The sequence below is a fragment of the Thamnophis elegans genome, chromosome 2 (genome assembly GCF_009769535.1).
Source record: "Thamnophis elegans isolate rThaEle1 chromosome 2, rThaEle1.pri, whole genome shotgun sequence".
Lineage (NCBI taxonomy): Eukaryota > Metazoa > Chordata > Lepidosauria > Squamata > Colubridae > Thamnophis > Thamnophis elegans.
This window is the reverse complement of record NC_045542.1, coordinates 37,154,948-37,276,843: the sequence shown is the minus strand read 5'-3', so window position 1 is coordinate 37,276,843 and position 121,896 is coordinate 37,154,948. Positions and strand designations below refer to the sequence as shown.

The window sequence follows — 121,896 nt, the reverse complement described above, 5'->3', positions numbered from 1 at the left end:
AGAAAGAAAGAAAGAAAGAAAGAAAGAAAGAAAGAAAGAAAGAGCACTTAACATCATGAGTAAAAACTTGCCACCTTTGTAAAACCAACCACAAGTCTGTATGGCTGGCTCACTAAAAGCACACTTAAAGAATCCATACACTTTAAAGTAGCCATTCAAGATTATTTTAAAACACAGTGAAATAATATCATTGGGATTTCTGGTTTTCAGTATACTATAAGAAAATTGGACAAAGCAAACGTGTTAACAAAAGCTCTACGGAAAGGCCAGTCATTTCCTGTCTGCTTGCTGGAGACTGATCTGTATTGTTTGCCACTTCCAGTTCCAATAATGGGAATGAATGCTTGACCAATATTTTGCCAGTTTGTAGTACTTGGTTGCTGAAAACACATCTGCCCCACCAGGATTTTTGTGCTGCTGGAGTTTCATTTTTTAGAAAAGATAAAGTCCTTAAAGGAGAGAACTATTGGAACTCATGATCGTTTCTTTATGCTGGAATTTCATGTTCGCTTACCGATTACGAGATGTATTGCCTTTTGCTGTTGATACTCCTATTTTGTAAGTTCTGGATGGGACACCAGCAGTAGAAACAAATTAATGCATGTTTCCTTCTACTTGTTGTTTAATGCTCTTCTCCTTCCTCTCCTTCCTCTTAGGCGGCGAGGGGAAAAGTCAAGATAATGGTGAGTTTGCATGTTTTATAAAATATATACCATTCTACTCCAAAGAAATTTGAAGTTATACAAATATTTATTGCTCTAGATCTGCATATGTGAGACCAGTATTTGGCCCGGGGTGAAATTCAAAAGTCACAATATGTTTAAAGCATTAACACAGAATGTTCTTTATTCCCGACTTCAGCTTCTAGAGTGGTTATGTTATGGGCTAAGTTATTCTATTATAGCCAACTCTACAATTATCTTAATGGCACCTTTAAAGTCTAACAAATTTATCAGTGTAGAAGCATTCTGGACCACAATTTTTTCATAATAATCATGGAATATTCTGAAATCATATTACTATATGAGTATGTAATATAGAAGCTATTCCTATTGTATTTAAGTAGGCATAATATTCCAGTGGACTGCAATTCGCTAAGGCTCAATCCATAAAATATTGATTAGACTTTAAGGCACATAAGTTTATTAGTTGTTCTGCTAATATAGGAACCACAGTAGGTATTGATTGAGTTTCCTCATAGATTCAAGCCATCGTTATAATTATCAACCTTAATCATAATCAATACTAAATCTGACATTCTTCACTGAATACCTGTTTTGAATTATCTACAATAGCGTAAAACTAGGTCTCCTATTTTTCAAAAGTCTCAATAGACGTTGTGCCTTCATTGCCAATTCAGGTTGAAACCTTAATGTAGGGAAAGTGGGGGATTTCTTTTCTCTCTCTCTTTCTCCCCCCCCGTGTTTGTATCGAGAGAGAGAGAGAGAGAGAGAGAGGGAGGGAGGGAGGGTGGGAGGGAGGGAGGGAGAGAGAGAGAGAGAGAGAGAGAGAGAGAGAAATTAACAGTGGATATTATACTGATTTTCATTGGTCTTCAAAGCAAAAGAGACCTTTCAGAAAGCATTTGTCATTCCTGGAATATTATATAGAGGTTTTCTCCTTTTAGAATATGGTTGGCCCAAATGTTCGCTCACTTTTGGCACCCAGTGGGGACCCCTGAAGTTATCATTCATGTTCAGATTCCCCTTCATCACCAACGTCATTGACTGCTTAAAGAAATTCCTTAAGACAGGATTGGACAAGTCACATCATATTAAGTTCAAGCTTTAACTTTAATGCCACAAAACCTTATTCGGAGGATAACTTCTTAAGAATTGTGGTCCTAGTTTGGAAGCGAAGAACAAGGAGCAATTTTTGCTAAATTGTAGACATTTGAAAAAGTCACTTGTATTCATGTAGGAATAGATCGTATTCAGATTATGTGAGGCAAGATTACCCAAACATTTCGAATTTTGAAGTACTCAAAAGACCCTAATTGCTGAAAGAATGTAGGTTATGATTGGAGGGAAGGGATAGACACTAATTCAGTTATTATTTGCGGAAGGCCAGATTCTTCTCTCCAACTTGTGGCTGTGGTTTAGTTTAGTTTTTTTAAGTTTAAGTTTTTTTTAGTTTAGTTTTAGTTTTTTTATTATAAACTTTGAGAATTATTTCAGTAAGCGGTAGTTTTGCTCTATCATTGTTTGTTGACAAGCCCTAATGGCCAGAAGCTATGGGTTACAAACTACAGTTGTTCAATTCACACAGTATACCAAGTTATAATGGGGTTTATAGGTTTTCTAAGTGTGATGTGTTGATGTCTGATTGATGTCTTCTCTTTTTTACATATCAGCTGTGACACTCAGTATGAGGTCTGATTTAAGGATTTAATGTTTCTAGAAGAAGTAAAAGCAGCTAAGTTTAAGAGTGTCTTTCTTCCCACTTTGTTAACTGGAAAGTGAGAGTTGTGTGTGCCAGGAAAAATATACATGTAAGAAAATGTTTACTTAAGAAATGTGTGTGTGGTAAACAAGAAGAGGAGAAGCTAAAGATGTAATGAGTGAATGTGTGAACTCAATAGAAAAGTGAGGTACCAGTTTGAAAGAAATAGGGCATAGTGGTTTGGTAAAATAGTAGGAATGAATGAGGAAAAATAATATAAAGGAAGAATAAATGGGGTTGAGAGAAAAAGCAATAGAGGTTTATTAGATGGAATTAATGAGATTCTAAAAAGAGAGTGAGGTGACTTTAAAAAAAGAAAGAAAGGGAGACAGAGAGATGGTGAGACAGTCAGACAGAGGGAGGGGGAGAGCGAGAGAGAAGGAGACAGATAAAGAGAGATAAAGAGAAAGGAAGGGAAAAGGAGGGAAGAGAGAAAGAGAGGAAGAGAGGGAGGGAGAGAGGGGCAGCGATATATCAGTTAGTGTCTAGATGTGATGGAATAGAATGTTTTGGAAGAGCAGAAAAAATGTAAGAAGTGTAATGAATATTGACTATATGAACTAGGTTTTCTCTTCTTTTTTCTTATCTTGTGCTTCCAATTTCTTTTGCTTATTATTTCTTTTTGCATTATTTTCGTTCAGGAAACATTCATTCATTCACAAGCAACATATATGAAATGTCTACATAAAAATTTCAATAAATACTAATCATATTTCATTATAATCATCCATAACTAATATAGCTCTGTAGGCAATTTATTCATATGTTGCTAACATCACTTCTGAAAGCCATTAAGTAGCTGGAGCCTTATGGTATTCTTTCACTATTGAGAAAATAATGTTTTTTATAGCTATAAGACATAGGGAATCAATTTTCTTCGCCCAGAAGTCAATTCTCAGTTAATAGAAAAAGGAACCTTTTAAGGATATTCTCACAGATGAATTAATCCATGTAATAACTTTCTCCTTAAAAGGAATAATTATACGGTATTGAATATAAACAAGTTTAAATGAAGTGTTAATTTCATTATACAGTATCTCCAACTGCATGAAGATTTTCTCTTTTCTATTTAAGTGTCTAAAATATATATTTTTGTTGAATGTCATAAGATCTACTGAAATATTGACGTTAACACCTCTTCCTATTGTCTGGGCAAAATAGGAAATCTCTAATTCTTTATTCCATTCAAACATTAAAGCTTGCATATCAAATTGAATAATCACTAACTTAAATTTATGAAGCGCACTTTCAGGGGGTCTGAATCACATTAATAATTGCTTGTGGTATGTGAACATTTTTGGGGCTAAAAATGTTACTGTTGTGGCCCACCAGCAGCCAGCGGAGCTGACAGCAGATTCGGACAGTGAGGAGGTTGGGGAGGAACATGGGCTATTCCTGGAGTCTGGGGAAGGCTCTGATGAGGGCTCTGTGTCGGAGGCAGAAATGGGACCTGAGCTGTCTGACAGTTATCGGCTGCCTTCAGAATTGGACATCAGTGGGGCAGTAGAACAGCTGGACTCTGTTCCCAGTGTGCGCATGCACAGAGCTGCCAGGGGAAGGGAACAGCTAAGGAACAAGGGTCGACTTGGAAGTAAGGCCACAGGTGGACGGTGAATGGCCCCTCCCATAGGGAATAAAAGAGAAGTGAAAGGGGAGGGGTGTTTGCAGGAGACAATTGGTTCATTCCTGCATTCTTGCCAAGTATTGCAGTGTCTGAAAGATATCAGCCTGGCCACTCTCCAAGCCTGATAAAGGTTGGTAATTGTGAACTATTTTGAAAGACTGTGGGAGAGGAATTTGCTGGAGAGGAATTCACTGTAAATTAAATAAAAGCGGTTTATTGGGACCAGGACTCGGCTTTGTGCTGCTGGGGAAGCCTCGGTCAGAACAGTCACAGATCCAAATTGGGATGTCAGTAGATGTTATAATTGTCAGTACTGACAAAGTGATGCATATTAGGTAAATTGTATTTGTGCTTTAAAATAGAAAAGGATAAAAACATGCCTTTTATAAATTAGAATGTATGTATTTAGTGCTTTCAAGTCGATGTTGACTCCTGGCAATTGCCTGGACAAATCCCGGCAGTTTTCTTAGCAGGATTTTGAAAGTGGCAGGCATAGGGAGAGTGACTAGGCCAAAGTCACCCAGCTATCTTTGGGCCTAAGGTGGAACTAGAACTCATGGTCTCCCAGTTTATAGCCTGCGGCCTTAACCATTATACCAAACTGGCTTTCTTTCAATGAATAGTGTTCTTTCAATTAATTCCAAGATCTGGATTACCTTATAGCATCAATTTAGGAGAAAAAGGATCAAACAACTATTTCCTAGAAATAAGGTACTATAATCTTTGAATCAATATAAGGGGAATATACTGTATCTTCCCATTTTTTGGCACTTTTGCCTGACTTTTGAGCACTGAATGTTTCCCTAAATATGGGGAAATGACCCATTGGGTAAATGATCTAAAATCATTTTCAACTCTGCTAGTTGGTACAAAAGACCACAATGGCTGCCTTGTTTCAAAATATTTTATTCAGCAAGACATATTCCAAATTTTGCACAAAAATGTTTTGGTTTTGGGTTTCTCAAATTATGTTCCGGAGATCTCAAGATTCCATGAGAATATGATGGGCTTCCATGAGACCCTAAGAGCACCAAAAACAATAAAAAGGAAAAGAAAATGTAAAAAGTTTATTTAAATACGACCATTTTTCTTTTATTAGGATTTTTTAACTCTTGAGCTGGGGTTCAGAGAATATTGTTTTATCTGTAGTGGAGAGTCATCTAACATGTTCTATAGCCTGAAAAAGTGTGAAAACTTGTATTATAGTTATTGAATTCATAGATACCTTACACTTACATGTTTCACGCGGTGCTCTTTTATAATTAATAAGACCATTCCAACCCATGAACCAAACCCGAAAAAAAATAACCCCTGTGTTAAACTAACAAAGTCCACAGATTTCCTGACTTCAGCTGGGCATTAAGATGGAGCGATATAAATCACCGATGAACTAAAAATAATTGTGACATTGACTTTTTGAAAATGGGCTCTTCAAATGTCATTTCATAGGCATAACATTAAAAACATCTTATTTATGAAGGAACAAAATGTTTTTGAAAAAGGCAGATTTGGGAGCCATTCTAATGCAACGTTTAACTTTGCTGGTTGAATTATCAAACAGAACTCTTGGTGGTAACCATCAGTCATTTATGTAGTGAGATGGTTGATGTTTATTTTGAAATCTTCAATGCATGTAAACAGATTGCAAAGCATTTATCATTCCCACTTTGGAAATAAATGCTTCAGATGTCAGTGCTGTCGTGATTCTAGAGATGGTTATATCTTGTCTGCCAGTTTGTCTTGATTGTGTGTACAGATAGTTCTTGATTTACAACAGTTCATTTAGTGACATTTTGAAGTTACAAGGGTATTGAAAAAAGTGACTTCTGACCATTTTTCACACTTATGACCATTACAGCATCTCCATAGTCCTGTGATCAAATTTCAGATGCTTGGCAGCTGGCATATATTTATGACAGTTGCACATCCAAGGTCATGTGATCCCCTTTGACAAGCAAAGTCAATGGGGAAGCCAGATTCACTTAAAAACAGTGTTACTAACTGAACAACTGCAGTGATTCCCTTAACCACTGTGTCAAGAAAGGTTGCAAAATGGGCAAAAATCCCTTAACAAATGTCTCTCTTAGCAAAAAAATGTTTTGGCCTCAATTATGGTCATAAGTCATGGACCACCTGTATAGGGCAATCTTTCCCAAACTTGGCATTTTCAAGATGTGTGGCCTTCCAATTGAGTTTCTTCTGAGAAGTTTAGGAATCAAAATTCACATAACTGAAGGGGTTTGGGAGATGGATGGATGGGCAGATGGACTCCATATCAGGGGTGAAATCCAGCAGGTTCTGACAGTTTCTAGAGAACGGATAGCAGAAATTTTGAGTAGTTTGGAGAACCGGCAAATGTCACCTCTGGCTGGCCCCAGAGTGGGGTGATAATGGAGATTTTCCAGTATCCTTCCCCTGCCATGCCCACCAAGCAACACCACGCCCACAGAACTGGTAATAAAAAAAAATGAATTTCACCACTGCTTCATATAGGTCTCAGCTGTAGAAAGGACAAGCCTTATAGATCCATGGTATACAGCCAGGAGTAGATACCATGATGGGAAACAGGCTGCTAGTTCCTTACTGCCATTATTGCATGCCAGCAATCAAGCCATCATTTGCTGAGCAAATTAACTGATTGGAGGAGGGAGAAGAATGGCCAAATCATTGATTTCTTACTACTAATCATCTTATAATGGGCACGCGATTTTTCTTAGAATTTTGTAAAGGCATATTTTGGTTGCCTGTTCTTATTCATTCCCTTTCAATACAGCCCTTTGCTTAAACACCTACAGGTGCCATTTATTTCTTGAGCCTTTCTCCATAAGTAAATTAGAGTGCTCTCCGCCCTTCCTCGGATCTGCAGAAACCATACCAGCATTTTCTTTGTAGTTCCCACTGCCAATCCCTATCCTGTCTCCATTTCCTTTGTTCCTAGTCATTGCACCCGTTGATTTCTTCCAAGCAACGGGAGACAACGCCTAAGAGATTTTATCAACTTTCAGACTGCCCGTGGATGCATCCCTAGTACAACAAGAATGTAGTATACTTGTCTCATTCTGTGGCTGGGAACAAGAGGAAGGCAACTTCATGGATATACAACACAAGAATATGTTAGGAAGATGTTGGTGCAAAGGTTATGTGACATGAGAACATAACCCTTGCTCAGGATTAACAATATTTACAGTAGGAATTCTAAGACTGAACCCAGAAAATCAAACACCTGCCAAAGTTCCAACATACGTTTTGGAAATTGTATAGAGTGCAAAATCCTTAGATTCTGATTGTTCAATAACTTTTTCAGCTTATTTTAATATTAAAGCCGCATTTTTCTTTCATGTGATGTGGTGCATTTCAAACTAGCATGCAACTTGAGTAAAGGTTTTTCTTTGCAATACCTTTTATTAGAGATTATAACATTTATGAAATGCAAACTAAAACAAAAAAAGAGAGGGAAAAAGTGAATAGAAGGTGCAGAAAAGAAAAAAGAAAAAATGTTTAAAGAAGTGACCACTGATCTTCATTACAGTAGATACAAGCAAACTCTCCACCTCCTTTAAAATTAGATTACATGCAGTAGATCATTGTGAAAATAGTTGGGCTCCTCCAAAGACTGCAGGTGTCATAGAGGGAAGAAAAACAGCACAGGGGTGGGTTCCGGCAGTTGCTACTGCCAGTTTGCTCAGGGCTGTGCATGCTTGATGTATGCTGTGCGTGCATGCGCAGTACAATAAAAATTGCTCTGCGCATGTGCAGAAGCAAAAAACAAGATGGCGGTGCTTACGGCACCATCTGCAGAACTGGTTCAGGAGCGTGGCAGGCCTGAGTCCCTGCTGGTTCCAGTGATCCAGGCCTCCAAACCACTACCAGTTCGGCTGAACCGGTCCGATCAGGTAGGAACCCACCACTGCTCCAGCAGCTATGTCCATCTCTGATGTCCTTCTGTAGAATCCATCAAGAATAGCAAATCTGGCTTTTCCTCATATTTTAACTCCATGCTGGATTCAGCTTTGTACTCCCATCTTTCAAATACGGACATCCCCTCAGAGTTTCTAGTGCCTCCAACATTTTCTTTATTTCTATTTGAAATTATATCACCTTGGGACTTCTCCATTCAGCCATCAGATCAGGGGTGGGTTCCTCCTGGATCGCCCCGGTTCGCATGGACTGGATGGTCAGTGAACCCGGAAGTAATTAACTTCCGGGAACGCTGGTACCGCTCCTGGCCCCTGTCGCTGCAAAGCGGCCTTGCCGACAAGGCAGCACGACCCGCTCGGCATATAGAAACAGCAAAAGAAGGAACAGGAGAGGAGTTCCAAGCAGGGCTTTTCAAACAGCCAAACTCCTCTCCTGTCCCTTCTTTTGCTGTTTGAACAAGCCGTGCGGATTGTGCTCCCTTGTCTTTCATAGCCAGCTCGTTTCCAATTGGGCTGGAGATCCATGGAGAGGGATGGAAAAATTGATTTCTTCCCCCCTCCCCCAATTGGAAACGAGCTGGCTATAAAAGAAAAGGGAGCGCAACCTGCACTGCATGTATAGACAGCAAAAGAAGGAACAGTAGAGGAGTTCGAAGCCGGGCTTTTCAAACAGCCGAACTCGTCTCCTGTCCCTTTCTTTTGCTCCTTGAACAAGCCGTGCAGGTTGCCCTCCTGGTTCTGGGGATTCCCCCCCCCCCAAAAAAAAAGACTGGCGGCCCGTCTCTCCAGATCTTGTGGCTTTTCAGGATTTTCTTTTTTAAAAACGCCTCTCCGGGTGATCTTGAAAACCTGCAAGGTTGCTTTGGAAGGGGACAGATGGGCAGCATTTCCCTCTGCCCCCCCTCTCTGGGTGCCTGCAGCCTCAGTGCCTGCAGCCTTAAAGCAAGCCTTTGCACAGTAAAGAAAATCTCACGAGTGAGAGAAGTTCTTAATTGCCTTTACTGTGCAAGTTGCTGCAGGGCCCGAGGCTGCAGGCAACCAGAGATGAGGTGGGGGGAATGCTGCCTGTCTTCCCCCTCCCAAAGCAACCTCGCAGGTTTTCAAGATCGTCTGCAGAGGCGTTTTAAAAAAGAAAATGGTCTTCTTGGGAGGGGGAATGGGCTGCACTCAGAGGAGCCGGTGCCCGGGGCGCCCTGAAGCAGTGCCAGCCAACATGTCCATAAGAAAAGCCCCAAGGGCAAGTGCGGCAGCGCCACACCCACCTCCGCCCTGCCGGCCGCCTAGCAACGCATCCCCGCCGCCTCCTTCTACTCAGAAGGTGGGCCGTGTAGGGGCGCAGGCATGGCCCAGGAGAGGGTGTTTAACAGAGGGCACTGCCCAGCCAGTTCTCACTCAGCAGCAGTGGTGAGTTCCACGATGTTGCCTTCAAGGTGAGCAGTGGGCACCATGTGGCCGGGGCAGCAGGGCTCACCCGGCACCCACCCAGCCACCACTCAGTGGGCGGGCTGGCGGGTGGGCAGAAGGTTGCCCTGGCGCGACTGAGGAGACACGTCGTGTGGAGACTTGGTGGGCATGAAGGGCTCCCGTCTTCCCTGGCCAGGCTGGAGCATGGAACGTCCTTGCAACAGGCGCGTATGCCACTTGCGGAGCGAAGATGCGGCACTCAGAAGCGGTGGTGGGCTTGTTTTCCAGTCGTTCCTGGCCCTGCGAAGGTTCCAAAAGTGCCTGGGCTCTGGGACATCCCGTGCTGTGCCCGCTTCCGCTGCCGCCACCTCCGCTCCCAAACACAACTGTCAGCTGCGAGCAGGTGCCTGAAGCTGCTGCTTGCAGTCATTTACAGCTGCAGATAGATTCTTCGCCCTGTGAGAGCTCCTCTCCAGCACTCCTAGTTTGGTAAAATCATCAGTGCTAGAAGGGAGTGGGGTTGGGGGGGAAGAAAGACAAAGGACAAACAGGAGAAAGAGAGGGAGAAAGAGGAGGTGGGGGATAGTGGGATCCTTGCTGCTTTCTGAGCTTGGTGGTTTTCTTACAGGCATTTCATTACCAAACTAGGTAACATCATCAGTGCTAGAAGGAAGTGGGGTTGGGGGGGGGGAAGGAGGAGAAAGTTAGGACAAAAAAGAAAAAGATAAGGAGGGAGAGGACTGTGGGGTCCTTTGGTGTTCTCTGAACATGGTGGTTTTTAATTATTTTAGGGAATTTTTATTTATTTATTGTTTATAGAATGTTTATTACAAGAAATGTTATTCCTTTTTGCAAATGTTTTCTTTGTGATGCAATATGTTGCTTTTAAGTGTTCAGACCAGGTTTATATGTCTCAAAGTGGCTGCTTTTCTATGGGCAGGCCAGGATTCTTGCCAGGCAGCTTTGCCAGATTTAGTGTGTTTCATCCTCGTTGTTTAGGTAATTCTGAGGTGGTTGATGGTTCTGTGAGCGCCTGTCCTTTATAATTTTCCACATTGCCTTGATGGTTTTTATTCCAGTGACTTTGTCTTTCCTGTCCTTAGGAAAAAAACTGATTTCATTGGCAGTTTTTTTTTGGGGGGGGGGATTCTTATTTTTTGGTGTTTTCCTGGCACTGTCATAGTTTGTGTGTGTGTGTGTGTGTGTGTGTGTGTGTGTGTGTAATGTCCCGCAGTTATCTACGCATTAATAATGATCTAGTAATATTAATAATATCTAGTAATTAGTAATATCTAGTAATAACATCGTCTTGGCCACTCCCACCAGGTCACATGGGTGGCAGGCCACTCCCATCTGGTCACATGGGTGGCAAGCCACTCCCACAAAGGAGGCCACGCCCACAGAATAGCTTCGAACAATTTTTGAAACCCACCCCTGCACCAGATGTCTCCCCAAATGTTCTTCACCAAAATCTGAGAAGCCCTCTAGCAATGATCCACATTTGTCTGACCAGCACTACCTCCATGGGGCAATGCCAGAATTGGCATGCCAGTTTGTACCCCACCCTCCATTCCCATTTCTGCTTCATCATGTTTGTTTTCAGATAATAAAAATAGCTGTTAGTCACCATGGCTACATAATTGTGTGGAGGGAAGGAGCTAAAGGGTGCTATGAGGCAAACATTTCCACTAATGGGAAAAATGGCCTGCCTTTAAGCTCCAGGAAGCTCCAGTGTTGCAGCCCAAGGAAAAGGAAAACAACAGATGAGCTACAGCTAAGCTGGAAGCAAATCGGGTGCTTGGTCCAACAGTGGCAGTAATAGGCTCAGAGGGGCATGGCGCCTGTTCAGGAATAGGCACCAATCCCCAAAATCAAGAAATTTCTATCAGGACCCTCCTTGAAAATTCCCTGGCATATTATAATATCCTGTCCTGCAATCAGCCATAGTGCACATTTTGTTTGATTAGACATCATTTCTAGCCAAAACTCCTTTTTGTGAATTAGGAATGGAGATCACGTCTATGCTTCCTGAATAGAAATGGATGGTTCCAAATCTCATATCCAAATCCTGTTCTCTTGTGTGGAAACCAACCTTGTTTTCAGTCTATTTAAAACATGAGATTTCATATGCTAAAGGTCTTATTTTTGTTTCAGTCAGGACTGGCAAAACTAGCTTTTGTCTGTTGCCTTTTATCAGGAATGGAGCATCACTAGTTGCTATTCCAATGGAACAGCAGCTTAGTAGGGGAGAAGGAAAATGGGCGTTGGTCCACTTTACATGAAGAACATATACAGTGCAGCCTTCTAGACTGGCTCTAGATACCACTTTCAGAGCCTAAAATTATCTAGCAGCAGCAATATCACCTATAAAACAACAGACTACACAATTTTGTCTTTTTCTGACAAACCCAGACCCTACTCCAAAGCCTTTGTCTTTAAGTTGCTTTGCCAACAATATCCAATATCAACCCAACCCAACTGTTCATGAACAACAGAGATACTCTCAATATTATGGGGCAATAACACAACCTAAGTGATGCTTATTGCTGCATTTGGTCTCTTTAATGTCAACAAGCTGTCCTGGTAGCCTGAATTAACCTCAAATGTACCTGATTCAACTCCTAAATCATCCCTAATTTATGCTTTTCCTTCTGGCTAAGGAAAGCTTTCCACAGTTTTCCCTGCAGGAAAGCAATCTATCTATGGCAGTTTTCAAAGATCTGAAAGTCTCTAATATCTTTTCCCAATAGCAGCTACTGTCAATGACATGTAAAGTGTTGGTGTTTCTCTTGATCTTCCTGCTGTTTCTACAGCTGGCTCTTCCAGGACAATCTTTCTTTTCCCTGCCCCCTCCCCAATCCACTACTTTGAAAGATCAGCTGTAAAAGTCAGTTCTAACAGTTAGGGTTCCTCTGATTTCTCCTCAGTAGATTGGTCGGATTGTGAAAATTATGTGTTATGTTCACAATTGACAAATGGATAGGAACACGAGGAAACAACACACTATAATTTTTCTTCTGTAGAAAGGACTACACTGTCTCCTGAGAACTTCCCAATACTTTTTCAAGGGTTTTTGTTTGCAATCAATTAGTTCTCACTTTGCCCTAATAGCAGGGACAAAGGCCTGCAACATTTTATTCAGTGGTGGGATTCAAATTTTTTTACTACCGATTCTGTGGGCGTGACATGGCTTGGTGGGTGTGGCTTGGTGGGCGTGGCAGGGGAAGGATACTGCAAAATCCCCATTCCCTTCCGATCAGCTGGGACTCTGGAGGCAGATAATAGATGGGCCAGTCAGAGGTGATATTTACCGGTTCTCCAAACTACTCAAAATTTCCACTACCATTTCTCCAGAACTGGTCAGAACCAGCTGAATACCACCTCTGATTTTATTGCTTATTGGTTGATCAAATTGCTACACTCCTTATCATGACATATTCTGTGGATTGGTCAGTTCAATCAAGATCCACATTTTCCTGGCATCTGCTCAGTAGTTTAGATCAAAGAAGCAGATCGACCTCAGTATATAAGAATGGTACAGACAGATCGCTGCAAACATTAAAAAAAAAACCTTGATAGCAAACACCTGGAAAGCTTCCCTTAGAAAGATACTGAAGTCATTTCCGCACCAGTAGTTTATGGTGTCTTCTAGAATCAACCAACCATTATTGTGCCAAAATAATAGTAGCGAGGACAGAATAATAGTAGCGAGGACAGGCTGTATATCACTTCACAATTGTTGGATGCTGCTATGAGTCACAAGTGTGGAAATGACCTATAACTAATTCATCAACGTACAATCCTCTCATGAACAAAATAATAAAATTAATACTTGAAGCCGTATTCCAGAGGGATTTTGTACGGAAGAAAGAGAAAGAGAGAGAATCGGGCAGGGAGTGGGAGATTTCAGCTAGATTAAAAGCGTAAGAATTATGGGCAGGGTTAGTTAGAACAGTGTTTCTTGAGCTTTCTGCAATCATGGATCACTAAATAAATATTTTTTTTAAAAGATGTGGGGACTTCTCACTTCAGGAAACCCCCTTCCTTTATGTTCATATTGAAGGGCAGAGTAATTCACTGTTTGGTGATAGGATAGTTGTATTTATAGATACATCCTATTCCATTGCATTCCCTGACCTTTCTCAGCCAAATTTTATATCAAACATTCAGTGTAAAAGTAAGTATTTATTTAGTAATATTTGAATATTATGAACCAAATAACAGCAACTCTTAGAACAATTTCTGCTATTCAATAATATTCCTCAGGAGAAATCATCTGAGGGAGAACGAATCCCCAGTTCACTATATCTTAATAACTGCATTTGCTGTTTGCATTTTTTTGGGGGGTGGGGGATCACTTGTACAAAATCTCTGTTTTGTTTGGACTCACATAACTGTGACCATTGTCAGTTTTCTGAATTTTAGGAGTCCTGTTGCTGCTTATATTATCACTGGCACGCTACAAGTTCAGTTTATAGATACTGATCCATTGCCACAAAGCATCTGCAAAGTTCAGAAAATGAGAGGTGGGCTAAGGCAGTGAGCTGGTTCTGATGTGGCTAGTTCAGGGGTCAGCAACCTGTGGCTCTGGAGCCACACGTGGCTCTTTCATCCTTCTGCTGCGGGTCCCTGTCGCCAGTCAGCTCCACAATTGATAGGGCTTTTGGTTAGGACAGGTAGAGGAAAAAGGATGCCATGCTAGGAGGAGACTCTATGGTGGGGGAACTGGACTTCTGGTTGACTCCAGAATTGAATGGGGAGCTTCCGGTTAGGACTTTTGTGGCTCTTTGGGTGTTCAAGGTTGCCGACCCCTGGGTTAGTTGATTGACAGTGAACATGGTGAGGCTTTGGTGAATCAGTAGTTTAGGGATGAGATGCAAAATTGGCAGGTTTATCATTCATTCACGAAATGTATGTTTTGCCTCAATCCAAACAACTGAGTTTATAAATAATCATTTTAGCAGTTAAAGATTCTGAGCTTGTCAGCTGGAGAGCTGATAGCATGGGTTTAAGATCTGAGGGCTGCATAAAGGGGTGAGCTCCCATTCCTGCCCTAGCTTCTGCTCACCTAACAGTCTGAAAGCATGCACATGCAAGTAGATAAATAGGTACTACTTCTGTGGGAAGGAAACAGTGTTCCATGCGCCTCAACATATGGTCATGTTGACCATATGACTAAGGAAATATTTTCAGACAATGCTGGCTCCCTTGGCTGAGAAACTTGGCTGAGAGAGAGAGAGCATGAGGCACAAGGTCACTCTGCTGGCTTTCTTGGATCAGGCAGAACTAGAACCCACATTCACCTGATTTCTAGTCTGGTGTCTGAGCCACTAGACCAAATTGGTTACCTATCATTGACTATTCTGTACTTGTTATTGGACTGTTTACCAGCAGTTGGATTGTTTTTTAGCACTTGGTTCAGGGGTTAATTTAGTATAATTTTTAGAAATGCAAATGAAATCATCCAATTTTTTTGTTGTTTTCCTTCTTATTCTGGATGGAACCCAGTCAAGGTCTTCTGGTAATGGAACAACTTCCATCAGTGGAAGCAGGGCACCAGGCCAGGTTGTGGGGTGAGCCTCTTTTGGTGTTCTGTGAGTGCACTAGGTGATTGAGAGTGTGTGTTTGAGAGGGAGGGAGGGAGAGAGACAGACAGACAGACAGACAGAGACAGAGATTTGAGCATTCAATAGGAATGAGTGACTGCCGGGATTGTTTTCATGATTTTTTGGGGGTAAGATTTTAGAAATGGTTTATCATTGCCTTCTTTTGAGAGTTGAGTGTGTCTGGCTCAAGGTCACCTTATTGTCTTTATGCCTAATGCAGAACTAGAATTCACTGTCTTCCAGTTTCTAGATTAATGGCTTAAGCACTAGAGCAGATGGGCTCTTTTTAATTGCTCTCAAAGTGTTCTTGTTGTTGTTTGATCACAGGTTATTTTATTGTTTATATCAGGAATGAGTGGGTGGGTGATCATATACACTAAAGTTAAGAAATAAATGAAAAACAAATAACATGAAGAAGAGGGATGTCTGGGGGAATAAGGCTTCTCCCATGCAATCTTCCCAGGCCATCCGGGCAGATTTGGGGGAAAATCTTAAAATGCTGCAGCAGAAGAGGAAAGGAGTCTCTAGTTAACAAATTCAAATACAATAGAATGTGACCATGCTCGCCACCTCCTGCATCTCAAAAATAATAAGACCGCCCCAAAAATAAGGCCAAATGCTTATTTCAGGGGTCAAAAGAAAATAAGACCCTGTCTTATTTTTGGGGAAACATGGGTATTTAATTTACAGTTGGTTCACTGTCATTCCTCATTGTTGAGAGACAGCCACTTTGGATTGCTCAGGTTTTTTCTTTGATTAACCCCTCAGTTTTGCTCTCCAGGAAGTTGTTCCATCAACTGAAACAATCCTTCTGTGGGAAAAATAAGCCTGAATATTTAGCAACATCAAGTGAAAGATGACTAATATCTTACAGAACGACCTAGTACAGTCTTTTGCAATCTAGTATGCTTTGGACTACAAAGCATCTTTACTCAGTTTAAGAATGTATCAAATAAATGCAAATCAAAGCATACAATTATGTATTTTTTTTATTAATCAAATCAAGCCTATTATTGATTTGATTAATCAAAAAATTCATAAGAAATACAATCAGATTACTTTAGTGGCTAACATCCTATTCAAATGCGTTGGATGTATGGATCCAATATAATGATTTCTGGGGGTAAAACAGACTGTGGATAATTCCTGAAACTAATATCATGAACATTTCTCTTCTTTTCCAGTGTTCACTATCAATAAAGTTTCACTCCAGGCTTTTCCACAAAATGAAGTGCGCAATGGAGACTCACTCATCCTCAACTGTTCTGTAGACATTAGCAAGAACGAACATTTTCGACTGAATTACACGTTTTCATTTTTCAAGAATGGTGACCTTCTGTTTACTAACATGGTTGAACAAGATAGCGCTCAGTATACAATCTCACAAGCTAGATTTTCTTCTTCAGGATACTATGACTGTTCATTAAGTGTTGAGGAGAAAAAAAAATCCAGTGCTCCTTTGACCATTAAAGTTGAAGGTAGGTGTCTCTATACTTTGAAGGAATAACTCGGGTATTAAAACTTTTTTTTATAGATAGGAAAGATTAAATACAAATTTTCAAATTGTATTTTTACCACAGTGCTTTTTTCTAATTTTTCCTCCTTATTTTCCTTCCTTCCTTCCTTCCTTCCTTCCTTTTTCTTTCTTTCTTCCTTCCTTTCTTTCTTTCTTTCTTTTTTCTTTCTCTCTCTTTCTCTTTCTTTTCTTTTCTTTCTGCTTATTCCAGAAAATCTTTTTGTGTTATTTTTCATTTTTTTTACAACGTATTTTAGCATTTTTCCTGGAAAGCACCCAGCCTTATCACTTGTGTCCCATGTTTTTCATAGTCATGTCTTCCTGGTGTTTTTCTGTGGATGTAGTTCTCTTGTGTAAAATTCTATTGGGACTGATTTTTATTCAGTTGTTTTTTGAAAATCCTTCTATTCTACCAATTAGATTACAAATCTCCAAAGCAACAAAACAGCCTTTCCCAAGTCTGCACTACAAGGAAGTAATCCAAAGAGGTTTTGCAACACTTCAGTGACATTTGGCTCTAATCCATAAAGAAACCATGACATACAAAATGGCTTTCTTTAGGTCAGTGGTTCTCAACCTGTGGGTCGGGACCCCTTTGGGGTTCGAACGACCCTTTCACAGGGGTTGCCTAAGACCATCGGAAAACACATATTTTTGAAAAAATACAGAAAACATAAAATAATTTTATGGTTGGGGGTCACCGCAACATGATGAACTGTATTAAAGGGTCGAAGCATTAGGAAAGTTGAGACCCACTGCTTTAGGTGATACTTTTCCCAAAGAAAGTTGCTCTTTTTTCACTTTATCAAAACGATCTCTCTGTCAGTTGCTATTTGCCTCTTTGGGCTATTTTTTTCTCCTGCCTTTATTATTTTTATAAATAACTCATACCTAATGCTCCTTCCACCTCCTATTTTCCTCACAACAACAACCCTGTGAGCAATGGTGACATTCAATTTTTTTTACTTCTAGTTCTGTGGGCGTGGCGTGGTGGGCATGATGTGGCTTGGTGGCCGTGGCTTGGTGGGCATGTCAGGGGAAGTCTATTGCAAAATCTCCATTCCCACCCCACTACAGGGGAAGGATACTGCAAAATTTCCGTTCCCTCCCCACTCCTGGGGCCAGCCAGAGATGGCATTTGCTGGTTCTCTGAATTACTCAAAATTTCTTCTACCGGTTCTCTGAACTACTCAAAATGTCTGCTACCAGTTCTCCAGAACCTGTCAGAACATGCTGGTTTTTACCTCTGCTTGTGAGGCTAGTTGGGCTGAGAAAGTGACTGACTGGCCCAAAGTCATCCAGCTGGCTTTTCATGTCCAAAGTGGCACTAGAACTTACGATTCTTTGGTTTCTAGCCCTATGCCTTAACCAACATGGTTCTCCAGTTTTTTACAACTTGTCATAACTTATAACTTCTTATAACAACTTCAAAAAGGAAAGAATTTTAGAAGATCTTTAGAAAAAAAAGATCCAAGATGCTAGGCTTCCTTTTTTTCAGAGCTGGAAAAAACAGCTTGAGCTCGAGATTTTTCACGTATTAACACATGAAAATCCCAAGATCAAGCTGTTTAAAATGGGTTCCAGCTTGTCACTTGCAAAGATATAATTTAATTCATGAATGCTTCTCTATTTTGAAGGCATAGTGAAGCCGATATTGAGTGTCCAGAAAACAGAAGTGATGGAAGGGGAAAATGTACTTTTACGCTGTGAAGTGCCGGAAGAAAAGCCACCTTTTTATTTCACATTTTATAAAACTGCACAGTCTGCAAATGGAGTTGTACATGAGAGGAGACGAACATCGCAATATGAAAATTTTGTTGAGTTAGAATTTCCCATTGATGCCGGAGACAGGATTTTATATTTTGAATGTGCTGTCCAGATGAATTCAATGACAGGATCTCAAACCTCGGAGCGCAGTAACCGAACAATTGTCACCGTGACTCGTAAGTTAGTCAGGCTTTTACTTTCAAAACTAATAAGTAAAATTATGCTTTTTGATTTTGTTTAAAAAATGCTGCAAACTGAGTTGTAAATTCCCATCATCCCAGATAAACACATGCTCGTGGTAAGCCCAACCAGCCTAAATGTATTCTCTTCTACATTTTTTTTTTACACTTTAAGGAATCACTTAGTAATAGTTCTTTCTACATCTCATACGTCTTGTCAACTTGGCTTTTAGGAGCCAACTCGAAAGTTAAATCGATGAAATATTCCTACATGTCAAATCAATGAAATATTCTTAAAAGGAAACCTATGAAAGACCCCAATTTTCTAAGATGCAGTTCTTGGTTCGGTGGTTCGAATCCCTAGTGCTACATAATGGAGTGAGCTCCCGTTACTTGTCCCAGCTTCTGCCAACCTAGCAGTTCGAAAGCATGTAACAATGCAAGTAGAAAAATAGGGACCACCTTTGATGAGAAGGTAACAGCATTCCATGTGCCTTTGGAGTTTAGTCATGCTGGCCACATGACCACGGAGACGTCTTCGGACAGCGCCTGCTCTTAGGCTTTCACATGGAGATGAGCAACCGCCCCCTAGAGTCGGGAACGACTAGCACATGTATATATTTATTTCAAATTTATAGCAGTCTTTGTCATCATCAGGAAAAAAAAAACACAAGATAGACAGGAACACAGGAACATGATGGGGCAAATTAAACAGTATACAGAGCACATAGAAGAAGAAAAAGGAGGGGGAAAAGGAAAACTCCCCCTTTATATTTGCAGCAACCAATCCTAGCGTAGATTGCATCATGCATGAGTCAGCACTCTCTAATCAACTATAACTGTGGGTTCTGGCCTATTGTACACCTTACTGTTCCAGCTACTAAATTCAATATCTTAACATATTGATAAATAATTGCTATGCCAGATGGATCTTTGAATCAAAAAGGCGGTTTTCAAATTGTCAGAGATATTCCAAGCATGTTAGCTCACTCTTGATTGAAAATACAAGAACTGCCAAAATCACTGGTTCTGTATTATCTCTGATGCTGGCAGTAATATATTTTAAAATCAATTAAAGGTTTTTGTCAAATTCCTCCACTGTTCATAGCAGGGTTTTGAACAGAACTAAACATCAAAATATCTAAGTCCTCAAAGATCATTACAGAAACTATAACAACCATTAGTCTTGTGACATCTTAAAGAATTACTACTACATTTGCACAACATTGCCAGATGTCTACTGTTTTGTCCTGAGGAAGTAATACTATATATGGTTCTTTGTATCCTTCTGCAGCTGTTTTTTTTTTTGCATGGACCAGCTGATTAATACATGCTATGATAAAAATGTCACCATTTTTAACCCAGGGAAAATAAAGGACATTGCACATAACCACAGTTTTCATTCCAACAACTGTTTTCAACCATTCCACAATTACTCTTTTTGTTACTGATGAGGCTTGAAAGCATCTCATGAACTCATGGGTTTGCCCTCAAGTTGACCAATGGGCAGCACCAAAAACACTTCAATTGTTTCACCTTTTCCCCTGTTTTTCTAGTGATTTCTAAGTCATGTAAGTGACTACTGTTCCAAGGAGCTCTTCAACTCCACTAAAAGAGCAGCAAAGGGTAGGGTGAGGAGCACAGTGGCTTGCATGGTTAGGATGCTGAGTTGGAGGTTAGCTAGCCTGTGTTTGAGACCCGAATGCTGCCTTGGGGCAGGGTTGAGCTCCTGTCCTTTGCTCCAGCTTCTGCTGGGAACATGAAAGTAGTCCCTTACTGGGTTTCCCTTGAGCAATGGTGATGTCACTGGCTAAATCTTTCAATCAGGAAGCACCTTGGTGCTTCTGACATAAGTACTCTGCTACGCTAAGGGTAGGGTGCTATCTTTAGAAACCAATAAGCAGAACATCCACCCCTAAGTCCCAAAATCCATGCCGCTGAATTGTCTCCACAGTCATTTTTTTTTTGCACCTCAAAAGGATAAGAAGTTAACTGGCTCTACTGCCTTATAGACACAACCACACATGTGTTTTTGTGGGTACAGAGCTTAAATTAGAAGTAGTGGAGATGTTGCAGGTAGGGGAAACCACCTCAAATATTTCATCACAATTATTTTCTTCAAGTCCATTCACTAACATTAAGAGCAGAGATGGAATTTTATTAAAATGTTGCAATGCAATTTATCCTTGGTTGAACAGACATAAATATGTGTATGTCCCTTAATAATCTCCCCAGTGAGAGAATAAATTCAACAAGGGTACAGAATTATATTGTGAATGGTTTTTTTAATATAAACTCATACAATGGTCTGGATTTAAAGATAAAAAGGTAGTTTAGATCATACTTTGACGTGTGTGTGTGAGAGAGAGGGGGGGGAGGGAGAAGGAGAGAGAAAGAAAGAACAGGCAAGATAGTGATTATAGCAATAGCAATAGTAGTTAGACTTATATACCGCTTCATAGGGCTTTCAGCCCTCTCTAAGCGGTTTACAGAGTCAGCATATCGCCCCCACAGTCTGGGTCCTCATTTCACCCACCTCGGAAGGATGGAAGGCTGAGTCAACCTTGAGCCGGTGAGATTAGAACTGCTGAACTGCAGATAACAGTCAGCTGAAGTGGCCTGCAGTACTGCACCCTAACCACTGCGCCACCTCAGCTCTTCCCTTGTTTATCCCTTGTTCCTTTTGTATATGTGTCAATGTTGCATGCATGTACAAAGGAGCAGGGCAGGGCTTTCATTACACAGTTGAAATTACCATCTACACACACACACACACACACACACACACACACACCATTGGACAGCAAGTGCTTAAACTAAATGCATATTTTCCCAGAGTCTCAACAATACCAATAAATAAATAATAGTACATGCAACTAACCATAAATAATAATTATTTTTACTTCCTTATTTAATCTTTACTTTTATCCTTCCCACCCTTCCCTTTCCTCAGTCCTTCATATGGATAATACTACATATATCTAAAGAAGTGGACCATAATCAATGACATCTTAAATTCTTAATTAGCTTATACGATGTGCGAGAAATTTTATAACCAAATATATTTTATTCTTTATACTGTTTCCATCTTCCCCTTAAAATATTGACAAATCCATAATGATCTGAGAATCAGTGTCTCCACTAGATAATTAAGAATCAAGCTGAAATTAAGTTAATCAACTAAAATTGGCAAACTTCCTCAAATAAGTTACTTTATCCACATATCAATGGATCAGTTCTGCAAACACGCTAGAGTTAATTAAATTAGGTTTCTCAGAGGAGCTCCATATTCACAAGAATAAATATACTACGCACACCCCTCAAGTGTCATCCCAGAATCAGCACATGACACCCAGACAAGCTCCCCCTATAAAAAAATCTCTTGCTGTACCCCATTTCTTTGCACCTTGCCCTTAAATGCAAACTGTTTTGCTTTTAGGAATAAATATTTCTTCTTTCCTCACAGCTGTTTGAATCTCATTTTTATTCTTATGCAGCCCCAGCTTGAGTTGGGAGCCCAAATTATTTTTCTGACAGCTGCCACAAGGCCCAGACTCAATTTTTTTCTTTAGCGGAGTAACGTAGCCACCTCTCTGGAAACTTTCCATATGCTATTGTTTTGTGGTTTTTTTAAAATTATGATAGATTGGCTTTTTCTTTTTTGCAGAACCGTTTCGTGTTCCTGAAATAACCATCAACCCACCACAGAATATTACCGAAGGGGATAAGATCTGCATAACATGTTCAACTGTTATGAACATCCTACTTCACCAGGATCAAACTGAAATTATCTTGCAGAAAAATAAAACAATTCTGAATAGCACAAAGGGCAGAGAGAACCTAATGTATTGCAAGGTAGTCAAGATGGAAGACAATGGCAATTATATTTGCAAAGTGGAGCATGGAAGTGTATCTAAAATCAACAAAAAAGAACTTGTGGTGGCTGGTAAGAGATTTCTCCATCTTGCTTTAATAACTCATGGCCTGATCTTAGTCTATGGTTTCAATAATTATGAAGTGGAATATCTACTTTTTCAAGATATGAATTTATCGTATGGTTCAGGGGTGGGTTGCTGCCGGTTTCACTGATGGTTCGCAACCCGCACACAATGCACACTCACTCACTTTGCTCACACATGGGCCAGACGCGTGTGCACTGTTCAATGTAAATTGTTCTTCGCGCATGCGCAGAACAACTAGAAATCAAAATTGCGGCAGCCCAGCAGCAGTGAGGGAACCGGTTCGGGGGCATGGCAGGCCTGGGTTGCTTCCGGTTCTGCAACCCATGCCTGAATTCCACTACCGGTTCAGCTGAACCAGACTGAACCAGGAGCAACCCATCTCTGGTATGGATGAGTTCTAGTCAGAGTTGCCTCATGATGTCCTATGATGTCCTTCACACCTTCTGTAGCTGTATCAGGTGAACCTAGCAGAAAATAAGGGAGTATCTAAACCAGGGGTGGGTTCCTGCCTGTTCTAACCTCTTCTATAGAAGAGGTTCCACAAATCTACAGTGCCGTTTAAAACCGGTTCCAGCTCCCTCCCCCCGCCCGTCCGCACATCATCAAGATGAAGAGCAAGAGGAGGAATTCTGGGAGTTGAAGTCCACAAGTCTTAATGCTGTCACATTTGAACACCCCTGGGGTTTTTTTTCCTAAAGGGTTAGGGGGTGCAACGGTCTTGTAACCTGACAGCTTTAAGACTTGCGTGCTTCAAATGCCAGAGTTTCTGAGCCAACATTTTGGTTGCTAAGCAAGAGCTTGTTAAGTGAGTTTCACCACATTTTACAAGTTGGCCACGCCCACCCAGTCACATGGCCGGGAAGCAACTCCCACAAAGCAGGCCACACCTACAGAAGAGGTTCTAAAAAAATTTGAAACCCACCACTGATCTAAACACACATGCTTTTCCTTTCCTGAAGGTTTAAGTACAGCAGGATTGGGCATTCATATACCACAATTCTGGAAATAGACACAGAAGGTGTTGCTTGTTTTTTAGGCAAGCTGTAGGCTATGAAGACAATATTGCCTTGCCTAAGAGTAAGGCAGTTGAGTCCTTCAGCCCATCATGAATCCACTTGAAAACTTGGGAAGGGCACAGTAGACAATAACATTTATCAGGAGCACTTTTCAAACTCAGAAATAGCATTCAGATTGCTTTTGAGCCATCTCATGGAGTCTGTGGGCAAATATGAATTACTCCAATGTAGTGCTTCAGACTTGCTTCAGCTAAACACAGGGCCTTCCTTCTATGATAGGGTAGCATTACAGTACAGGTAGTCCTCGACTGACGACTTATAATTCATTTAGTGATCATTCGAAGTTACAACGGTGGAAAATAACAAAGGGTTGTTTTTGCATTGGACATAATTTAACATTTTTAAGAACATATGCTTAGAAAAATAATGTGCCTTAGAATTAACAAGAAAGTATAAAAGTTAGAAGAAGAGGAAATGTCTGTCGTCTTAGAAAGAAAAGCTAGCTGATAGAAACATGGCAGCTGGCATTTTAACCGCAAGAGCTTACAGAGAAGCATAGGATAAAGAAACTAACTGCTTATTTCAGTTTCTTGTGCCGATGCAAATGGGTTACAACAGTGATGGCTAACCTTTTTGGGCTTGGGTGCTGAAAGTGTGCATGCATGTGCCCACACCCATATTCAATCCCCCCGCGCCCCCCGCGCCCCCCTTGCATGCATGCATGACCCACCCATCCCACTGCCCTGCCACCCCCACCCCTACTTCTGGTAGGCCCGTTTTTTCACCCTTCCTAGGCTTTGGAGGCTTTCCTGAAGCCTGAAGAGGGTGAAAATGACCTCCCCCCCAGTCCTCCCTTTGAAGGCTAAAAATCAGTTGGCCAGTGCACTCATGAGCACTGCAGCTGATCTAGGGCAACGGCTCGCGTGCCCTCAGAGATGGCTCTGCGTGCCACACGTGCCATGGGTTTACCATTACAGGGTTAACAGAAAGCAGGATCTGTGGGCTACTCACTGCTAAAAGCAAACAAGGGAAAAGTGGAACTAAGTAAAGGGATATGGAGAAATGTAAACAGGGAGGGGATAGAGGCATTCCGGAATAGTTGTGAATCTTATGGCTCTTTTCGAAAACAAGGGAGGGACTTGCACTTCTGGCTGAGGGAATGAAATGCTGCTGGAATCTATCTTTGGGTGTACCTACTTTGCTAGCCACCCTCTCTTGAAAAAAAAACATATTTTTCAATAAACTGCTTGCAGCTTCACTCAATGACTTTGTCAAATCTCTGAGTGGTGAGTCTGTTTCTCACACAACGGCAGTGAAAAAAGTGACTTATGACCAGTTTTCAAACTTGCATCACTGCATCCCCATGGTCACATACCGTATTTTTCAGGGTATAAGACGGACCTTTTTCAACCAAAAAAGAGGGTGAAAATCTGGGCGCGTCTTATACACTGAATACAGCATTTTTAGCCTCCTGAAACCACGCCCCCTTTGCAAAAATGGCCGTGCAGAGCCTTTAGGAGGCTTCCAAAGTGTTCCTGGGGGCTGGGAAGGAAAAAAATGAGTGAAATACAGGTTGTTTTTTGCTTCTTTTTGCCCCCCCCAGCCCCCAGGAGCACCCTACAAGCCTCCTAAAGGCTATGCATGCCATTTTTTTGACAAAAAACAGGCCCATTTTCATGAAAACTGGGCTGTTTTGGGGAGGTCTGCAGAGGATAAAAACTTTTTTAAAAAATTTGCCTCTTCAAAATCTTGGTACGTCTTATGCTCCGGTGCGTCTTATACTCTGAAAAATGCACTAATCAAGATTTGGACTTGTGGCAACTGGCCATGTATTTATGACCTTTGCACTGTCCCGGGGTCATGTAATCACCCTTTCTAACCTTCCCAGCTGATAAGCCAAGTCAATGGAGGAAACCAGATATGCTTAATGACTACAGGATACAATTAACAACTGAATGATTTCGCTTACCAACCATAACAAAAAAGTTGAAAACGGGGGCAAAACTCACTTAACAACTGCCTGGCTTAATAATGAAAATTTTGTTGAGGAATACTTGTACTCTTTAAAGTGAATGAGTATTGCAATGCTTGTAGTTTTAATGTATTTTAAGATTTAAGTTCACGTCTTTTTCGGAAATGTGCTATTATTTTTGTGATTTCTCTTATTGTTTCCATTGTACTGTGGATGTCTTTTTAGAAGAGTACATAAACATTAATCCAAATTTCCTGGAAGAAACGAAAGCCACCTTCCAGTCACTTGGCAGCGAGCAAGTGAACAAACAAGTGCATTTAGCGTTTTTGGAACGAAAGTGAACCATCCAGAGTTTCCTGACAGTGACAGGAAAAATTAGACCCAGAGAAAAATGCTGAAAGGATGGCATTGGAGCCAATATCACCCATGCATGAAATTTAAACAATAATTTTGTATGCCTTGTAAAAAGTGCCAATTATCTCAGTTAAAAGGCAGTAATGTAATAACATTTATATTTTCAGATTCCGAAAATCAAATCTGTTAAAAATTCTGAACTTAAGCCAATAATAGAGAGACCTGATATCTTTACCATGTCAAGGGTTTGAGGCATTGCCTGGCGGCTGCATGGCTACCTGAGTGATGCACAGAGAATACTGACATACATAAGCTCTTTTACATAGTAGGAAACCCATGGACTCAATAGCTTCTTTCAATAGATTATTGTTCCCCTATTATTTCTGCAAACTTGAGAATGGCAAATTTCTATTGGGCAATAAAGCTTCTGTTTTGGCTACAGTATTAAAAACAGAAAAAGGCAGCTTGGTTTTGTAAGCTGCCAAGAATCACTGAATTGTGGCAGGTCACACATTTCATAGATAAATGCGCAGTTTGCGCCTGGGGTACTAAGACTTGATATCCCATGCATTATGTACTGATAAGGAAGGAGCTTTGTACATTGCAATTATAGTTAACCTGTTCCTCCTCTCTCTCATCTCTACAATCACCTTACAAATTCTTCCTCACTATAATTCCAATATGTTGATGATGATATGCATTCAGTCATGTCTGATTCTTGGTGATTCTATGGGTCACGTCTCTCCACCTCTTCTGATCTTCCACAGCTTCTTTGAGTTGCTCTTGTGCTCTGGCTGGTGTCAACTTTGATGGTGATAATTCCAGTGCTATTACCTTAATATTCCCTGTTGGTTGACAGAGGGGGGTGGGATCTATGTTTGGAACCATTATTCAAGAATTTTGAGCATATGCTCCCACTAATTTTAAGGTTTGTTTGTTGTTGTTTTGGTTCTGAAAGGGTGGTTCACATGCTGTAAAACTAACATTCAATGACATACCTTAGTCCCTGAAGGGGATAGGTATCTTTGCTGAATTGCAACTCATGCAAGCAAGCATGAGGGTCTCTGGATTTAGGGGTGAAGCTGGTTCTGGATTTGTGCCATTGATAACTCTATTAGGCCTAGTAATCCCCCCAGGCAAAACTGGTGTACAATGAGGAGATCCTCCTGTACTCATGAGTTCTAATCAAGGATTAGTTGGTAGCTATGTCTAAAAGGTCAGGACATGGTGGCTCAGTAGCTACAACGCTGAGCTTGTCGATCAGAAAGGTCGGCAGTTTGGCGGTTTGAATCCCTAGCACCACATAACAGAGTGAGCTCCCTTTTACTTGACCCAGCTTCTGCCAAACTAGCAGTTTGAAAGCATGTAAAAATGCAAGTAGAAAAATAGGGACCACATTTGGTGGGAAGGTCACAGCGTTCCATGCGCCTTCAGTGTTTAGTCATGCAGGCCAAATGACCATCGATAACATCTTTGGAGAGCGCTAGCTCTTCGGCTTTGAAACAGAGATGAGCACTGCCCTCTAGAGTCGAGAATGACTAGCACGTATGTGTGAGGGGAATTTTTACCTTACCTATGCCTAAAAGGTAGGAAGGTAAAGGTTTCCCTGTCCAGTTGTGTCCAGCTCTAGGGAGCAGTATTCATCTCTATTTCTTAGCCAAGGGAAAGACATTTCCCATGGTCATGTGACCAGCAAGGCTATATGCGTGGAATGGTACTACTGTTTCACTGTCCTACCGAAGTGGTACTTATTAATCTACTCACATTTGCATGCTTTCGAACTGCGAGGTGGGCAGGACATTTGCACAAATCCATCTTATGTACCAGTGGTGCCTTTTCTTGGATCTGCTGGTAGTCTTTCCTGCCTTAGTCACTTCCAGATTGAATTACTGCAACACCCTGTCTTGGAAGGCATTCAAACCCTTCAATTGGTCCAGGAAACAATTGGTATGCATAGTATTGAGTACACTTCAAGTTTGATTTAGACTTGTCCGTGGAGTGTAAGTGTTGACGCATATCTACACTGAGAAGAGATTGATGGATAAATGTACATTGCAGATAGTTGCAGGTGGGTTGACGTGCATGCCTCCCAAATAGTGGGGGGTTTCAAAAATTGTTGGAACCTACTCTGTGGGTGTGGCCTCCATTGTGGGAGTGGCTTGCCACCCATGTGACCGAATGGGAGTGGCTTGCCGCCCATGTGACCAGATATGAAATTATGAATTAGTACTTAGGTCGGTCCAAGTAGCTATTCAGAAACTCTGGCATTGAAGCATGCAAGTCTTAAAGCTGTCAAGTTACAAGATCCTTGCCAGTGGTGGGTTTCAAAATTTTTTGGAACCTCTTCTGTAGGTGTGGCCTGCTTTCCGGGTCCAGTGGTGGAACCTCTTCTAACCAGTTCGGTAGATTTGACGAACCGGTTCTACCGAATAGGTGCGAACTGGTAAGAACCCACCTCTGCTCCCAAATCTTAACTATGTATTGTGTGGAGCTGCGTGTCCTGCATGCTGATTGGTTGATTTGTGTTGGGAGGCAAGTGGAAAGCAAGTCACATTGTTGTTTGAGCGCCCCCTAACCAACAAGTTAACATTTACAGAAGTATAATGCAATAGCTATGCCACTGTCTCCGATTAATAGACGCATACGTTCTCTGGCGGTGTTGATGTAGAAGTCTAAATCACGTCTATGCAACTCCACTGGGTGTAAGGTGCCAGCTATAATTTTTAAGTTCGTATATATAGCAGAGGGCGAGAACTGCCTCACCCCAGTCATTTCTGCCTGTCCCATCAGGGCACATATACTTCAGGTCTCCTCACTGATATAGAGCCATCTTGCAGGAGCCTAGGTGACATGGTCTTCTGTGACAGTCCCCGTCTTAAGAAACAGTATTTCCCACCCCCGCCCCAGATCTAAATGGTTCTTACCCTCATGGCCTTTCAAAAGGTTATGAAATCCTGGTTACCCCTCCATCATGAGAACCAGGTTGTTAGCAGAGGCCAATATCCATTCTTTTGAGACTGTATTTGGGAAGTGCAACTTAACAGTAACAGAGTTGGAAGGGACCTTGGAGGTCATCTAGTCCAATCCCCTGCTCACGCAGGTGACCTATACTAGAAATTTGAACTGTTGAACTGCCGACCTTTCTGATCGACAAGCTCAGCGTCTTAGCCACTGAGCCACCTAGTCAGGCAGTGCTTTGACTGCTGCTTTATATTGGTTGTTTGTTTAAGATGGGTATAAATTTTCTAAACAAACAAATACCTTCAAGCTCCCCTTCCCTTTCCAGATCAATAATTTATGTTCTCTCATTATTTTGCAGAACTGTTTTCCAAACCGATGTTAGTGGTTAATAAAACCAAATGGGACGAAAACAGCATCGTAGAAATTCATTGTCAAGTGAATGGTTCAATGCTGATTAGTCTCTCACTCATAAAGGACAACAAAATATTGGTAAACTCCAGCATTTACAGGACTAAACTCCATGTATCTGACAGTGGAAGCTATATATGCAGAGCAGAGATAAACAACATTTCCAAGGAAAGTGACCCAGTGTTTCTCCATGTTTATGGTAGGTTGATTTAAAGATGTTAAATTCCCTGTTTTTCTTTCTGCCTTCTCTAACCTGGAGCTCTTCTAGATATAAATAAAGGAGAATATTTGTGGCTCAGGGTTCAAAATGAGGTCTCCTTGATGCCATCTGAGCTTGCTTGTTTTCTTGCACACATTTCATTACCCAAATTAGGTAACATCATTATGTTACTTATTTTGGGTAATGAAATGTCTGCAAGAAAGAAAGAAAGCTCAGAGGGCATCAAGGAGCCCTCTTTTGATATGGCGAAAGTCAGGACAACTAATCTTGGAAATCTTAGCTGGCATGTCCAATGCATTTAGAAAAGCCAAGACTAAGTTAGGCTTTCTTATCTGATAAATAGGAAATATTTATACACTGCATACAAGCCTTTCTGCAACTTTATGGTACAGGTAATCCTCAACTTATGATCAGTTGCTTAGCAACTGCTCAAAGTTATGATGAAGCCTCAAAAGCTATTTAAGACCTGGTTCCAAATCCCCGACACCGCCCCCCCCAGCAGTCACATGACCCCTTTTGGTCCATTTTTCAACTAGCCCACATTTACAGCTGTTTGCGGTGCACCATGGTCATGTGACCAAGCTTTACAGCAACGTACAATTACTCATGCTTCATTAAATGAATCAGCTCATCTGTGTCCTGTGATAGTGCATTTTTATCACGTGCCACCTTCTTAAAGAATACAGTAATCCTCGATGTACGACCACAATGGAGCCCAAAATGTCTGTTGTGAAGTGGGACATTCGCTAAATGAATTTTGCTCCATGTTACGACCTTTCTTGCCAAAGGTGTTGAGTGAATCACTGCAGTTGATCAGTTGGTAGCTCAGTTGTTAAGTGAATTTGGTTTCCCCATTGACTTTGCTTGTCCGAAGGTCACAAAAGGTGATCAAAAGACCCTGGGACACTGCAATGGTCATACGTATGAACCAGTTGCCAAGCATCTGTATTTTGATCACATGATCATGGGGATGCTGCAAAGATCGTAAACTCTGAAAAATTTAATTTAATTTAATTTATTAGATTTATAGGCCGCCCAATCCCGGAGGACTCCGGGCGGCTTACACAGAACAAAAAATAATTATAAGTCACTTTTTTCAGTGCTGTTGTAACTTTGAACGGTCACTAAATGAACTGTTGTAAGTTGAGGACTACCTGTATTTCTGGACCACTACAGACTGCCTTTCCTCTCACCATTGTGTGTGGCTTTCTTTCTGCACTTTCATTTTCTATTTTTGGAACTAACTGCCGTGTAATGAAACAGGGTTGTTTGAATATTTCAAGTGCCATTAATCTCCCACTGTGTATGATAGGCAGCAAATAAATTTAGTTAGTTATTTAATTAATAAATAATACTCGGTTTCTCTACAGCTCCAGTTTCTCTGCCTGTCCTTTCTCAACCATTTTCCCAAGTCGCTGTACTTGAGAAGTTCTTCGTCTTACAATGCTACTCAAGGTTTGGGACTCTGCCTATCACATACTCCCTTTACAGAGGGAATATAAATATCAGGCAGATTGTAACTGAAGAGAATGTACCAGCAAATTTTACGGTCAAAGCCTCTAGCATCCACGAGTCTGGACAATACAGGTGCCATGCTAACAACGGCCACTCTCTTTCACAACAAAGCAAAAGGCTAAATGTCACTATAATAGGTAACTATTTGCTATTTGCTATGTGTTTTGTTTTTTGTTTTGGCAAGAATCGCTGTTTGTCTGAATCTGAATATACCTGAAGGCTGCCAGGTTGGGAAATCTGATCTGCGGAAATTATTGATTTCCTAAGGTTCCATTGAAAAATCTTAGCACTCTTATGTTGCTTTTTTTAAGATCCTATATAGACAGGAATTCCTTGCCTTTGCATGCTGTCTGGAAATGGATTCCGTTGGAGATGACAGAGCTTCATGTTTACCTACAGCAGGGGTGTCAAACCTGTGATGAACTGGGATGGGGGGTGGGGGGCAGCGTATGATGCATCTGGCCCACGGGCCGCAAGTTTGACACCCCTGACCTATAGCAACTCCATTTTTTTATACATAAGCCCAATTCCCAGCCAGTCTAATGGTGAAAGCAGCAGAGTAGAAAGTGGGAGACCCTGAGTTCTAATTCCACCTTAGGCATGAAAGCCATCTGGGTGACCTTGGGCCGGTCCCTCTCTTTTAGCCCAAGCCACCCTTACAGAGGTTGTTGTTGTGGGGAAAACAGGAGCAATAGCAATAGCAATAGCAGTAGACTTATATACCGCTTCATAGGCCTTTCAGGCCTCTCTAAGCGGTTTACAGAGAGTCAGCATATTGCCCCCAACAATCTGGGTCCTCAGGACCTCAGGAGGAAAGTATTGCTGTGGCCCGCCAGCTTCCAGTAGAGCTGGCAGCAACTCCGACAACGAGGAGATTGGGGAGGAACTTGGGCCCATCCTGGAGTCTGGGAAAGGCTCTGATGAGGGCTCTGTGTCGGAAGCAGAGATAGAGCCAGGGCTGCCCAACATTTCCCACCTGCCTTCAGAATCAGAGATAAGTGAGGAAGAAGAACAGCTGGGGGCTGTGCGTGTATGCACAGAGCTGTCAGAAGAGGAGAACAACTGAGGAACAGGAGCCGACTTGGGAAGAAATAGTTGGTTTGTACCGGTGTTACTACTGGTTCAACTCAACCGGGAGCAACCCACCTCTGACGTGAATGCTGAATGGCCCCACCCTGTCTGGGGAATAAATAGAAGCAAAAGGGGAGTGGTGGTTGTAGGAGACAACAGTTCGGATTTATTTTGGAAGATTTGCTTATCGGTGGTTCGTGCCTCAGAGACTGCTTGCCAGGAATTAATTTACAGCTTTGTGACAGGAAGATCTTGGCCAGGCAATTATCCAAGGAACTGATAAGGTCTGTTACTGCAATTTATCCTTGGAAGGATTATTGCCTGGATTTTTCTGTGTGTGAATGCCATGAATTCACAGTAGCTAAAGAAAGAAGGGGTTTTCGGGACAAGGAGTCTGTTTCTTGGTTCTGCTAAGGCTGGGTCAGAACAGGTATGTTGGATATATTTGCTACCTTGAGATATTTGTACAAATGATGAAAGCAGGATATTAAATAAATAAATAACAAAACATAGTTGGGAAGGATTGTGACCTTTGCTAAACCCAGTTTAATCTGCTGCTGACTTCTGTCCATGTACTTTCATCCACAGCCCCAGTTGCTAACATAACCTTTGAAAGAAAACCACAGGAGAACATAGAAGATGGCAATGAACTCTTATTTTTCTGCTCGGTTGAATCAGGATCTTTCCCTATCGAGTTCCACTTTTTTAAAGAAAATGACGGCAAATCCTTACGCCACTTCATAGAAAACAAAAAACGGACAGTTATTTGGCACAGGGAAAGCTTCGCAAGCCAGGATGAAGGGAGTTACTTCTGCAGAGCTGACAACCAAGCAAAATCTTTTGTGGAAAGCCAGAAGATCCTAGTCAAGGGTATGTCCTGCTCCTGAGCACAGAAGACAGAGTCTATCGGCCTTGCTTTCTGTGGTGGATTCCTACTGGCTCGGATCGGTTCGGCTGAACTGTTAGTGGTATGGGAGCCTGGGTCGCTGGAACCGGCAGCGGCCCAGGCCTGCCACAACCCAGAACCAGTTCCCCGGTCTCTTCTGCCGTTGCCAGCATATTTCTGCGTATGCGCAGAACAGTTTTCAGTCAACTGCCCGTGGGTAGCAATGCACGGCGCGCACATGCGTGAGTGAAGAAAGCAAAACGCCCTCTCAGTGAACCCATAGTAAACCGGTTAGGAGCCCACCACTGATTAGCCACCATGGTGATGAACACACATTGTGTCATCATGACACAAGGCGTAGATATCACACTTGATGAGGTAAAATTTAACTACGTAATACTTCCGAGAAGTGCTAAGAACCGCTTGGTTAGTACAAGGGTACAAAAGAAAGAATTAAAGTGTGTATTTGCACCACAAGAGGAGAAAGGACAATTTTTTTCTGCATTTCTGAAAACATTTTCTTAGAACAAGCTTTCAGATTCTGTTCTGTACAGGTGGTCGTTGATTTACCACAGTTTGTTTTAGTGACTGTTCAAAGTTACAACGGCACTGAAAAAAGTGATTCATGACTGGTTTTCACAGTTACAACCATTGCAGGAGCCCCATGATCATGTGATCAAAATTCAGGTGCTTGGCAACTAGTTCCTATTTATGACCGTCGCTGTGTCCCAAAGTCATGTGATCCCCTTTTGTGATCTTCTGACAAGCAAACTCAATGAGGAAGCTGGATTCACTTTAACAACCGTGTTACTAACTTATCAACTGCAGTGATTCACTTAACAACTTTGGCACAAAAGGTCACAAAATGAGGCAAAACTCACTTAACAAATGTCTCACTTAACAACAGAAATTTTGGGGTCAGTTGTGGACCTAAGTTGAGGACTACATGTATAATATTCCAAATGCCAGGATGAAACTTAGATAGGATCTGACAGGAAACATGAATTATTCCAGATTTCAAATGACTGCACAGATACGACCACAACTGCGCCCAAAATTTCCATTGCTAAGCAAGGCAGTTATTAATTGAGTTTTGAATCACTTTACGGCCTTTTTTGCCAGACGTTAAATGCATCACTGAAGTTATTAAGTGAACCACATGGTTGTTAAGTGAATCTGGCTCCCCCCCTTGACTTTGCTTGTCAGATGATGACCGGGAAGGTTGCAAAAGCTGATCACATGACCTCAGGATAGTGCAACTGTCATAAATATGTATCAGTTGCCAAGAGTTTGAATTTTTGATCACATGACCATGAGGATGCTGCAATGGTCCTAAGTGTGAAAAATGGTCCTAAATCACATTTTTCAGTATGGCCGTAACTTCTAATAGCCACTAAATGGATGGTTGTAAGTCAAGGGCTACCTCTAATAACTCTTCAGTGATGTAGATATGGGGCAAGTGATGGAACTACATGTACCACTATATTACCACATAAATACTGCCCTCTATAGACAAAAGGAGATAATTTGCATCCTGATGCACATTTTCTCCCTTTAGTGTTAGATTAGAAGCTGATGCTTGTACATCTAGGAATGTAATGTACCAATGCAAAGAAGTTTGTGTTCTTTCATACCAACCAGTGGTGGGATTCAGCCAGTTCGCACCTATTTGGGAGAACCGGTTGTTAACTTTCTAAGCAGTTTGGAGAACCGGTTGTTGGAAGAAATCTCCTTTTGTTTTTTTCCCACTTTACAGGGCTAATCCTGTAAGGAAGGCAGGAAGGAAACATTCTGGTATTGTTTCTAGCCTAATCTTTATTGCCATGCTTACAGAAACTGCCTCTCCGGTTAACCCTTATTACATTGTAACAGCTAAGGTGAAGAGTGAGTGACATTGAGTTGGCCACACCCACCTAGTCACATGACCACCGACCACCACCTACCCAGCTGGTCATTAGGGCAGAAAATCATTTGTTAAATTATTTGAATCCCACCACTGATACCAAGCAAAAGTGCAAAGAGAATTCCAGTCCACCTAGCCTTTATTTTGTGGCCTTTCCTCTATATTTTGTCCAATTCTGTTAGAACAGGGGTGTCAAAGGCAAGGATGCTTAGATTGGGCCTGTGAGGCTGCCCTGGAAACAGTGAAGGACCAGCCCATGGTGCCTCTCCCAGTGAAAACAAAGCTCAGGAGGGCTGTGCACGGCTCTCCCAGGCTCTGTTTTCAGCTGTGACAGCCTCCTGCAACCCCCTGCCAGCGAAAACAGAGCTCAGGGAGTCTCCCCTGAGCTTTGTTTTCACAGGCAGAGAGCTGCAGGGGGCCATCGCAGGAAAAATGGAGCCTTGACGAGTGATGTCGAACTGGCCACGTGCTCCCTGGCCACGTCCACCCCAGACCCCCGAGATCAAATACAACCTCAATGAAATCAAGTTTGACACCTGTGTATTAGAGTAAAATTGCATGGCAGGATCTGCCTGTCCAGCTCCATCCCATAACAACTCCAAGTGCCAGCAAAGGGTTGATACAGGTAGTCCTCAGAATAATAGAATAACAGAGTTGGAAGGGACCTTGGAGATCTTCTAGTCTAACCCCTGCTCAGGCAGGAAATCCTACCTCATTTCAGACAAATGGTTGTCCAATCTTATCTTAAAAACCTACAGTGCTGGAGCACCCAAAACCTCTGGAGGCAATTCGTTCTGTTCATTAATTGTTCTGTCAAACTGTCCTCAACTTACAACAGTTCATTTAGCGACTGTTCAAAGTTACAACGGTACTGAAAAAAGTTACTTATGACTGCTTTTTACACTTATGACCCATTGCAGCCTCCCTATGGTCACTTGATCAAAATTCAGACGCTTGACAATTGACTCATATTTATGACGGGCGCAGTGTCCCAGTGCATGTGATCACCTTTTGCGAACTTCTGACAAACAAAGTCAATTGAGGAAGCCAGATTCACTTAACGACTGGGTTACTAACTTAAGAACTGCAATGACTCACTTAATAACTGTGGCAAGAAAGGTTATAAAATGGAGCAAAACTCACTTAATACATGCCTCACTTAGCAACAAAAATTTGGGCTCAATTGTGGTCATAAATCAAAGACTACCTGTAACAGTCCCGTCCCCCCCAATATTCCTCTATTGGAAACCCCAGGGAATCTTCCTCCTTCTAATATATCTGGAGAGGATTGTGATTCAGTAGCACCATTTCTGGTCACCTTGTTTTGAAGGAGAGGACTATGGAAACCATGACAGTGGGGGTAGAGGGCCAACCTACCCCTACTTTATGGTTTGTGCACAAGGTTAGCAGAACAAAATAAAATAAACTCTAACTTAGTGCCATAACTGACCCTGACACAGTGAAGAGTTGATACGGTTAGAAGAGATTCTTATGACATTATATTCCTGAATTGTAATCTAATTTTCTCTTAATTTTTAGTTGTCATGGCTTCGTGGAAGAAAGGACTTATTGTAACCACAATCCTCCTGATTTTTCTTGCTGCTATAATTACAATCATTTGGTTGAATTGTCGTTTGAAAGCAAAAGGTAAAGCCTATCTTCAAAATCTTTAGTTCTTACTTGATTAATGAATAGTACAGAAACCTTCTTTTGAACCTTTTAGTTGTTAGAATTCATGCTGCATTTCCTAACGAAAGAAATACAAGAAGACCACTTCCACCTACTTCAATTAATACTTTCTTTGTCCGAAGTAAATTTGTGTTTCGTTTGTCCTGCAGTAGTGCTTCTGCTGATTGGCTGGAAAGTTAAATTTGCAAATGCACCAGTGGTGGGATTCAAATAATTTAACAACCGGTTCTCTGCCCTAATGACCAGCTGGGTAGGTGTGGCCCGGTGTTCATGTGACCATGTGGGCGTAGCCAACTCAAAGTCACTCACGTCGATGGGTGCTTTGCTTTAGCTGTTACAATGTAATAAGGGTTAACCAGAGAGGCAGTTTCTGTGAGCAGGGCAATAAAGATTAGGCTAGAAACAAAACCAGAATGTTTCCTTCCTGCCTTCCTTACAGGATTAGCTCTGTAAAAGTGGAAAAAGCCAAAAGGAGATTTCTTCCAACAACGGATTCTCCAAACTGCTTAGAAAGTTAACAACCGGTTCTCCCAAATAGGTGCAAACTGGCTTAATCCCACTACTGAAATGCACACATAATTATAATGTTAGTAGATATGTCAGTGAATATAGTGAAAATGTTTATGGAGGCTTTTGTTGTAGTATGGGGAAAAACTGAGATGATGGAAGAATTCATTTGCAAGTTGAAATGGAGAAGAGCATTTAAGTTTACGAAATGCACTAAATTTTCTAGGCATTAATCATGGATTTTGCATGCCAAGCTAACACTAATCCTAAATATAGTTGTCTTGGTCTTGGATTAACTCATTTAAGATTATATCTGAAATTGCTCAGTATGAGGTGTTCTACAAATTATAGTTGAACATGGCTTAGAACATTTAATATTCATTCACAATTCTAAAAACAAACAATTAGCCACCATGTTTTTATGTTTTGTAAACCCAGCCCATGTTTTAATATTTTTATTGAAAATGTTTACAGCAATAATAAGAACTACCGTATATACTCGAGTATAGGCCGACCCGAATATAAGCCGAGGCACCTAATTTTACCACAAAAAACTGGAAAAGTTATTGACTCGAGTATAAGCCTAGGGTGGGAAATGCAGCAGCTACCGGTAAATTTCAAAAATAAAAATAGATACCAATAATGTTTTTGAATATTTATTTCAAAGAAAAACAGTAAACTAGCGGTGTATTCAATGAAATACTTCACTCACCTCATGATGCTGATGTCCCGCTATGATGCTGATGTCCCGTGCAGCCGCGGGAGCGATGTCCCGCCTCCTATGACACACGGCACAGTGATTCCTATCATTGGATCACTGTACCAGAGGAGGTGGGACATCGCTATGTGGCTGCTTGCCATAACAAGGAGGAGGTGGGACATCGTTGCAGAGCGGCAGGAGGGGGAGGAAGGGGAATCGTAAGACAGCCCTGCATTACATTAGAACGTGAGGAGGGGGGATGGTGCGGTGCGCGCTGCGCGGCAAACTGACACAGAGGGAGGGGAAACTCACAGGGGCACTGGGCCATTCACGAGTGTCACCCAGCGGCATGGCCCCGCCAAGGTGGCGCAGTGGTTAAATGCAGCACTGCAGGCTACTGCTAGATCAGCAGGTCAGCGGTTCAAATCTCACCGGCTCAGGGTTGACTCAGCCTTCCATCCTTCCGAGGTGGGTAAAATGAGGACCCAGATTGTTGGGGGCAATATGCTGACTCTCTGTAAACCGCTTAGAGAGGCCTGAAAGGCCTATGAAGCGGTATATGTCTACTGCTATTGCTATATTCTCCTCCATTTCGGGCAAATTTTTCACTGACTCGAGTATAAGCCGAGGCGGCTTTTTTCAGCCCAAAAAGTGGGCTGAAAAACTAGGCTTATACTCGAGTATATACAGTAATACAATGGTAGAAAAGAAAAAGGAAAGCAGGAAAGTGAAGAAGTGGGAGGAAAGCAAAGGCTAAAAAGAAAGGCAATAAGTAGACAAAAGTAAGAAAAAGGAGAAAGATATAAAGGCAGATATAAATAAATGGCTTCCAATATTCTTCACAGCTAGTATGTGCAATTTTGTTTTAACCTTTCTCTCTCTCTAAAGTCACATCTTTTTTTCATTTTTTGAAAAAAGTTCATAAGGGGTTTCCAGTCACCTGTGAATGTAGATATTGTCCTTTCTTTAATCAAAGAACGCTGCAAAGCCTGTTATCCCCATATAGTGAATATTCAGTTCCATGTGACCCCGGAAAATTAAATTAATTAATTAAATACACCATGACAAATTAACCAAGGATAGCATATTTAATGAACTATCACTGTGCAAACCCAATTATTTTAGAAATCTGGGTGAGTTGTGTAATTTGAAACGAACTTCATTTATGCAAGTTACAGATTTATATCTTTAAAAGAAAAACAAAACCCAGTATATTTGAAGATACCCAAAATAGTGTTCTGATAATTCCATTGATTGATTAAAATTTGTATCTGGTAGCAAATAGTAATTGAAAATATCTGCTTAGGTAGGGCATGAAATTCTTAAATAGTGCACTTTTGTAGAAATCTCCTATTTAAAACTATGTGATTAAGGGGATTTTTGATTGTCAGTGGAAAGGATATGTGTGTTATTTGTAAAACTAATTTCTGATAATTGGTTCCCTATTGGTTATAGAGAATTCTTCTGTTTTGATCCTCTAGTCTAGCATATTTTTACAAATGTTTTCTTGTAAGTTTTTTAATAACTGCCCCATTTGCCATTTTACATGGCCCCACTTTACAAATTCTATTGTTATTTTTGATAGCTACGATGATGAATTATTCCTTAAGAAATAAGAGAAAACTAACATGGGTTTAAACTAAGATCCATCTGCTTCCAGAATTCTTTGTGCAGTGTTAGAATAACAGTATGACAAGTACTTTTCCTCCATTCATTTGTTTATACAACTGCCTTTCTGTTTATGTACTGCAACATAGTAATTTATTGTTTTTTTCCCCCCTTATCAAGCAAAAACCATTTCTACGGAGTTGGCTGTGTAAGTTGGAATTCAAATTATTATTGATGATATATGTATATCAATGATGATGATGATGATGATGTCATCCATTCAGTCATATCAGATTTTTGGCAATTCTATGGGCCAGTCTCTCCACATTTTGCACTACTTCTTTGAGCTTTCCTGTGCTCTGGCTGGTGTCAGCTTTGATAGTGTCCAGCAATTGTGTTCTTTGGTGGCCTGGTTTCCTTTTACCGCTAACTTTTCCAAACATAATTGCTTTCTGTATGTATATCTTACAGGTAGCAATAAATAAATTCCTAATGCTGTTCTGTAGGAATGCCCTCATTGATCTGCCCAAATGGACGCAACAAATAATTGAATTGGTTAGTTAAATTATACAAATGTTTTGCGAGCATTAGGAAAGTTTCTACTATGGAAGTGGTCCATTGGGAGTTTTAGAAATATTGAATTAAGAATATTTGGTAAAGAAGAAAAAACAGAGTCAGACATTTTTCCCAATTAATTGTATAGATATTCCTCCCCAGGGAAAAGGTGAAGAGGTGATGAATCTAACAGAGGGCTAGAAAAGTATCAGGAAGAAACCTCAATAGTTGCCTTTTGCTAAATGGGTATTTTGTGAGTGGGCGTGTCAGCCATTTGGTGGAAGAGCCTATAACACGATTGTAATATTCCTGAATAGATTCACCAGTACAGAAAGATTGCCTATATGGCAGGGATCCTCAACTGCCAGGCTGTGAACCAGTACTGGTCCGCAACCTATTGGGAACTGGGCTGCGGAAACGGTGGGCATGCGTGTGAAGCTTCCACTGCTACTGATGTCTCTGCTGCTGATCCATGGAGTCAGAAAGGTTGAGGACAGCTGCTCTATGGCATCAGAGGAATACACAACTATATTTCAGTGACTTTGAGTAATCCCTATGTGTAATTTGTAATGCAAATGCCTCTTTATTTCTCTTGTTCTTTTTCATTTTAGATCCAAAAGAGGAACCAATTCAGTGGATGGGAAACTGACAACAGGACACAACAATGAAGAAGAATTCTATTATGGTAAGATTATTTGCTTTCTTAATGCCCATTATAGATTTGGGCACGTCCTCACAGAAGCTATGAAATGCTGCCATCCATTGTGGACATTGGCCTTTCTAACTTAATCTGCCCTGGCAACAAAGTAGAATAGGGATTTGGTCTGCACCAGAGAACATCTCCTTTCATGCCAGCTTCTGGTAGGAGAAGACCCACAGGACTTCTGTGGTTAGGCTACCTGTCCTATGAGTGATCATCCAGAGGCAAGCGAAGTGGGAAAAGAGAAACAGACTCAAGAGAACTGGCATCAAAGCTGCTTTTCTCCCCCACTTTTTTCTGGAAGTAGCACTGCCCATGGTTTTACCAAATAATTTGCTTCCATTTCATCTCATGCTAGCCATGGGTTGAGAGAGAAGTGAGAGCAATAGCATTTTGGCACAGAGAACTGCAACACTCCTGCGACCCTGAAAATCAGTGGCTAAGGACCAGAAAGGGGACATGCCCACAGCAGCCACCACTGGTGGCTCTCACCCCGGGGCTTGGTCCACTTTAGATTGATCAGATAATACAGCTTGTGCTCAAAGAAGCTGGTAAACACAACTGGAACAGATGAAGCCTCCCTCTTGGTGTTCAATGTTGAAAATGTTGTTGGTGCCTCTCCTCTTAATTCACTTGGCAGATCCTTTCCAATCTGTAATTAGCAGATCATGTGGAAAAATCATTTCTTTTTAATGACAACATAATGACAACATTGCCAAGATGACAACAACAATGATGGCCCAGTCTAGGTCCAAGATCATTAACCCCTCTTGGCCCAGTGTTAATAGTTGTGTTAATGTAACCAAACATGGGACAATGATGGGGAATTTCTGATGGATGCATTTTTTCCAGGGGTAATTCCTTAGAGACTACCCGTAGTTGATACCGGTATAGTTATAGTTGAAAATAAGGAATGACAGTGATCAGAATCTGAAATGGGTAATTTGTCATTTAGGTTATAATGAAGATGGCGAAAAAAATCACATCAGTGCAAAAGAGGATAATAGAGGTAATATCGTTGTTTGGGTTTCCACATAAAATGTTAACTTTTTAGCTTAGTGCCTTTCTCAACTTGTATCCACCTATGGCAGTAATGGCGAACGTTTCTGTCCCCATGTACCGAAAGTGTGTGTGCAAGCGGCCCACACCCATAATGCAATGCACCTTGCCCACCTGCGCATGTGTGCACAATCCCCCCCCCCCCATGCACACACAACACACACCGCACGGGGGGGGGGATTTTTGCCCTCCGCAGACTCCGGAGGTAAGAAAAAAAAATTATGTGTACCGAACCAGCAGTAATAGCAATAGCAGTAGACTTATATACCGCTTCATAGGGCTTTCAGCCCTCTCTAAGCGGTTTACAGAGAGTCAGCATATTGCCCCCAACAATCTGGGTCCTCATTTTACCCACCTCGGAAGGATGGAAGGCTGAATCAACCCTGAGCCGGTGAGATTTGAACCGCTGAACTGCTGATCTAGCAGTAGCCTGCAGTGCTGCATTTAACCACTGCGCCACCTTGGCTCTTATGCCGGGAGCAACCCATCCCTGCCCCTAACCATCTTTGTTGCTCTTTTCTGCACTCTTTCTACTAGAGAGTCAACATCTTTTTCATATCGTGGTGACCAAAACTGGATGCAGTATTCCAAGTGTGGCCTTACTATAGTTTTATAAAGTGCTGTAATACTTCGCATGTTCTTGATTCTATTCTTCTGTTAACACCACCTATAATGAGCCCATCAATTAATTCTATAATAATTATAATATAGTCAATAAAGTCTATAATCAGGCAGGCAATTAATCAAGGGAAAAACGAAAGGTTTACAGGAATGAAACTAAGAAATAAAGGATAAAAAAAAGAATAAGAAATTTATGATATAAATACAAAATAAGCATTTAGATTCCCCCCCCCCATTAATCACTATAGGGTAGGTAAGTTTTTACTTCATTATCACTGTATTAATATTTTTGATGTGTTGGTTAGTTGGTTAATTATACTTCTCCAAACAGAAATTATACAAAAGTGAACACACTAAGTGTGGTGGTATGTTTTTTCTTTCTTTCATCAAACCTTGGCTTAATGCCTTGATGGCAAACCTATGGCACATGTGCTAGGGGGCATTTCTGATGGCATGCAAGGCGTTACCCTGTCAGCTCCAGCGTGCATGTGCATGCTGGCAAACTGATTTTACGGGCAATCCGTAAGTCCATTCCTGAACTTCCGGTTTTCCAGTTGGACCGTTTTTCTCCCTCCAGAGGCTTCAATGAGGCCTATGCACATATGTGGGGGGTGGTTGTGCATGCACGGGGAGAGGGCATAGCATTATGGTTGTGGACACACGCATGCGCTCCCCCCCCGCTCCCCCTGCTTTTGGCACGCCTCGACAAAAAGATTAGACATCACTGGCTTAATGTGTTGTATGAAAACACCATGTCTTAATCTGCTGGTTTATACATCATACCAAGCCGTAAGGTGTTTGCTGGAGGAAAACACACATATGTAGTCATTTAGAGAAATGCCTGCATTGTTTTTATAAAGTCAGTGGAAATAAGATCAACTTGAACCAAAGGCCATATGCAACTTCTCAGTTGTTTTGGAGCGCAAGAGCAACAAATGTTTTCTTACTCTGCTTGTGGCAGGATCTGACCTTGAGGCTCCTGAAGTGGAATATACAGAAGTACAAGTATCGGTGCCTGACCCTCACCGAGGTAAGGAGGACATCTTGGGACACAGTGTATCCAGAACAACTGTGAGATTGATGGGTAGTTCCCGAAATCTTTTTTTTTTCAGAAGCAGTCACATTTAGGCCTGGATAAACAGGAAGAAATACAGGCCCTGCTTCAAGAGCCAGCAGCTCTCTTCCTTCTAGCTTGTTTATTAATTAACAAACCAGCCTTTTATCCTGTTCATTGTGACAAGATGGGCCACCTGCACTGAATCATTAGCCTGAAAAAGCTATCAAAGCTATTCCGTTCAGTTCTGCCTTCAGCCTTCTGAACAGCAGATTAAAGCATACACTGAACAAGTGGACCCTTCTCATTTCCTGCTCTTTTCTTCCAACGGCTGCCTTGCAATTGGGTCTGAAAACTTCCCTTTTCTCCAGAGCAGAAGGGTTTTGGAAGGGAGGAGGGAAAAGAAATCAGACTATAGTCTATGGGGCGCCAGCATGAGAAACAACTTCAGAATTTTTCTCTTGATGGAAATAAATCCGTATTAAGTTGACTTCAGAAAACTAGCTGTATAAAAGTTACCACACCAGAAGATGGATGTAGGCAACTGAGGCTTAAATATATTTCCCCAACCTGGTGCCCCTTAAAGGTCCTACATTCCACCCTCAGGGCTGCCTAGTAGGTCTGAGGATAACGTCACTATATCTGTCTTCTAGGGCTTGAGTTCTGCTCATCTATGGTAAGATGTCTACCTATGGAATTATTTTTCCCTGTTGGCTAGCTTAGAGAGCAATATGTATCCCCAGTTCATGCAAAACTATCCTTCAGGGCCTATATCTCCTGCCTCCTGAAGCTTTTCTTGGAGTATTTCCTTCCTGCCATACGTTCAATTAATGGAGCCTCTAAAAGGCTTGTGTGATAACCCAGTAGACAAATAAATGGATTGGTGTGAGCAGGAACATACTCCTTTCCCTCCCTGGCAAGGGGGGAGTAGCATAAGGGTGCTAAGGACCAATTTATTTGGCCAGTTTGGAGTCCCACCACAATTAGTCAACGAAATGTCTTGGCATTTCTCCCAGCAGATTTAAAGACACAATCTGGTAATGTCTTGAATCCAGAGTCTTAGATATGAGCAACCTAGGTAAAATTGTGATTAGTTCATGTTAGTTTTGTGAGTGCTTGTATATGAACTTAGAAAGCGGGCCACACCTTAACAGAGCTTTTAGGGCCTCATAAGCAGGGATGATCTCATTTGATATTTTAAACAGAAATCCTTAAAAGGTTAAAAAACCCTCCCAAGCTGTCATGCCAGCACATTTCCTTTCTTCTACAAAACAAGACTGAATGTCTCACTTCCAGGTTTGCATAAGGTTCCAATTTTTTAAAACTCCTACATGCAATCAGTTTGGTGCAGACACTTAATAACAGCATCTTGGTTGTTATTAAAAATGTATCTTTGTATATAATATTATTGAAAGCTGACGGTAGGATCCTCTCATAAAAAATAAATGACGAATGAGTGATAAAAATCATTAGCCTATCGTTTTATGAAAGATTTGTAATGGGGAGGAAGATACAGAAGGAGCCATCTGGTCACCTACGTTGTATTTTGATCAGAAGAATAATTTGCCAGAGAATTAATTACCTGAATTAAGGATGCTGTTTATTAGACACATTCATAACAATCTTTCAGGAGGACAGAAAAAAAATAGAAAGGTATAGAAATAAATTCTGTTCACATTTGCAAGAGATAACTGACAGATCATTTCCACACAAGTGGTTTATAGCATTTTCTGGAGTCATCCAATCATTCTTCTGCAAAAATAACAGCAATGAGAACTGGCTGTATATTACTTCATCAAGAGCTGAGTGATGCCATGAAGATGCTAGAAGCCAAGGAAGTCACTGATGCAGAAGTGACCTCTGTAGATTAAACCATGGTTCAGTGCCTTACCCACTGGTTAGGGACTAAACAAAATAGAGAAATATGGCCTCCCTCAGCTATATTGGAAGCAGCCACATTGGTTATCTTCCCAGCCACCTTGATAGTTTATTTTGACCCATTTAAAAATAGTTTCTACACTGATTCTACACTGATTTTATTTTCCAGCTCCTGTAATGAATAATGAGACAGTTTATACTGAAATCAGAAAAACTATTAATGGTAAGTAAACAAATGGAAAAATATTAGATACAAAGGTTAAGTATCTCTGCCTGGTACTTTTTTTAAAAAAAAGAAAGAAAGAAGAAAACAAAAACAATGAATTCATAGATTGGAAACTCATACCAGACATAATGAATATTCTTGGAAATAAGTCTCATGAAATTCTGTGGAATTTAAGTTCCGAATACGTATCTGCATAAGGAGAGCAATCAAGGCTTATAATTTTTCTGAGAGTAAATCCTATTAATAGGATTTACTTCTGAGTAGCTATAAACTCAGGGATTACTGTGCAGGCAGTTATTAAACTATTCATCAACATCATGCTGACAATACATCTCAGTTCATCCTTTAAAACATATCTGGTGTTATTCCTGTTATAATTATTTTGATCTGAATACTCTGAAGTTCCTTGTACGCAGTCATTTAAGCTTGAAGTCATCATAAATTGTGGTTTTAAAACTTTCCTTGCTTATCATCCAAATGAAATGCCTCATCATTGCTCTCTAGTCCTTATTTTTCTTCCCTTTTTAAATGATGGTAAATTGTCCTGTGGTGAGCTGGTTGTGGAGAGTTGGCAGTGGAGAATTGGCCGCAGGGACTTGTCCCATTCTTCTCCAGAGTGCCATGAATCTTGTCTCTTCAGAGTCTTGTAAAGGCTGGGCCACCCAACTGATTATGTGCGATAGATAGGTGTCAGCTCTTAACAACCGCACAGATAGATTTTCTCCATGACAATTAGGGACAGATTGGTCCTTCAAATCTTCCAGCAGCGCATCCATCACCACTGTAAATGAATCTGTCTATCCTTTCTGCTGGTTGTCCTCTTCTCTTTCCTTCCACCTTTCCCAGCATTAGATCCTTTTTCAGAGAGCTAGGTGTTCACATATTGTCCAAAGTAAGATAATTTGAGCCTGGTCATTTGTGCCTCAAATGAGAAATCTGGGTTGATTTCTTGGCTACTTTAATTGTTTTCTCATGATTACTATTGTTCAGGTACACAGCTTATTTTTATCTAGAGATGAATGGCAACCTTTCATTAATTTGCACAGTGCATGTCAATTTATACATCTTTGGCAAATGTACAACTTTTTATCTTCCCAAATATGGAGTGGTAATCTCTATATGTTAATCTTATAATCAATAATATTTTATTTGGAGTGGTTTCTTTTCTTTGTTTATGTGAAAGCTTTTTAACCAGATTTAAGTTTAAACTTTTGGGGATGTTATGTTTTACTGAACTATCTTTTATAATTTTGGAAAAACTGATTTGGAAAAAAATACATATACTAAAAAAACCCTCCTCAAATATAGAAATGAAAATATAGAAGCTTTTAAGGAATAAGTGGATTTCTCTCTGACTGGCTGTTTTCTATATTTGTATTTATGCTCCAGTCCTAAGGGTCTTAGAATAATATTCCAGGGAAGATATTGCCTTCCTAGCTCCTAGGAGAGGTATTTGTAACTCTTATGGGCTACCAACGTTGGTGGAAGAAAGGGGGAATAGATCAGAGAGCAGGTATTTGGTGTACTGTGAAAGTAAAGGCCTTTTCAATCTATAAACATATAAACAGCTAAGGAGCAAGGGCTGACTTGGGTTTAAGGCCACAGGTGAACGATAAATGGCCCCTCCCATAGGGAATAAAAGAGGAGCGAAAGGGGAGTGGAGTTTGCAGGAGACAATTAGTTCGCTTAATTGGTTTGTGATTCTCATAGGCTTCTTGCCAAGTTTTGAAGATATCGGCCTGTCAGCTCTCCAAGCCAGATAAGGTCTGTGACTGTATATTCACCCTTGAAAGATTTGCTGGATGTGAATGAGAGGCATTCACAGTAACTTAATAAAAAGGGTTTTTTGTCAGGACAAGGAATCTGCTTCTGGTTTGGGGAAGCCTAACTCAGAACAGCCTAACTTGGAGGTGGAGTGGTATCAGCTGGAAGGAAATGTCAGTACAATCAGTCCTCAATTTATCACCAGAATTGAGCCCAGAATTAAGTTGACCTACCCAACATGGGAGCATGTGACTGTGCATGCCACTCTGTATTCACAATTCTTGCAGAAAAGGAAAGTGGAGGACAAAGAGGACGTGGGCAGGGAATTTGCTCTCTCCCCTTGTGACTGGGATTAACCCCACACCTACTCTTTTTGTACATCCGCCTACGAACTTCGCACGGTTGCGCAATTTTTAACTGGTATGGTGAATGTATGGGATTTGTATGTGAGTGAGTGAATGATTCCACTTTTTATTGCCCATTATTGTTGTATTTTTCGTGTTTTAATTACTTTGTGGGGACTGCTTGGGGTGAACGAATGAGTGTGTCTGATTCGGAGGGCCTGTCGAGGAATGCGGGAGCCATAGGGGTGGTTGAGGGAACCACGGACACGGGAGTGGGCCGGAGCATTACGGTCGTAACAGGGAGGGGCAGATATGGCGGGGACTTTAGGGCTGGCCATTACCGGGGAAGGAGGGCTCGCTACGTCACAGAGATCCCTCCTTCCAGCCCTATGAGTCCCACTCCAAGGCCAGATGGCGCGAGTAGTCAGGACCCTGGTCTCAGGCTGTTGTCGCTAAATGCCAGGTCTGTTGTTCACAAGGCTCCCCTCGTCCAGGACTTAATTTTAGACGAGAGGGCAGACCTGGCATGTATTACTGAAACCTGGCTGGGCCCGGAGGGAGGAGTCCCCCTCGTAGAGATGTGCCCAGAAGGTTTTCAGGTGCTCCATCAGCCGAGAGCCCAGGGAAGGGGTGGAGGTGTGGCTATTGTTATCCGAGAGTCTCTAGTACCTCGTAGGATCCCTGCTCCGGAGCTTGTCGGGTGTGAATCCCTGCTGGTGAAGTTGGACCTCAAGGGTCAAGTGGGTTTGCTGTTAACATACCTGCCTCCCAACAGCATTGCAGCAGCCCTCCCCTCGCTCCTCGAGTCGGTAGCCGAGCTGGCAATTGAGTTCCCCAGGCTTATGGTTTCAATTTGCCTTCGCTCGGTGAACACTCTGATGGAGCGCAGGAGTTCATGGCTTCCATGACAGCCATGGGCTTGACCCAGGTAATTCGGGGCCCAACCCACTCAGCGGGTCACACGCTCGACCTCGTATTTCTCTTGGAGCAGTGGACTTGTGATCTTGGTCTGAGGGGTAATGAGATCATACCCCTGTCGTGGTCAGACCACTGCCTACTGAGGCTTGACTTTCGGAGACCAAACCTCCACTGTAGGGAGGAGGAACCGACCAGGTGGTTCCGCCCCAGGCAACTTATGGACCCCTTGAGGTTCCAGACGGAGCTTGGGGTTATTCCTGATACTCTCGCCCACAGTCCGGTGGAGACTCTGGTTGCTGCCTGGAACTCGGCAGCGTCGAAGTCTCTTGACCAGATTGCGCCACTACGGCCGCTCCGAGGCAGTGGATCCAGGAGGCCTCCTTGGTTTACCGAGGAACTCCGGAAGAGGAAGCGCCGGAAGAAACGCCTAGAGCACCTATGGAGGTCCAACAAATCCGAATCGAGCCGAGCACTTCTAACATCGTGCATCAAGGACTACATCAGGGCAATTAGGACGGCGAAAAGAGCTTATATTGCCACCTTGATCGCCTCCGCTGAGTCGCGCCCAGCCGCCCTGTTTAGGATAACCCGTTCCCTCCTAAACAGGAGGGACACGGGGGATCCCCTCCAGGGTAGGGCTGAGGACTACGTCCAGTTTTGGGTGGACAAAGTTGCTTGGTTTCGGTCGGAGTTGGACTCCGATTCCGATTCTGCAGATCCAGCCGAGGCACAAGTGGATAATCTGGTAGACCACCCCTGGGTTGAGTTTCAGGATGTTGCCCCTGGGGACGTGGACAAGGCCATGAGAGCTGTGAGTGCCTCCACATGTGTACTGGACCCGTGCCCCTCCTGGCTGGTTGCTAACAGCAGGGAGGTGACAAGGGGCTGGATCCAGGTGGTTGTTACCGCCTCCCTTTGGGAGGGGGTCTTTCCCCCCGCACTTAAAGCGGCGGTGGTGAGACCCCTCCTGAAGAAACCATCCTTGGATCCAGCCGTTCTTAACAATTATCGTCCAGTCTCCAACCTCCCCTTTGTGGGGAAGGTTGTTGAGAAGGTGGTGGCCTTTCAGCTCCAGCGGTCCTTGGAGGAAGCTAGCTATCTTGACCCATTCCAGTCCGGCTTCAGGCCTGGCTACAGCACAGAAACCGCTTTAGTCGCATTGACCAATGACCTCTGGAGAGCCAGCGACGGAGGCTTTGCCTCCATCCTGGTTCTCCTTGACCTCTCAGCGGCTTTCGATACCATCGACCATGGTATCCTTCTGCGACGACTGCGGGAGGTGGGGGTGGGAGGCACTGTTTTGCAGTGGTTCTCCTCTTACCTCTCAGACAGGTCGCAGTCGGTGTTAGTTGGAGGGCAGAGATCGACCCCTAGGCCCCTAACATATGGGGTGCCGCAGGGTTCGGTCTTGTCCCCCCTACTTTTCAACATCTACATGAAACCGCTGGGCGAGATCATTCGGCGGCACGGGATAAAATACCATCAGTATGCGGACGATACTCAGTTGTATCTGTCCGCCCCGTGCCAACTCAATGAAGCGGTGGACGTGATGAACCAGGGACTTGAAGCTGTTAGGGACTGGATGAGGGCTAACGAACTCATGCTCAACCCAGATAAGACCAAGTGGCTGTTGTGTTTCCCTCCCACCAATTTGGCAAGTATTCCACCTCTCAGGCTGGGGGGTCAAACATTATACCCCTCAGACAGGGTCCGCAACTTGGGAGTCCTCCTGGACCCACAGCTAACTTTTGAACACCATTTGTCAGCTGTGATCAGGGGGGCATTTGCCCAGGTTCGCCTGGTGCACCAGTTGCGCCCCTACCTGAACCGGGAGGCTCTCACAACAGTCACTCGTGCCCTTGTGACCTCTAGGCTGGAGTACTGCAATGTGCTCTACATGGGGCTGCCCTTGAAGAGTATTCGGCGACTTCAGCTAGTCCAGAATGCGGCCGTGCGAGCGATTGTGGGTGCACCTCGCTTCACCCACATAACTCCTATCCTCCGCGAGCTGCACTGGCTACCTGTTGATCTCCGGGTGCGCTTCAAGGTGCTACTTGTCACCCATAAAGCCCTACATGGTAGTGGATCTGGGTACTTGAGAGACCGCCTACTGCCAATTACCTCCACGCGACCTATTAGATCTCATCGATTAGGCCTCCTCCGAGTTCCATCTGCCGGTCAATGCCGACTGGCAACTACGCGGAGGAGAGCCTTCTCGGTGGCAGCTCCGACCCTATGGAACGATCTCCCCGTGGAGATTCGTACCCTCACCACCCTCCAGACCTTCCGCACAGCCCTCAGAATCTGGCTATCCCGTCAGGCCTGGGGCTAAGACTATAACTCGCCCGAATGGTATGAATGTTGTGTTTTTTAATTATGTATTGTCTTATATGTTAAAAGTTTGTCTCCCCCTCCCCCTTGGGTTGTGAGCCGCCCTGAGTCACCCCAGGGAAAAGGGCGGCATATAAATAAACTTCAAACTCAAACTCAAACTCAATTTATAACAGGCAAGGTGCTCCAAAGGACATAAAGCACCTCTTTTGTGGGCATTGTAACTTTGAATTGTTGTAAAATGCCTAGTCATTTAATGAGGAGTGCCTATAATGTTTCCATGCCCCAAAGGTGCTTTGTCCAAAAGGCAACCGGGCTTTCTTGTTGAAACCAAAAAAGTCCAGTTGCCTTTTGGAAAAAGCACTTTTGGGAGAACCATGACTTGGTTGATTGAGAATCTCAACAGACATTCCTTAGAATGCAAAATTTGATTTGCCTCAGCTTTGCTTGGTTTAACTTTAAAGAATTACTAGTAAGAGGATTTTGCTTTCTCTTCCTGCCTCCTGAGAGGAGTCTGATAAAATTTCCTTTTTGCACCATCACCTCCTAGGGTGAGGTATAGGTTGCTATATTTTATGCAACAATTCTCTTTTGGGAAAAATTATACTAGAACAAAATTCACTACTTCATCATCCTAAATGAATTTGTGAAGGGCAGGTCTAGCTGCAAATCTTTTAAAGTCAGTATTTCATTTGTTGTGAGGAACAAAATTTGTTTAATTGATGTCATTTGATTAAAAATGCGATCTGGATTTGATTGGGGAGAAGCACCCCTTCATTTTATATTCCCCCTTCTCTCTTGCACATATCTGGCTGCAACTTCAGTTATTTTTGGAAACATAGTAAGACTGTATTGTTCTAATTACATCTGTTTTTCCTGTGGGATACACAGGAAAAGTGTTTCAAATAGATAAGCAGGACATCACACAACATTAAAAGCAGTTTACTTATTGAAATATAACTATGTTGACTTTAATTACGGAGATAGTTCATAATGGTATTTATATAAAAACACACATTCTGCCCATACAGGAGAATCAACAAAATAAAGAGGTGGGGAAATATCTTGGCCTATGAACTCCATTTAAAAGCTCCACTAGTTTCTGAGAGTCTAAAAAAATAGAGACTGCGAGTTCTAGTCCTTCCTTAAGCATGAAAGCTGGATGGGTTACTCTGGGCCAATCATCAGGAAACTGTGAGTTCTAGTCCCACCTTAGGCATGAAAGCTGAATGTGTGATTTTGGGCCAGTCACTGTCTCCAGGGATGTTCACTGCCTTGAGTTATTTGTAAAAATAATAAAGGGGTGGGGGGGGGGAGTGTGGGCTTCTGGACTAACAAAACTTCTGAACTAACAATTCCCAGAGAATCCCCAGTTCTCAAGCAGCATGGTCAATGCTAATGCCAACAGTGACATCTGGAAGCATTCTATTTCACTCATAATTGGAAAATGTGTTATTTGCTAATTTCCATTGTGCCTTTAGAAGAGAATTGTACCTTTCCGCCAAGAAGTCAGGTGATCAATTGTAGGTGTAGCTCTCCTTCAGAATCTACAACCACCACAATGTGGGCTCATTAGGTCTGAGAGATAGTGATTCATCTGAAGTGCCCACAATGAATTTCCATGGCTCACATTGGATTTGAACCAGGGTCTCCCAGTACTAATTCAATACTGCATTTACTGCATCAAACTCTCAACACTACAGTGACACTAGCATTATGGAGCTAAGTGAGAAGAGACTTGGTTTCTATAAGAACACCATGACCAGAGAAAATGTCATGCCGTTATAATATTATTATTATAAAATATTTTTATCTATCTCTCTATCCAATAGCTTTCTTTACATTCTTTTCTCAGTCACAAACATGGTGTCAGAATGCATTCCCCAAATGTTGCCATTGAATTTTAATTTTTAATGTAATGGAAGGAAGGATTGCAAAATGCATGGGGAATCATTGAGGAATATTTGTTTTAATTAAGCTGCCACTACATTAATTTTCATTCTTGTTTTGCCCATTTGACATCTATAGCTCAGATAATAGGACTCACAAAATTTCCTCTGTTGTGCACGTCACTCTATTTATGGAACTTTTCTTTCTCTCTACAGTGTGATTGTTGTGTAGGCGCTCTTTTGTTGTGCCTTGGATATTGTCCATTTGTATTTGAACATTTGTTATCATGGAAGGATGTCATTGATTGTGAATGTTAGTTTGTTCTATTAGGCATTATCCAAGTAAGATCTAGCTTTCATTCTCTCTTGACTTGCTGTTTGAAGACACTTATTATATTTCCTGTTCTATTCTATTTAGTTGATGGTTATGCTTTAAAGCTGCATACTACCTTGGACATATCCCTGTATTTGAAAAATCAGGGTACTCATTATTTTATAAACTTGATGGGTTCTTCATAATATAATGAAGAAAAGCACTGCTTAGGTGTTTCCCAGTTCTTTTTAAATATACACATCTAGAATGAGGATTATACTGTTTATGTCTTGCTATTTAATAGCCAGAAAACCTTCTGGGTGTTGATATGGTAATTGAGTGACTGTACCTAGAAGCCAAGAGGAGAAAAAGAAATCAGCAAAGCAATGACACCAATTGATAAGAATTTCAAGGGAAAAAATCAGAACGAAACCCATGGTTTCAACTATGATTCTTTTCCCTAGAATTGTAGGCTTGGAGATGGTCACAAGGATCTGCAATGTTCAATGTTCAGGAAACCCGATGAAGCCCTCCTTGAGAGGTGGCTATGCACTAACTTCTTAAAAGCCTCTAGGGGTGAAAAACCATTTATAAGTGGACTGTTCCACTGTTGTGCAGATCTTATCTAGAAAGTTTCTCCCAATATTTAAATAAAATTTAGTTTGTTGCACCGCATAACTTTTATTTTTGGTCCTAGTTACATTGGCCATGGAAAATAATTCAATGCCATGTATATGGCTACTATATCTCCTAAGTCACACTGCTCATCCCAAGGTTCTTCTGTCTGCCTAAGGCTTGTCCTCAACAATTTCTATCATCCATATTACTGTCCTCTGAAACCTCTCCAACCTGTCAATATCCTTTTGGAAATGTGCCCAGAATCACACACACTACTCTGGGCATGGTCTCAGCAGCATCAGATTGAAGGAAACAATTATATACCTGTTTCTGATAGCATAATTCATTATGTCTCCTATGCTGGAACATTTCTGCCATAACCAACACAACCTTGGTTATTGCCTATAATATTTTCACAAAATTAAATATTTACTCGGCTTATGTTTTGTTTCCTATTGATCTCTTTCTCCTCCATTTTGGTTATCTCACACAACCAATTATCTACGTGTAAAGCCATGCCTGCCACTTTAAAAACGCGCTTCATGAACTGGTAAAGTATATTTTGGTCCAGCGATATTAAGTTAGCAATATAGCAATAGCAGTAGACTTATATACCGCTTCATAGGCCTTTCAGGCCTCTCTAAGCGGTTTACAGAGAGTCAACATATTGCCCCCAACAATCTGGGTCCTCATTTTACCCACCTCGGAAGGATGGAAGGCTGAGTCAACCCTGAGCCGGTGAGATTTGAACCGCTGACCTGCTGATCTAGCAGTAGCCTGCAGTGCTGCATTTTAACCACTGCGCCACCTTAAGAAGTTAATTATCTTCTTAAAAAAATTACTATAACACTAGCTCGCCCCAAGTTGTTCTGATCAACAAACTTCTCATTTGTGCTATGCGCTGGAAAAATGACTCAGTTTTTAGGCTGCAGGTTTTGCGTCAAGACAGGAAGAGCTCAACTTAACATTCTGCCACCCACAACATTCTGTGGAAAAACAAATATTCTCAGCAGCACCAGGCATGAGGAAACCTTGTTGCATTTTGCACAGCTCTAGAAACTTGTTGTGCCCAATTTCCTGCTTCCAAATTCCAGACCTTCAAAGGATGCTCTTATATGAGTTGAGATCCTTCCTAGCAAATACCAGCCTTGTCTGGAATCTCATGAAAGTGCTAAACATCATTTTAAAATGAGCCGAGGTGGCACAGTGGTTAGAGTGCAGTACTGCAAGCTACTTCTGTTGATTGCTACCTGCAGTTCAGCAGTTCATTTCTCACAGGCTCAAGGTTGACTCAGCCTTCCATCCTTCCAAGGTTGGTAAAACGAGGACTCAGACTGTTGGGAGCAATATGCTGACTCTGTAAACCACTTAGAGAGGGTTATAAAGCACTGTAAAGCAGTAAATAACTCTAAGTGCTATTGCTAGTGCTAAAAATACTAGGATTGGATATTTTGTCCAGATCTGAAAGAGTAGATGGACATAGCATCATAGAATTAATATATAGTGCTTATATGCTGATCCAATCTTTAAATCTGGAATGAATTTGCCAAGCAGTTGGCTATTCTGCAGTACCTTTGTTAAAAGTGCAAGTCTAAATTATATTCCTTTCTTTCGAACTCCTACATTATTTCCTTATGAAATAAATATTTGGAAACATAATACAGGTAGGCTTCAACTTAGATCACAATGGAGTCCAAAATTTCTGATGCTAAGCAAGACAGCTGTTAAGGAAATTTTCCCCATTTTACAATCTTTCTTATCACATTTGTTAAGTAATCACTGCAGTTTGTTAAGTTAGTAACAGAGTTGTTAAGTGAATCTGACTTCCCCATTGACTTTGCTTCTCAGAATATCACAAAAAGTTATCCCATGACCCCAGGATACTGCAACCGTCATAAATACATGCCAGTTGCCAAGCATCCAAATTTCAATCATGTGACCATGAGGATGCTGCAATGGTCATAAGTGTGAAAAACAGTCATAAGAAGTCACTTTTTTCAGTGCCCTTGTAAATTCAAAAGGTGACTAAATGAACTGTTGTAAATCGAGGACTACCTGTACACACAATCAAGACAGACTGGCATAGAAGATATAAGCATCTCTAGAATCATGACAGAACTAATTTCTGAAGCAGTTCATGTTATGCTGTAATGGTCGTAAGTGTGAAAAGTGGCCATACAAGTCACTTTTTTCAGCGCTGCTATAATTTCAAATGGTCACTAAAGAAATAGTTGTAACCTGTAAGCAGGCAATGTTCACATTTTTCATGAACACTGAATGAGCACCTGAATGGAGGATCAGCATTAGATTCTAAGGCTCTAATGCAGTAGTAATGAAGATAACCAGCTAATGGGATACGGTAATAACAGGAAATGCAGCCCCATCACATCTGGGGAGTACTAGATTGAGGAAGGCTGATTTAAAGTGATTTAAAGCCACATTGGGAGATGAAATAATTTAGCTGTTTTAGTATTAACATAGGCTATGCAGCAGAGAAACAATTAGGTTAGACTCCATCATAAAATTACGCTGGCCACCAGACTGATATAGGGTGAGTAAAACATGGGATATCCGTTGATTCCCCCCCCCCCAATAAAATGAACGAACAACCTTTCGTTTGGAGCTCTGGAAACATACAAAATTTATAATTTCCTCCTTCCTGGCAAGACAATAGTTAGCACATTACAAAAGCCTTGGGTAATTTATTTCAGATACGTTGTGTCAAATAACTCTTTGATCTTAACTGGTTGAAGGGGATTATTGTTCTAGAGTTTATCTTCTTTACAACAATCACAACTGCTTTCCATATCTTACGTTTGCCTTGTTAGTGAAGACCATGCTGGCTGGGGGTTATGGAAGGTGAAGTCAAACTCATCAAATTGAAGAAGGCTGAACAAAAGGTTGAGCCATGTCCTCTGTCTGGTTTTTCTTGCCAAGTATATATCTGTGCAAGAAACCTCTATTTTTCTGAAAAAATAATTGGAGAAGAGCCTGGGATTGATATGAAATAGGGGATTTCTAACTTTAGAAGATGCTGCAGGGGAATGGAAATATTTGCTTGCTTATTTTTTAGGCTTATATGTATCCCACCTTTTCTCAAAAGCTTAAGGCTCTGTGGAAAGCCACAGAGAAGATCTGGGAGAAACTAGGTGATGATGGTTACTATATATTGTATGTTATAAGGGAAAGGAAGAAAGCCTTACAGGTAGTCCTTGACTTATGATCACAGACTATGGGAATGCTGCAACTGTCATAAGTATGAAAAACAGTCCTAAGCCACTTTTTTCAGGGCCGGTGTAACTTCAAACAGCCTTTAAATGAATGGTTATAAATCAAGGACGACCTGTAGAAAGAAACTCAGATGTATTCTGCATTGATTCTCTGGAGATAATGAAAAATGCAATCAGGTTTTCATGATGTTAATATAAACTAATTCAATAGAGCTACAGAATTCTTGGGAAAGATGTCCGCTTAGTCTACTCAAAGGGTTGACACATGCATAACATTTCATTTTTTTCTCTTTTCCCACAAGTATCATTTTCCTTGATTTATTGGGCTGACAAAAATGACTAATCAAAAGCCATTCCCTGAGTTTCCATGGCCTGTGAACTTATTTGGAGCATGAGTTTTGTGAGAGAGTTGCCTAGAGGTTATCAGGAATAGCCTTGAAGGACCAAAGAAAGGCCCATTATAAAGGCATTAGTCAGATAAGAGGGGTTTGAGCCTTTGTCAAGAAAATATCTTGAGACAACATCTCATCTCAGAGAGGGCTCTCTCTAGTTCCCACAAGGTAAGGGAAGGGACATTCAGATTGGCAAGACACTGTTGTCATAGCTGTTACAATACTGTTTTTCTAAGAATCTTGTGAACTACAGTTGAATGAGTGTAATGGAATGTAACCTGGATTCCCAGGAGAGAGGGGCTGCATTCCAGAGGGAAAGGAGGCAGGGATGCATGGAAAGTTTGGTTGGAAGGAAGAGAGTTAAAACAGGCCCTCCCCAAGGATTTCTACAGTATATTTGTTATAGTCACATAGCTGCTCTCTGGCAAGATCCTCTATCCATAGGTAAGGAACAATAAAGGAATCTACTCAGAAATAACTCCCTGTGTCTTTCTTGGCCTGATCAACAAATTCCAGCCATTCTATGTGATTATTCACAGAGAAGTAGGGAAATTTCCAGTGACTCAGTTTTGTGAAATAATGGAGATACCGTAAGCCTTGTGGGAAGGAACAGGACTGCCTGGCGTGGGTTAACATTTTTAGTTTTAGAGATAAAGACAGATTCTCTGGTTGGATGTTGCTTGCTTTTCTCAGAATGTTCTTTCCACATTATTCCACATTACTAAAGTGTATTTAGTAATCATAAGCATCACATCTAGTTCCTGCGTCGGATCTGTCATATGCTTCTTTTGACAAATTATATTAATTAGCATTTCTCAAGTATGGACATTAGTATTAATGCTATAGGGAGGTAGCTGGAATAACTGTTGCTTCAGGGTTGTCCATGAAACATTCACCAATTTAGGGACCATTTTCATTTTTTTGTTTTCTCTGCAGATAATACGGACTGAACATATTTTTGAATTACTCTAATAAATGTTGCTTTTACCAGCCTCCTGCATATTGATTTGAAAGTAAATGCTACTTTGTTCAATGGGTAAATTGCTCGGGTTTATGCAGGCATTCGGGAAAAGGAATATAAGTAGTCATCAAATCAGAATGCTGTGACCATTTTTTTCTTGATTTCTGAAATTGATGTAAAGAGTGGATTTATCAAAAATGTTCTAGCTCCCATTGGTATTCTTCCAATAAATGAATGCTGTGCTATTGTCAGAAACAATTGGACCCTACTGAAGATGTTACCTAGTTTGGATAATGAAATGTCTGCAAGAACAGCACCAAGGCACCTCAGTCTTTACTTTTCTTTATCTGAAAAAAATGAAAGGATTGGGATTATTTAAGCAAAGACTGTGGCAACCTCACCTTGAAATGTGAAATAAATGTAAATAATGAGCTATTTAAAGGAAAATCTTAGCGTGCTTGAGTGTACATTTGTCTACTAGAGTGATAATTGTAGGAGTGGCAATTTTTAATCTATATCTCATGATTTTCAGATGCTGAGAACAGACATTCTGTAAGTATATTTTTCATTTGACTGGTACATATTGGGAGAAGTTTTTAATATTTCACTTATCAAAACAGAAGCCAAGTTGTTTGGATTTAACTGTTACAGCCTGTTACATTTCATTAAGTGTATTCTGAATCTATCGGTTATTATATCAGAAATAAACAGAAAGAGATGTGATAAATTTAATGCTTGAAACAGTTTCAAGGATTACATTATGTTGAATTAGGAGCATGCAAGTTGAGTAATACCCAGCTTGTGTGTATATTGCATATTGTATTGTAAATTAGGGCAGTGTATGAAAAGCACAGTCCTAATCCACAATCCAATATACAATATACATACAAGCTGGGTATTAGTCCACTTGTATGTACATTGCCAACCATTGCCAACCTTGCTGATCCTGGCTATCCTAAGGATGTCTCTGCTGCTCTTGGCTGTCTAATGCCATATTACTGCTATTGCTTTGTCTGTGGTGCTGGAGACCACCGCGGGGGGGGGGGGGAGGACACTCTAAAAAAGTTTGATAAACCAGTTAAAAGAAGCATGCAATAAATAATAGTAAAAAAAATAAGGCCAACTAAATGCACATACAAAAAAAAGAGACTCTAGAAAGAGTGATGAATGGTTGCAGGAACTTGGTATGTCTAATCTCACAAAGAAAAGGACTAGGGATGACACAATAGCAGTCTTCCAATATTTAAGGGGCTGTCACAGAGAGGAGGGAGCCAACCAGGGGTGAAATGCTACCAGTTCGGACCAGTTCGCCCGAACCGGGAGTAAAAAATGCTACTGGCTCAGGCGAACTGGTATTTCCAATGATCAGCTGAGTGACGATCAGCTGTGATGTGTGATTTATATTAGCTAGAATTGTTGGATTTCCTGCTTTCTAGCTAATCTAAATCGTGCGGCACAGAGGATTCCCCCTCCCCCCCCCCGTTCTACTTACCTTTGCAGACTCGGAAGGCTTCAAAATATTCCTTTTTTAGCACATACGTGCAAAGTGCATACTCAGTAGCAGACTTCAGAGGATTTCACTGCTGGAGCCAACCTATTCTCCAAAACACCAGGAAGCAGAAGATGAACCAAGGATGGGAACGTATCAAGGCGAGATCCAATATAGAACTAAGGAGAAATTTCCTGAGAATGAGAACAATGAATCAATGGAATGGCTTGCCTCCAGAAGTTGTGGGTCACTGGAGGTCTTTAAGAAAAGATCGCACAGCTATTTACCCAGAATGGCATAGGATCTCCTGCTTGAGCAGTGGGTTGGACTAGAAGACCTCCAAGCTCCCTTCCAACTCTGGTATTCTGTATTCTATTCCTACAGTATGTTGCATGTTCACCGAGCAGTTGGTGATTGGACTTCCCAGTGTAGATGGCACTGAATGGGAAAAGAAAGGACATCATGGAATCTACAATCACTATCTGGAAGCTGCCTAGTATTATATTGTATTGGAGTAGCAACACTGCCTGGCGTCAGAGTGGATATGCCGTGTGGGGATCAGTACTATTAATGCTAATATATTTTCCAATTCAAGGACAGGGAGGAAAGCATAAAGATGTGACCCTGAGAAAGAACCCTGAGGGATCAGGAACTAGCTTCCACTGGAAAATAAGATGATTTTAATGTATCCTCTTGTCCTTGAGCTCTTCGTGTCCCTTTCTGAACTATTCTAGAGCGTCCTTAAACCCTCCAGAGCAATTTTTCAGTGGAACAAAGGAATTTGCAAACATGATCCCTCTCCTCCTTCAACATCCTGTAATCTCTGAACTCAAGCCAACATATATTTAAGTTGAACGTTGCGAACACAACATTCACAAATTCAGTCATGCAATCAACTGCTCTGGAGTCTCCTTTCCTGAAAGCTTTCAAGGATAATCTAAACTCCAGCCTGCCCTTTTATCTAAATCTTTCTGCTTCAGGATCTTTTCTTCAAAATTCAAGATTCAACTGATCAGCTGAACAACTTTATCTATCACACAGTAACCTTGTTGAGAATGGTCGTATGGCTCCTGTGGCCTGTTAAACTCTGTTGAGGTTATTTCTAACAAAGGAACAAGGCAGGTATTTGTGTGAGATGAGTGCTGTGCAGATCGCACAGTTACTGTAACTGGAGGGTTGCAGTTGTAAGCCATTTCACTATATTCCTGTATTAGATGGGAAGATTTTGTTTCTATGCATTGAATGCATATTAGAAATCTTGCTTTTTGGGGCTTGTTTATAATACCTTTGTGGGATGCGGTGGCTCAGTGGCTAAGACACTGAGCTTGTCAATCAGAAAGGTTGGCAGTTCCGCGGTTCGAATCCCTAGTGCTCCATAACGGAGTGAGCTCCCGTTACTTGTCCCAGCTTTTACATTCAAAAGCACATAAAAATGCAAGTAGAAAAATAGGAACCACCTTTGGTGGGAAGGTAACAGCATTCCATGCGCCTTCGGCTTTTAATCATGCCGGCCACATGACCATGGAGATATCTTCGGACAGCGCTGGCTCTTCAGCTTTGAAAAGGAGATGAGCACCGCCCCCTAGAGTCGGGAACGACTAGCACATATATGCGAGGGGAACCTTTACCTCAGCTTGTTTCACCTTCCAACTTGATGTAAACCTGTTACAAGAGTCTGCTGGCATAAGTAGAAAAAGGAGGCAGAGTACAGAATTCTGATGAGTCATTGTGCGTTTGAAAGAGCTTTGCCACCATAGTGTGCACAGAAACACAGAGGAAAAATATGTTTCTTTTCTCTCTTTTCTTTTTTTAAGATCAGGAAGAGATATATGAATTTAGACCCAGACCCAAGAAGGCAGAATAGGTTCTGATTGGTTAACAGTTATCTGTCAGCCAATCAGTTCTCTAGAGATATTTCGTACTGTCCTGACAGGGCAAGCCTCATTGGCTAGTGTTTTTCCTTGACTTGCAAATATGAAACATGCCTTCCCTCATGACAAGCAAGAAAGTGGTTTAAACATTGTAGGTTTTGTGTACACCTGATAAAGTGGATTATAATTAATAAGAATGTATACCAATATTGGTTTAATTCTTTAAGATGTTAGCAGCAACAAACTAACATCACTATCCATCTGATATTTATGAGTTCTAAGATGGATACAAAATACAATTGCTTCACTGCATCTTTACCAATTCCCAACAGTGTTTTTGTTTGTTTGAGAAAAATGCAAAATGAAATTAATTGTGTAGTTAGAAGTGATTACAAACAAATGTTGCAATTTATATGAGTTGAACCTGTTTAGAAGATGCTCTAAAAGGAACTGAAATCAGCATAGCTGATCAATATCCATCCGTATAGTTTAACAGCATCCCTGTTAAACTTCCATTATTTCTGTTATTTGAAATCAAACTAAACTAGGAGAATTTCAGAGTATAATGAAACTTGAAACAAATGTGAACTATCTAGATATTTGGAGTTATTTTAGGAGATGTAATCCTACTTTCCAGTGGACATAAAATAGAAGCTCATAGAACTACTGTTTGTCATTGTCCACTTCAGAATCCTGGATGAATCTCTCCCTGAGGTATGCTACTCATAATGTAAGCTATCCCAAGCTAGTTTTGAAAGTTTCACGGGCAAATTTTGAGTTACTCAGAAAGGAACTGGGTGTGGGTTTCCTTCCTGGAATCAGAACTGGCAATCTTTCTGCACTGTTTAATATTACCACCACTTTCTGAAAACATATTAAAAGGAAATATCTTAACAATAAGGGAGCTACTTCATAAAACACTAATTTAGTATTGTTTGGTTTGCCTCAGAAGTACAACTTGATTTCGTAGACTATGCTCCTTCAATCCTTTTACCTCCTTGTGTAGATACATTTGTTTGTTTTATTGAGATTTTAGTACAATATATAATAAGTGTTTTAAGTGACAAAATGAGAAAGATGTAAACTTACTTTACACTGTCCCTGCCAAATAAAATGTTAAAAATGAGATACTTAGGAAATACACAAACACCCAAAATTGAAATTCTAGAATAGTAATTGGATATATGTCTTAGAAATGCGTATTTGTATACTCTTAATGACGCAACTCAGTGCTGTTGGAATGTACAAGCTTCTTTCTCTGTTACAAAGTAACAATCCCTAAAAAGCCAAATGATGTTACTTCCAGGTAAATATCTGTTTATTTGGCTATGAATGTTTGCTGACAATGAGGATCCAGAAACTTTATGGATGGTGGCATGTGTGGGATTTTTCTACACGTGCTACCTACATGGAAATCTTGGGACATATCCACACAGCACAGCAAAGGGATTTGAAAGTAATTGTGTAGATGGATGTGATCTGTAGACATTATTACAGTATTTAGACTTTAAATCTTTGTGACACAGTTGACTCCTCAAATTTAGTGATCATGAAATAAAAGGAGAGTTTCTCTTTTGGATCAATGAATGGTTGAAGAAAGAGAAAGTTACAGTAAAATAAAATGAAATGTCCAGAGATAATAAGAACAAGTATTCCAGCATTGGATTGGTGCTTTGAACTTGTTTATAACTGGTCAAATTTAGAGATGTTGGAAAACTAATTTACTAAAAATGTAAGATGGCTTAGGGTGGACATTTAAATACTAAATACATTTAGTAGACCCAGAAAGATCTCCAGTTTGGAGTATTGTTTTGTATTAAAATGGCTAATGCAATTAAATTTAAGAAAATGTAGCATCCTGCATATCAGAACTAAGCAGTCTAATTTTGTCTATAATCTGACAAGTTTTGAGTTAGCAATGACTAATAAGGAAAGAGATCTTGATGGGATGAAGTGACGCTCAGTGAAAACACTATACAATTGTTCAGTTGTTTGGTGAAAAGAGCAATTTCTGTCCTAGAGGCCATTAAGAAAATAAAATAAAATCTGTCAATATTGTAATGCATTTTTGTCTGTTGGATTTCTATAGCCACCTATCTCAGTAAATGATTATGCAATCTTGAATATAATCCCACTTAAAAATGTGATATACTTTTCTCATAATTAAACCTCAAAAATATTTTAGAGATGTAAAAATGTAGGAAGTGGTAAGTAGAATAAAAAATCTGGAGTAACATGTAAAACTATCTTTCTTGGATTGTTTCTACCCATTCTATTTTTTGACAGAAGAGGCATACTTGGAGCACTGTTGATTATTTAGCAAGTTCCAGAAAGCAAATCTTTTCTGTCATAGGATCTGTGCCTTTGGAAAAATATTCTCCCCAGAATTAGAATGGCCCAGATCATCCCAGTTTTTCAGAAAGTTTTTTTTAATTTAATGTATTTCCAGACATGGGGGTTGGGAGGCTAGTTAGTGCCCTTGAAATCTTGCCATTTTATTGTTGATTGGGTTTTGCCCTCAATTGCCATTGGTGTTTATATACTGTTATTTACTATGGTAGTACTTATTTGATATTGTGTTTTATGTGGGGTTACGTTGCCACAGCAAAATGAGTGGCCATATAAATTAAAGATATATAATAAAAAAGCACTTCTTTACCTTACACTTGAACTTACACTATGAGTAAAACTGGGGATTTTTATAATAGAAAACAAATATCTAAGAGGATGGACATGGTAGTGATTTCTAAAATCTTGCATGCCATGGAAAAAATCTAGAGCCAAGTGTTTCTTTCTGTCAAACCCTCAATCAACTCATGAAGCCAACTTGTAGAAGATGAGGACATATTATACAAAAAGGCTAAACTTCACATACCAAGAACCTACCTTATAGAGCTGAGGTGGTGCAGTGGTTAGAGGGCAGCACTGCAGACTATTTCAGCTGACTGCTAGTTGCAGTTTGGCAGTTCAAATTCCACTGGGCTCAAGGTTGACTCAGCCTTCCATCCTTCTGAGGCGGGTAAAATGAGGACCCAAATTATTGGTGGCAATAGGCTGACTCTATCAACCACTTAGAGAGGGCTGCAAAAGCACTATGAAGCGGTATATAATTCTAAGTGCTATTGCTATATGCAATAATAAGACATAGTATGACGTGCCAGAGCAGGGAATTCTAGGAGCTGAAGTCCACAAATCTTAAAGTTGCCAAGTTTGGAGACCCTTGTGTTGTAGGATAAGGCCATCAGTGGTTACTGATCATGCTGAATTCACATTACTTCACAGAATGGAGATTTCCATTCAAAGAAATACTGCATTTATTGTGTGTGCTATGTTTCATTAGTTCTTATAATGTTATAATCTCATTGCTTGCAGAGAATAGAACCTTCTCCTGACGGGACTTAGGAAAAGGTGGCAGAGGAAATCCGTGAAAGCAAGATGGAGGATGTCCCAGTTCCAGTTATTCTGCAGCATTTAGGTGCTTTCAGAAGTCGCACTTTGCTTGAGCGGTTGGTAACCCCTGTGGGGTGAACCGAGCATCTACAGTATACAGTACTTTTGCTGTTTGCCATTGCCATCCCATAACCTAGTCAGGCACTCTTTCCAAATGGTTGTTCGATATTTTTTTTAATGCCATTTTTAAATGGAAGCACATATTTACAAGACGTATTTACCATCTTAGTTGGTTGTTCTGAATCTTTCAAGCCAGAAAATAAACCTGCCAGATACATTATCTGGTAGCGACTTCCCTTTCCTAGAAAATCATGCATGCAGTCTGGCAGTGAATTTGCAGGCACAAACACTGCTGCTGTGTTTCAACATTTCAAAGCAGTGGCTTCCAGACTGAAATATGGTCTACACACAAAACATCTTTCACATGGGAAAGCAAAATGTTGCGTAAAGTTTCATGTCACTTTTGCACCATCAATGAAATGTGTCGATTCTCCTTATTGCCAGATAAGTGGTAAGAAATGTTTATTCACGTGCCCAGTCTCCTGTCACAAATATCCATTTGCAATGGACCATAAAAATGCCCTTGAAGGAGCTGCCCTTTGAAATGTGCAATTAGAAAGAGCTATTACTTGCTCTAATGAATAGCTCTCCCATTACATTTGACTCTTCAGAGCTGGACATGTCCCATAAGAACCAAATGCCATTCTGACAATAGCTTTTAAATAAGTACATCTGTGCAAAGAGTTTGATTTCCCCACCCCAAGAGACTAATCAATTGCAGTGCAGCCTTGAATTTTAATTGCTGCTTGTCAAATAATCTCAAATAACTTCTTTGAACTCTAAAATCCTTGTGGCTGATGCGCTGCTTGGTTATGTCTAGAACACCAAGGCCTGACAGTAATAATGATAGTAATGTTAAATGTACACATCACTCTAAGGCATGATTTACTTAATCATGGTTTCCTAAGTCTCAATGATTTGATTTCCACAATGTGCTAGGCCATCATCCCCCAGCCTATGATGAAGCATTCAATAAGCCAAGGTTAAGTGATACATACTGTATATAATATTGATATTAGACTAAACAAATATGGGAACAAATCAGTTTCCTGTCTGTCTCCCCAATGCACATTAAACATAATCAGTGTTCATAGGATCTTGATGCAGCGACTATGTGTATGTGTCTAACAATTTTCAAAAGTTACCTGAAAATAAATGGAGGAATAGCTAGTTGGCATGACTCCATGCTATCTCTGGTGTCCATTCAGTCTATTCCAAGGTAGCTTTTGCATAAATCAGAGGCTCTAGGACAGAGGTGTCAAACTCACAGCCTGCGGGCCAGATGCGTCACATGCTGGCCATGCCCCCCTCGATTTAGCGGAGGAAATGTCCTGATATGTCACATGACAATGACATGACGATGTGAGTTTGACACCCCTGTTGCAGCATTCCTGATTCTCTGCCATGTTGGCTGGGTCTGTGGGAATGGCTATTTATCCTGATTGGAGAACCACAAGTTTTCCAACATTGTCTTACTTTCTTGAAGCAATCCATATTTGCTTATAAACTGCTGTTTTTGCCATTGCTGCTTCTGAGGATCAAATCTCTGGAGAGCAGACTCTTGATGACAATTTGCCGCTGGAATAAATTATCCACATTCAAGTCTGAGTTAAGTTTTCTCATTCAAGTTTACCTCAGTGTTAACTGATGGGAAGAATGAAATCTGATGTTAATTTGTAATGTATATTCCATATGGCTTTCATTTAAGTGCATTGTATTAAGTTAAAGACAAGAAAGACTTTGGCATAATCTACTGTGCCAGTACAAACGCAGGATTAGCTGTATTGAAAGAAGGCAGTGAACAAATCCTCAAAGATAATTCTTCAAGAAAATAGGCTGCTTAAAAATCAAGATAAATACCTCAGTGGTAAAAGCAGTTCAAAATTAAATCAGTTATGGAGACAGATAGTAGCTTCTCCTTTATTGGAGATTTTCAAGCAGATACTGGCCCAATATTTAAGGATCCTGTAGCTCTGGATCTCCTAACTCAGTAGAAGGTTGGATTGCATGGTCTATAAGAGCTTTCCAACTCTGTTTTTATGATATCTCTGGTCAACTCATATTTTATTAGTGTTTAGGAACAAGCACATGCACACAATCCAACATAACAAAGAAAAAAACATTGCTATTGGTAAAACACGAATAAATCCTAATGTACCATAAAGTCAAGCGTTAATCTTTTTTTTTCCTGTTATAAAGTTTATAAACAAACATTGTGATTATTATTATGGTCTCTGTAGATTTGTAACATCATTTCTAACATGAAGGACAGCGTCCATGTTTCAAGAAACTTTATTGTGACTCATAAAAAGTCTATTTAGGTCCTCATTAGCAAAATATTGAAATGCTGTACCCCAGCTTTTAAGCACAATATGAAATCATGCTGCAGAATCTTTGCAACATCCCTCTTGATGTGCATACAAAATCCAGACCATGCTTTCCTATTCAGATGTTATTCTATATAATTTGATGTCGTATTTTTATTAAAGAAATCATTTGAATGTCATTTGTGAAGAATCATTTTCTTTCCTGCTCATTATATGGGAGTGAACTTAGAAATACTAAAATGGAGATGGGAGTGGGCTTTGTAGACACCTTGCAGGTCTTATTATGTATCTGGTTAATATTATCCAGTTATTATTATCTGATACAGAACAGGACAACGACATCGCCCTCTTCCCTTACATCAAAGGCACCACAGATAAAATCAGCAAAATTCTCCACAAACACAATATCAAGACAGCCTTCAACACTGACCAAAAAATAGCCAACATCTTAAGAAACCCCAAAGACAAAATCCAGCTAGAAAACCAAGGAGTATACGAAATACCATGCAAAATCTGCTCTGCAACATACATAGGACAAACGAACAGGAGAATAAATGCATGCATCGCAGAACACAAGAATGCAGTAAGAAAAAAAGAAAAAACTTCCTCCCTTTTCCAGCAGCTACAGGACATGAAATTGATTTTGAAAGAACCAAATTAATCTCCAAAACTGAACACTTCAACAAGAGAATAATTATGGAAGCTATCGAAATAGAGAAACACCCCCACAACATGAATAAACGTGACGATGCCTCCCACCTACCAGACATCTGGAAACCAGCCCTAGTCAACAAACGAGCCCCACCCACCACCCAGGCTGTTACAACACAAAACGACAATGGACACACAGCCAGCACCAATCAGCACCAATCTACCAATCATGATACAGCCACACATCCAATAAATCCACTTACTGAAGTGTGTGTGTGTGTGTGTGTATGTATGTGTGTGTATGTATGTGTATGTATATATGTGTGTGTGTATACACACACACACACACAAAATTACCTCTAAACCATCTCTCCACAAAATGCAGCAGCTGTGAAGATTTGCCAGTCAGCCCTAGCATCAAGCTGAAAAATATACAATATTTTAAGATTCCCAACATGATTCAACATAAACATGGAATTTAAAGTTCTTAAGGTAGAACTGACAAGCTACCTAAACATAATCCAATATGGGAATGAGTAAAGTAGGATGCTCAGAGGCCACACTTAATGTCTGAGGAGAGGTCTGAGGGTCTAAAGTAAATACAGTAGATCCATTATCACTCATGTGAGCTGAGCAGAGTTGTGCATGGCAGTTTTTATTTGGAAAACACCTATTTTAGGGTAGACTACATTTGTTTCCAGCTGTGGTTGTCCAACACTGGTTAGAGTTTTGGAGAATTCTAGGCCATGCTGGAATCACAGGTTGCCCACCCTGTCAAAAATGTTGCGGCAGGTATGTATTTAAGTACGGATTGCAGCAATTATGACTACTTAATGCTCATTTTATACATCAAGTATAGGGATTGAAAATACCCTCCTTTTCAGCACTATCATTTTCAGAATTTCCTGAATCTTGATTTTTAAATCAACTTTAAGCTCTGGTGTAGCTGTGCCCTACGAATCAACATTGCCTTACCTTAATGCTTAGGCATGTAGTACAAGTAGTGAAATGAGTGTGGGGTAATCCCTTAAGGAAATAAATCCCATTACAGTGAGGTTCTCTGATCAATAGAAATCCCAGATGCCAAGTTTGCCCATCGGGCAACTAAGGTAGCACTTTAAATGGATTTTTGTGCAGTCTTAATTGAATCTGGGCTCAGTTTCAATAGCACTCAAACAATGGGCCATTAAAACTCTGAATGTTTAAATTCTCCATGTTTTTGCTGTGGATCCATGTCTGGGTCAACAACTGTAGAACAAAGTGTGGTTAAAAAGAACAAGATGTGTAGCACAGGAAATTATAGTTCAGATTCATTAGAAAGATTCAAGACTTGATAGTTGTCAAGAAGTTCTAATGGGATCAGGAGGAAAGCTACATTTTTTTCTTCCTGAAAAGAACCATATGATTACTCTTACTAGCCCACTATGTTTCTTTGTGGCTTTACATTTTAATATTTTTGTTTTGCTCACTGTGGGTATGCATATCTAGCAATCATCTAAAGACTACACCCACACAGCAGATAAATTGGCTTGTAGTCCATGAAAGACTGTGCTAACAGGCACAGCTGTCATCAATTTATGATCATTTGTGAATGTGTTTTGAACGCAAACAATTACAAAACATGGAGAGGTTCTCTAAAACTCTCTACTACTGAAATAAAATATTGTAATTTGAAAGAAACTCAGGTCCAATTTATGAAACCCAGCAGAGAAAATACTTAAGGCTGCATTCTTATAGTTACCTGAGGGCAAGATCTATTCAACTCAATGGGATTTGCTTCAGAATTGCTGGATTAAAATATATTTACTGTCCAATCATTGGGGTTTCTTTGGATAAAGTGCAAAGGTTATTCAAAGTAATTAAAAGCAGTAAAGCAATAAGATAAAACCAGTAGATTACATTAGTAAACAACAACCAGTACCATAAAAAGGAGAGTAAAATAAAAATGTTATTTAAAGACTCCTAACCTAAGCTTCTCAGAAACAGATCTAAAGTCAGGGAAAAGCAGCAATGAGTTCAGTGAAATCAAGGTCAGAATCATCTTTGGAACACATTAAACAATGTCCAGAGTTTTCCAGGAACATCTTAGCAAAGTGAAATTGCTGCTTGTTCCATTTTTTTCCACTTGAAAAAAATAATAATCGGCAAGAGCCTGTTACCAAAACACCCCCTTGAGTTGCAGTTCCATAAATGATTGTTGAGTTTCCCTACAATAACATGTAGAAAAAAATCCACCTCATAGTGTTATTGTTTCACACCTCTCACATTGCAGGAATCTTAATTTTCCATCCAAACAACAAAAAAAGTAGGCATACACTGGTGACATCAGCCAGGGCTGGCCAACTCAGAGCCCATGGGGACATGTGATACCCAGCCTTGTTTTTGTAGTTCTTAGCACCTTCCCTTCCTCCTTCAAGTTTGCACGACCAAAATCAGGTGGAAAATTGCTGATATTTAGCAACATGGTTTTTCTTAGTCTGTGGGTATGTGGAAAGTGGCAATATAAATCCCAAAAAGAAAAACAGAATAAAAATAGAATCCGCCTGCAAGATCTTCTAATGAGATTGTGGTATCACTTCCTGTAGAGCTCTTGTTTTTTCTTTTCTTGAGGGGTTTTTTTTTGGGGGGGGGGTAAAGTACAGATTGCAAAAGAAAAAAAATAGCTCTCTCTTCTCTGATATGAACGCATATTTTACTGCCAGGGTCACCTCATAGCAAACTGCGCAGGGGCATTTTGTACATTGAATTACTGAGGAAACAACATTAGGATGCATCCTCCCTTCCCTACCTCAGCAATGTATTAGGGAAAAGTCTCAACCTGCCAAAATGCCCTTTTCTAAAAAATTAGAGGAATGAAACTTCTAAAATGAGGATCATGACCTTAGCTTCTTGACTATTATATAGTATGGGAATTAATATAGAGACACAACTTTCTGAAGCCTAGTTTGACTTTTGGACATCTCTGCAATATTTCAGAAAGTCTCAGCAGTTGATTTCATGCTCCAGAAATATTAGAGATGATCAAGGATCTTCCTGATACATTAATGGCTTTACTATGCCATGTTGTTATCTTTATTTTGTTACTTTATGGTACCCTTCCCACTGTTCTTCATCCATCCATCCTTATAACAAAAGTCAAAGAGTTACACAACATCTTGTGATTGCTCCAGAAGTAGCCTTTTCTGCAAAAGCATTTCAAATCTCATGCAAATTTGTATGTACACAACGTAGCAGAGTTTGGTTTTGTCACTGTTGTGTTTCTGTCCTAGTGATCAAATTGTGGCTTTTGAAAGGGTTGGGGGGCGTTTGGGGAAGGCAATCGGTGGAAGGCTGCTTTGCAACTGCCAGTGAAGTCCCGTCTAAACTTCTTGGTTCGCCCTCCCTAGCCCGGAGAAGACAGTTCTTGGGAAAGCCGGGTTCTTCCTCCCTACCTACCTTCTCTTCCCTTCCTCACTTTCGCCTCCCTCCCCTCTTTCCTTCCCTCCCTTCTCTCCTTCCTTTCTTCCTTCCTTCACCTCCCTCCCCTTTCCATCCTGTAAACTGTTCAGAGAGGACTGTAAAAGCACAGTTTACAGCCCCCCCTTTTTTTACAGCTCAAGTGCTCCGAGGCCCCCCCCCCCCGTCAATGGTGTTCCGCTTTACCCATCTTAAAATCTGGTCACTTTATGAAAACCTAAATGTGGAACAGTTTTTCAGATTCACCTGGTCAGGCAGGGAAGATATGCTACAGATCCCATCAGTCTGTTGGAAGAAATGTCCTTCTGGGTTCGGCTCCAAGTGGGGAAAAAGACATTGGTGACATGGAGGCTGCTTGGAAAGATGGTTTAATGGTGGACAGGACCACATGACTTGAGCTCCTGAACAGAAAAGGGGGGTCACATACTTCCAGATGTTGGGAGAAGAAAACGAAAGAGGGAAGGGCTGAAAGTTCCTGGCTTTATACTCTCTTCGGCCCCACCTCTCTGTTTCCTGTTCCTGTGTAAGAAATGTATTCTGATTGGTTGTCAGACTCCCATGGGGCCATGCAGGGGCAACTCTCTAGCCTGTGTTTTGAGTCCAAGTTTGAGTTTCCAAGGTCCATGTGGAGCTAAAGGGGAGAACTCTTTATTATGTAGAATAGACCGGCTTGGGCATTTTAATGGGCCATTAAGGAAAGTTAATTAAGAGTGAGTCTGTTTCCTGCCTAAAAACATGTTTCTCCATTTCTTATCCAGGGAAATATAATATTCTGCCTTTTCACTAATCCCTGGGATATTTCATTTTTCTAGGAGAGGGGTGGGTGCTAACTTCCTACAAGTCAATGAACTCTGAATGGCGGTGTCCAAAAAAGGGAGTCTTCTTTGCAGTTGTGGCAGCCCTCTGAGGCAGGTCCCCTCTTTCCCAGTCTTCTGTAAAGGAGTTAAGACATAGCTCTGTGGCTTTTTGTGAGGACCTGAGAGGAGCATACAGCCATGGGGTGGGTTGGTGCCCTGAAAGCCCTCACTTTGCCTTTTAAATGAATTTTAAAAATTTAATCATTTTTGCTTCCTTCTAATTTTTTTTAATGTTTATACACTGTGTTTATAGTTTAATATTTTAAAGCATCCAATGTATCTCTCTAAGGGAGATGGGTGGTTCAAAAATTTAATAAACTAGCAAATAACCCAGCGTTGCCCGGGGATTTATTTATCTTAATTCTGTATTAGGTTGGAGCCCCCTTGTGGAGTACTGTGAAGCCGTTACCATGGGAAATCCACTGTGCTGTACAGTAGATGCCATCCTAAGGCACAACAGGCTGTATCCTAACACTATCACACCAATGCACACTATCTCTGTCGAAAGTATTGTGGTTTGACACTATAGATATAATTCATTTTTGTTTCAGTGGCCCAGGCGTTCCAGAGTTTGCTGGAACACACACACAGACATACATAGACACACTGAAGAGTGTTAGGGGTGTCTTACCCCGATAGTATTTGTTTCCAGAGAGTAGGTCATCTGTGTACCAGGCTTGGTTGAAATTGCTTGAAGGCGTTCCAGAGTTAAGCTGGAACACACACACACACAGAGCCATTTTGATAGATAGATAGATAGATAGATAGATAGATAGATAGATAGATAGATAGATAGATAGATAGATAGATAGATAGATAGATAGATGATAGATATAATTCCAAATACTGAGCCATTAGAATGTGGGGTGCTACAAAAGAAGATTCCTTAAGAGATTCCAAGACTACAGCCACTCTTCAAGGAGGGAAAACGACCACTAGTTAATTTTCTTGTGACATTATCTTCCAGACCATTCCATACATCACACCCTGAGTTCTCACTTGCCAGAAATCAAATTTATACTGAATTAATACTCTTGGGAAAGTGTTATAATCTGGATTCATACATTGTGTTGTTCATTTATGCATCTCATCATATCCAACAGCATCTTTTTCATCCCCAAAGGAAACTAAATGAAGCAGTAAGAATTTATTTCAATCATTAAGAATTGGCTGAGTTGATTCACTTTGCCTGAAGAAGACAAAACACTTCTTTGTTCTTATGGTCTCTACAAACCGGTGGTTAATAGACAACCCATATCTTGACCTACTGTCTGCATGGGAATTCAATAAAAAAAAAACAGTGAAAAAATAAATAAGTGTACATATTTCTCCTCTCTCTGTAATGTAGGATTTTCCTGAAAAGTTTTTTCCCCAATTTATTTTCCAACTATGAGGATCAGCATGGACCCCTTTCCTTGCAAGAATTACACCCCTGTACAGGTAGTTCTCAATTTACAACCAAGTGATGTATGACTGTTTTGTACAATTATGACTGTTGCAGCATCCTCGTGGTCACATGTTCAAAATTTGGATGTGAGAAAATGGGGCAAAACTCAGCAACAGAAATTTTGGGTTCAATTGTGATTAAAAAATTGAGGGCTACCTGACTCTCCATAATCTCATGGGGCCAAGCCAATTAACTGTCTACTTTCTCCCTCTCCAGAAGAAACACCAAGGGAAGACAATCCCAAAAACTTTCCTCTGGAGCCAGGGACAAACAATTGCTTGCTGCCCACTTAGTGGTTCCTGAGATTTTCCTTCTTTTTGCGGTCAAAGTGTTATAGTGCCTTCTACCATCTACCCCTTTCTCTATGGTTGCCTTAAGAGTTGTCTTGATATCTTTCACTGCACAATGGGCAGTTGGAGATGTTGTTTTGTTCTGAAGCAGAACAAGGGAAGAATGGGTGGAGTGGCAGTTGGATCCTGGCACTGTGCCTTCCCAGTAGCGAGCTGGAAGGGATACTGGCAGGATACAGAGGAAGCTACAGCTCAGCAGTGAGAACATTCCTGCAATGGTGCAGATTTGCAGCAGATGGTAAAAAGGTTGAAGTAGGTGGCCACCTGGAAGTACTTTTAGATGTGACTTCAATACAGTGAAGAAGGCAGACAAGGATTTTCCTCTATCCAATCTTTCTTTTTGAAGTGAGATTATCTTAATTAAGTTAAATGTGAATTTCCTTCCAAGTTAATATAATGCTTATTACAATTTTTCCAGAATACTTGATAAAGTCACTAAGAACAAAAAGTGTGCGTTTGTAAATGGATGAAGCACTGAGAACCAGTTATCTAATTCAAAGATGCCCCCTAACTTTGATCTAAGATGATGGAGTTGGTATGTTATTCTCAGCATGAAGATATTGTTGAAAGTATCACAGGGGTTAGAACGCTGATGCACGAAATGGGCTTAAATATATAAAAGGGAACCGTCAACCATATTCAAGTCAACTGACACCAATTGCAGAAATGTTCCAGTTGCTACAAGAAATCATATCAGAAGTGTTTTTCAAATTACATTTAGGATTAGACATTGTTTTGTTGGAAGAAATGTCCTTCTGGGTTCAGCTCCAAGTGGGGAAAAAGACACTGGAAACATGGCGGCTGCTTGGAAAGATGGTTTATTGGTGGACAGGACCACATGGCTTGAGTTCCTGAGCAGAAAAGGGGGGGGTCACATGCTTCCAGATGTTGGGTGAAGAAGAAAAGAGGGGGAAAAGGGGCTTGCTGAGAGTTTTTGAGTTATTTATACTCTTTGTTCAGCCCCACCACTCTGTTTCCTGTTCCTGTATAAGAAATGTATTCTGATTGGTTGTCAGATTCCCAGGAGCGGTTCTTTTTAAGCGAGCTTTGTAGGTTGTGTGTCTTTTGAGTTCCAAGCCTGGTTGTGTTCCCAGGCGCCCTTTGGTGACATGGGTAAAGAGCTAAAACTATTATGCCTTAATCCCATCACTGTGGAGCTGAAGGGGAGTTCTTTGTTATGTAGAACAGACTGACTCAAGCATTTTAACCGCCCATTGACAAAGATACGGGCTATTAAGAGTGAGTCTGTTTCCTGCCTAAAACATGTTTCTCCATTTCTTATCCAGGGAAATATAATATTCTGCCTTCTTAATATTTCCCAGGATATTTCATTTTTCTAGCAGAGGGGTGGGTTTTAACTTCCTACAATTTCTAAATATGTCTCTACAGGATTTGTTGAGAAAACATACCAAACCAATTCTATTAATCACTATCTGCAATTAGAATATATTTTGTAAAGAGATAGGTGCTTTCAATAGATTCAACTGAATTACAAACCAAACCTACAACTTTCCTGACTCTCTGTTATTAAAGGCATAAAAGTCCATTCCCTCCTTCCCCATCTAAGTGTAATGCATTCATATTGTCTTGTTCTTACCATGCTGAGGTCAATGTGAGTGTTGAGATGTTCTGAATTTTTGTACTTGCAGTGTGGCACATCATACAAGTAGGTAAGGGATGGAGCTGGCATTGCAATATTAAGATTAGATTTGGTCACTTGTTCTTCCTTGTGTGCCTCCTTGTGTGTACCATCAATTTGTTGCTAGCAGTGGTGTAATAATATAAAGACAAATTTTTAGTTAGGAGAATAACCATTAATTTGAAGAATGTGTGTATGCATGTACACAAATGTGTGTGTGTGTGTGTGTGTGTGTGTGTGTGTGTGTGTGTGTGTAAATCTTGCCCCAAAATATTAACTTCACATGCTTTTGGTGTAAGCTTAAAGACTGAGAATGTCAGTAAACATTTATTCATACTACTGCCTTAACATACCGTGGCTTTTACTGTTTGCTCATCATAAACCAATTTCCTTTCCTTTCCTTGATTAATTAAGCTTGTTCCTTTATTTATCAAGGATTTCTGCAAAAAGACACTTAAGTTTAGAACTGGGAAATTTCCAGTTATATGAGTGCTAAACCACTTCTGACCCCTAGTGGCAAATTAGGTTTTGCCACTTTTAAATTAGGTTTTGCCACTTTTAAATTATTTTGAATAGACTTTGGATATAGCTCAATCATTTTGATGATTGTTCGCTCATCTCTTTCTGAAGATGCCCCACTATTTTCAAAGGTCATGTCTCCATAATGTTGCCTTTGCTACTTTCCTAGCCCATTACATCCTATCATTGCCCAAATCAAGTTTTGTTGTACGAATCATCCCCAAAATGTCATTGTTGACAATGCTGACAATGACATGACTACAACTCATGTTTGTTGTTGTTATTTTTTACCATTAAATGACACTGGAAGAGAAGAGAAATGAAACTTGGGCAATCCAGTAACTGTGGCCCTTAAATTATCCTACATTACAACTGTAAGAGTAATTATTAATAATTAATGTTATTAATTTCTTTATTTCTTTTTTCTCAATAGATTTTAGACTGTGTTAGTTAAAAATCCATACCGTGTACGGGTTCTGGGAAGTCAGGGGGGGGGAGGAGGAGGGGGGTTGGGGGGTGGAGGGAGGGAGGGGCATCCAAAAATATTGTACTTCAATGTTTTAATGATTGACGAATGATGAAATATTTGTGTTTTTTTAAAAGAAATAAAACCCTTTTCTCAGAAAAAAAAAAGAGTAGCATTGCTCGCCAAGCCTATCCCTGAGGTAAGATGGACTCAGTCACTGAGGCAGCACAATTTATATATCCTCATAGTTTTCTGCTGACTCAAGGACTGTTGTATTGTATGTTACATTGGGCATTAAAATGAAGTAACAGTCAGGACAAATATTTATTCACTTTCATTCCTAGCACATTTGCTAGGAAATTATACAGTGACAGTTAAAATCAAATTGTAAATCCAGGACAGGAAGGGAAGATTAGAAAGAACTCAAACTGATTGTACCTTAACTTCGGGGGGGGGGTATAAGAGGGAAGGAGGGGGGAAACTTACAGGTAGTTCTCAACTACAACCATTCATTTAATGACTGTTCAAAGTTATAACAGCACTGAAAAAAGTGACACAACCACTTTTCACACTCATGACCGTTGCAGCATTCACATGGTCATGTAATCAAAATTCAGATGTTTGGCAACTGGTTCATACTTAGGACAGTTGTAGTGTCCCCAGGTCATATAATTCCCCCTTTGCAACTTTATGACAAGCAAAGACAATGGGGGAGTCAGTTTCACTTAACAACCGTATTACTAACTTAACAAGTGCAGTGATTCGTTTAAGAAGCATGGCAAGAAAGGTCATAAAATGGGCAAACCCACTTAACAAATGTCTCACTTATAAACAAAAACGTTCAGTTAAGTTGAGGACTACCTGCATTAAGATTTCTATGGATGGTTCAAAGGTGACTAAAGTGGCATTCCATTCTGTAATGAAGAAGGAATGATGGAAGAAAATGATGTTCTGATAGAGCACGAAAAAATCAGTCATTGTTTCAGGTAAACCTGGGAAATTAGCTGAATAAAAAATCTTGTTAAGCAACTCAACCAAGAACTCAACCAAATGTGCTACTGAACTTATTACCTCTTTCCTAACTCTAAATTAAACAGGAAGGAACTTGGAATTTCTAGCTGCTAAATCAATAATGATTCAAAAATGGCAATTCTTAGATGATTTATCTTTAGACAATTGAGGTTCGGTCACTTGCTCTTGCTTTTTTCTTTGAAAAAAATCGCTGATAATATTTGAGATTTACAATAGAATAGAATAGAATAGAATAGAATAGAATAGAATAGAATAGAATAGAATTCTTTGTTGGCCAAGTGTGATTGGATACACAAGGAATTTGTCTTTGGTGCATATGCTCTCAGTGTATATAAGAGGAATAAAATACATTCATCAAGAATAAAAAGATACAACACTTTGTGATAGTCAAGGTTACTAATAAGCTAACAAATTAGCTATTAGTATTAGAAAACAAATAAAAACAATATGCATTGAAAGATACAAGCAACGTGGTTATATAATAAGTTGGAAGATATATATATACTAGTAAAGAAGAGAAGAATAATAGTAATATAGTCTTAGTGAGTTATTTGACAGTGTTGTGGAAATTAGTTGTTAAGTAGAGTGACGGCATTCAAGAAAAAACTGTCCTTGTTTAATTTAATTTAATTTAATTTAATTTAAGTTATTATTTCCATTTTGTAGGAAGTGGAAATGAGTGATGATGGTAGGGGTGGTTGCTCCAGGTGAGACAATAGCTAGAGTAGGGCTCACTTATTATTTTTTGATAGTGACACAGTTGGAAGAACATACCTTATATTCTCAATATGTCCTAAGCATTCTAATGTTAGCAAGATAAAGATGATGAATAAACCCATTTCAGACTCTTTTGGGGGAATTAATAAAAGGAAAAGTTGACATGTAGAAGCGCAGACCCGAATGTTGGGAAATAGCAATAGCATTTAGACTTATATACTGCTTCATAGTGCTTTACAGCACTCCCTAAACAGTTTATAGGTTTACAGGAAAAACTGGAAGCAAAAGGAAAAGGGGAGGGCAAAGGATGAGATGGTTAGGTAGTGTCATTGACACAATGAACATGAGTTTGGGAAGACAGAGGAGGACAGGGGAGTGTGACATACTGTGGTTGCAAAAAGTCAGACACAGGTTAGGGGACTGAACAATAGCAAGAAGTGCCTAATGTCCCATTATAATTAGTTAGAGTGAACCTTTCTGATAACTCATGAAACTTTAGGCAACAGGTTCCTGTTGGTCTAATAAATCACTAGTAATTGTGCCCACTGGGAGCAGGTGCCCAAGTCAAAGCAATCTGCTCTCTTCTTAATTGGGCTGCATAATCCAAGTGTGATGCAATGCTGACAAAGTGAATGCAAGTACCGGTATAATCTTCCTTGATTATTCACAAGACACCAACACCAAAAACAATTGTGCTGTAAAGATCCCGCAGTGTCTACACATTTGCAAAGTGGTAACTAAATTAGCTCCATCTTTATGCAGGTAGTCCTCGACTTACAATCACAAATGAGCCCAGCATTTATGTTGCTAAATGAGAGATTTGTTAGGTGAGTTTTGCCCTATTTTACGACCTTTCCTGCCACAGTTGTTAACTGAATCACTGCAGTTGTTAAATTAGTAGTAGTAGGTTGTTAAGTGCATCTGGCTTCCCCATTGACTTTGCTTGTCAAAAGGTCACAAAAGGGGATCACGTGACCCCAGGACACTGCAACCGTCATAAATATGAGCCAGTTGTCAAGCATCCATATGTAAATCAAATGACCATGAAGATGCTTCTTCATAGGTCCTAAGTGTGAAAAATGGTTGTGTCCGTTTTTTTCAGTGGCATTGTAACTTTGAACCTATGAATACATATCTTTTGACTGTAAGCCTCCCAGAGTTACCTTATGGTAAGATGGACAGCTGATAAAATTTATAAATAGATAGATAGATAGATCATAAATTTCAGTGCCATTGTAATTTGCACAGTCATTAAATGAATGGTTATATGTATTTCAAACAAAAAAAATGGGCTGCAGCCATTCATCCTTTTTATTATTTTAAAAATGCCTCTCTGGCAAATGTTTGTATATAAAGTAAACAAAGCTGTTGTATTGCTTTGCTGCATGCTAATTTCCATGGCCACTGAGAAGCAGGAGTTGCTGAAACCTTGGTGGCCCAGATCCAGCTGCTCCACCCTTCAGGAAGGGCAGCCCCCTTTAGCAAGTGGCCTGTGGCCTGAGGAATATTCCTTCGGAATGGAATGGACTAAAATTGAAAATGGAAGCCACTTGTTTCCACTTTTGTGCAATCAAAGATTTCAGAATATTTAGAATTATTTTCAGTTGTGCAGAAGTTGTGTTCAATGCATGTGTTGAAAGGACAATCACCCTCCCTTTCAGCATCTGCCTAATTGGTAGTAGTGTGGCTGCCTCTACACAGAAGTGTCAAACTTACGACCCGCGGGACAGATGTGTCGCACGCTGGCCACTCCCATCCGTTTTAGCGAAATGGAAAAAAGTCGTAATATGTCACGTGACAAAATGTGTCACTGTGAGTTTGACATCCCTGCTCTACATGTTGTACATACACAGGCTTTGCATGACCAAGAGCCAGTAAAACGTAGCAGCTGATGGGTATTAGCTCATCTCATACACAGGTAGTCCTCATTTAGTGACCACAATCGGGAGAACAATGCGTCATTCAATAAAACAGACACTAAGTGAAACTTCAACTGTTATGATCCTATTTCAGCTTTTCTTTGCTTTTACAGACTTACAGACGATTGTAAATGCAAGGATGGGTTGTAAAGTTACTTTTTCATTACCACTGTAACTGCAAACAGTTGCTAAACAAGGCAGTTGCTAAATGAGGACTACGTGTTCAGTTGCTCATGTTTCAAAAAGAGCCCAATATACTGTATATACTGTACATGCTGCAAAGACCTTTTGGAATGGAAATTTTTGATACCCACACTTTTCAGTAGCTGTGTTGGGAGCTATTAAAAGCTAGGATAATTTTTTTCCATCAAAGTTGTTTTTGTATGTTGATCCTTATTCCGGTTTTTGTGTTATGGGTTAATTCATATAATCCAACACAGCAAAACAGACTTGATTAAATGTCCTTTCTAAAGAGAAGTTTAATAACATATAATTTCAGTCTTTGCACAATTATTGCCTTTTTCTACTATACAGAAACAGCCTACACAGTAGTATTTTCATATATAATAACCGCTAAACATTAGTCAGCGCTCCAGTTTTATATAATTAAGCTCATTGTTATTTCCTGCTCAACATTTATTAATATGGACCCCAACTTGTCCAAATCTTTAGGGCAGGGGTGAAATCCACTTACCTTTGCTACCGGTTCGGTAGCAATGTGAGTGCATGCGCAGAGCATCAAAAACGGACGTGATGATGTCCGGGCGGGTGGACGGAGCCTGCTACCGAGTGCCTGCAAAGGTAAGCAAACAGCAAGGGGGGAAATCCACTGTGCCACGCGATTTAGATTATAATATAATCTAATGCAACTAATATAAATTGCGTGTCATAGCTGATTGTCAGAAAAAACGCCTGAACCGATTTCATATTTTTTTTTACTATCCGTTCAGGCGAATCGGTCCGAACCGGTAGCATTTAACCCTTGCTTTAGGGGAGTAATCCTGTGCATGTTTATTCTAAAGTAAATACTGCTGTGTGTTCTCAGTGAGATGTCTCCCCTGCAGAGCATACAAAATCAGCCAGCGACAGTCAGCTTCTATAGCTTCTCATCTTCTCAGAGTAGAGTTGTGTACAGCATTGACTGGCTGAGTCAGTCTTCCTTTGTCAAATAAGGTTTCAGTCAGAGGGAAAACTATGATATCGAACAAAAGCCTGATCTCATAAACAACTCAGACACTTGAAGCAGTAACTACATGGCTGTCAACTTGCCTCATGTATAATCAGCTTGGTAAGCAGAAATCTCAGAGTCTTTATAACAGAATGGTAAAAGCACAGGAGGTACACATCTGAACACCCTGGTTAGGAAAAGCAGCTGGAAAAAAGAAGCCTGCTACAACTCAGAAGCCCACTACAGGTAGTCCTCAAGTTACGACCACAGTGGAACCCAAAATTTATGTTGCCAAGTGAAACATGTGTTAAGTTTGCCCCATTGTTCAACTTTTCTTGTCACAGTTGATAAGTGAATCATTTCATTCATTAAATTAGTAACATGGTTGTTAAGTGAATCCGGATTTCCCACTGACTTTGCTTGTCAGAAGATCGCTGATCACATGACCCCCGGACACTGCAATCGTCATAAATATGAACCGCTTACCAAGCATCCAAATTTGGATCACGTGACCAAGAGGTGATGTTCAGCCAGTTCTGACATGTTCTAGAACAGTGTTTCTCAACCTTGGTGACTTTAAGTCCTATGGACTTCAACTCCCAGAATTCCCCAGCCAGCTCTGCTGGCTGGGGGATTCTGGGAGTTGAAGTCCACAGGACTTAAAGTCTCCAAGGTTGAGAAACACTGTTCTAGAGAACCGGTAGCAGAAATTTTGAGTAGTTCGGAGAACCAGCAAATAGGCTGCCCCTGCCCCTGCTGCCTCCCAGCTGATCTTCTTTTGTTGCCCTGAATAGGAGCATGGAGCTGAAAAGCAGTTAGTGGGGTGAGGAGGGAATGGGGATTTTGCCTTATCCTTCCCCTGCCATGCCCACAAAACCATGCCCACAAAGCCATGCCATGCCCACAAAGCTACGCCCACAGAACCAGTAGTAAAAATTTTTGAATCCCACCACTGACATGACCATGGGGATGCTGCAATGGTCATAAGTGTGAAAAACGGTTATAAGTCAGTTTTTTCAATGTGTGCTGTAACTATGAACTGTCACTAAATTATTACTAAACTATTGTAAGTCGAGGACTACCTGTACTGCTCCTGTTCACAAGTATTCCTGCTTTAATCTCTGAGCCCTTCCAGACAGCTAATATTTTTATTGCCCAAACTGTCTGCTTACCTACCGTATTTTTCAGAGTATAAGAAGCACCAAGGTTTTGAAAAGGCAACTAAAAAAGTTTTTGCACTCTGAAGAACTCCCCAAAACAGGCCCGTTTTTCACGAAAATGAGCCCGTGTTTCGTCAACAAAATTGCATGTATAGCCTTTAGAAGGCTTATAGAGTGCTCCTGGGGGCTGGGGACGGGGAAATTGAGCAAAAAATGGGCATTTTTTTGCTCATTTCTGTCTTCCCCAGCCCCCAGGAGCGCTCTGAAAGCCTCCTACAGGCTCTGCATGGCCATTTTGGTGAAGGGGGCGGGGCTTCAGGAGGCAAAAAAATGCTGTATTCGATGTATAAGACACACCCAGATTTTCAGTCTCTTTTTTGAAGGAAAAAAGTGCGTCTTATACTCCAAAAATACGGTAATTAAAATGAAGTTGTATTTCCACCTATGTAAGGGCTTATGCTATACACGGTCCTAGCCTTTAGCAAATGGAAATAACTATAGGTAGTCTTTGTTTAGTGACAACTGAACCTGGGAACTTGGTCGTTAAGTAACACAGTCACTAAGTGACTCAGCAACTATGTTTACAATTTTACTTCAGCTTTCCTTTGCTGTGGCTTTATGTATCTGGCTTCCCCATTGACTTTGCCTGTCACAAGGTTACAAAAGGAGATCGCATGACCCCCAACACACTGCAACTTGGGGTCAGTATCTGAACCCTATATATATGACTCAGTTGCCACGTATCTAAATTTTGATCATGTGATCAAATCAAAATCATGTGATTTTGATCCTGCTGCTTCAATCGTCGTAAGTGTAAACAATGGTCATATAAGTCACTTTTTTCAGTACCGTTGTAGCTTTGAATGGTCACTAGATGAACTGTCGCAAGTTAAGGACTAGCTGTAATTGTGCCAAGTTGAGGAAATGGAACTCAACACCTTATTTCTGCCCAGAAGTAAAGAGCAGGCTTGGGACCCAAGTGCAAACCAAGAGCCCCAAATCAGGAAAAACAGCATTTTTTATGATAAGAAAACCACTGATCACGTCAGATGGTACATCATTAGTTCCTGTTTCTACCTAAGCACCCGCAGTACAATATGCTAACGGTAACCCATAACATGCATGGGGGTGCACTTAAATTAGTTCCACTCTCTGCCTTCGGATATGTGTTCTAATATACTAATGGTAATTTTTGTCTCTACGCCTCTGTCTAGATATTCTTAACCACAACTAAGCAAAATGTCACACTACTTCCCTTTGTTCTAGTAACAGGCCCACTTGCAGAGTTTCTTAGCAAGATTACAAAACCACAATCCATCCGCTAAACTGACACTTCTTACATAGGAAGCCTTTTGTGGCCAACCCCTTTAGCTTCTACTGGCAAGCGTTAAAGCAGGTGTTACTGGACTGCTTTATCTCTTACTAAACAGATCTAATTATGGCTAGATCTAGCAAAAGCACAAAATCATTAAGATGGACTAGCTGAAGCTAATTCCATGGCTCACTTAGAAAAGCCCCTAATAGTTTGATAATATTGTGTATTTATTGTAATTATTTTATATCACACCTTTATTATTTTTATAAATAATTTAAGGTGAGGAACATACCGGATATTCCTTCTATCTCCTATTTCCCCCAAAATAACAACACTGTGAGGTGGGTTTCACTGAGAGAGAGTGACTGGCCCAAAGTCACCCAGCTGGATTTCATGTCTAAAGTGGAACTAGAACTCACTATCTCCTGGTTTCTAGTCCAGCATCTTATCGTCCCTAACTCTAGCCCAGTCAGTGTTCATGCCTAAAGCAGGATTAGAACTCATAGATTCTGGGCTTCAGATGGGCAAAGGTCATAGACATAGATGCAAGGATTGGTCATTGGTCATCTACAGTTTAGGGAGATAGTTACTTTAGTCTGGCAAGACTGATGTCAGGCCACAACAGAGGTGGGCTGCTCACGGTTCGGTTGAACCGGTAGTGGTGATTTGGCCTGGGTCGCAGAACCGGTAGCGACTCAGGCCAGCCATGACACTGAATCGGTCCCCCGGTCTCTTCTGCCGTTGCCAGCATGTTTCTGCACATGTGCAGAACAATTTTTAGTCAACTGCACATGCGCAAGCAACTTGCGGCCACTGCGAACTGGTACCAACCGATTCAGGAACTCACCCCTGGGCCCCAAGAACTAGGAGCAACATGTGGAGTTACTTCTCAGTGCTTTATTGATGTTCACCTACAGACAGAAATCTTGCCAGACTAGAGCAACCATTTGCATACCTATAGATGCAGGTAGTCTTTGACATACAGCCATTCATTTAGTGACCATTAGAAGTTACAATGGTGTTGAAAAGGTGATTTAGGACTGTTCTTCTCACTTCTCACTGTTGCCGCATCCCAGTGGCCACTTAATTAAAATTTGGATTGTTAGATACTTGTTCTAACTACAGTGGTTTCCACCAAGGTCCACTGTTCCGGCGGGAACAGAGGTTTAATCCTATTGGTCGAAGGGCTGCTGTCAGACTCAACCTTCGCTGGATTGTTCTCACTTGTACTTAATAAAGAGCTGTTGTTACCGTTAAGCCTGTGTGTTCCTATCCATTACCCAATCTAACATGGATGTTTGGCAGCTGGCATATATTTATGATGGTTGCAGTGTTCCAAAGTCAGGTGATCACCTTTTGCAAACTTCTGACAAGAAAAGTCAATGGGGAAGCCAGATTTACTTAACAACCAGGTTACTAATAACTACAGTGATTCACTTAACTATAGCAAGTAAGGTCATAAAATGAGACAAAACTCACTTAATAACAGTCTTGCTTACACAAATTTTGGACTCAGTTGTGCTCCAAAGTTGAGGACTTTCTGTATATTCTGTGAAGAGGGGTCTGTCTTTGCCTTCTTCCTGCCTAGGGACTTACAAGCTCTGCTGTATCTTTGCAGCCCCTCCCTCCTGGGACTCCAGACTATATTCCACCACAGAGAGTGAGCTATCATTAGTTTGAAGGGCAAATCATTTCCAGAGGAAGGGAGCACTTTAGAGAGTGCCCTTCAATTTTACTTCTTGATAGGCAGGCATCTTCAGCAGGCCTTCACTATTCACTTGGATTGGGTGTGCAAAATCTCTCTGGGCTAGGTATTCTTGTGGATAGGCAGCAGGGATGGGTTTCTCCCAGTTCGGCCTGGATCGGCGGAATCGATAGTGGTGGTGGCGGAAGGCTCTGCTCACACACTGGGACGCTTCTGTGCATGTGCAGAAGCATCATGCGTACATGCACAAGCATGAGTGAACTGGTAGCACCGGGATTTGAAACCCACCTCTGGTAGGCAGGGCCAGAGCTACATGCAGATTTATAAGTAATACTCTGCATCTTGAATTGCACTTAGAAATATGCCAATAGCCCCGTGATGGCTAACCTATGGCACGCATGCCACAGATGGCATGCGGAGCCATTTGTTAGGGCACGCAAGGCACTGCCCTGTCAGCCTTCTTTTGAGGACGTTTTTCGCCCTCTGGAGCTTCTTTGAAAACTGGCCCTATGGACAAACCGGAAGTCACTTCCGGTTTGTTCGCAGGGCTGATTTTTGCCCTCCGGAGCCTTCAGAGAAGCCTCCTGAAGGCCCCTGAAGGCTCTGGAGGTCAAAAATCGGCCCTATGGACAAACTGGAAGTCACCATTCCCGAACTTCCCAGTTCCCCATAGGTCCGTTTTTCGCCCTCCGGAGCCTTCAGGGAAGCTCCTGAAGCCTCCAGGGGGGGATTCCGAGGGGGTGGGGGAGGTTGTTTTTGCCCTCCCCAGGCTCCTAGAAAGTTTCTGGAGCCTGGGGAGGGCGAAAAAAATGTGCCAAAAGCAGAGGGGGTCGCTGGTCGTGCAGACATGCATGCAGGGGGTGGTCACACGCATAGCATTATGGGTATGGAATTGGCACACCAAGCCATAGCTGGGAGAAGGTCCTCTGGACATGGCCTCCACCTGCTTTCCATAAGGATCCAAGTAGCCAGGAAGACTCCCAAATTTCAGGATAAATACTACTTCTTGAAAGCCAAAATTGGTGTAATCCCAGAATCAGTAGTCTTCTGAATAAATAGCCATTCATTCTTGCCTAGTTTGAATCAGTTCTGCATCCAGACTCTGACTGCCTTCATACATTGCATCTTCCATATTCCCCCATTCAGCCTGAACTGGAGACCGACAGTTCAAAACTGCTAACTTATCAGCCTTCCCAAGTAGAACGGACAGGTAACTTGACCAGATGAGCTAATTCCACTTTATTATAAAGCTGGATTAACAGAATCTTGCAAATCTGAAAGTACAATTCTGCACTGTCCCCTATCGCCTTTACCGCCTGATAACCTGAGAGACTCCTTCCTGAACATCTTGTTCTGTCCATTGTACAACTGTGGGCTATGCTCCCTCTTATCTGACCAATCCTTAGGCAGCATCTCTTCCTCCTCTCTCTCAAGGTCATCCCAACCTACCATTATACTTATTGATACCTTATCCTCTTCTAGCAGATGCCCTCTCCCTGTAGCATCCTTCAGATGTTAAACAAAATGGGGGAAATGACTGCTTCTAGTCTAACTACCCCATAATTGACTGTCCAAGGGTCAGATTACCACTAAGGGGGTCTGCCTACTGAAAAAGGAGCACCAGCTTTTCCACATGGCACCAGCATTTCCCAGATTTTGCAGGTGGCTGTATTGTGGTTGCCATGTTGTAGGCCAGTGACAGGCCCAATAGGATAACTGGGCTCCCTCCATCCCAGTGTTGCCATATTATGTCCCACATTCACACCCAAGACCTGACTGCCATGTATCCAGCTCATCTGCTTCTTCCAAGTCCTTTGTAATTATTGTTCTATACACACTTGGCCTTTGGGCTACATGGGTGGCTGCATTGTGCAGGTCATAACATCTGGATTTTGATTTTATTATTTATTTATGTATTCTAAAATGTATAGGCCACCCATCTTGCTTCAGGGTAACTGGGTAGTTTATAGGCATTTAAAAATAAAAACTATATAAATTAATAACATGAAAAACCTACTACTAGATAAAGTAGAATCATGTGGGTTAGACAACATCACCACCAGATGGAATCGTAACTGGCTGACCAACCACACTCAACGTGTAGTCCTCAATGGAGCTGCATCTACATGGAGGGAAGTATGCAGTGGAGTACCCCGAGGCTCTGTTTTAGGACCAGTACTCTTCAATATCTTTATCAATGATTTGGACGAGGGGATAAATGGAGAACTCATCCAATTTGCAGATGACACCAAGCTGGCAGGAATAACCAACACTCCAGGCTTAAGATACAGAAGAATCTTGACAAACTTGAACATTGGGCACTATCTAACAAAATGAAATTCAATGGTGAAAAAAGTAAGATTCTACATTTAGGCAAGAAAAACATATGTGGTACCTTGCTCAATAGTAGTAACTGTGAGAGGGATCTTGGAATCCTAGTGGACAACCCTTTAAATATGAGCCAGCAGTGTGCAGCAGCTGCCAAAAAAGCCAACACAGTTCTAGTCTGCATAAACAGAGGGATAGAATCAAGATCATGTGAAGTGTTAATACCACTTTATAATGCCTTGGTAAGGCCACACTTGGAATTCTGCATTCAGTTTTGGTTGCCATAATGTAGAAAAGATGTGGAGACTCTAGAAAGAGTGCAGAGAAGAGCAACAAAGATGATTAGGGGACTGGAGGCTAAAACATATGAAGAATGGTTGCAGGAACTGAGCGTGTCTAGTTTAATGAAAAGAAGGATTAGGGGGTGACATGATAGCAGTGTTCCAATATCTCAGGGGCTGCCACAAACAAGAGGGAGTCAAGCTATTCTCCAAAGCACCTGAGGGCCGGACAAGAAGCAATAGGTGGAAACTAATCAAGGAGAGAAGCAACTTAGAACTGAGGAGAAATTTCCTGACAGTTAGAACAATTAATCAGTGAAACAACTTGCCTCCAGAAGTTGTGAATGCTCCAACACTGAAAGTTTTTAAGAAGATGTTGGATAACCATTTGTCTAAAGTGGTGTAGGATTTCCTGCCTAGGCAGGGGGTTGGACTAGAAGACCTCCAAGGTCCCTTCCAACTCTGCTATTCTATTCTATTCTATATAAAATCCAGAACACCACAGCCCTATTAAAAGATGGGGAGGACGGGAACAAGATGGGGGGTGAGTGGGATCTGTTGTTAATCGATCAACCCCCTCCATTGTGATGCTCCCCCATTAGGGCCCCAAGCTCACTGGCAGAGCCAGGCCTATAGGCCCTTAGGACAGGTCAGGTTTTGTTACTACAAAATTCAAAACAAGTTCATAACTCACTATTCTGTAGTAATGTCTTCATTATAAGTTAGAAGAACAAGGTCAATTTTAAGTTTATGAGGCAATCTGTATGGGCATAAGTTTGTTATTAAATGAGAAAGACAACATTCAACTGTTGCTGTGCTATCAGGAATGGTTAATGCAAGTTCAACTAAAAGGCTAATCCCCAGAGAAATGCAAATCCATTCTTCATGAAGCCTTTTAGAAAACTGCACCGATGATGATCTGACTTTAATAATAGACTTAGCTGACTGAATTTCCACATGCAGGTTTTACAATTTTTCACACTTGTCATGAGCTTGGGAAATCTATTTCCTTCCCATAGTCAAACATATGTTTGTATTTGCTATATTTGCCTCATGATTTCTCTCTTATTCATTTGTTAATTGGCCACCTTGATGATCTGGTATGGTGTTGCAAAATTTTCTGAATGCTATTTCATTTTCCTACCTGCCTTCTAAATTAACCACCATCAACAATAGCATCAGCAAATCTTGGGGGGAGTTTATGAGGATGTTTAGATTACATTTCACTGTCATTCGGTTTGTTCATTTTCTAGGCCAGTGGTTCCCAAACTTGGCAACTTTAAGACTTGTGGACTTCAACTCTGCTGGCTGGAGAATTCTGGGAGTTGAAGTCCACAAGTCTTAAAGTTGCCAAGTTTGGGAACCACTGTTCTAGGCAGTTTCTCCTGGAAATATAATCACTCAGAATTTTTTACACCTGTCCTCCAAACTGGACAATTGGTTTTAATACTGATTCGGTTTCCAACTTCTGACATGACAATGTTTAAAAGGGAGAGATGCACTACAGGTAGTCCTCAACTCACGACCACAATTGAGCCCAAAGTTTATGTTGTTAAGTGAGAAGTTTGTTAAGTGAGTTCTGCCCCATTTTATGACTTTTCTTGCCACATTTGCTAAGAGAATCATTGCATTAAATTAGTAACAAGGCTGTTAAGTGAATCTGCCTTCGCCCTTGACTTGCTTCTCAGAAGGTCTTAAAAGGAGGTCACGTGACTCTGTAACACTGCATCCATCATAAATGTGAGTCAGTTGTCAAGTATCCAAATGTAAATCACGTGACCATGGGGATGCTGCAATGGTCATAAGTGTGAAAAATGGTCATGTCACCATTTTAACTTTGAATGGTCATTAAATGAATTGTTGTAAGTTGAGGACTACCTGTAATTGCCTGAGCGTTAATGAATGAATTCCTCACCTGAATATAAAATATTAATAAAAACTAAAAGCTTCAACTGGTGATTTAAAGAATTATATTCACCAATCTGAATAAAATTCTGTCCTCCTCTTTTGTAAAATATTCAGTTCAGATATAATCCCAATTATAAAATTACTAGATTAATTACTAGATTATTAATTATTAATTACTAGATTATTAATGAAGAAACTAAATATTTTGTTTAATTTTTAGGGAGTAACTCTGGGATAGTCCAGCAGTTCCTTTTGTGATGCTTTCCCATCACAGGATCCAATGGTTAAGGCATCAACAATATACCGAGTCCTTGTTCTTCTAATTTCTGCAGTTAAATGCTTTGAAAATTAATCTCTAAACAGCAATAGAGTTTTTTAAATTGGCTTTGTGTCTTTAAAGACTCAGAGAGCAATTGCTACATTCAGAATGCCTTAACTGCCCCTTGTGTCAATACAAAGCAACACAGGTACATTTGTTAACCTAATAATCCATAATCTTTTGCATCCATATATTGGCCATCATGTGGTTTGTTTCTGTGGGAAGTTATAATCCAACCCTCTCCCAGAAAAATGAAATATCCTAGGAAATATTGAAAAGGCAGAATATTTATCTGGATATGAAAAGAAAGAAACATGTTTTAAAAGACAGAATAGTTGCCTGTAGCTTCCTGCCCATCCCCACTGTTAATGGGCCATTAAGGCCAAGCTAGTCCACTTTTACATAATAAAGACTTCTCCACTGCATCTGCAGGGGGAAGGGATTAAGGAATTTTACCCAACTGACCACATGGCATCTGAGAACTCAACCAAATCTGGATTCAAAATACAGCCTAGAGAGTAGCCCCCTGCATGGCCCCATGGGAGTCTGACAACCAATCATAATACATTTCTTACCCAGGAACAGGAAACAGAGAGGTGGGCCTGAGCAGGTTATAAAAAGCCTAGCAAGCCCCTCCCTCAGCCCTTCTCTTCTTCTCCACCAACATTGAAGCATGCAATCACCTTTTCTGTTCAGGGCTCAAGCCATGTGGCCCTGTCCAACAATAAACCATCTTTCGAAGTAGCCTCCATGTCTCCAGTGTCTTTTTGCCCACTTGGAGCTGAACCCAGAAGGACATTTCTTTCATCATTTCATTCTGACTTTTAGGGCTGCAAAATATGTTTAGTATTTGCCTAATTTGTTTTTACAGTTACTTATCTCCCCCTCCTTTCTATAATTGCAAATTCAAATAATTGGAAAAAGTCTGTTGCCATCTAGCCCTGTTGGTTCACAGCCTAAAAGACAAGTGATTGACAACACAAAACAGCAATATATGCTACATTAGGAATCGTCCCCCCACATCCCGCCATTAATTATCTCATTTTCAGCTGTAGAAAGCCATCATGGGCATGCTTGGAAACTGTTGCCCTTTTTTGTTTCGCATCTTCCAATCAATGTTCTGTATATTTACAAATGATGACTTGGTGTTTGCAACAGAGTATTCTAGAAATGAGACCAAAGGTAACATCTCTGCCCAGTATTCCAACCAATCCCATGTAGGAACAATCTTTGAATGGGGCTGCAACATCATAGGTTGCAGGGTCTGTGGGAATGGAATTTGAAAAATAAACCTTGCTAGTGCTAGATATTTTTAATAAGAGAATACAGCATTTTATGCAACAGATTAGAGACCCACAAATTTCTCAGGGCCCAAGCAGTCAAGAAAAGCTGTCTCTTAATTTGTTGGATTTCTGGCAGCAATGCAAGCCCCATCTTTATCAGATGAACTGGAGAGATTTCTTTGCTGTTCACAAGCAGTCCGTCTCTGCCAAGAAATTTCCACTTCAGCAACAGCACCTTTAAAACCAGCTGTTAAGGGCTAAAATACTGGTTCCCTCAGAGCTCTTTCCGTTCAGCAAAACTCCCTATTTTCTTTAAGTCAAGATTACTTTGCCCAGAACTAAAGAAATGCCAATAATTTGAGGGGTTGCAGTATACAGTGGTACTTTGGTATTCAACTGCTTTGAAACTTATCCAATTTGGTACTCAGTGCATTTTGACATGAAAATTTGGTCTCTGTATTCATTGTTTGTTTGGTACTCAACAACAAGCTAGAACATGTCAATGCCAGTTGCCTTGTGACTTGCTATATTATTCCTTGTGGGAATAATTTGTTTGGTACTTTTGGGTACTTATCATACCTCCCAGAATCAGTTAACAATGAGTATTGAGATACCAGTGTAGAAAAGACATGATAAAAAAAAGGAGTGTCCTAGCTTAGGGCTCTCTCACCCAGTCACTTTTAACAAAGACCTAAAACCCACCAAAACATTCTAGTGCATTTCACAACCCCTGTGAGTTGCGACCATGAAAATATGAAACGTTGGCTCTTGTGCTTTCCCCAATCTCTGTAGCCATGGTTGCCTGTTACTTACAGTGGCTGAAGTGGGAGAAAAAGGGAGGTGTGTTTGGAATGAACATGATACTAAAACTCTGGGGAAGAGAAGGAGATGCGTTTTTCCGAGGATGACGTTTCTAACAATGGGGAAATTAAGACTGTCTACAAACACTGCAGAGCCGCAGCCTTGTGAATAAAACAGCAGCTTTTCAAATTGCGGCAAAACCAGTGAAAAAATGGTTTTCTAAGTGAGGTTGAGAATCATCACTCTAGAATTGGTTCCAGGCTAGCACAGAATTTTTATTTAGCTGTTTCCATCCAGGACTCTGTTAATGTTTCTGTTTTAGTACTTGCAACATGAGACGAAGAAAAATGCCAATCCAATAGTTTCCTAGCTTATAACTCAATCGGTAACCTTTATTATAAAGTAAACATGTTTAGAACTCATATAACAATAAGGTGCCCCTGATGAAGTCGTTGTTAATTATATAGGTAGTGGAAACAGATATTAAGAGATTGTCAAAAGGAAGGCCATCCCTTTTAAGACAAAGAACTGAATACATCCACAACCAAAATGATAAACCTGCATTACTCAAATGCCATAAACTGAATTCCTTGCAGGCTGTTGTGAGGTTTTGCATTACAAATACAAAACTGCATTTATTATTGAAATGACCTTTATACAAATGCTGGGAAGTACAGTTTCTCTCTGCTGCATTCATCTGTAACCTTTACAGGAGCAGCTGGGTCCTGCTGACAAAATTTACATTTCCTGACTGGGTCAAAAACATTGGCATTCCCAACATTATTCAAGAAACAACTGAGGTGTGTATCTGTGTGCACAGGGGAACTATGAAAGTCTTAGTCAACTTTCCTTGAAACAGCAACACAAAAATTAACTTTCATCTCAACACAATCAATGGTAATCTATTAACAAATGTCTTGTATAAACTAATCTATACACATAAATGTTAAGAAACTATTAGTCACCTGATTCATCTCTACCTGTCCACAGAGGCTCACTGGATGAAGCCAGCCACTGTTTTGCTCTAATCTATCTAGAACTGTAGAATTTAAATCCTACATTTATCTAACCACCTTATGCATCTGAGGAAGACATTTCCATCTCACAAAAGCTTATATATTTGAATGTAATGTGTTCATTGGAACCAGGATCCTGATTTAATAACTATCAGGCCTGGAAGCCATCTTTTGCATTGGCCTTCCAGGCTGGCCACATTCAATGCTGTAGGAAAATGGGATTATATGAAGTATGGGAGATATATAGTCATAATAACATTCCTTTTTCAGAGAGTCAAGGACATCTTGCCCTGCACCTGTAAGGGCGTGACTAGAAGGCATCTCCAGTTGGGATGGTGCATTGATTGGGCTATGTGACAAACTTGTGGGTGTTGGGCAAAGGCTTGGACTTTCATTTGGGTGGGGAAAACCTGGAAGCTTTCAGATTCTGGTTTTCCCAGATGTGCTAATATGACATCTCTAATAAAATGGAACTTTGAGGAACTTCAAGCTTCGGAGTCTTCTTTCGTTGGGGGTGTTACTTGGAACCCTACATTAACATTACAAAGTAACATGGCTATCCTTCTACAAGGCTATGCATGTTGCATTACTGAAGGAAACAGTGTAAATTTAATAAATAAAATGAGATATTAGCAATCCTTGGTTTTCTGGATAGATACGAAAAGGGCATATAAACCAAAGCAGCTCTCTGCTTTACTCTCAAGAGACACGGAAGCACATGGATACCCAGTAGCCTTGTTTGCACAAAGTGGTAGGTCACGAATTCTGGCTTACTTAGCCTATAAGGTATACATTTACTGCAGAAGGGAAATTTGCCCTGCAATTACCATTTTTATCTCTTGGTTTAACCATTATATTAAGGTTGGACAAATAATAAAAAATAGGGGGAGTAGCAAGTCAGACAATGAAAAAGAATGCCAACAAACCGAGGCTTATAATTCTACATAGGGCCAGCCTGGAAGCTTGTGCCAGATTCTGAAAACGATCAGGTAAGCTCCCATTAATTGCCCCACTTCCTGCCCCCCTAGCAATTGGAAAGCATGCAAATGCGAATAGATAAATAGGTACCACTTCGGTGGGAGGTAACAACATTCCCTTTGGCATATAGTCATGCTGGCCACATGAACACGGAAGTGTCTTCAGACAATGCTGGCTCCCTCAGTTAGGAAATGGAAATGTGTACTACCCCTCTAAGTCAGACACAACTGGACAGGGGAAACCTTTACATTTAACAGCTGAATGTTTTTGGATCCTAGATCACAGCTTCCTATTGGAGGAGCAAAATGGTGAATCTCCCCTGTTGGAAAATTGGAACAGCCTGAAAGGAGCAAAGACCCCAGTTTTGAACCTACTAGTAAAAAGGAAAATAGGGAATTCAAGAAGAAATCATATAATTAACATTGTGTGTTGTTTGACCAGAGTTTACACTCCTGTGTGTTAAAAAATGTTGGTCAAAGTGGGTTCTTTTAAAAAAAAAAAAACTAGGTGGCACAAGTAGTAGAAATGATAAAACCTACTAGAATGTGGTGGGTCTGAAAGCTAAATCAAATTAACTGGGACAAATTAAGAGTCTTCTTTCCCAACTTTAAAATACAGGTGTCATAGTATTGGAGATTTAAGTGCATATAATTCAAGGAATAATATTTTTAAATAATTGTACTTTTCTTTTTGCTTTTAGCAAATACCAGTGATATTCCATGACGTGTGATGACATTGTCAAGGGTTTCAGGCATAATAAGCTATGGATGGAATTGAATTTATAGCACAGTATTTGTTGTGTTCTTCATAGCTACTGTTATTTCTCAAGGCTGTGCCAGGATGTCCTTCAGAAGCTGGGCTTTCAGGGCAAAATCATCCCATCAGCTCTTACTAAGAGAGGAAGGGCTGCTTTCTGTGTCATCTTCTCGTTCAGGATCAGTCATTCAAAGAGCCTTGAGGCTTTGCCAGATGTTTTCATGATCTAAATCAGTGTTTCTTAACCTTGGCTGACTTGAGCCCAGGCTTAGATCAAGCTCTCAACAGCAAATCAATTATGTTGCAGGAAGCTGACCCTCTTCCCCTTATCAGATTTATCATCTCCTGAAAAGGAAGCATAAAGCTATATATTCTATAGCTGAGCATACAAAACTGTAAATCACAAATGCTGCTGGCATCATTTAGACCGAGGTTTCTTAAACTTGCCAACTATCAGATGTTTTGTGCCCCTGCTTCGTGCTGTTTTTGTATGACACAAAATTTTATAGACATTTTGGGAACAAAGTTGCTACTAAAACTATAGTTATGTTTTTGTATTTATTTTACATACTTAGTTTTGGCTAAGTATGTTGTGCAAACCAGCCACAGGTTGTCATTCATTTAATTATTTTTTTAAAAAAATGATTACGTGGCAAGTCTTTTTCAACTCCTAGGCACCTCTTAGATAGATTTTCTCCTTGAGGACTTATCCCTAAGCTAGTCTTTCTGGTCTCCCAACAGTGCATTCATCCACACCTTCCTATCCACTTTCCTGTTGGTTTTCTTTCTTTCTTTCTTTCTTTCTTTCTTTCTTTCTTTCTTTCTTTCTTTCTTTCTTTCTTTCTTTCTTTTCCACCTTCTTCAATGAACCATGGTTATGACTTAATGCACCTTAACAGTGCTTCTCAATCTTGGCAACTCTAAGAGGTATGAACTTCAATTCCTAGAATTTCCCAGCCAGCCATAGTAGGTGGGAAATTCTGGGAATTGAAGTCCACACCACTTAAAAGTTGCTAAGATTCAGAAACCCTGTAAACCTTGCAATCCTTCATGGAGGATTCAGATTGGGAGCTGACACATTTTTACCGGTAGTACAGTTAGGATTTTTATTCCACAAAGTTCAGCTTTCAACCCACTGAACTGCATAAGTAGCTCATTGTTAATACCAGTGGTGAAATTCATTTTTTTTACTACCGGTTCTGTGGGTGTGGCTTGGTGGGTGTGGTATGGCTTGCTAGGCGTGGCTTGGTGGGCATGGCAGGGGAAGGATACTGCAAAATCTCCATTGCCACTCCATTCCAGGGGAAGGATACTGCAAAATCTCAGTTCCCAACCCACTCTGGAGCCAGCTGGTTCTCCGAACTACTCAAAATTTCCGCTACCATTTCTCCAGAACCTGCTGGACTTCACCCCTGGTTCATGCCCGATTGGTAGAAAGCTTATTAAAAAAGAATGGGTGTAAAAGAAGGCTGAAAAATAGGTATAATTAAACTTGCTGCCCCAAAATGGAGTCAGTAAACAGCATTGGCTAAAAATCTGCAAAAGTTGACCCTCCAAGGATTTATATTCTGTTGTGAACCTGAAATTGAAGGTATGGCAGTGGACTGCATGGCAGAAAAGGGAGAGCCAGGTGACTTAGCAGGTTCCACCAAAAGCAGAAATGACAGCAGCAGATGGCTTGATAAGTACAAACAAAGGAAGAAAGCTTGATTTCGAAGCCAAAAGACAGCAAATGGGAGAACAATGGAGGAAAAGGGATTAGAGACGTGTTGCCTTCAATGTATTTGCTTCACAAAAGAACATTCTTGGTATCTCGGCAGTTTACAAATGACAGGTAGGCTCAATTCAAAGACTGAAAAGAGAAATTAATTCAGCAAACACCCACATGTTCTAGGCCACCAGCTGCTTGCTTCTGGGGAAAGGCAGATGTTTTCCAGTACTGTGGGGGACGACCCACGTGGTGTGATTGATGTGGCCTCTTGAGTGACGGTTGCACCGAGAAAGACAAAGGGTCCAGCAGCAGCAGAGAACAAAAGAAACATGCCTGTGGCAAAGCATACTCACATGCACACCTGGGTACACAACAAGAGAGAACAAAGGGGTTTTCAGGGAAAGCAAAATGATATGAGTTTAAATCATCTCCTGGATTCAAATATGAAAAAAAAAGAAAAAGAAAAGAAAAAGCAACTTGAAATAGTAAGCGTTCAAACAAATCATTCTAATTTTTATTTTGTAGTACAGCATCGTCCCAATTTATTTTTTCTTCCTAGTTTCCCACAAGTGCAGGATCTGCTTTTTTCAGCTCAACAGAAGATCCATTGGTTGCAAAAGGAATTGACCAACCCAAGCCAGATGTTGTGTTCTGAGAGCCAGCTAGCTTTCATGCCTAAGGCAGGACTAGAACTCAAAGGCATCTGGTTTCTAGCCTGGAGTCTTCACCATTAGAGCAAAATGGCTCTCTTAGCATCCTTCCACAATGATTTGTTTAAAATACTGTCTCTCATCCACTTCCCCCAGCAGCATTATGTGTAGCAGTTGTATGGTATTCAGCAGGGGTGTCAAACTCGATTACATTGAGGGTCGCATCAGGGTTGTTTTGAACTTAGGAGGCTGGGGTGGGCATGGCCAGCTTGACATCACTCATTCGGGGGCGCCTGAGCCCAAGCACTCTGTCAGTGAAAACAGGATCCCGAGCTCCGTTTTCAGCTGTGATGGCCTCCTGCAACCTTCTGCCAGTGAAAATGGAGCTCGGGAGGGCCACATGCAGCCCTTGTGAGCTCCATTTTTTTCTGGCAGAGGCACTGCAGGCCAATCCTTCACTGTTTCCAGGGCGGTGCTGCAGACCAGATCTAACCACCCTGTGGACCAGCTTAGGTCCACGGGCCTTGAGTTTGACACCCCTGGTATACAGTACTAAATTTGTCCCTTAGTCCAGAGATATTTCATGAGAAGAATCCTCCACTCTTCTGCTCGCAACAGAATACCTTATGCCATCAGACTTGAAATTTGGGCTTAGATGACTTAGAATTACACCGCCTTCAGTCTAAGTGTAGTACATAAAATTGTCTACTACAATGTCCTACTTGTACTTCAGCTTCAACCATGACAATACATGAGTACACAATAGATACAAACGTAAGGTAAACTGCTCAAAACTCGATTGCAGAAAATACGACTTCAGCAACAGAGTACTCAATGCCTGGAATCAGTGGTGGGTTCCTACCAGTTTGGACAGGTTCAGCCGAACCGGTAGTGGTTTGGGGGCCTGGGTCGCTGGAACCAGCAGCGACCCAGGCCTGCCATGCCCCTGAACCGGTTCTCCTGATTGTTCTTGTTTTATTTTTATAGTGCTGCACATGTGTGCCCATGCGTGCATAGCACACATCAAGCATGCGCGTGCACTGCGCAACCACAAGCAAACCGGCGGTAGCGGCTGCCGGAACCCATCCCTGCCTGGAATGCAATACCTGACTCTGTGGTTTCTTCCCCAAACCCCCAAAACCTTAACTTTAGACTGTCTACAATTGACCTCACCCCATTCCTAAGAGGTCTGTAAGGGGTGTGCATAAGCGCACCAACGTTCCTACCATCCCTGTCCTAATGTCCCCTTTTATTCGTATCCATTTCATGTATTCAAAATCATGCTTACACTTATATATGTTATCTAATACATGCTTGATGAAATAAATAAACATAAAAATAAATAATGGAGCTTGGCGGTAAATTCCCCTAGCTGTGGATCACCCAGCGTTATTCTTTCAGAACTGAAATAATCCATTTTACATGCTGGATTAGACAATCTGATGCTTCCCAGGTATTGGACCAATTGGTTTTATTAGGTTTTATTCTCTGTACTTAGTGAGGATTACTTCTAGTAGAGACACACGTCAAATTGTACTGTATATTATTATAAATGTCTGCAGACCATCTAGAAATAATTTTTCTATAGTTTTTTATTGTAATGAAAATTAAAGGTTGTGTTCATGTAATCATTGGAGTCATTTTAAAAGCCTTTATTTTTATACATATGAATACTTAAATATACAGTATATTGTGTTACATATTTATGCCTTGCAATCCAATGTACTTCCTCAATCAGCGATGGCGAACCTTTTTTGGCTCGCGTGTCAAAAGCGGGGGGGAGCACAGGGGGGGGTCGTGCATGGGCATGCTGCACCCACAATGCAATGTATGACCCCCCCAGCATGCATGTGAGCATGACCAGCTCCCCCCCATTTTTTGCATGCTTTTTTTGCCCTCCCCAGGCTCCAGAGGCTTTATAGGAGCCTGGGAGGGTGAAAACAGCCTCCCCTCCCCCAGAGGCCCTCTGGAGGCTTCAGAGCACAAAAATATGGCCCTACTGAAGTCATTTCTGGTTTGTCCATTGGGCCATTTTTAGTCCTCCGGAGCCTTCAGGGAAACCTCCTGAAGGTCCCTGAAGGCTCCGGAGAGCTTAAACCGGCCCTACTGGCAAACCGTAAGTTCGGGAATGGACTTCTGGTTTGCTTGTAGGGTCGTTTTTCGTCCTCCGGGGCTTCAGGGAAACTCCTGAAGCCTCCGGAGGGCCTCCTGGTGGGTGGGGGAGGCTGTTTTTGCCCTCCCCAAGCTCCTTTAAAGCCTCTGGAGCCTGGGGAGGGTGAAAAATGGCCTCAAAAAAAGGCTAAAGTCAGCTGGCCAGCAACGCCTCGTATGCCCTGACAAATGGCTCCGCATGCCACCTGTGGCATGTGTGCCATAGGTTCGTCATCCCGGTCCTAAATAGAGAAGATCATAAGTGAATGTGTAATGGTAATCTTTATTTAGTGACCACAAAATACAATGCAAGTGTCCCCCGCACATGCACCCTGCCCCTCCATACATGCGCCCTCCCCACTGCATTTTGGCTTCCAGGATGGAGCAGGAGGCTTTCCAGGCTCATAATGAGGCACAGGGTGGCCTTGCGTGGCGCTGCTGCGCCGTTTTGGCTTCCACATTGGTGCAGGCAGAAGAAATGGAGGAGCAAGGTAGGGCGTGCTGGGGGAACCTGCGGAGATCGGGGAAGGACCTGCCCCCCGCATATGTGCAGCAGAGACCCAAAGACCAGCTGGTGAGCACATGGTGGACTGGGATGATGGCTGGTGTGCCCTCAGAGAGAGCTCTGCTTGCCATAGATTCACCATCATGGTAATAGACAAACCAGATCCAAATGAAAATAACATAAAGTATAAATAAATCTAAAATCACTGCACCTTGCCAAGGTAAAAAACTCTTCTGTCCCTTGAATAAGCGAACTATTACATGTGAGATATGAGGCAGTTTTTAAGATGTACTATAGCAGGGCTGTCACTCTTGGCCAACAGGCCAGATGTGGGGTTTTCAGCCAGCAAGCATCCAAGAAAGTCCTATTAGACACACTCATGTTCATTAGTGCATGCTATGTTGGGGAATAAAATGCTGTGATGTTTTGGTAAAATGTTCTAAAATACTGGATGAAAGTTCAGCTTGATGTCTATGAAGATTCTCAGTCATCAGGTCATGGTTGTCCCAAAGATGCTTTTTTTCAAGAGGCAACTGGATTTTCTGTTTTTCCTTTGAAGATGTTTTGCTTCTCATGCAAGAATCATCATCCATAGAAGTGTTACTTGGTGCATCAACTTCAGAGCTGAAGAAGCTTCTTGGATGAGAAGAGAAACGTCTTCAAAGAAAGTCCAGAAAGTCCAGTTGCTTCTTGAAACAAGCATCTTTGGGAAAATTCAGCTTCTTAATAGCCACAGATTCCCCCTTCCCCACAATTGTAGATGGAGTAGATGACCTCTAATACCATGACTGTCCCATGCAAACATTTAATTACAAACATTAAAGGTAAAGGTAAAGGTTCCCCTCGCACATATGTGCTAGTTGTTCTGACTCTAGGGGGTGGTGCTCATCTCCGTTTCAAAACTAAAGAGCCAGTGCTGTCCAAAGACGTTGTCCATGGTCATGTGGCTGACATGACTAAACACCAAAGGTGCACGGAGTGCTGCTACCTTCCCAACAAAGGTGGTTTTTGTTTTTTTACTTGCATTTTTACATCCTTTTGAACTGCTAGGTTGATAGAAGCTGGGACAAGTAACGGTAGCTCACTCTGTTACGTGGCACTAGGGATTTGAACCACCGAACTGCCAACCTTTCTGATCAACAAGCTCAGCGTCAGCCACTGAGCCACCACGTCCCTTAGTTACAAACATATGAGATACCTAAAATGCTAATGCAATTACGTATTTATAATAACATTTTTACAGAAATATTCAATTCTTCTTCCTTTACTGCATTGGAGAGGTGAGAGGCGGTAATTTTCCAATTATCACAAGATCAACTCAGTCTGAATTTTGGATAGCTTTTAATTTTGTTTTGGACACTTTCCCCTGTTTTCTCCTCCAAATGTGAAATATTTTTAAATCAGAGAGACAGGGAAGGAGCATTGGGCAGAACCTATTTTCAATGGCAATTGATAGATTGACATTTACACAGCTGCAGCATATGGAATAATGCAGTTTTGCTTAATCCATGTGGGTAGAAATCTATTAGTCAGAGCAGCTACAATTGACTATATATATAAAATGATACGCAGATATGTGTGTGTGTGTTTGTTTGTGTGTGTGTGTGTATGTGTGTATTTAATGGTTATATATAGGTATTCTGTAATTGCTCTACCTAAATGATATGCAACTTCAGGAGCAATTTTATGTCCAACAAATTTTTAAATGAGCCTGGACTCAAAGCTCAGCCACTGATTCGCTAATAGCTGCCCTGACTCAAGCTAGTAATTGTTTAATGGTATCTGGCTGACTCTCTCTGGGCTTGGAAACAAAGCAGAACCATTAATATTTTTTTAAAAAAGAAATGAAAAGAGAAAGAAATTAAATAGGGTGAGACCTAGTTAGTACTTGGGTGGAAGATGATTTTGCTATCCCAAGCTTGGTTAGTTAAACTGGTAAGAAAAACTATAAGAAAGCAATAAGCTGTGTTACACAATACATTTAGTTTAATCATGATTTATTTAAAAATTACAGTTTAGCTGATGCAATGCATTAAATACCAACAGCTGAGTTCACAGAACACAAGAAGCCACAGAGAAAAGTATTATGGCTTAGTTTACACTATAAGTGCAGACAATACTCCTGTTTTGTTCATCATCAGTTCTCTCCTACCAATTTATGGTTGGTGAGGGAGAAAGTATAAAGCGACAAAATGCTTGTTTATAGGCAACTGAAGGTTTCTAGTATCTTGATTGCATGTATCCAGAAAACCACTAGATGGCAGCAATAGCATAAAAGAAAAAAAAACCTGCTTTTTGGTGCCATCCACTGAGCAGCAAAATAGTATCTGAGCAGATATCTGAGATATCTCCAGCTAAGGAGAAGACAAGATCTTTGCAGTCTCATGACTTACCTTCGTCTCTGCCACAGGAAGAGGATATTTTTATTTTTTATTTTAAAGATATACTTTTAAAAAGTTGATGTCTTCAAAATTCATTTATGCAATTATACCAAATAATTGTAATTTTACACACCCATTTACCTCATCTTTTTTCACTTTTCTTCACTCTTTATTTTTAGAATAGGGAACCTACTGTTTTTCATATGCTGCTGAATACAACATGAAGCATTTATCATTTTATCATTGAGCATTTTGGCAGGGATGCTAGTTGTTGTTTAGTATCAGCAGGTGAATGACATCCCTGGTATAGATTATAAATTGGTAGCTGGATCTACATTTGTCTATGTAGAGAAAGAATAAAACATTTAGATGATGTTAGTAACAACAATACAAATAATGTAACCTGCAATATTTAAACATTTGCTGAATTTAGTCAAGTGACGATCATATGATCAGTTAAAAAAATTATCACACTTAATAAGGCGGCAGATATTTAAGAAGCCTCTGCAGTAATTATTTGTAACTAAAATTGATACTATACTACCAGTACTAAACACAACCTTAGTGGGGGCAATTAACATACCACTTGTTGCCAGAATTCTTAACTGATTTGTTGAAGGTTCTTAATTCACCTTTAATCCTGAGCCACAACGACAATGTTCACACAACACATTAGCCTTTATAGAATGAACCAGTTTATTGGGATCAGTGATCACACTAAGAGTGAATAGGTTTGCATTAAACCAAACTGCAATTTAACCAAATACTTTTCAGCCAAGCATGCGGAGAAAAATCAGTTGAAATAATATATCATGCTAAATTCCAAGTCCACAATCTATATTAGGATTTAAGATGTGTGTACGTAACCATTCTGTGGGAGAAAAAAAAATGTTAGGAAACTTGGTTGGGGCATCCACTCATGGCCTATTTCCTGCTAATTCCTTACAGATAGTCCTCGACTTATGATCACAATTGAGCTCAACATTTCTGTTGTTAAGTGAGACATTTGTTAAGTGAATTTTGACCCATTTTACAATCTTTCTTGCAACAGTTGTTAAGTGAATCACTGCAGCTGATAAGTTAGTAACCCACTTGTTAGGTGAATCTGCCTTCCCCATTTGCTTTGTTTGCCAGGTTGCAAAAGGGGATCACATGACCTTGGGACACAGCAAGTATGAACCAGTTGCCAAGCATCTGAATTTTCTGAAAGCTGCAAAGGTCGTAACTGTGAAAAACGGTCATGAGCCACTTTTTTCAGTGCTGTTGTGACTTTGAACATCCCTAAATGAACTGTTGTAAGTCCAGACCTGTAGTCTCTAACTCAGATTCCTTAGTACTACTCTGCACATGCCTACAAAAACCTTTGGAGTTTACATCTGCTTGCCCATCCTGCTAAGCAGGCTTGACTACTACGGACAGCAGGCAGGCGTATGGACAAACATATGCAAACATTAAGCACATCCTAAAAAGTGAATCGCCCGCTAGGCCCTCCCCTTCCAGTTTGCTAAGGGAGAATGCTGGAGCGGGGGATCCGTGTGAACTCGTCCAGATTCTGGACCTTCTCTCCAGATTCCAGGACTAACATCTCCATCCCTCCTTGCTGGAGCAAAGGGGACCAGGCAATCCCTGCTCCCTCTCTCCCTGTCTGTCTGTCTTCCTACTACTCTCCCTCCCTTTCCATCTCTCTCTCTGACTCTCTGTCTCCCCCTCTCTCTTTCTCTCCCCCTCCCTCTGACTGTCTCTCTGTCCCCCCTCTCTTTCTTTCAGTCATCTCACTCTCTTTTCAGGGTCTCATTCCATCTAACAAACCTCTATTGCTTTTCCCCTCAACCCCATTTATTTTTCCTTTATATTAATTAATTCCTCATTAATTCCTACTATTTTACCAAACCACTATGCCCTATTTCTTTCAAACTGGTTCCTCCCTTTTCTATTGAATTCACACATTCACTCATGACATCTTTAGCTCCTTCTCTTCTTGTTTACCACACACACTCACTTAAGGCAACATTTTCTTACATGTATATTTTTCCTGTCATACACATACTCTTAATGGTATGCGTATATTCTCTCTCTCTCTCTCACACACACACACACACTCTCTCACACTCTCACACATGTCTCAGCTCCCTTGCGCTTTTCATCGGGAGGAGGGGGCGGCGCCTCCAACGGACCCGCCCACCGGCGGGCGGGGCCGCCTAGGCGCTTCTGCCGGATCCCCGTCGCGCGTCTCCCTCGCGCTGCCGCCTGGCTCGCGTTGCCCGTGACGAGACAGGGCGAGCCTGGTGGGGACCGACCTGGGCTGAGAGGGAGAAGCCGCCCGCCCTCCGGGCTGCCTTATGCCATGCCATGCCATGCCATGCCATGAGTTCCCATCGCAGGTGAGGTAAGCCCGACGCCGCTGCCCACCCTGGCCGCCAGCCTTTTGACAGGCAACTGCAGCCGCCTGGTGCAGTAGCGGCGTGGAAGGAGCCCCGGCTGAGAGGCTCCTCGAACCGCTCGCCTCCCTCCCTCCCGCCTCTCTCTCTCTCTCCCTCCCTCTCTCTCTCTCTCTCTCTCTCTCTCTCGGGCTGCTGGGAGGAGGAGACCTTCGGCCTCGGAGGCAGCGGAGTCTGTCTGGGCCTAAGGCTGACGGCGGGGCAAGGGAGCCAGCCCGCCAATCCTCTCCGGGCAGCCCACATGGCAGGCGGCTAAGGCAGAGCCTAGGTGAGCCCCAGCAGTTTGGCATCCGGGGGTAGGGCTGAAGGTGGGGGGCTTGCCCGGGGCCGCGGCTGGCGGAGAAGCCGGTGAGTTGCAGAATCACGCTTGACAGCCGGGATGGGATTCCGGGAGCGAAGCCCTTTCGGACCCTTTGTCTGGGCGGCGGGGCAAGGGAACGCGGTTGCCTCTGAGCATGAGTAGAGCGCCGGGTTCTGGCGGCTGGCGCCTGGGCTTGCGAGGAGGAGGAGGAGGAGGGCGCTGCACCCTCCTCGCCTCGGAACTGGGGGGGGGGGGGGCACTTGAAACCGGTCTGAGCTTCCGCCTTAGGATGGTCCCTTCCAGGCGAGAGTTTGAGACGACTTTCTGCGAGGCTGCTAGTTGTTTACATTGCGGAAAAACTTAAACTCCCGGCATCTCTTTTAACCCTGGAACTTTTTTTCCTCCCCTCTTCAGTTTTAGCAGTTTTAAGAAAGTGGCTGTGCTATGTGCTTCTCCTCCTCCCTTCTTTCTCTCTCCCTCCCTCCCTTTCCCTCTTTTTCTTTCTTTTTCTCTCTTCTTTCCTTTCTCTCCCCCCCCCTTTCTCTCTTTCTCCCCGGCTTCCGCCCCTCCGCCTCCCAGTATGGAATAACCTAGCTGTCACCATGCATCTATGTTAGGAAGTAGCCAATGTTAGAAAGGTGGAGTTCTGACACCTTTTCACAGAAGGAAATCTGTGATTTGGGTTTCAGCTGGGGGGGTGGGGTGTTGTTTGAGTAAAGAGGTGGCTTTATAAATGGAGCTTCTAAACAGAGCAGCAGAGGAGTCTTGGCTGAAGAGATTGGAGCATGAGTTTCCCTAGGAAAGCTTTGTAAATGAAGAGCCCTGTTAATTCTGCCCACAGCCAGGAGTTTGATCCTGACTGGCTCAAGTTTGACTCAGTCTTCCATCCTTCTGAGGTGGGTAAAATGAGGACCCAGATTGTTGGGGGCAATAGACTGACTCTGTAAACCACTTAGAGAGGGCTGTAAAGCACTGTTGAGTGGTATATAAGTGCTACTGCTATTAAAGTACTCTTACAGGAATCTGGTAATCTCTGACTAACAAATCTAGAAAAACAGTTTTCTTTATCTGGTGCTCCCCAGGATGTGTTCAGCTGTCCTGTCCCCCCACCCCACCCCCACTCCCAATCCCTAATAAGGGAATGTCATCTATCTATTAGAACACAATGGGTAGTGGTAGTTTAAATTTTGGATGAACCTAATCTCTCAGTATAATAAATTAAACTGTTGGAGGAGAATGACTTTTGTAAGACTTGGTACTGTACAGATTGATTTTGTACTTGTCTCAATTGCCACATGTTTGTTTTTTCTAAGAAGGGGACTTGCCGACTGGCTCATTCTTTGGGGATAAGAAAATGGTTTTCATAGTGAGACTCTCAAGGGAAGAATTTATTTTTACATTGGACTCTGCTGTAGTTGAAATTTACAGGGAAATAGTCTGGGGACTTTCAGCTACAAGAAGAGCACAGTTTGTGCACTGTATTAAATTGGTCTAGATTGCCATTGAGTGGTAAGTAGTTCTGTTTTTTTAAAAAAAACCAAAGTGGTTGTTCAGAAGGTGAACTCTACCACAGAAAGGGATTGTGAAGCTCTTAATTCTCCAATCTCACTGCTCTTGAAATTTGAGTCATATTCTGATTTGTTCAGGTTTTACAAGCATTAGAAAGTTTTCTGATTAGCTCTGGCTTAAATGTCATACAAGATATAGTATTTAACTGATTGATTTTGGAAAGGTTAAGACAGTGGTGGATCTAGACTGGAGACCACTAGGAAATCCAAAAGCTGTTTAAAAAGGAAGAGGGCAGTAGCAAATACCTTCCACAGTGTTGCCAAGAAAATTGTATGCATATGTCCATGAAGGCAGCTGGACTGGAGTAGAATAGTATAACTTCTAAATGAGCTTAGGGTTTGATCTTCTGAAATCTTAAAGTGTCAGAAGAAGATGTGATGCTACCAAGTTTGAGTGTTGTAGAGGAAAATAACTGATAAAGATAGCTAAAACGCAAGGTTTTTTTTCTTGGATGTTTGATTTTTATTTTATTTTTTGAGCTAGGGCAAATGTTTAACTTTCATGAGAAAAACCAGAACATCAAATTTATTTCTCTGAATTATTCTTTGAATATACATTTCAGAATATACATTTATCTGAATGCTTTAGTGTTTATTAAATGATAAAGCATTTAAATGCTTTAGCATTTATCAGAATGCTTTTTACAGCAAGTAGGCCGTTTGTAATGATTGATTTCTTACAGATGTAAATTCAGGTTGAAATTCTTTTACAAGAGCACAGCAATCAGAAAACATTGTATCTTCAAAATTTGGTTAATAATAATAAACCAAAACCAAGATTTCTACAACATCAGTAAGATAATATGTTCTTGAACAATTTCCCAAATTCCTTTATTATGTCTGCCTTTCAGCTACTTTCTATTGTACAAGAAATGTTGTAAAAATCATATTGCACAATTAACTGTAACCTTTGCTTGAACGTTAACTTTCATGGAGCCTTGTAACCTGAGCCTCATAAAGCATTTATTTATTTTTGTGTCTTAGAAGTGTTGACCCCTGGCGACTTCCTGGACAACCCCTGCAGGTTTCTTGGCAAAGTTTTTCAGAAGTGATTTGCCCTTGTCTGTTTTTTTAAGGCTGAGAGAGAGTGACTGTGCCAAGGTCACCCAGTGGGTGTCATGTCTAAGGCAGGACTAGAATTCACAGTCTCTTGGTTTCTAGCTGGAGCCTTATCCACTCCACCAAACTGGCTCTCTTGTGAAGCATTTAAGGAATGTTTAAAATAATTATTTCAGTGTATTTAAATGTGCATTTCTCTGCATAAGATTAGAATTTTGCAATTATACATTGCTAAACCAACATGTAATATGGATTGTTTTTGGTGGAATATGAACTCCCTTTCATTGTGGCTGAAATCTCTTTTGAGATAAGTTTAATGCTAAGGATTTGTTCACATAATATGCTAAGTCTGGCTTGTTCAATTATGGATTATTAAATAAACCACAGCTTGCTGGGTTTATCCAACTATAAACTATAATCCATTTTTGTAAACCAATGTCTGAATTTGCAAAACAAACTGAATCTCAACTAAGCAAATTACATGTGTACTTTCTGAATCTGTTTGAGGCCAAGTCATAGTTTAGTATAACACAAGTGCCTAGATTTACAAAAACCAAAATGTTGAGTCCTCCTAATTCTTTACTGTATATTAACCCCAGACAAATCAAATTTATTGTGGCTTAGAGCTATAGTATATGCTGGATTCAAAGTTGTTTACATTTACAGTAAGTCTATTGAAGTAACTGGAAGTTAATTAAAATTAATGCTCATTTATTTGAATTCTCCACTTCTGTTGTTGAATTTACCCATTAGTCTAAGGGCTCAGTTCCCAAACTGCACTGTGGTGCCCTGGAACACCTCAGCAAGCCCCCACAGGAGTGCTGTGGGCTGTTTTAAAGCACAATTATTCCTAACATCTGTCAGACACTGTATAAACTACTAGTTCAAAGTAATTCACAATTTCGGCCTGGGCATTATGAAAAATATATTGAGATAGGGCACCATAAACTAAGAACATCTGTGAATGTCTGGCCTAAAGCATGGTTCATTTGAATAATATATATTAAACACAGATCACAACAGACTGAGTTTGTGGTCCAAAAGCTACTACTTATAAACTTTAGTTTTGGTTTTATACAACAACCAAAACTAAACAACTATTTTACAGCTTAGGATTTGTGAATTCTGTCTAATTATGTTGAATCTGCTTTGGGTTCCAAGTATTATTCTTGTAATCTGTCACTGGAAGATCTTTCCAAGAACTTTAAAGATAGCCAGATTGATTTATTTTGATGAGGCAAAGCATGCTCTGTTGTGTTTTGTAAGAAGTGGCTGTCTTTTGGCTAAATATATTGTGTCATTGTAAAGACTGGATTGCAACTAGGAGAACATAGATTGAAGTTAACTTTCTGCCATGAAAAGTTAACAACACAGAAAAGAGTTTCTGTGACTCAACTTATGGAACTTAGTAGAACTATTGCAGATAGATATTGGAAATAAAGTGAAGGAAGATGTCTTTGAAAATTATCTTGAGGATTTGAAGAAAAGTAGGTATGTAAATCTAACACAGAAATATAAATAATGGCATAGATTTAGGTGTATATCTTAGCTTATTAAATTGCAATTTGTTGAAGAAAACCCTCTCCCTTTTAGAGTTCTCAAAAGGATTCCATTATTATTTGATCTTTGCAATAATGCCCAATATACTCTATTAAGGTAACCTATAAAGCTCAGCATATTGCCCCATATTGAACTGAACCAAGCTAACCAGTCTGGTTAGATTTACTCAGCGGACTGAGATGCAAACCAACCGATTACATTTCAGCTTTGCTTTTTGTGTGAGCCCAGCCTGGATCAAGCCTGTAGTTATTATGGCTGGGGAAAAGTACAGTGTTGTTGTCAGGAGTTGGAGACACAGGACAGTGACATTTGTGAGTGGGTTTCTTTCCTATGAGAATCTATTTTCTTGATCAAACTGTATCCCAAGATGCGTGATGGAGAAAAATAGATCAGATTTCTCTGTATCCCTTTGCATATTCCTTTTTCTATACAAACAAACATCCATCCATCCATTCATCCATAAATAACACTCTCTGTAAAGCCATCTAAGCTGTCCCTGTTCAAATTTTCTCCTCAGCCCAGCCCTACATTAAGCAAGGCCTTACAACATAGCAAAAACAGCCAGCATTTCTGATTATGTCATGCTTCTTGGGCATCAGCTGCTTGTTTAGGAACAAAAATACAAAGGAATGATCTTTGTTCCAGATACCATTCAAGCCACCCATTTTTAGAAGGGCACCTTTCCATAATAGTACAGTAAGATTAATTTTTTGGTAAATATCATAACCTGAGTAGAATAAAAAAGCAAAAGTAAAGCTGCAACAGGTGCATATTTGTGTAAAACTGTGAGTGTAGTATGAATGAAAGTGACTTGCTTCCAGTTTGCAGGTGTTGCACATCCTGTGTTGTAGCTTTGTCCGAGCTAAACAATATGTTATGAAAATTATGATGCACATCAGTATCTTTGATCCCTGTGAGATCAGTTAAGCACAGAGAAGATAGAATTGTCTTTCCATTAACTGAGTTTAGGTGTATGACTGGAGTTATGGCTGAAAAAGAAGCATTATGATTTCCATTAATTTGATTATAGGGTGCTGGTTAGCTTGCTTGCGTCAAAAGCATTACTTGTTGTGCCTGAAAATATAAATCTATACTCCTGCTACCTCCTATATTAATTGATAACAAAATCCTCTCCTCCTTTTCAAGAGTAGAAAAGGTAATGAATTTGTTTCCAGGTAAATGTGCATTGCTGAAATGAGCTCTTGGGGTTTTAATGATCATTTTGGAATGTAATAGGGAGAAGAGCCTTGCAAACCTCCCTTTCTTTCTTCCTCCACACACAACAATTATCTTGCAAAAGACTGAGTTTTCCTTGTTTGGGGAAAGATCTTCATGTTAAATTTTGATTTTTGACTTGGCAGAACCAGAATATTAACTCTTACCCTCCATTCAATTCAATAATGACTTTATTAAATAACAGCGAAAGGTGTACTAAATTTTGAAACAGCTATTTGACCTTACTAAAAAAAAAGTTCTGACCTTGAAATGGTCCTGTTTTGCAATTTGCATTAAGGTTAGAATTGCCTTTTAAAAATTAAAAATATATTTGATTATCTCCAAAACAACAATTACAAAAAATAGCTTCAACAGTGCTTGCAATTTGGTGGCATTGATGTAATTCACTTTTGAATATTGTATTTGTTTCTTACTGACTCCAGAATAGTTCTCTGTTAAGGATTTTGTAACTCTTATCTTTCTGTATGCCTTACAATTGTTCAGCTTGTGCTTGAATTGTTGGAAGATATGTAAATTGTACCTACACCTGTTGTTTACATAGTAATAATTAGTATAGATATGGCTTAGGATTGAACAGGTGATAAAGTCACAGCCTTGCTGAATGCCTTTGCTGTGCAGTTGAAATAAACCATTGTATAGAACTTTTTCTGTGCTTCCTACCTAGTTACGATGGCAAGATTTGTATGGATTAGAAGCAGTTTCTGCTTCAGTACTATCTTGTTGATTGTGTAAGTTTGAAATACACTGATGTGATTCTGAAAAGACCTTGAAGAACTAAGCTATCTGCTGAACCGAGTGGCTCAAATTGATTACACTGTTGTTGTTGATTGCGTTATTGTTGTGTCTCCTACTCTGTAACTTCATTGATAACATACTGAGGATGAAACTTTCTGCAGCTTCATGTAACTTTTCAGCTTAGTTGCCACAACATTTGAAATGGAATATGTTCCTGTTTGTTACTTGGGGTGCCTCTTCTCTTCAAGAGAACTTTAAAGACTTTGGATAAGGTGACTCTTTGAAACAGATAACAAAATGGTAATGTTTCTGATGTGTAGCAGATATAACTGGTCTTACCAGCTTCCTTTCTCCACATGTCCAGTCCTTAGTATAAAGTTTGAATACAAACAATTTCATTTGAATCTTCACTCACAGAAAGAGCAAATAAAATTTTAAAAAAATACAACGAAGTGCTGCATACATCTGGATTTATTTTTATAAAGTAGACCAAACGATGTTGAGCTTTATGGGTTTTTGAGATATACTTTCTTTTACAGTTACTGTCACAATATAAGAATTCCACCTAAGAACTATATCTGGATATGCAGTCTTATAATTGGAATACATGTAGTCAGAAATTTCAGCTCTAAAAAGCAATGAAGAAAATTTCAGGGGGGAAAAAAGACACGGGAGCTGACTTTTCCCAACCGTAGTAAGTAGTGTAGAGCAGTGCCCCCCCCCCAAAAAACTTTTTGGGCACCAGGGACCACTTCCATGAAGAAAGATTTTTCCACGGACCGGAGGAGGCTTGATTTTGTGTGCTGCCTGCATCCCATGGATGAGGCTTCACTTGCAGTGGTGGGATTCTGTCTTAGCAACTGTCTGGCCCCGCTCACCACGCCCCTCCAAGGAGTCTCCACATGTCCCGTTTTGGATGCCAGGTAAGTGCAGGGCCAACGCGGGGGCTCTTGGAGAGTGAAAAATGGGCCTCCTGGAAGTTCCGGAAATCCTGGGGAGGCTGCTTTCACTCTCCCAGAAGCTCGAGGAAAGCCTCCGGAGCCTGGGGAGGGAGAAAACGCTCTCCCTGCCGTGGTGCAGGAGGCCAAGTAGGCCACGCCCACTATGGTCATGCCCACCCAGAACTGGTTGCTAAAATTTTTCAATCCCACCCCTGTACGCTTGCTTGTGTGGCCCAGTTGCTGGCATGCCACGGCTTGGTGCCAGTCCATGGAATGGGGGTTGGGAACCCCTTGTATAGAGAAAGGAGTAGTATTGAGTTGTTTCTTACTCAATTTGGAGTGGGTTTTTTTTTCATTTTTTTCAAAAATTATTTTTAATTGTTTTTTTAAAAAAACAAGAAAAACAATGTTAATTGTAGTGCAAATGCATATAAATATATGTATAGAAATTGCTCTAGTGAAAAAGTACAACATAAAAAATAAAATTAATACAACAATTAACAGTTTAAATTCTATATGTACTTATGTAATGTAAATATTAGTGTGTGTGTGTACTTATAGTACAATTATACAACTCTCATTCTTTTTAACCTACTGTACAGGCAGTCCTTGATTTGTAGCCATTGGTTTAATGACTTGTCAACAATACTGAAAAACTGATTACCGATCTTCACACGGTCATCGCAACATCACCATGCTCACGTTTCAAAATTCAAGCACTTGGCAACCAGCATGTTAGAAATAGTTACAAAGATTGTAGCATCCCAGAATCATGAGGTCACCATTTGTGATCTTCTCAGCCAGTTTCCAACAAGCAAAATAGAGTGGGAAGCCGGACTTGCTTAACAACCACTTGGTTCCCTTAACAACTGCACAGATTTGCTTAAAATCCATGACAAAAATATCGTAAAATTGGGTATAACTGATTTAACAACATCACTTAGCAACAGAAATTTTGGTCCCAATTGTGGTAATAAGTCAAGGGCTACGTGTATTTTGTATAAAAGAATTCTATATTTTATTAAATTTGTCTACATTTTTACATCCATAAACAATCCACTCATGGGATCCAGTGTAATCAGATCTTCAATTCGTTGAGTGAATAGTGCCATACATTTATCTTCTCATTGTTACAATATCAGTCTTTTACCCATAGTAAAAAAAGGAAAATCCATTTATATTATCAAATTGTATAGTTCAAGAGACTATTATCCTTTGAAAAAATTAACTCTTGTTGCCCAAATCATATTTATATATATTATATTCCATGACTTTCTACCAAACATGTTAAGTATAGCACAGGCCCGTCAAACTGGCGATCCTTTGGCCGGATGTGTCATGTCCAGGCCACGCCCACCCAGCTCTGCAAAGGCAAAAAACATCACAATACATCATGTGACATGATCGAGTTTGACACCTGTGGTAGAGCACATACTAAAAATGTGTGTTTTAAAGAAGTATTGTCCTCAGTACATTGCCAGCAAAGTGCTTCTTAGACAATCATTTCTTGTACACACATAATATAATCCAATAAATTCTAATAATTATTTAGAATTATCATTTTTCAGATATACAAATTAGAATGTCTCTTGATATATAAATTAATATAAATTATATATTAATTATATAAATTAATCTGTAAATAATATGTGAGAACATTCACCTTTTCCCAAAGGGTGAGCATTGCAGTGTTTCTTCCTTTGGATGTAACAAACATACACTTGTATATACTTACTAAGCCAAATGACTTACGGGAGCCCCTTGGGAGCTCATGGAAGTTTTAAGACAGCCTTGGTGAATACATGTATGATTGACACTGTACTAATCTTTGTATACTTAAAGGCCTTCCTTTCTAGGGTCTGCATTGACTCCCTTCAGATGTGTTGGGGCTGCATGTTCCGTAGAACTTACATCAAATGGTCATAGTGAGAGAGGCACTGTAATTAACCATACTTTCACATCTTTAATCATCATTTCAGTGTTTAGTTCCTAAAATTTCCTATCTGTGAAATAATACTGCTCTACAGCTGCAGTCTCAGCCTCACTGAGTAAAATTTTTATGGAACTCCATGAGATAGAATCATAGAGCTGGAAGGGACCTTAGAGGTCATCTAGTCCAACCCTTGCCCAAGGCAGGAGTCCTTATATCATCCCAGACAAATGAATGTCCAACCTTTTCTTGAAAACCTCCAGCGATTGAGGAACCAAGAGGCAAACTATATAGAACTCCAGGAGGCAATCTATTTCATTGATGAATAATTCCCACTGTCAGAAATTCCTTCTTATTTCCAGGTTAACTCTCTCTCTAATGAGCTTCTACCCATTGCTTCTTATCCCACCATAGATGCTATGGAGAATAAATCGACCTGTGACATCCTTCAAGTATCATTTCTCCATTAAGCCTTCCTTTCATAGGCTACTGTATTTTTCGGAGTATAAGATGCACCTTTCCCCCCAAAAAGAGTGTAAATGTTGGTGCGTCTTATACACCAAATACAGCCATTTTTGGCCTCCTGAAGCCCCGTCCACGCATCTCATTTTTGTGAAAAACGGGCTGTTTTTTCACAAAAACTGTGTTTCTGCCCCCTCCCCCCCGAACTATTCTGCACGCTTCAGCATGGCTGAGGGAAGGGAAAAATGTCCCCATTTTGGTGAAAAACAGGTGAAAAAGGGCCGTTGTTTGCAAAAATGAGGGTGTATTTGCCTTCCCCCACCTCCCGGAAGCACTCTGCAGGCTTTAGCAGGGCTGGGGGAAGGGGAAAATGCCCCGTTTTGGTGAAAAGCGGGGGCGTTTTTGCCTTACTCCAGCCCTGCTGAAGCCTGCAGAGTGCTCCTGGAGGCCGTGAAGGACAAAAGCCTATTTTTCTTACTTGCCTCTTCGAAATCTTGGTGCGTCTTATACACTGGTGCGCCTTATAGTCTGAAAAATAAAGTAAGTATGGCTAGTTCCCTTAGCTATTTCTCACACAGTTTAGCTTCCAGATCCTTTATCATTTTTGTTGCTCTTCTCTGCACTTTTTCTAGGGTCTCAACATCTTTTTTTGTATCGTGGCAATCAGAACTGGATGCAGCATTCCAAGTGAGGCCTTGTTAGTGCAGTATGGAGTGGGTACAATCCCTTCCCGTGAACTTGATGCTATCATTCTGTTGATGCAGCCTAGGACTGAGTTGGCTTTCTTGGCAATTTAGTCTTGCATTTGGTTTCTCTGCATAGAAGCATATTACCCCCTTTCCCTTTGAGGATGAATCATTTTCCTTTCTTGTGAAATATTGTAGCTGTAATCTTGAAACAGGGTCTGAAATGATCTAGCATAAAATATTGAACTGCAAAATGTGTCTTGCAGAAGCTTTCAGAGAGAAAATGTCGATTTTGTATGTCATGTCCTAAATATTGACGTGGTCATCTTATTGCTCCTTTAGCAGACAGACAGGCAAGTCCTATAAAAAATGTAGAAGCCTTGTTTACAATTAAGTAACAGTATTTCAGGGACGCTTACAGGACTTAGAAACTAACCATGTCATTTGTCACTGCTTCTTCTGTTAAGTTGACCTCTGTGTGATACTCTAAGCTTTTATAAGCTCTTTTCGGGCTCAAAAGAAATAGAAGGGACTCAGCAGGGGAAAAAAATGTTCTTTTGAAAATAGCTTGAAACTCCCCATTCATGCCTGAAGGATTTGTATGACTGCTGATCATGTCGCCTTCCATGTTTGGTGCTACATCTTCTATACATTTTTGACATTAGTCATGTTAGTCAATGCTAATGAAAGTTATACATCCAAAATGATTTGCTATAGATAATTGGTTGTGGGATCCTTGGTGCTCTCTGAACTTGGTTGTTCGCTTGCAAGCATTTCATTATGCAACTAAGTAACATCATCATGCTATCGTGGATTATGTTACCTAGTTTGGTAATGAAACATCTGCAAGAAAATAACCAGGGTCAGAGAACACCAAGAACCCCACAGTTGAACCCTGAGCTACAAATATTATCTTCCATTGATAGTTGGCTACATAATAAAATGGTATCCAAATTGAAAGAAAGCTGTAAAAAAATATCCAAGTGTAGAACAAACATCTGAAAACATATAGTCAGAAAACGTATCTATGCTTTTAGTGTGGTTCTAATTTAAATAGACAATTCTAATACAGCCATCTTGTGTGTAATGTCTGTCCTGCACTTAATACAGTTGCCTTCTTGAATAAGCGTAAACAAAACTGTTGAAGGCTCCTACTTCAATTTTTTTAAGTGTTATGCATTGATCTTATTCAGGCTGGGCAGTTTCAGCAGAGTTGCTTAATTCTCTCCTTTCTTCCCTGTTTGTTTTAAATCTTCTATAGTATTACTTACTCCTGCAGAAACCTGAAAGCATTACTCCACAGCAGGAAGTAAGTTCATTTTAATCATGAAGCAAGCAATTTGCCTAGCTTTGCTAAGATTACTGAAGTTAGACCAAAGTACTAAAAGCCTGAGTCATACCTTAACCATGCTACTTTAGATTGGAAGTAAGGGAAGCAGCCTTTAAAAACTTTCCTGATTAGTAAAACAAAAGTATACTTGATTGTTGGCTCCCCTTAATGATCTGAATTCTTTTTGCCTTGAACTATTTTTCATTAAAGGTGAGATTCCACATTTGTAATCTAAAGTGGTCCAGGCAGTTTGCTGCCTAGTCAGAATAAACCTGATTAGATGATAAAATCTGCATCAAACAAAGGCTTTAGAGTTGTTCCTCAGCCACGTTTTCACCTGAGCCAATGCTGGCTGGGGAATTCTGGGAGTTGAAGTCCATGCATCTTAAAATGGCTAAGATGAGAAAGACTGCTTTAGAGTTTTAAAGATTTCACATGGGTATCTTCTGACATGTTGGAACTTTGCTGCAGGTTTGCACTCACAAGAAGAATAATCCCCACCCATCCTAATCTGCACAAAGTATATCTGCACAAAGTAGTCCTAAAAATTCATTTAACAATTAAGAATGAAACCTATTCATTATTTGTTTTTAATTGACTCTTTACAGGATATACAGTATGTCTAGGACAGGGAACGCAAACCTTTTTATAAAGGTGTGCCAAAATAGTTTGTGCCCACATCCACATCCACAAATCAATGACCCCCACCTACGCATGCATGTGTGACTCCCCCACCCCCATGTCAGTTTTCCTGAAGCCTTGGGATGACGAAAATGGCCTCCCGGTCCTCCAGAAGCCAGAAATGGATCATTTCTGAACTTCCGGTTGGGCCGTTGGGCCTGTTTTTCACTATCCCCAGGCTCCAGAGACTTTCCTGAAGCTTGGGGAGGGCGAAAACAGCCTCCCCCAGCCCTCTGGAAGGCCAAAAATCATCTGGCTGGTGCGTACATATGCGCCGGAGCTGACGTTTCACATGTCAACAAATATGGCTCTACATTCCACCTGTGGCACTCGTGCCATAAGTTTGCCATCATAGGCCTAGGACAAACTGGATCAGAGAAACAATAAAGCCATCATTTGGGAACTAACTTTCCATAAGATAAATAAAAACCTGAGATGCAACCATGGTGCACCTTATTTAGGTATTAAATTTAGATGTTGCCCATCTCCCCAATAAGGCATCTCTTCTCTGCATAAAATAAGAGAAGTATGCCATATCAATTTACTTGTCTTCTGCTCAGTTATAATTGTTAGTTTTGCATTTTGAAAGTTAGGACCCCTCTTTTCCTATACTTTAATTGTTAATCTTAAAACATTGGTATTTGGTTTCATCAGCAGGTTAGAGAACAGTTTGGGACCTTTATTACTATAATAATATTTATTTTTTCAAAACTATAAGTTTAGAACATGAAACATACCTCCTTAGAATCTACAGAGTATTTCCAAACTTTCCACATTCAGTTCATCTTGTTTTTGACTGTTTGCTAACTAGTGAAAAGTACTAGGCATGTGGCCTAAAGTGGAGAAATATACAGCTTACAGTTATTCATACAGTATTTATGATTACATCTCACCATTTATGATGATGCTTCATCTAAGCAAATAAGATATACCTTGGCAATATAGTTGGATTCAAAGCTAAGCAGGGTTGGGCCTGGTTAATATTTGAATGAGAGATATCAGGAAATCAAAGTGATGTAAGCTAGACTGGCTAGTTGAAAAACATTCCACAACAGGAAACAATACAGAAAACTGCATGGGCATGCCTACTGAATCTTCAGACTTGGTTGCTTCACAACGCTACTTTATATATTAAATCCTAATTAATTGGTTAACAATGTATGGTTTATTTCTCATTTGAGGGAGTTGTCAGTTGGTAAGTCAATATTATATATTTCTCTTTTTCTAAAGTTTCATCTTCCCAAAAGTTTGAGAAAGGTTTTGTGAGTGCTCTCCCTTCCCTTTTTCCTGCCCTGCTTCCATGGTTTGAAAGTATTGAGAAGTGTTTGCATCTGAAGTCAGTGGCATTAATTCATGCTGTGACTCATTGTCAATTGAAAATGTGCTGTACTTTTTTACCTGAAAACAAGCTTCGTAAATGATTTTGCCAAGGAAAATTGGCTTCTGAAATGTGTACATTGTATTATAAATTATGAAGGTGGTGGACTTGGTTGTGTGTAAGTTATGCTTCTTAAAAGTTGGTTAACATGAAACTACCAGAAACAGAAATAACAAAGTTAAGGTGGGATTTCTCAAACTTTGTGTTAGGATCCTCCAGGGACTCATAAGCAATTGATGTTCACAATATTTTACAAAATGTGATCAACCTTACATGGGAAGAGTGGAAAGGTGGTTAAAATTTCACTTCCTGAGCTCCAGGTAACAGTTGGGATACTGCAAGTTTGAGAACCTATGTTATATAGATTAATCTGGTTTATAAAATTTTAGTTTTATATCTCAACCCTAACCCCAATTTAGATTTGGAAACTATCTAACTCCAGAAGACCCTAGGGCAGGGGTTCCCAACCCCCCTGGTCCATGGACCAGCACCTGGCCATGGCGTCCCAGAAACCGGGCTGCGCAAACAAGCAAATCCCCATTCCCAGAAAGCAGGCAGCACATGAAACCACACCTCCTCTGATCTGCGGAAAAACCAATCCATGGTGCCCAAAAGGTTGGGGGCCAGTGCTATAGGGAATTTACAATTTAAAAATTCCTGTGTCTTTGGCCAAAATACACTGTCTATAACATAAAATACAACTGGTAGGGACTTCCCAAGCAACTACTCCAAGGCCTGGGAAAACAACCTGATATTTAAAGGCTTTGTCAGGATAGGAGCTAAACCCATCTCTTTGACATTGACTTCCTTATGGCACTCATGTGATTTTTCTCTCTGCAAAACCCTTTTTCGTTGATTACTATTGCCCGATTTGAAGAAACTAAGGCTGCAGTTGGAGGTGTCACCTATACTCTGGTGCTTTGTGTATTATTTTTTAACTGGTATTTTCTTAATTAGCCCTAATTGCTATAAAAAAAAGCATGCCTGTGGAGCAATGCCATCAAGAAGTAAAAAGCACTTTGAGGTCTTGTTTGGACAAAGTGCTCTTCTTGATACCTGGTTTTTGTGTAAAATTCCCTTTGAAGAATGTTGACATCATTATTCTTAGATCCATGCTCCAGTGGAGGACTCAAAAGAACTGAGGATACCTTGGAAGGAATTACACAATCAAGGCATTAGCTACTGACCTACCAAATCATACCTTGTACCAAATTACAATGGACTTTGCCTTATGGTTTCGGAAGAAGTACAAATATAATAATTATGTCTTGTTCAACATGCTGTTTAAACATTCTTAGTAGTACATGCAAAGGTGACCTTACATGGGCCAATAAACCACGACTCACTCTCTCTCCCATGGATAAATTATGATGAAGCTGAAAGCTGACACCTGACTAGCCTGAAATTATTTTGAACTAGTTCCTGACTCTATTAGGCTGTTGTGCTCAAGAAGCCAAGCAGCTGCTGTTGCTATGGAGCAATCTCAGTTAGTTTTCTCTGGCTGTGCATGTGTGAATTTGCCCAGGAGATGAGGGTGTGTGTACTACAAAATCTACTGTAATATGTTTCAAATTGCCTTGAAAATAGAGATACTACATTGCAGTTTGCCTTGTTTTTAACTCTCTTTAACGCAACTAACAATTTATTCATGGTGGAAACCTGTTGAGGTTTTCTGTTTTTTTAAAAAATTCCAAGGCAAAGTACCGTATGCACATTTAAATAGGAATTATTTTGACATTAGTTTCTTTTTAATCAATATAGTAATTGCTAATGAATCTATGTTTCATTTAGCTTAAGCATGCCCTGCTGCAAAATCCTGGTGCTGCCTTTTGTCTTTGCATTAGAGTTATTTAACCGTTGCTTTAGTTACAAAGCTCTGTAGAAATAGAGCATCATGTGCTTAGTTTCTAGGTAATTCTGGCATTGGAAATACAAAGCAAGCTTCTCATTTAACTATGCCCTCTGTTGAGCTTTCCACCTTTTCATATCTTGCTAGCCAAAAAGGGGAAATTGTTCATCAGGTATTACATACAAAACCTGTCCAGCATCTTTATCATTTGCAGTAGCTTTTTAGGACTTAGTGCTACACAGCTTAGATTATACAATTTCTATGCTTTTTAAGCTTTTTTTTGCTTTTTATAAAAAACGCCACCTTACATTCAGAAATGCACTTCCTTATGCATCAAGGAAAAAGACCCCAAACCCTATTCTTATTATGATCTTTATATAGTTATACATCCTTACATGCCCCCAATTTGTGATTCTGTCTTTTTATCACAATAGTTTCCCATTGCAAGTATATTCCATGTTTCTTCTCCATTTTTCTATACCTTGGATTAGATTACCCTTAATTATCTCTAGATGTCAATCTTCGCTGTTCAATGTTCATTACAGATTGAAAATTAATGTGTAATTACGATCGGAATCTCCTCTCCCCTTCTGTCCCTCAGGCTTGCCCCACAGAAGCCTCTCCTCTCCCCTTCTCTCCCTCAGGCTTGCCCCACAGAAGCCCTTCCTCTTCTTGCCCCGCAGAGGCCTCTCCTATCTTATCTCCTTCTCTCCCTCAGTCTAACTCCTTAGCATCAGAGCGTTTTTCAGGTGGGGAGGGGGCCAGATGAGTCACGTGCTGGCCACGCCCATGCCCAAGAGGCAGTATATGTTAAACAAATAATAGAATAGATGCAACCCAAAGCTCTGGTGGAATAATGTTGGCTGAAGGGGGAAAATAGGCACTTATATCCTTGTACACCTAATGATGATTTTAGGCTGTTTCACTGTATCATTGTAGCATTGCCAGACACATTTTGATAAACAATTTGAGCTACTTTAACTCAATCCAAATTAT

The 121,896-nt window shown here is 40.8% G+C and overlaps 2 protein-coding genes and 1 long non-coding RNA gene across 8 annotated transcripts in view; 2 read left to right on the top strand and 1 right to left on the bottom strand.

Moving 5' to 3' along the window:
• Positions 1-323: 323 nt before the first annotated feature.
• Positions 324-67,456, top strand: PECAM1 (platelet and endothelial cell adhesion molecule 1). Of its 2 annotated transcripts, XM_032210528.1 has the most exons (16): positions 324-558; positions 657-683; positions 16,178-16,471; positions 18,147-18,452; positions 22,123-22,401; positions 29,079-29,327; positions 30,719-31,000; positions 32,523-32,804; positions 36,263-36,370; positions 39,408-39,435; positions 40,394-40,467; positions 41,438-41,491; positions 43,124-43,192; positions 45,264-45,317; positions 58,613-58,632; positions 64,813-67,456. In XM_032210528.1, the coding sequence occupies exons 1-16, from the start codon at positions 525-527 to the stop codon at positions 64,840-64,842; spliced, it is 2,190 nt and encodes a 729-aa protein (XP_032066419.1). In that variant the 5' UTR covers positions 324-524; the 3' UTR covers positions 64,843-67,456. The 2 variants fall into 2 exon arrangements, with proteins under 2 accessions (XP_032066419.1, XP_032066420.1); XM_032210529.1 differs by lacking the exon at positions 41,438-41,491.
• On the bottom strand, positions 40,482-71,825 carry LOC116503855. The gene is made up of 5 exons (XR_004254748.1): positions 71,631-71,825; positions 59,857-60,007; positions 59,573-59,763; positions 58,362-58,427; positions 40,482-41,134 (listed from the first exon to the last, which is right to left on the bottom strand). It is a non-coding gene; the product is annotated as an uncharacterized LOC116503855 (long non-coding RNA).
• A 33,115-nt stretch (positions 71,826-104,940) lies between these two features.
• TEX2 (testis expressed 2) overlaps positions 104,941-121,896 on the top strand; it is a 107,519-nt gene continuing 90,563 nt past the window's right edge. For 2 of the 5 annotated variants that reach the window (XM_032209500.1, XM_032209495.1), the window contains exon 1: positions 105,308-105,452. The gene's annotated coding sequence lies outside the window, so the exon portion shown is untranslated. Of the gene's footprint in view, positions 105,133-105,307; positions 105,453-118,846; positions 118,869-121,896 lie in introns of those variants that run through there. The other 3 variants (XM_032209498.1, XM_032209496.1, XM_032209499.1) reach the window with 3 other exon arrangements.

What these genes read in the sequence shown, in the direction of transcription:
- PECAM1 (XM_032210528.1), top strand. Translation starts at nt 525, where the DNA reads ATGTATTGCCTTTTGCTGTTGATACTCCTATTTT. An exon ending in GGGGAAAAGTCAAGATAATG is followed by an intron (nt 684 to 16,177) that starts GTGAGTTTGCAT and finishes CTTCTTTTCCAG; the next exon opens with TGTTCACTATCAATAAAGTT. An exon ending in TTGTCGTTTGAAAGCAAAAG is followed by an intron (nt 36,371 to 39,407) that starts GTAAAGCCTATC and finishes CCCCTTATCAAG; the next exon opens with CAAAAACCATTTCTACGGAG.